The 144179-nt window shown below is 38.8% G+C and overlaps 5 protein-coding genes across 10 annotated transcripts in view; 2 read left to right on the top strand and 3 right to left on the bottom strand.

Annotated features, from left to right (window-relative positions):
- SLC41A2 (solute carrier family 41 member 2) overlaps positions 1-18151 on the bottom strand; it is a 48177-nt gene extending 30026 nt beyond the window's left edge. The window contains exons 1-5 of the mRNA XM_027680439.1: positions 18051-18151; positions 10200-10931; positions 7885-7992; positions 1680-1751; positions 684-828 (exon numbers count right to left, since the gene is read on the bottom strand). Coding sequence (XP_027536240.1) covers positions 684-828; positions 1680-1751; positions 7885-7992; positions 10200-10754 — 880 coding nt within the window. The 5' untranslated portion in view covers positions 10755-10931; positions 18051-18151. The remainder of the gene's footprint in view (positions 1-683; positions 829-1679; positions 1752-7884; positions 7993-10199; positions 10932-18050) is intronic.
- A 3056-nt stretch (positions 18152-21207) lies between these two features.
- Positions 21208-25678, top strand: CUNH12orf45 (chromosome unknown C12orf45 homolog). The gene is made up of 4 exons (XM_027680438.1): positions 21208-21299; positions 22011-22097; positions 23379-23515; positions 24443-25678. Exons 1-4 carry the CDS (start codon positions 21230-21232, stop codon positions 24623-24625), a joined length of 477 nt encoding a protein of 158 aa, XP_027536239.1. The 5' UTR covers positions 21208-21229; the 3' UTR covers positions 24626-25678.
- Positions 25679-26110: 432 nt separating this feature from the next.
- On the bottom strand, positions 26111-59137 carry ALDH1L2 (aldehyde dehydrogenase 1 family member L2). Its single transcript, XM_027680437.1, has 23 exons — positions 59008-59137; positions 52720-52861; positions 50236-50470; positions 47636-47801; positions 46702-46803; positions 45380-45469; positions 44174-44308; positions 43650-43775; positions 42159-42250; positions 41145-41292; positions 40322-40441; positions 39045-39172; positions 35520-35670; positions 34757-34827; positions 34545-34650; positions 34084-34171; positions 33245-33338; positions 32898-32994; positions 31479-31577; positions 30584-30749; positions 29331-29436; positions 27939-28138; positions 26111-26929 (listed from the first exon to the last, which is right to left on the bottom strand). Exons 1-23 carry the CDS (start codon positions 59077-59079, stop codon positions 26874-26876), a joined length of 2790 nt encoding a protein of 929 aa, XP_027536238.1. The 5' UTR covers positions 59080-59137; the 3' UTR covers positions 26111-26873.
- A 7472-nt stretch (positions 59138-66609) lies between these two features.
- WASHC4 (WASH complex subunit 4) lies at positions 66610-109663 on the top strand. Of its 6 annotated transcripts, none has more exons than XM_027680433.1 (34): positions 66610-66737; positions 70590-70729; positions 71827-71880; positions 71988-72053; positions 72228-72273; positions 74701-74768; positions 77490-77572; positions 78612-78654; positions 79097-79200; positions 79817-79937; positions 81373-81496; positions 81596-81723; positions 82418-82578; positions 84868-84994; positions 86281-86406; positions 86893-87000; positions 88659-88805; positions 88929-89008; positions 89877-89982; positions 90775-90891; positions 91891-92059; positions 92199-92353; positions 93875-93949; positions 94768-94872; positions 95752-95886; positions 96627-96735; positions 97190-97256; positions 97959-98045; positions 98573-98720; positions 99996-100092; positions 100582-100778; positions 101808-101907; positions 103318-103393; positions 107982-109663. In XM_027680433.1, the coding sequence occupies exons 1-33, from the start codon at positions 66677-66679 to the stop codon at positions 103383-103385; spliced, it is 3522 nt and encodes a 1173-aa protein (XP_027536234.1). In that variant the 5' UTR covers positions 66610-66676; the 3' UTR covers positions 103386-103393; positions 107982-109663. The 6 variants fall into 6 exon arrangements, with proteins under 6 accessions (XP_027536234.1, XP_027536235.1, XP_027536233.1 ...); XM_027680434.1 differs by lacking the exon at positions 107982-109663 and adding an exon at positions 107726-107822; XM_027680432.1 differs by lacking the exon at positions 107982-109663 and adding an exon at positions 105831-106560.
- On the bottom strand, positions 106603-140316 carry APPL2 (adaptor protein, phosphotyrosine interacting with PH domain and leucine zipper 2). Its single transcript, XM_027680436.1, has 21 exons — positions 140189-140316; positions 135229-135327; positions 126042-126101; positions 125465-125536; positions 124050-124137; positions 121872-121913; positions 121694-121752; positions 120593-120739; positions 118299-118381; positions 114781-114939; positions 113426-113614; positions 113076-113118; positions 112942-112998; positions 112739-112827; positions 112138-112290; positions 111962-112014; positions 110502-110676; positions 109923-109959; positions 109671-109811; positions 108954-109001; positions 106603-108134 (listed from the first exon to the last, which is right to left on the bottom strand). Exons 1-21 carry the CDS (start codon positions 140240-140242, stop codon positions 108006-108008), a joined length of 1977 nt encoding a protein of 658 aa, XP_027536237.1. The 5' UTR covers positions 140243-140316; the 3' UTR covers positions 106603-108005.
- Positions 140317-144179: the final 3863 nt, after the last annotated feature.

Below are 144179 nucleotides of genomic sequence, written 5' to 3'. Positions count from 1 at the left end.
ATTCTTAAGACTATTGACTACGTATTTTCAGTAAGAACATGTCACAAGTAGAGGGACTTTCCTCTTCCCCTTTATGTCCAAAAGAACAGTCCTTTACAGTCAAATGTTTCCTGACAACAAGGAAGAGAAGATTAAATTTATCATGCCATATTGCTCCAAACAGACACTGGCACCGTTTGTATAGTGGGACTTGAACCTGGCCCAAACTCTTCAAATAATGAGCCAATTTGTTTACTTCAGATACAAAGCAGAGCACAAAGTAACACATAAGCAGCACAGGCAACCTGGAACTTTGAATTCAGCTAAGCTAACATCCAGGCTCGCTTAAGTTTAATTATAAATAAGTTTTACCTGCTTAGAACTAAGACTACATTTTGTACATTAATAAATATAGAAAGCACTGGGAAAAGTTCTTCATCGGGTAAAATCTAAAACCTATACTTTTTGGTTTAGATATGCGCAGGAGGTCATGAAAATCAAAAGTTTTTGAAAGAATATGACAGAAGAGAAATGTAATATGCCCACCTATATGGAAACTGCAAAAGGGCATCCTAATCTCTGCTGGTTTTCAGATGTATTATCCCTGACTGGATTTAAATTTTTAAGGAATAGCAACATAATACACATGCAGCATCCACAGAAAACTAAATAACTGCAAAAAGTAACACATATACTTCACTTACCTTGTAAAAGAGAAGCTATGAAGGCAGTTGCTACGCTGCTAGAACACAAAAGTACTGAGTGATCAAAGCGGTATTTGCCCTCTGGAATCCAGCCCAATATAACTGCTGCCACTGCTGCCAGAAAACCAACTACTGTTGCCTGAACCTGGAAAAGAAAAAGAAGGTGAACAATTCCTAAAATAATTGATAGACTCGGGAGGACTACAGAATAATTCTTTCCTTCTATCTACATTTACATGCAAGGTATAAAAGGAGCATGCTCATCCATTTTGTAGAGATGATGACAACCTTAGATGATGAAGAATAAAAATCTTAGGCCACAGCATTTACAGCATTTTAGAGACTCCAGAATAGCAAAAGTAAAATCAGGAAGAGGAGCTCAGGATTTAGGAGAGGCCAATGCCTAAAGAGGCTTCTAAATCCCTTAAAACAGTGAAGTCACAGAATAAATATTTCACTGATTTTTTGAGCATGTTATATTGTAATATATGAACAAGAAATAGTTCTCAATCTTAAAAAATAGTTGTTTTGGAGAACAACCACTCCTTTCCTCAAATGACCCAGCTATTTAAAATACTGTTGGTTATCCAAAAGCTCTATCACATAGTTTCTTTAAAAACTGAATACAATGCAAATAGAGTACTAGAAACATTTGAAAGGTCAAATTTAAAAGGTTTTGCCAAATCTGAAATTTTTCTCTAATCATCCTCAGATCCTCTCTCAAAAAAAATTAAAAAGGAAATACCCTTGGTACAGTCACAAATAATACTTTACCTCTTTTTCTAATAAATAGAAACTCATATTGTTTTAGAGAAGAGGAATACTGTACAAAAAAAAAAAATCAAGCAAATATTGTACAGTAAGTATAAGCCAGCATGGCAGAGCTAGTTTCCCATTAACACTATCCTTCTCCATACTTACTGATGTTTGTGATTTGACTTTTTCAATAACTTGGCTCACTTACAAGATTTAATCAAATAAACCTATTATATTTACCTGTTTTAAGGCCAAATTGCCAATTATTAGGTTCCATTTCTCAATGGGAGAATCCATTTTTCCAATATTTACCTATCAAAATTACAAAAGAAATTCAGAATTTGGAGTTTAAAATTCTATTACTCGAAAATGCACTAACAAGGCAGAAACCCATAAATAATTCAGCTAATACAATAAAACAGACATTTCTATTGAAAACAAGCCACATTTTTTCCAAGTCAAACATTGCTTTTGATTTTAAATTGTATTTGGAGTATCTTTTCAAAAGCGGCTAAACTTGATGCAATTATACATAGTAACTTGTTTAACATTAGCTTACTGTGCAAGATATACTGGCCACCTCACATTCCAGGAATGTCCAAGTACCACCAGTGATTAGATCAGTGGTTGGAAGATCCCTTTAGACTGAACTTGTTTCTATGGTCCTTAAATTCTGAAAATAAAAAATGCTAAAATCTAATACTGTTTAGCATTCTAACTTTTCATTTATACAATACAGCCAGAGACTTATGATACTGCAAATTATATAAGTCCAGTACTAAGGTAGTAGCTGGAAAGACATCAAATAAATTATTCTAAGAAAATAAAAAGTACATACATACTCTTTCATAATGTATTTCCTATTTTTACTCTTTTTTTTTGAGTTAGAGGACAAGATCTGACGAATAGTACAAACCACTGCAGTACGACTATGTTTAAAATAACTTCCCTTTTGAGATAACAGAATGATTTTTTACATTTTGAGCATAAATTTTAGTGGGTTTTTTCCCATGTAATATTAATTTATAAGATAACATACTTCTCAAAACACAGAAAGTCTTCATACATATCTTTTTCATCTTTTGATAATTTCTTTTCAATAGATTTCAATTCAATTTCTTTTCCACTTTGTTTCATTTTGTGATAGTAGGGACTTGCATGGAACAAAGTATTAAATGAAAGTCTAATTTAAAAACTTAGAAATATACTAAGATACTTTATCTCAATCTACATTATAAATATCTTATAGTGTTCAAAGTAGAGTCAAAACTCCACAAATACATCCATTAAATTTAAACAGGACAACAATGTTTCAGGAAGTGCAGATAAGAATCTCCTCTGCATCCTTCTTAAATATATATGCTAAATGAATAAAAGGACAGGCTGTGGAGAGCTTCACTCTTTCTCTCCTTTGAAAAAGTTTTGGAAAAGCATCCAAAAAATCCCCGTTCAAACAGTAATCTCGTAAAATGCTGAATCCAGCCTAAAAGTGAGCTGCTGCCAAATGCCACGGTTCTTCTTTCCCCTACTGTCAGCACACGTTCACATTTTCTTTCTTGAAACAGACTGACCAACTCCGTGAGTGAGTTCATGGCAACATGAATTTCCTTCCTGGTTTGATGGAAAACACTTTTTTTCAGGGAGCAAAAAGGGGTTATCTTCTATAAAATTACCTAGTCCATCACGTGCAACCATGTAACCACGCACAACAGCTTTAAGGGTTTGGAAGGGAGAAAGAGCAGGAGCACTCCTTGTAGCTGCAGATTTCCATAAAGTAAGATGAAGTTTATTGTGATACTGTGAAACAGATGGACCTAAACAAAATGTTTGTAAAGTCATACTGCTAATGCCTAACCCTGATAACACACGGTCAAAAAAAGAGCCTGCACAAGTTTATAGGACTGAAATGACTGAATAAGTGGTGTTTTGGTGTTGGTTGGTGGGTGGAGGTTTTTTTTCATTGGTTTGTTTCTTGGTTTGAGGTTTTTTTCTCTTAAAAAATGAAAAAGGAATAGGGACAAAAGGCAACAGTGTAAATTGAGACAATGAGAATGACCCAAAGAACAGAACAAAGCTTAAGAGCTGAGGAACACAAAACTATAAAATATAAAATAAATATTGTGCTCGAATGGGCAGCTGACCTAAGTGTACCTCACACAGTTATGCCAGGACAACAGTGGACAGAGGGAGAAGGGTTTACAGAGGTACCACTCCAGAAACACTTTGTTTGCTCTTTGTTGTCTGTATTCTACACATGAAGTAACTTCTTGTGGATTAAAAATTAATGTTTTAAAAACAGCAGGCTGTAAGATTGCCAGTGTATGAAGAGCTAACACTAACAACAAAGAGAAGTCCAAACTATGCCCTGAGGTAGATGAAAAATAGGGTCTGGAGACAGATTTAGTGAAATAACTGATTCTAAAATAGATGGGAAAATGAGTGATCAGTAAGAAGCAGCTAAAGTAGGAATTTGGGCAACAAGATGAATTAAAGTGACCAGACAAGACTTGAAACCAGATATACTACAGATAACAGAAACCTGCTAATAAGACACTAATTTTTGGCTGACCACATAATTACAATGAAGTAAAGATAATTAGTTAACAGCCCCAAAAGCACTGACATGTCTACAAATTCAGATGCAATTCTAAGCTAAGTGAGCAAGCAGGGTATGAATTAACTCCAATGCTGAACTCAAGTTAGAAATTTCCTCCTGTACCCCCCCGCTATCAAAACCCAGCCACAGAAACCCACTACAAAAGGTTAAGCTAGTCACAGGTGCACGGTCCTGTTTTTATTTAAAGAAAAGTGTCCGGTGGGGAGCCAGCTAGTGCAAATTTAGGTGCAAATTAGAGTAGGAAATATTAATCATACAACTGGCCTCCAAATAACTGTTTAGATATACTCAGAATTAATATTCTCCTTCCATTCTCACCTAGGTTGAGGATGACGGGATCAAAGGCTGGGTGGATAAAAAGAGTAGGGGGGTCAATGAAATCAATGTGAAGAATGCAAAGGTCAGAATAACCTCTTTCTGAGAGAAATGGAATGTAAATTGCAGGTCTAGTAGTCTAGAGTTTTCAAAACTCTCCAGTAAGTAATGATACAATATAACACAGCACCTGTTTTTAAAACCTGGGGAAGCAGAGCAATGAAGGTAACTGCCCTGGAGTTCAAATTAATATCTGGGAACTAAGCCCAAGCCACCAACCTAGAAGTAGTTACCTGTAACAGTTCTCCACAGCTTGGGGGCTTTTTTTGTTTGTAGTTTGGGGATTTTGTTTGGGTTTTTTTCTTTGGTTTTGGGTTGTTGTTTATTTTTTTAACTAACTATTAGAAATATTAGAGTTCTTGTGTATTTGTTTGCCTTTGCAGTAGCACTTAGGTGGAATGGGGCTGGCAATCCACCAGGTCACAGACCTGTGCACATTGCAGCTGGTGCTGAATCTGAAAAAAGACACAGGAGACAAAGCTGGAAGGTTCTTTACAAGATAAAAATCTTCTCCCTTTCATTTTTGTTTTTTGTTTTCTTTTTGACATAAAAAATCTAAATATAATCTTCTTAGCATTACCTGGATAATGAATGATCTATTCTGTTCTTATTTTGTACAGTATTGTTCTCTTAAACCTCCACTGCGTTGTGCACATACACATACACTCACACACTCTATAATATTTACTGATGAGCTCTTCACTAGCAAGAACAAATTAGAGCCACCACTGGCAAAAGAGAGAACATTCACCAAACTCTAACAAGCTTCTACCTCCTCCCTGTGAAGGATGTCCAATGAACTTATGACTAAGGAAGTCCTGGAAAGTATTTCAATCACGTTTGTAACTTAGTCCGTGGTCTGTCATGATTCCTGAAGAAAACCGGTCATACAAGGAAATTCAAGGCATTAGAAAACAAACAATCCAATAACCAAAAAAACCCCCACAAGTCTGTTGATGCAATGCTGGGAAGTAGCTTGGTGCCAGTGGTGCTGTGATTGAGCAACACCAAAGAAATTTGAACTCCCACACACCACAGAGCAGTGTTGGAACACACATACACTTCACTGATCTCTTCTTAGCCAGTTAATTAACCCTCATGGTAGAAGGATGTGAACAGAACTGGCTAACCTGATTTGGCCAAAACAGATGTATGACAATTTCTGGTACTGAGATGACAGGAAACCTTCACGGCATGCTTGAATAAAAACTTTTGAAGCATCAACTGATTTATGTCTTGATGAGACTTAATGACAGTGGTAAGTGGCACTTGTAACACTCCTCAAACTAAGTCTTCTCGGTATTGAATTGATTCTTGGTAGGAGCTTGGCGTTCAAATGGCCAAATTGGCTCTGAAAAACCACATTCAAGATGTACAAGGAAAACATTTAGTGCACCCTTAAGGTACAGATCATGTTATCAAGTTACTGGGATACTCTTAGGAATGCCATTTTGGGCTGAGGGGAGTGGCCTGAAACTCATTATGCCAACTTTAGTTTACCACCAGACATGCAGCCTGTGTCATGGAAACTCCAGTATCTTTTATTTGTGTTTATCTGCAAGAGGGGAATCAGCTCCTGCTTTGGTAACAGTTGGTGGATAATAAGAACTGAGGTCAGGAGTCCCAGTGCAGAAAAAGGGTCTGCATGGTCCTTTTTCCAAATGTCCCCTGAGAACAGTGATGTTCACAAATGAGATGAGGATGGTAAGGATGGAGAATTCAGCCACTGATTGACCCAGAGAAGTTCTAGATTGTGACTTGGCCAAGGTCATAAGCTGAACTGAGACAAAGAATTAAAGATCACATTAACTGAAACAGAAGCGGTGAAGCTGATTCTGACCCTCTTTTTTTATAGCCTTCACTAAGGCACTGGTAGACCTTGAACTTGGTGTATTTTTCACTATGTAATACAAGCACTTTCAATCCTCAGGTCATGAACTGTACCAGTCAGAAACAAATTAAGCAACAGGTCAACAAAATAAAAAAGGTCAGGTAAAAGGTAAAAGCATTCATGCCTGACAGTAAAGGCAGTAAGGCTTAAACATAAAATATTGTTAAGAACAGTAAGAATATTCAGAAAAGTAAGAGTAATAAAATCAAACAGAAAACAAGACTAAATAGCTAAGGCTGACATTGATAAAGATACAACAAAACACATCAATTCTCACAAAGGAAAGTAATCAAGTGCTATAATGGGCATGACACAAGCAAACCTTCACAGGACTGCCAAGGCTACGTCCATCACAGTGTGCATTTGGGCAACAACTCAATATAATGTGGCAATGACGTTTATTAATGATAGGACACTCAAAGACCTTGTCAGTACAAAGCATTGTAATATCATACAAAAACTGAATGTCCTTGAGGGTTACAGCAACAAAAACAGATGAAATTCAACAGTAGAAATGCAAGGTCATGCACTTATGGACTAATCATATTTCTGCCAGAAGATGGGAGTGACAGCTGGAAATAAACAAAAGCATAAATACTAGGACACAGTCATGGATCACAAAGTGACTGTGAGGTCCAAACCTGGCACTTCTAGGCACGTAAATACATATAAACCTAGAAAGTATCAAGAGCAATATTGTACAAGACATAGTAAAATCTCATCTGGAGTTACATGTACCTATGACCAGACATGTTCTAGAAAAAATTATTCAGGAACAGGCAGAGAGTGGGGGTCCTGCTGGAGAACAGAAACACTGCATTATGCAGTGTCTTAGAGAGAGATGCAGTTCACCTATCAGAAATAGTTTAGCCACATTATTAGACTAATCTATTCACTACAGTTATTCACACACACACAAAAGATAAGGTAATATGGCTTGCTTAGGCTAAAAAAATGGAGAGGTGGAACAGCTCCTGAAATGTAAAAAAGAACTACAACAAATACATAAGAAAGCACATAGAAAAAAAACTGGTTCTGCTATGTTATAGTGTTGACACACACAAAAAATGTGACACAAAAAACCCAACCTGACCACAACAAAAAATAAATAAATTTATTTAGCCAGAATGCTAAAAAAAAACATTTCTTGTAGTTTGATCAACAAAGGTTTGGAATAGCAATGTTACCAATACTTTATTTTGGTGTCACTCAAGGGGTCATTAGAAAAATGTGTTTAAAACATAAACATTTTATTAGCCTATTCAAACTCTCTCAAAGCCAAAGATATCTCTCAGCCTTATAGAATACACAGGCAAATCTTAAAAATCTACTTCATCTGTTCTAAATGGTGAACCAGAAGAGACTTTACAGAAGTAAAGTTTTGATATGTGGAGAAGAGGGTTGCCTTTTTAACTTTGCCAACTTAATAACAGATTTAAACAGCCCTGTAACAGCCAGATGAAATCATAAACATAAAACACTTGTGACCCAAAGATTTGTTTCCATTTTGAAATATTTTAAACATGTATCTGAAAAGTGAAGGGGAAGAGAAAGTTACTTACAGCAGTTGACAGCCTGGATGCCAAGGTCATTTCCAAATTTCCTTTGAGACCAAGAAGTGCAGGAACCAAGATAAAGACTTCAGTAACATTCTTGAACACATCCCAATGCTATATAAAGGATACAGTGGGAAATATCTAATTGAAAAATTCCCTTTAGACCATCCACAAAGTATTCAAAAAAATCTGTAAATCATAACTTAATCCTCTTTAAAAAAATATTTAATCTTTTTATCTTAGATCTAAAAGTCTGAAGTCAGAACTGTTACCTATTTAGATAAAATAGATTTATGATTGCATATTACTATTTCAAAGATGAGAAGACTATAAGTAAGAGATACAAAATCTGGCCTTAAAACTAATCTAGTTAAAAAAAGATGTCATTAATTTGAAGGGGTTTTTTTCATGACTTTAAAACAGTACCAGATACTATGACTGCTCTTGAATTCTGGTCTTAATTTTCAATAATAATTTTATCTTTTCCCTTCCAGCTGTGTAGAAACCTCACATAAAACTATGTGAGCTTTTTTTACTTACAGACTCTGTTCATACGACAACTAATTCCCTGTTGGAAAGCTTGTCTTTATTCTTTTACCTCTAAGTGTGAAATTTACAGGAGTACAGTTTTCCAAAACCCAGATTTTTAAAGCAAATTCTCTTAGTTTTTTGTGCAGTAAGTTTTCAGCACTGAAATGCTGTGCTACTTTGTATGTCGTCAACCCATGTATTTAATTTGTAATCATTTACCAACTTCAACTAAACTAACAAAACTGTAAATTGTGTTTGTATTCATGGATTTGCAACCATTTAAATTATTATTTTAATTAAAATAAAAAGATTCAATTCTCAAATGTAAACAAGATCTGAGAATTACCTGTATGTGAAATTACATGGGTATTTATTAGTGGGAAAGAATAATATGAAAGGGCTTGTAAAAAACAAGCTTAATATGCTTCGTTGTATTCCAATTTTCATTTTTAAAATATGTTCTGTCACAATTCAAAATTCTGCTTTACTGACATCAAAGTTTACTGCTTAGTTTAAGGTGAAAAAAGATAGTACCGACACTAGCTATTAATTTTTACCTTTGTGTCACATCTCTCTCATTCATAGGGAGCTGGACTGGGAAACCAAGAAAGATTAAAAATCATATAGATGGAAAAATCAAGATATATCTCAGTCCAGCTCAAAAACTAGGTATAAAAACACATTTCCTTAAGGGAAGGACAACAAGGTGAAACATTTGGTTAGAAGCCAGTAGTGACAGTAGGCACAACTGTCTCTTCTGTCTGATCATCATACTGTATCACGGAGAAAATCATATATTAATGAAGTACAAACAAAGTATCTGTACAAAGAATAAATTTGTAAAATGTACATGAACAAAGCACAAGATTGGTGTAAACCAGCCCAAGGAATAAGCCATGAGGCTTATTTATAAGAGATTTCTGCTTCTTAAAAAACAAATTAGGTAGGAAATAAAAGTCAATATAGTCTTCAAAATGCAAAGAGAAGGCAAGAAAATTAGTTAGTCCAATAAACTTTTCTAAACTGTTACTCTCTTCAGAATTTTCTTCAAATATCACTGCACAAAGTATTCTTTCATAGGCAACTGTTACTTTTAACTCCACTAAAATGCTGCTGACATCTACAACTGTTATGCCAGAAACCAGTCCTAGAAACATTCTGTATCAGTAGGGTCATATTGATACAATACTCCAACACAAGCTTTAAAAACACTATTAAACTTTATCTTAATATTGAGAGAAATTTCTATTTTATCTTAGCCCTGAATAGCTACTGTCAGTTAAATCTGCTACCACAAACCAAGATAATCTGGCCTCTCTGGGCCTATTACAATGATATTTTGAGGTGGATGTGACATTGCAGCCCTGTTCACACCACTGATGTTCATAATTCCAAGTGTTCAGCAGACCTTCTGTTACATGAAAAAGCCACTTACACACACCTGAATACTCAAAAAACCCTCTAAATCACTTCATATGAATTTCATATAACATATTCATGTAATGTACATTTTCACATGCCATATGCATTTTCATGGACCAAATCTACACAGTATTTCAGAAATTGTACAGACTTGAATCACACAAGGAGATGAGGCAATGCAATACATTCTTCTAGTCTTTTTAAACACCTATGTATTTCAGTATTATGGTTAATTACAACTCCCACTTGAACTATGTACACATTTATTAGAGTCAACAGAATTTTGAACCATTATTATATTTCTATCAGAACTATAGACCTCACAGACTACCTGGTAAAAAAAAAAATCTTCCAAAGCAAATACCAACCTGTACAATATCCAAAACCATGCCAGCAGAAACAGTTCCAAATCCTGCTAGCAAAAAAGGTACAAGTATCTGTAATGCCATAATACTACTAGATTCTTTGGGTTGTTTTCTACTTCCTTCCACAATGATATCTTCATTACTGTCACTAGACAGATTGTCTTCCTGCAACATGGCATCTGTTTCTGAAGCATCCAATCCATCACAATAATTATAACTGGTAAAATCATCATATTTAGGGCTACAGCTAGGTGGGCTGTGTCCATTGCTACCATGAAAACTTGGTTCTGAGAAGTGATGGTACTCTGTGTGTTGTTCAGACTTAGCATTAAAATTGTGTCCTGCTGGTTGTAATCCATCTTGCCAGACACCATTCACTTTTTTGTGTCTTTCATCTTGGTTTATTTGGTAAACAACAGGAACCATACTTAAAAGTAGTCTCAAAAATTTATCAGACTGAATTGTATTAAGATTTATGGTCCAGTTTACAAAGCCTTCTCTGTCATGGACTTTGCTATTTGTTTTGAAGATGGTAGATCTGCCTTTACAGTTAGTCATAGTGCTACAGAAGTACAGGATGAAAAGCACTTCGTTCTTCAGATGTCAGCAAAGAAACCTTTTAGGTGAGTCATCAAGTGCCACACTTACACATGGACCCAAATGTTCTTTTTTTGCATGCAAAAGTGTTTTTTCACTGCTCTCAGATCTTCAATAATTCCATAAGCAAGGCTGGATCTGCAAAAGAAGTAAAAAGTACATATTCAACCTTTAAAATATTGTAACTCTGCAGAAAACACAAGATACTGGTTTAAATTATCAGATCACCTGGTATCCTTCCAAAGCAAGTATTTATAGAAATGTCAACCTCCTCCAACATTTAACTGCCTAAGTTGAAGGAAATTAGAAGGTAGAAAGGCAAAGCTGGTGGGTGATGAAGTTTCACAACCCTGTGTACTTTCCAGTGAAAGAAAGAGACAGCAGTGTGGACTGTAAGTGAACCAGTGAAGGCCCAGTTTTTGCCTTCTTGAAGCCCAGGAAGCCAAAATCTTCAGGCAGACACTGTGTGTAGCCCCAGACTTCAGTGGCCTTGGAGGTAGTATTTCTGCAAGGTGCAAGGGTAAGGACAAATGGAACCCACATGATGCACAGCAGGGCCACTGTTGCTCCTCACACTCTATGCTAATGGCAAAGAGCCTGGGAAAAATAAGGAAAAAAGAAACAAAAAAACTTTCAAAACACATCAGAGGTGGCAAGCCCAAAGCAATATTCTGGGTAACAAAGTCCTTATGTGTTGACAGTCCCAGCCCTCCATCCCTATAAAAAGATGACAAACCAATATTAGCAGGTAAAATTCAAAAGCATCCTAATTTAAAATTATGACAACCGATTTTTCTCTGAAGCAAACATAATAATCAGGTTAAATATCAAATACTACAATATCAAGGAAAGAAGACAGTAATGATATTCAGAGCAATAGACTCCGTGAATACAAGTAAATGATCAGCATAAACAAAGAAACAGAGGTCAGGCAGACCTACACCAGCATGGTGTGGGATAACACAACTCCATAAGCTCATGACACTGTATCTATGCAAAGCCATGAAAACATATTTTTACAGACTGCAGGAAATAAAAATATTTTAGAGTTGGAGGACTTCTAGTCTGCATTTCCTGAGAAAATCAAGCTCCTAAGATCGTATTGTTTATATTATGATCCCTACACTTTCATTCCCTCTGTTTTAACACTTTTAAGTAACCCAGTATTTCTGGAGCAATTTCAGATAGACTTTACAGTGAGTGGAGATGTCGAAGCTTTTAGCAACCAAGAGCCTTGCAAGAGATCCAAACGTGTGCCTTTGCCCTAAGACATCTTCAAACATTAGTTAAGATAATTCACTCCTGTATGGTCAGAGCAAACCAACTTCAAATTCCTGCTGCTCATAGAATTACTTGGTTTGGGTTTTTTGAGTGAAGAGATGATTTTCCCTCTCTCACTTGCTTTATCCAAGGGAGTTCTGACCAAGAAATGAGTATTTTAAAAATGACAATGAAGTTTATGGCCTGATTTAGAAAGAAGTTTTGCAAGAAAGAGTAATCTTTCTTTTCCACAAGACCAACAGAGGAATTTAAGTAACAAAGATCTTTTGCTGCTCTGTAGTAGACTGTGCTATGTTGAACCTCTAAGTGTATAAAAACTCCAAGGCCTCAATTCTGTTTTCCACACACTTTAATTATGAATAACAAAGCAACTTTTGCTGCTATCCCAGAGGAGCTCTAACCACAGGCCAAAATAGTGCTCTGTTAAGTGCTACAGAGAGACAGAAGAAGAAGAGGCAATTCTGTTTCTTCCTGTCCCAAGGGTGGCATTATCTACATAAAACAAACAAAAAAAAAGAACAAAAAAAAAAGCATAAAAAAAAGACTATCAGAGCACATGTAACAGTAAATCATCAACCTAACCATTATCAACTTCTATGACAACAGCAAATCACTTTACAGAAGGATTAAGAAGAATACAAGAGAAGAGAAGTTCATGGAAACTGAGGAATATCAAAATTTCAGGAAGGGTATGGCCAAAGGTGCTGAAGGTTGCCAACTGATTTGTGATGATGGGAAGTGGCACAGTACTTAAGAAGCTTGCTGGGGGAAAAGCTTTGGATCACTTTAGCCAGCTGAGTTTCAGTTGGTCACAAGAAACATCCAGATTAGAGAGACTTTATGATAGAATTGAAGAATAGGATGTAGAATTAAGATGTAAAAGTGTTCATGATGAAAAACACATACTGAAACCCACAGCAACCTCACTGGGGTTTTTTGGAGGGGGGTATCTTTTTTTAAGGAAGGGAAGGAGTAACAAATGAATTTTATTTCACCCACAGTAAAATACATGGAGAAAATTTTCTGATAGCTTTAACAAGGCAGAGTAGTCTGGCTCTCATTGTGGTTTCTCCCATATGTCCTCCAGTCACATCACCAGAGTGCTAGACCATGACTCATGGAACTGCAACTCTAGCCAAAAATATTTGTGTTAATTATCAATATATTTCTAACATATGGATTTTTCTTCTTTTAAGTTTGTATTTTTCATTTTTTTAAGAAACAAATCTTTTGAGAAGATTGTAGTTTCATTTAATATGAGAAACTATTAACAAATAGAAATAGCACTTAAAAGGAGAAAAAGAAAGGAGAACAGAAAAATTATTTGGTCAAGTTCCAAAGGCAGGAAGAGGCTAGCAGCTGAACTATTATAAAGTAGTTTAGATGACAGTCATTCATGGTTTTTCTACCAAAAAGATTTTGCATGACAAAAAGTGAACTAATGATAAATGCTGGAAAATGAGAATTTAAGAAGATAAACTGAAAAATATAGAATCACAAAATTGCTTAGGTTGCAAAAGTATAGTATAGTATACAGTGAAGAGTAATTACTTCTTCAGAGCGTGCAGACAGAAGATAACTACGAAGACTTCTGAATGTAACTATTCATTTCTAAAAACCTGTTCCAACAAACATAATTTTCCAAATGTCAATATTTTCATCCTAAGTTACAGGATGTTAATACTGCTGTACATTTAGGGTTTTTTTGTACCTACAAGATGCAGAAAACCATCTAAGGAACTGTAAGAACTTCTTGAGAAGCTTTATCATTGACAAGAAAAATGCCTATGTTGTGCATTGTCTAGAAAAGATATGGGAGCTAAAGAAGCAAACTCTACTCGAGTAACTCATATGAAGAAAAGGCAGTTAAAATTTCAAAAATCTCATCCCCAGTCTCTGTAAGAACAGGAGATAAGTGAATCTGGTATCTTGATATATAATCAGGAGGTTACAGTAAAAGGTGAAATACTAAAATAAAAAAAACAGAGAGAGACAAAGATCCTTTGAGAAGCCAGGAAGCAGCGTCAAATTTATCATATCTGGCACGTTGTATGTGAAATGAAAGGACACCTTGTCTTTGTCACTACAAGCAAAATAATGAGCTGTGCCCAAACTATGAAAATAATCATTCCCTCTTCTTTATTGTTTCCTAAGTACCTATTTTAATAGTTTCTTATTTCCCTTCACACATTTTATACCACAATTACTGTGTATTTACCTCTCTCTGTGTCCTGCAAACATACACAAACATAAACAAACAGTCCTGCAAACATAAACAAAAAAGAAATAGAGCCATACCCTGCCATTCACTGAAGATGTGTTCCTGAAAAATGAGGCACTAACAGAGAACAAACCAATTTTACCCATAAGAATTTATACAACCGATGCATACAGCAATTTAAAAATTACACATGGAGACAGTATATACGAGATGGAAAACAGACAGGCAGAAGTAAATGCTGCCTGGAAGAGATGCTGACTTTTGGAAAAGCACAGCTGTTTTAGAAAAATCTCAGATACTTCAGCTATGAAACTTAACACCTGATCATTATCACATTTTCCCATCCTTTGCCTTTGACTGGCTTGATAAATCTGAGAAAGATGAAGATAACAAAGAAAATGTAACTGTTCAGGAAGAGGCTCAAAGAACTCTCTTTATTATTGCCCAAAGAATTGTTAACATTGCTTTAGACACACCTATAACGCAGTTCTCAAAAGCATGGGAAAGAAAATGTTTCTTTTATACTTTCCCTTTCTTTAAAGAACATCTAGCATCAACAGGATTAAGGGAATAGATTCTACAGCTAAATTTGTTCATATAGGGATTAGACTGCCAATAATTTATTTAAAGCATGAACACAATAAATCACAGTGATCTTTTAAGACCCTTCAAAAAAGGGGAAGGGAGAAGAATCAAGCATGAAACTTCTGTAGAGTCAACATTATGAAAGGTTAAAACAAATATTTATCAAAGTTTAGGTCTAGGGAAATTTCTGATTTCTTTCAGAGTGTGGCTAACAAAACCAAAAGATAACCCCTGACAAAGTAATACTGAGGGCTTTCACAGAATCCAAAGCTAATAACACCAGAGTCAAAACCCATTTTTCCTAAAAGCTCCAACGTTTTTTTACAGGTGCTCTTTTAAAGCAATAATCATCTCTACATTGCCCTTCTTGGTAGTACAGAATAAAATACAAATGAATAAATGTGCCTATCTGAGAAACACCTCTCGGTAGAAGAACAAGTTTGGAAAGGGATTTAGGAAAGTAATACAAAATGTTAACAAAACACTGAACTTTAATATTTTGCCATAATAAGCAAAGGTGAAGCTGGATTGTTTTCTGGCTTGAAGGACTCTTTTCGTGTCTTCAGAGATGAAGTCAGATTCTTCTCATTGAAAGGATGAGAGGTAGCAGGCACAAACTGAAACACTGGAAATGTAATTTGAACTCAGAAAAAGCTGGATTTTTCTACCATGAGAGCAGTTGAGTACTAGTTCAAACAGATTATGGGGATTCCATCCCTGGTGATATTTGAAACCAAACCAGACACAGCCCCAAGTAACCTGTTCTACGTGACCTTACACTGAGCAGAGGTGGCTGAATAGAAAATTTCCTGAGATCCCTTCTGACCTCAACAATTGTGAGATTCTGTAAAGTTTGAAATATGAGGGTTTGGGGGCCTTCTTTAAGTTCAGAATACAATTTGCAGAAGTGATACAGGGATCTGCATGGCCTCTTCTCCACTACTGTGACCTGTATACGTACAAGTGTCAGTACCACTGATAACCTTCTCACAGCGTGGCCAATCATTTACACTGCTGTAGGGGACATATCAGTCGAAAGGGAAAGCTACACTATATCACCTCAGCTTTATAGAGAGTAAACAAACAGACTGTATTATCGTTAATCATTTTGTAGAATCCGGAAACCAATGTGGTATGCTGGGCTAAGACTATTTACAGCAGATACTTAATGTTGAGTATTAAAGATAGGGGGAAAGGCTGAAAATTAACAAGTGTTGCATGCAAGGCAGATATAAGGGCATTACGTACCATTTCTTAAATATTATGCAGTAAACTGGTTAACACTGTCTTTATTTTATGGCAGTTGCTGGTTAAATTAACAGCAAGAGAAACAAAAATTAAAAATAATAAGGGGAAAGAAATAGATTAAAGAACCTCCAGATGCCTTCTTGAGAGTAAGACACTGAAAGACCTGCCAGCCTCAGGCTCAGTTTTCAGACAAGTTTGAGACTGCTGCATTCCACTTCCTGAACACGGCAGCTTTCGATTTTGGCCCCAAGGAAGAGAAAAGCAGTTCTGAGAAAAGGATTTGGTTTGCCTCTGCACTTTTAAGGAAACTCGTTTAGAAGAGATCAAAACAGAGCCAGAAATGAGGTAGCAAGGCTGTGAAATGTGGTCGGGTTGTCAAGTCACCCAAATGGAATACCAACATGAAAAATACCAGGCAAATCACATCCTGCAGCCCATCAAAAGCAGGTAGGAAAAGTATGAAATATAAGACATAATGCAGCCCTCTACATTAAGTAACCAGTAAGTACTTACCAGGATGAGTCAAAATTGTACTGTTTGGGATCCTGATTACAGTTTTCTACTGTCAGCACCAAGGAAAGATTAATTACTTATTAACTCAGGCACTAGGATACAGACTTCACATTGGTTTTTGTGGATAATATCCCAGAATTATTTGAAAAGAAAATTATACACTCCTATTTTTCCTTCTGAAGTGTCTACCAGTCATACTGCAGTATTTATGGATCCAGTTTCACAATCTCTTAGGGTAGTAGATTTAGGGAATGCTGCCAAAAGAGGTCATTCTACCTGCTTTCATCTTTTCACTCACATTACTGAACTGGTAAAGTGAGGATAACTAGGGACGTCTACTAAACACTGCTAGGACTCTTCCTAAGGACTAAGCAATTCTTTAATTTTATATGATTCACTTATTACAACGTGGTCTATAACCTAGGATCAAATGTAAGTGAAGAAGACACACAACTGTATCCTGGACAGTGGGATCAGGGAAGAGGAAACTGTAACATTCCCTGAAAATAAAGAAATAGACAGCTACAACTTGAACTTAATTGAGAAATAATGAGAGAGTAGAAAGTAGACTAAATCACAAAAAGATTCTATGTTTTGGCAGAAAAGTATGGAAAGAGAATAAATGCACCATCACATGTTAAACGCTTGTAAACAAAAAAAGAGATGATCGTTGAAGTCTGTCCGTGTGCTGTTCGGGTAGAGGTTCCATGCTTCTCTAGCAACTGCAACCGCGGTGACAAGAGTCTGGCACATTTTTATGGGTGCAAAGGTGGGAGCAGAACTGCCTGCACATACGGATGTACAGAGTGCCAGGGAATAAGGGCCACTAGGAATGTTGGGCAGGTCTTGTGCACGCACAGAGAAACCAAAGAAAAGGCTCATTGTCCGGGCTACCTGGAGCAGTGCATAATTACGCGCACATGATGAAACGCGCCCCGGGCTCTGAGGAGCGCAGGGTACCGGGGCCAAACGTCCGCAGCATCCGCGGTCCGGGCCAGTACCCCGGGCAGGCCGGCGAGCGGCTGCGGGCGCGGGGTGCGGGGGAGAGGAGTGCGCGGAGGGAGGCTGCGGGGGCGGGCGGGCGGCTCGGGGCCCGCTGCACGGGGAGGGGGACGAGCCCCACCGCACCCGGGGAACGCCGGCCGGGGCCGGCATCGCGTGGGGGAGGAGGGCGGGAGGGAGGCGGACGGCCCCGAGTGCCCCACAGCCCCTGGGCACCCTGGCACCGCGGCGGGCCGGCGCGCAGCTCCGGGAGCGCGGGGCTGCTCCGCCACTCGCGAGGAAACTTTCCCGCCCGCGGCCCCCGCCGCCGCCCTCGCCCCCGGGGCGGCAGGTCACCGGCCCGCCCGGTCCCTCTGCCCTCGCTGGCGCTCGCCCCGCAGCCCCCTCGAGCCGCGCCCTCCTCTCACCTGGGCGGGAGCGGTGCCGGCGGCGCGCCGGGGCCGCGCTCCATCGCTGCGGCGGGAGGGACCAGCCCGGCGGCGGTGACAGCTCCGGCTGAGGTGAGCGCCGCCGCCACTGAGCAGGCGCGGAAGCGGCCGGAGGGCGGGCGGCCCCCGCGATGATGTGGCCCGTGATGCGCAGCAGCCGCCGCCGCCACCGGACCTGGCGGGACTGGGGAGGAGTCGGGCGCGGCCGAGGGGACGGGACGGGGCGCGGTGCCCGCGGTCGCTCACAGCCCGGCCCCGCAGGGCGAGTCCCGGCCCGTGTCACCCCGCTCTGGGGGACCCGCCGACGCCCCCTCCCCGCTGCTCCCGGTCCCCTCAGTGGTAGCTGAGTCCTTCTGCTCCCTCCTCCGTCCCCTCCCTCGGCGAGGCCCCGGCCGGTGCCCCGCAGCCGCGGGGACCAAAGGGCTGGGGAGCGAGGCTCAGGGGCGCTCCCCGGGCGGGGCCGGCGGTGGCGGTGCCTTTGCTTCCACTCGCAGTAGCTTTCTTGGCGATGTAGCACAAGAGCCGCTGTTTCGTACTGACTCCAGATTGTCAGCTACCTGGACATGGTCGTTCTTTCCTGCCAGTTGGCAAAAAGCAGCTTCCTCAGGAATCCAATTTTTTAAGTGAGTGGGTCGGTTGGAATCCTTGTTCTTGCCCAGCTAGACTGCGTACCCTGCACACAACATGTAAGTCTGCAAAAAACTCCCTTCCTAAGTACCAAGCCAAGGCCTTGCTGGGCTCCTGTTCTGAGACACACTTTATATTAATACATTGAAACAGTCAAGCCGGATAAATTTGTGCATTTATTATCATTACTTATACTATTCCTCCATTGTTCCTCAACAACTTGAAGTAGTGAACATGCCTTAAGTGGGAGGTGAAAGGGAAGAAAGAGGAAGAAAAGAGAACTGAGATTTAATGATGGTGACAGCAGCCAAGCCTACAGCATCCCTTTTCCTTTCTACAGACAGAACAAAAGACAGCATGGGCAAGTCACCAAATGTCTGACATAAACTGGCGCTAGCTGTGGTGGGGATGTGTGGCAAAGCAGAAACTTAAGCACAGGAAAATGTATTTCCAGGACTGGTGCCAAAACAATCTGTGCTACAAGAGTGAAATATATGGCATCAGCTTGAACTCTTGAGTCGATACTGCATTAAATGAATGAAGCAGCCCAAACCTCAGATCTATTAATTCAGCTGTCTCAACACTGAATGTATTGGGAATTTGGGCTACCGATCCAGTTGTTTCCCTGCCCTAGTAGTAACCATATATATCCATGCCCTGTGTGTGCTCACGTGTTACACAGTGTGGATACGTAGTTGGGCCACCTTGCAAATCAGATAATAATCACATCTGCCTCTGTTGCCAACAGGTTAGAGTATAAACCTCAGGTTTGGGAATAACACCTGAGGCTGCTATTTCTGGCTTTTCTAATTGCATGTCTGGTGCTCTTGGGCAATTATTTCATCATTCCCTACTACAGGTTCCTTGACAGCATTATGCCCCTCCCTCCACTGAAATCACATAACACCCATGGATGAAATATAGTATTTGAGGTTCCCACACTATTATTTTGCGTTGTGTGCAAATTCAGACAGACTCACTTGAGGCCCAAGGTCTCTTGAAGAGGACTTGCAGAAGGTTTGCCTCCTGCTGCTTTGGATTTGTTAATGCCAAGATACTGGGATCTGGGTGGTTTGTTGGGTTTTCGTTGTTTTGTTTTTTGGGGTTTTTCTCCCCCTGTGTGTTCTTTGCAATGAAGGCCTATAAACACCACTTACCTGATTGCTACTTTTTCTCACTTTTGGCTTGTACTTCCAATCTTGTTTCTTATGAACCATTCAGTTCTCTTTTTACAGTTTTCACATCGTCTAGAGTATAAACAGATAAAGGCCAGAAACTGCAGAACAAATGCTGAATAACAGGTTGGCCAGTGTCAACTGAACTTGGTGGTTGTGTAAGTTTCTTTTCCAAAAGATGATTAAAACTCCCTCAGGCTCTGAAATTTAATTTTAAGTGCATTTGTCAAATTCTGACAACGAAAATGGGAGAGTTTTCAGAGACAAGCAGCTACTGGCAGGCATTCAGGTGATGTTACCTGCTGGCAGCTTGGTTCCACACACTCATGGTTCTTCTAGGTGATGGGATGGACTTTTTCGTGCCAAATCACAGAATCAGTCATCTGGTCCAACCTCCCTGCTTAAGCAGGATTGTCCTAGAGCACATGGCACAGGATTGTGTCCAGATGGTTCTTGAATATCTCCAGTGAGGGAGACCCCACAACCTCCCTGGGGAACCTGTTCCAGTGCACAGTAAAGAAGTTCTTACTTACTTTCAGGTGAAACTTCCTGTGTTTCTGCCCATTGCCTCTTGTCCTGTTGCTTGGCACCACCGAGAAGAGCCTGGTTCCATCCTCCTGGCACCCCACCTTTACATATTTATATACAATGATGGGGTTCCCTCTCAGCCATCTCTTCTCAAGGCTTAACAGGCCCAGTTCTCGCAGTCTCTTCTCATAAGAAAGTTGCTCCAGTCCCTTAATCATCTTTGTAGCCCTCCACTGGACCTGCTCCAGGAGCTCCATGTCTCTCCTGACCTGAGAAGCCCAAAACTGGACACAGCACTCCAGATGTGCCTCAGCAGGGCTGAGTAGAAGGGCAGGATCACCTCCCTCGGCCTGCTGGCCATGCTCTTCCTAATGCACCCCAGGACACCATTGACCTTCATCGCCACAAGGACACACTACTGGCTCATGGACAGCCTGTTGTCCACCAGGACTCCCACATCCTTCTCCTCAGAGAAGCTTTCCAACAAGTCGGCTCCCAGCCTGTGCTGGTGCTTGAGGTCATTCCTCCCCAGGTGCAGGGCCCTTGTTGCATTTCAGAAGGTTTGAATCGTAGAATCAGCCGTGTTGGAAAAGACCTCTGAGATCATCAAGTCCAGCCCTTGATCATTTCAAAATAGTTGGGGTATTTTTTGTTTGGTTGGTTGCTTGTGGTTTTGTTGTTGGTTTTTTGTTTTATTATTGTTTGTTTGTTTTTCTTTGCAACGTGATTTATTTTCCTTCCCGCGCAGTTCCCCGCCGCCGTGCCCCTCCCGGCCTGTGGGGGCGCTCCCGGCGGAGCGGCCGGAGCCACTTCCGTGTCGACGGGCGCATGGCGGGGCCCGGCGGCGCGGGGGCGCCGGGGGCGTCCCGGGAGCTGCTGGACGTGGGACGGCGGGCAGGTGAGGGGGGGGAGCGGGGGCTCGGATCGTGGGCAGCCCGAGGCAGGGGGCTCGGATCGTGGGCAGCCCGAGGCAGGGGGCTCACCAGGCCGCCTGGCCGCTGGTGCGCCACTGGTCCCTCGTGTACTGAGGAGCTGCTTTCCCGGGCACGGCTACGGTAACGTGGAATAAATAATGGGGAGGTGGGGGGGAAATCCACGTTTAAATAATATCGACATTCGTAACGACGTTTTTATGAGAACCAAAAAAACAATGTTAAAAAGGCAGAAAGCTTCGCTTTAGTTAATGATACCGGGCGGATGGCTCTGTTGGCGGTCATGGGGGTTAACGTGTGTGATTAATGCTGAATTTCCCTGCATCGCTTGGATTTCACGGCGCTGCTCCTGCCCACGGTTAGTGTAGGTCCTTGGCACCGCTGTTGGTGGCTTGTTCTCGTCACACAGGGTTTTAAATCAGTGCGACTAGCACGCGTTAGCTCTTATCTCGCTGTGCTTTGCTGTGGGGTATTACAGGTAGTTTTTCAATGCATTATAACTCTCAATATATCTTGGGTAAATACTTCAAATACAGCGTGAGTCTGTAAGAAGTGGCCTGCAGGGCCAGGCCAGCGGCCCATATAGCCCGGTATTCTTTCTTTCAAGAGCTGCATTAGCAGATGACAATTACAGAGAACTTGTCAGCTTAAGCACTGTAATACTTCTTTGTTTGCAGGGCTGGAAGACATTTTGCTGATTAATTCAAAATGTAGCAGTAAGAAGGCCACGACTTTACAGACAGTCAGGATGCCAAGGAGCAGTGGTAAGTAGGAGCTTGTTACTGGAACAGTGTCAAGGAGTAGGTAACATCTGTGACATAACCTTTGCTTCAGTGCTTTCCTTGCATAGGTAAAGGGAGAAACTCTTGTGTTTGGCTTCTACTGGTGCTAGGTCCTCCACTGCAGTTCCACGTCCCGCAGGTTATTCATGTAACTTAGATGTAAATTATATTTTGCAATGCTAGGCATTACAGCTGTAAGTTTTAGGGACATATTATTCTTTTTCAGTATACGGTTATTGCTTTTTTTTCTGATCTGAGCTTCTTGCTTCTTTTTAGAAGTAATTTCTCAGTATGATATATCTGTTGTATAAAAGCGTTTAGTTTAAAATGGACTCCTGGCAAATTATTGTGTTTCTGTGTTGTGATTGAGCTGAAATTTAAAAAGTAATAGCAAAAAAAATTGTTAGATCAAATTCTTTCTTGGATAAAAGTCTCTACAAAGATGACAGTGTTTCAGAGGTACATTATACCTGTTAGACTTTTGTGTGGCTTACCTGGAATAGTACCTCTTCTCAGAGAAAGAGAACTAGTGATTGGCTCACCTGCGTGTGTGCAGCAAAGTTTATTTGAAAAGACTCTGAGGCAGGTTGAACATATTCTTTTCCTCCATGGAAGGGAAATGAGTGTGATTCTCCTAATTACACTGATTAGTGTAAAATTCTTGGGAAGTCCCACTGAGCTTAGAGGGATAATTCTGTAGAGAGTAAGTGCTTCATACTTTGACCTAGAGCATCTATCTCTCTCTCACCATCTTAATTTCAGAGTTCTTTTTGTTAATTACGTTGATTTTTCATTAGTCTAGCATGGCATCTGTGCTACAGCTGATTTTTCCATCTTCTTTGAGACCTTCAGACTATACTTTAAAAGGGAAGAAAAGAGGATGTAATTACATTTCCATTGGAGACAATGCTGATATGGAAGTTCTTCAGGATGGCATTTAATATGTATTTTAAACCACGGAATTTGCAAGCAAGTTTTCTGTAAAGTAGTCACATTTTGATTTAAGAATCCGAGTGGAATTGTTGAAGTGACTTCTTCCTGCACCAAATGCTGACCAATAGATCTGATATATTTTTGGTGTTTATGTCTTGGAAAATTGAATACTTTAATAAATGCTTCTATTAAAACATCTTAAATACTGTAGACTGCTGGAAATTACAGTTGAAAAGGAATCTGTTTAAAGGCTTAGATTTCTGAGGTATAAATGTGAAAACTGATGTGCATCTCTTTGAATATATATATGTCATAATTGTTTCTTTTCAGTTTTGGACCGAGTACAGAGCTTTTTACCACAGATGGCCCAGGCAAATGATGAGCTCAGAAGAAAAATGATAACAGCACCAGCTCATCAATTTGATATTGAAAATCTAGACAGTGCAACAGAAAAAGTTATAGAAATGGTAAGTACTTACTATGTTTTTAATTTTATAAAGTAAATTTAGATGTAATTAAAATAACTCTCTGATCTTAGAATGAGCTAATATGATAGATAAGGTGAAGTCTTTACCATTTTAGTCTGTGATCTGCTAATTCAAAACATAGATATAATAAAAATGCTTGTTTGGTTGATACTTACAACTTTGTTTTCAAACTTGCAGAATTGAATGACTGAGGATGGAGTAGTTTAGGACCAGAGTAAGACATACTTTTGAATCAGCAACTCTGAATCAAAAGTCACAAATTCTATTTTAAATATCTCATAGGAAAATTTGGTTTAGAAACTGGACAATTACATTGTATGCCTAGAAAGGCATAACAAGGCTTTAGTGTAAGAGTAGTAACTGGCTTTAAGCTGTGCTCTGTCAGTATTTTTAGGACTGACTATAGATCTTGAGTTTAGAAAAGTTGTTATGTTGTTGTGATCCTTTGTTGCTGGTATTTGTCTATTTATTCACAGTCACATCAATATTTTCTTTCTGGCTTTAACTAAAGTGCTGCAGCCACATCCTTAGATAAGAAAATTTTAATATGAAGGTGGTATGTGCATGACCCAGCCAAGTGCCTTCTGGCCTGCAGACTCACAAGGTAAAAGGCAGAGATAAGGCAGCCTGGGCTTTGGTATGTGAGCTGTCACAAAAATTTACTGGCCACTGGTTGGATTCAGGCCTTATATTTCCTATAGGGCAAGATAAATTACAATTTAAATGTTTAGGCATCTCTTCATGATATTTGTGATAATCCTAGGAAAACCCAAAAGTCTTTCATATTGTGGTTTTGGTTTTCTTATGGTAGTAGGATGTTTCATGTGTTTGCTTTATGTTTTACTCCAATGATAGAAGTGATACAGAAATGTATAACGTGTTAACCAAGGTCTTTTTTTTTCCCAGAATGTGGCTGTAGTTGAACTGAGTGATTCTGATACAGATGAGGAGATGCTAACTTCAGAAGATGACTCGGAATCTGAAGATGACTCTGTCACCAGTGAAGTGACAATAGACAACATTAAGTTTCCTAAGCAAAAGGGAGAAAAGGGCAAAATAGAAATTTTGGACAGCAAAGTGAATGAGTAAATCCATTTTATTTTACTTTAAAAAAATCCAACCAAACCAACTCATGTCTTCTCACTTTGAAGACTTGGCCCTTAAAACTATTTTGTTTCCCAGTGTAGCATCTCTCAGGATCGTGTGAAATGCTATAGTTTACGTGGTGGAGAATTCAGGATCAACTCGTGACTGAAGGAGGCTGGGTTTCTGAAGATTTAAGTACGATTTGTTTCATCCAAAAACATGGACATGGACTTTGTAGTAGATTAGACTGAGAAAGCAGCTTGAATAAGGATCACTTGAACGAATTAAGTTAAAGTTCTTCTGTTGCTTTGTTGAAAAGGGCTTTTTTTATAGTATGATAGACATTTTTACTTCAAGGGCAAGAAAGAGTTAACTAGGAAAAAAGCTTTGTTTTTATATTCCCTGTTCTGTGAAGTGTTATGTACAATGTCTTCCATATTAAACATTATCTTAAAGTACCTCAGAGGTATGTCTACATTGCATTCATGACAATGACTGCTGAACACCAGAGCAGTGGCTGAAGTCCTTTCCAGCTGAGCTAGCATGGGTAAGGACAGCCATGGCAGAGGATTACTTACCCTCTTCCTGCATTGAGCTCTGCACCTTTACGGGAATGTTACAAGCTCACATGTGAAACATTCGTGGCTGTGCAAATAACCTCCATATTCAAATGGTCCACTGTGCCTCTGGGGTGTTACAATTGCTTTAAGTTACACTTTTCATCCCGCACTTTCCCTGCTACATTTCCATTCTCTCCATTTGATTAACAACTGTCACTGTCAGAAGGATAAAAAGGTGAATTTTCAGGTGGCCTATACTTAGGTTAGCTTGAAACAATTGTGAAACTAGGATCAGTGAGTCTCATTCATACTTACCTCAGATGGATCAAATACAATGATTTGGGCTGTTTTATTTACTTCATAGATTGGTTTGCATTTCAGAAGTGTCTGTCATGCTGGATGTCATTGTTTCTTAAAGAAACTTTGTATTTTCTACACCATTAAAGTAAAATTTTCTATATTGTATTTGCTCAAATATTAAACTTAATGTCATGAATCGAAGCCTGCAGTTATTTTCAAAATTTATTTTGAATCCCATACTTAAAGCTCCAGTTTTAGTATCTGTTTCTGTAATATTTGTGATAAGAAACGACAAGGATTCTGATCTTCTCTTCACAATGTGGCTTAAACATGGAATGAAGACATGATTTACTGGGATTAAATGATTAAACCACAGAATATTTTAGCAAAGGGGAAGGATGGGAATCAAAGAATCAGACTGCTACCTTTAATGGCAGCACACAGATCAGATGAAGCTTTGGGTGGTGTTGCATTCTAAGAGCAAGTAGTCTTAGTAGGCATAGTTTGTTAGATAAGGTTTCAATCTATAGAACATTTTCTTCCAACTGAAAAAAAGTTTTAAAGCCAACATCTTACCTTGGTCATTTTACAGGGGATTTTCCCATAGATTAAAACCCCCCCGAAAAGATGAAATACAAAATAATAATCATGCTGTCTGAAAGAGTGATAACAGTCCATGTCACAGACAGAAAAAGTGATTTTAATCTGTTAATGTAACCACCTTTCAAATTGCAGGCAGATCACACATTCTGTATCAACAAAAAGGTAGAAAATATTTTCAGTAACTTTAGCTTGATATGCATAGTTTAACACGAATGTTGAACTCTGTATGTACTATACAAAGATCATAGTAAGTGCACTTTCTTGCATTGATTTACGTATGGCACAAAGGTTTTGTACTGCTGAAGAGTCACCAGAGCAGAGTGTTTAATTGCTACTGTAAAACTTGAACTGATTTATAGCAAAAATGGCATAATCAGTATATTTTAGTTCAAGCCTAATGACTAACGATTTAAAATGATCATGTAAGTATTATGTCACAGAAATACAAAGTAGCCATGTGAGAACTCATTCTTCAGTTCTATTAAAGAAAATAAACTGAACCATGTTCTTGGGGTTTTTTTTTTGGGGGGGGAGGCAGGAATTGTGCTACCAACTGTTGCTGCTGCATAATTTAAATAATGTCAAGGTAATTTCAAAAAGCCTTTATCTGTCAGTGAGACTAAAGTTTGGATTTGATTTATAGAAATTTATCCATGGAATGAGTGTTTTGTTTTGTTTGCTCAGTTGTAGCACTGCAGACAGCATATCCTAGGCATGGTGTTGAGTGCTTCATGTAGTCATCAAGATTCAAACTCTGCAAAGTTTACTTCCCAAGTGAAGCTGTTACTTTAATATTCCACAGTGACAGCCTTGGTTCTGAGATATTCATGAAGAGCTTCTTCACCTGTACAAGCAAAATATTCCCCTGTTAGAATAGCAGCTAAATGAGAGAATGTTGTCAGGCTGTAAATATTATTAAGAAAAAAATTTAAAATGCTGTAGCCAATATTTGAGTCCATAAGAACAATGGGAACTAATTACCTTCCCACTGAGATTTACAGAACTGTTTTGACAAGAAGAGGTCAAACTCAACAGATGTGGAAAGAAAAAGGAGCTGGAATATAACAAGCAGCCCCCCGGGTGGGACTGGAGCAGCAGCAGTCTTTAGATGGCCACTGAGGGCTCATAGATGAATTTATGAACTTTGCTTTGCCTGTATTAAAGTTTATAGGTGTAGAGAAGCTGTGTAAAAGTCAGTAATCTTTTTTTTTTCCCTGTTACCATCACTCAGTTTCAGGAAATGTCTTGGGAGATTCCAAAGGCAAAAATTTGTTGTGCTAGTGAAACTTGGTTTTCCTTTTTTCTTTGTCCTGAGGATTGATCTGTCCAGACTTGTAAAGTTTCTTTGACGGGGTAGACTTCACTTTTTTAAAAACTCGTTTTGTAAAGAAAATATTTTTAATGCATCTTTCTCTGTGGGTGTTGGCAAATTTTGGTGACATTTTAAGGCATAAAAAAGTTTCCCGTGCTCTTAAGAGTTTACAGGAGAAACGTAAATTAGTGTTCTTTCTGAGGGGAAAAAAGATTTTGGCCAGTATCTTTGTTACTTGACAGCATTTTGTAGCCTGTAGGCAGCTCTGGACAAGTTGCAATTTGACTGCTCTGAGAGCAGTTGGAGGGGAATATTTGTGTGTTATAGCATTATTTAGCAAATGTACAGGAAGAGCTGAATGGGAGGTATTGAGGTGGGAATATTGAAGGAAGGGAGAGGAACTAGATTACTGTAATTGGAGGAATTGCAGGACGTGCATCCATAGCTCACATTTTACTAGATACCCTGTACAAAGGCAAAGTGTTTTGTTCATTGATTAGGACTCTCAAATGAGAAATAAGAGAGGGAGAGAAAAACTTACCTAAATCTTTCCCAAAGCCAGACAGCTTAAATCCACCAAATGGTGCTGCCACATCAGTTTTGTTATATGTGTTGATAAAAACTGTTCCAGCTTCTAGCTTTTCACTGATGTAGAGAGCTTTGCTTATGTCTTTTGTGAAAACTCCTGAAGCTAAGCCATATTCTGTGGCATTTGCCCGTTGCAATACTCCATCGACATCCCTGTGGGGGAAAGAAATTATCTAATTGCATCTAGGTAAAACAAACAAGTGTTAGCCACCTTCCACCTTCAGTGTCACTGAAGCACCTTTTCCCATGGCCTGCCTTCTCCAAGGAGCCTTTTTAAAGACAACTTGTTAAGGACGAATCGGTGTGTCAATCTGACAGATCCATGGAAATTCACACCCTTGCTTCAAACTTGTGAAGCTTGTGGCCTTACATTTCAATGGTTAATATCTACACTGAGAAACGCCACAGGAAATGCTGCTGTATGCATACCAGCTTTGCTCAGCTACTGTACAACTTGGGGATTAAAGCAATACAAAAATACTTGTAAAACAGAGCTTGGCAGCAGATGATGAATCAGTTTGCTAAAATTTTGGCCAGCTTTACAAGTTAATGGAGAATAAATGCTGAAAGTCAGCATTTATTATTATGTCTTCTATCAAGACACAAACTTTCAGGCCATTTCCAGAGTGCTTCTTTTCTATTTGTGTGTCATCTCCATATAGCTTCAAAAATACATAATAGTTTAAAACTTTAAAAATTCAATACAGTTCCTAAGTACTGTACATAATTTATGGATGTGAAGGGCTATCTATGTGGCTTGTTCTTAACTGCATTATCAAAGTGCAGAAAATGAAACCTGGTGGAAATACTTATATGAAGTTTCTATGTAGGGTTTTAATCTCATCTGTGTGTAAAATAATTCTTATGATCAGGAATGAAAGATATTAAAACTGGCAGTTTACAAAACATACAGAGGAATTTTCATTTGTAACAGTAACATGCCAGTGCTACACAATGCAGAACAACACTACGTGGTCTTTCGTGACAGAAAAAATCAGCAATTCCACTGGGAAAAATACACATTTTGTAATTTAATCAAGCTGTTGCAATTACCACATCAACTTCAATAAAACATTTCCCTGAATACTAAGTCTTGTTTAAGAACTGGCACTTAGAGTTGTATTCTATCCTGTCACACACCGCCAACAGCATTAGTTCTATATTGACATGGAGCAGGATACTCCCTACTAAAAAAAGGTATCTTCTCAGAATTTAGGTGGAAGAGGATCTAGGTATTTAGATTGGTCTAACAAGATTTAACAAAATACTGAATATGCTATCACTTCTTCACTTAGGGGGGAAATAGGAAAATGAAGTTTCTAACAGTGACAAAAGGAGAACATACCCGTTCTTAAATTTAGAAATCACCATCACAGGACCAAAGGACTCTTCCTTGGCAATATACATATGGTCTTCAACATCTGTGAATACAGTGGGTTCCATGAAGAAACCTAAATAGAGGATAGAACATTGTTTGAGCATGGTGAAAGTGCTTAATGGTATCCTATTGTCCAGGCCATCTCTTTGCCATACTTGGAGGTCATAGATAAGTTACAACTTGAAACAGAAAATAGATATGAATGAAGTATGAATGGAAATGCATGTGTATAAGCACCAGGGAAATGTTAGTAAAAAGGGTAAAAGACTGGCCTGTATTGATCAGTGACAACACATGCTGTTCCCTGCCAGGCCAGAGGGTCTGCATGCCACAGGCCAGGTGACTCCTCAGGAGAAGACCCTGTACTCTGACAGCAGGAAAACAAGGTTACAGCATGTTGCAGAGGCCACTGTAGCCATAAAGATCTGCATATTCCAAAAAGAAAAATACATGCCTGAGGCAAAGGATTGCCTCATAATTACTATTCATTTCTGAAGGGTGTAAAGACTTGTCCAAAAGCTAGTTCATAATTTTCAATCAAGAACTGTCCTGGTGTTATACACAAGCAATCCTATGTCTTGGTGAGTGATTGTATTCCGCTTTGAGTGTGTAAAATCAGTTTCAGAGATTTTATATAAATGCCCTTCCCTTCCCTAAGATTTCCCATATAGTTTTGTTACACAGATTTCCTATAGTTATGAGTCTCTACTTTCATTTTATTTAGGGATGCAATCATTATGTTTTGAAACTCTGATGTAAATGTTTTTTCTTCATTATTAATGAAGGACAGACGTCCATGAGAAAACGTTGGGTTTGTGTCTGCCCACTGAACTTGGCGTGCATGTTGTCTATATAGCAAAAAAAGCTTTTGATAATAATACCTCTGCTAGTAGTTTCCTCAGTCAGCTTTAGTGTTAGTGTGATCTAAAGGAATATGATTATACTTATGGCTCTTGACAGTTCAAGGGTGTTGCAAGAAAAGCCTTAACAGGAATAAATAAGCAAAACATTCCCATACAGACTAGACTGTGATTCAATGTCATAACTTACACTTCAGTTGCACAGCTTCTCATAATGTCAGACTTGAAAGCCCTGTGGTATCATAAGCTCACCTGGTACTATTCCCATGATATTACAACTTCACATAATGCAGCTGAGGCAATTGTGATGGCTTTTGCATAAAGTGTAAAAGTTCCAAATACCTCTGAAAAGTATTTTACCTGGTCTACATACTTGTCTTCCTCCGTACACAAGAGTGGCTCCTTCTTTAACTCCAGTTTCACAATATTGCAGCAGCTTTTCCAAATGTGCCTTGTGATTTTGTGGACCATGATCTGTAGATCTGTCAAGTGGGTCACCAATTTTCATCTTTTTTATTTCTTCAACCTATGGGTTACCCAATTAAAATGAAGTTACATAACAGCAAATACTTGTTAAAGTGACCAGAGATTTGTGATGCTGCATTTTTTTGTGCTATGAAGATAAGCTCTAAGAAAGGACTGGATTCTTTGAAGATGTAATGTTCCTCCCTTTTTAAAATGAGGCTTTGTCTTTTGTTTCTAATCTCTAGTTCCTTCTGAAAGTTTTTGATGCAGTGCTCATGTATATATTCTCTTCTGCTATTAAGACAGGCAAGTAAAATGTTAGCTTTTACCAGTGCTAAATGAGTTATGACAGTGGTTTCCTATTCTTGAGCAAAATAAATGAATTCTGCAATGGTACAGTGTGGTGACTATTGGATTTTTAGTAGTGACCTTTGCATTATTCTATCCATACCTCCAATACGCTTTTTTTTAAACTTCACATCAGCCTTCTTCAATCCCATTGACCTAAGTTCAGTAATTATTTTTAATCTTACTTTCCTAGTTAAAAATGACCTATCACTGAAGGTACAGTATCTATTTAAATGTCACTTATCCGTGCATTACTGATAAAAATATCTCCCTTCAATGCTTCCTCTTAACCCCGTAAGAAGTTCCTGAGAAGCAGCATTGCCTATCATAAGCAATAACAAGAAATTAAGCAACTGAAAAGAAGAAATATATGTCTATAAAACTAGTGGATCTTTCTGTCACAGTAAAACATTACTTAAACTTTAGTCCTTGAATATCTTACCACTTTACTAACAAACTCATCATGGATTGATTCTTCCACGAACAACCTGCCAGCTGCAATGCAGTTTTCTCCTTTGTTGAAATATACTGCTCCCATACCCTGTTGGGGAAAAAAACATTAATATTTATATGCATCCTTTTGTTCAGTTTCCCTTTCATTCTGTTCCCTTGGTTTCCATTCAGTGTTTGTGATCCTCAGACTGACCTCATAACTGGGAAGCACACTTCTGTGGAGACACATAGCTCAGGATGAACCCCTGAGCAGTGCTCTGTCCATTTCCATCAGCCTTCCACAGAAACACTGGCTGCAGCATCACATCGAAGAGGGCTGGCAGCATGACCACTGAATATAAAACTGTGCTGATCCACTGAGCAATACTGCTTGTGTCAAAAGTCACATGGAACTAGGTGAACATGACCTAACTCTAATCTGCAGAGAATCTCCTATTTCAAGAGTGTGGATTCAGATCCCATGTAGTTTGTTCCTTCTTATTTACCAAGAACTGATATCTGCCTTATTTTCCAGGGGCTTAGGGAGGTGGGGGAAGTAAGAGCAGGACAAATAAAATTCCTAAAAAGTTGTTTTCTGGCAGTTGGAAAGGCCTAGGGTCCTGGCATTGAATCGCATGTTAGTGTTGAGTGTGTGGTAAAAAAGCATTGACTCACAATCATTTAAAGCCAGCAATGCCAGGAATAGGCCAGGCTCTGCATTACCCATTCATCTGTACAGGTGAGAACAGTGGTGGGGCCAAGCAGTGCACTGGCTGCAAAGTTCCACCTTTTATTATTTTCCATGTATACTTCACTGTGTAGTCACTCAGACTCTTGTCCTGCCAAAAGACACTCCAAAAATGGTGCAAGTGTATAATGGTTTCTTCCTGGTAGCAGTACCTACTCATGCTGGTTTAGAGAATTCACAGAAGTAGCACTTTGGATAAGAACAGTGTGGAAGAACTTTGTTTACTTCTCAGTGGTCAAACTGCATCCAATGTCATTTTGATGAATCAGATTACCTGAGCAGGAAATAAGCTCCCTAAATCCACTCAATTTCTCATTTGCCCATCTTATTTATGAACTTTAAACATTATGGCTGGTTGGAAAGGTGAATTATCATGGCTGATGATGAATGAAGAAACTATATGCCAACAGGGAGCTCAATTCTTTGTTTCATTGTCTTTTCTAAAGTATATTTCTTGTAGTACTGATCCCTGCCTTTTTGGTGCAGCATGGACAGTTTAATTGTGCTGGCATAAAGAAACATCCTGTAGAAAAAGAATCTGGGTCTGTTTTCTAAGAGATTGCATGTTTTTTCATGCAAGGGCTCCCTGGTAGGTTTTCTGGCAAGTCAAGAAGAATATTGCAGTACTGTGAGGATGCATCACAAAAGCTTTGAATATATTATACTTCAAAGTAACATTACCATTTTTACAGCTCTGTCAAGTTCACAGTCACTGAATATGATCAATGGTGATTTACCACCAAGTTCAAGAGAAACTTTCTTCAGATTAGCAGCTGCACTGTAAAAAAATAAAAATAATCATAGAAACCAAATTTTTAATATCTTATTTCATTATTTCCTTTGAATCATAACTAGTGAAAATGTATTTTCCAATATTTTCCAATAGTGACTTAGTAGAATTCTACATAGCAGTAAACAACCATATGCAGTTATGCTTTTTCATTACTGCTGCATGCACAATATAGCTAATAAGATACTTCATAACTAGATTAGGCAGTGTTTATTTATTAATCTTTTGCTGAAAGTACCTCTTCATGATCTGTTTACCAGTTGGTGTTGAACCAGTGAATCCAACTTTGCGAACATCTGGATGTTCAGATAGGTGCTGTCCCACTAAGCCACCTATCAGGGTGAGGAAAACAGTGTAACAGGACAGTATACCGGCAATTTTTACTACTCCAGCAGCAGCGTTGTAACACAAAAGGAACTAACAATATGTCAATCAAGTACAAAAAGACATCCTTATTTATATTTACAGCTTTTTTCATATCACTGTGAAATATTTTGTATTAGTTAACTTGGATCATGTTAGTGCCTTCAAATTTCCCCATCTGTTTAGACTAAAGAATTTCCCAATATTCCACTGTATGTGGAATTATCTGATTTGTAACGAAGCCTGACCCATACAGTTGCTCTGTCGCTTTTCTTCCTTGGGGGAAAGAGGAAAATGGTGACATCAGGTAACACAGTATGGACTGTGACTTACCTATAGTGATCAATATTCATCTTATCAACTTGCTCTAAGTCTCACAGTCACATTTAAATCCAAGTGATGATAAGATTAGGAGAAAAATTAAGTTTTACAATCAAGTGAAACGTGTCTCTGTAACATATTCTTTTCCAGACTGTTCATGCTATTTGTGTGAATTTGCAAAGAGCATAGGCTGACAGCTCTTACCAACAACTAGAGCCAGTTGACATATAAATTTTTCCAATTCTCTTCTGAAAATATGTGAAATCACTGTATGACATAGGTGCAAGTCTATTATCTGTGGAGATACATGCACTTATGTAATAGGTAAAGTCCTCGTTCACTAGTTTTAGCATGACCTTCTCTTCCCAGAAAAATGATTAGTTGAAGTTTTACCTGAACCAGGCAGAATATTTATAACACCCTTAGGAAATCCAGCTTTAGCTGCGAGTTCTGCAAACTTCAAGGAAGTCAGAGGTGTGACCTAAGTAGAAACATTTGGATTAGGTCTCCTATTTTAATTAAATGCATGATGATAGCTTTTACATTCAATACATCTTAGTTTTGATACAATATTCCCCTTCTTACAGCATTGACAAATATAAAGTGATGGCTTCTTCTGGAAAATAATTCATTCTTGAAAATGAGAGTAGCACCAGAGCAGAATTGGAGACAATCAGTATCTTGTATCATCGTGGCAATTTGTATTATTATACATGCACTTTAAAACATATGACACAGTCAACCCATGGGTACATATGATGGATCAATCTATGGGTGAAATCTGCTACATTGCCTGAATTATTTTTCCTGAACAGAGGCACCTCGGCCATCTGTATATTCCTTTTTGCTTTTACCTGAGCTGGCTTGAGTACGAGTGTGTTGCCTGCAGCCAAGCATGCTGCGCTCTTCCATGCAAGCATCATCAGTGGGTAATTCCAGGGGATAATAATTGCACAGACACTTAAAACAGGGAAAAAACAGGGAAAGATTACATACTTGATGGCAGCTTTCCAATGGCTTTTCTGCATATCAAGGCTGTCACTATGAAGGAAAAGGTGATACTTACCCTATTGGCTCTTTCTTGGTGAATGTTAGATTATGGTTGGGCCTGGCCTGATTAATTGGAATTGTAGCACCCTAAAAGACAGAGGAGGAACAAATCTTCATACTGTTTAATAATTTTTATTCAAGTAGATTTGCCATGTAAGTATGTTTTGGAAAGCTACAGAGTAGGCTTCAAAACCACAAGCATTTTTGCACCAGTAAAAGGGGTGGGGATTCTTCTACTGTATGATTTCCTACTGTGGATATTGTAACCAGCTCCTGAATTAAATAAAAGCATAGATAACAATAGTATGGAAGAACATAAAGTGAGGGTCTGATGGACAAAAACCAGCTGAATTATGTTCTTGATTGTGGATCTTAAAGATACTTGGGGAAACGCTCTTGAACTTGAGCCACATATTGTGCCATCAAGCCTTGGTCAGACTATAGCATAGCACATGAGTCTCTGCACTTACCTGCATGATGAGCACAATGATATTCTGTCTCATGAATAATCAAGTGCTGACTAAGCATGCATATCTACTGTGACACCTTAGCTGATTTCTTAGATATTTAGAGTCACATTCTAAATCCATATTCTCCAACTGGAGGTGGACTACCTTTTTGTATTGACAGGGAGACACGTTCTAGGTAAAATTCGAATTATGGTTTAGTTTTGATTCCTCAATTACTTTTTCCTTTTACAGTTTTTTGGCACTGTTTCAGAAGAACAACAACAAAAAAGAAGTGTAGAGAAGTACTATTTCCTTTACATATTCACTTGCCTGAATTTTGTCACACCATCCAGCGAAGTATCTGAATGTTTGCACAGACATTCCAATATGAGTCTTCAAAGCTAAAGTGTAGACAGCTCCTGAGTCAAGAGACTCTATTGTTGCTAACTCTTCTTGATGTTCTTCCATCAGGTCTGCAAGTCTAACAAAAATGTTAAAAATCCACATCAAAGAGAAATGGCATCAAACCACTGACAACCCCAAATTATATTGGGGATGGCAAAGAAGCATAATTAAAATACCATTCCCACTGAATTTGGAGGTGGAGTACTGGAGCAACTGCTTCTTAACATCAGTAAGGGACTGAATAATTGCCCATTAGTGTGCAAATGTCTTCACATTGGCTGTAGTGGACACTGAATGAAAACATGAACAGTGTAAACTTACCCAATTGTTCAATTATGGTTTTGTAAATAAAATCATAATTAGATTTTCTTTCTGTTGTACTATAAGGAGCCAGGTATAGAAAGTAAGACTAGTAAGTCAGAAAGCAAATACACAATAAAAAGGAATGTTGAGTAATCAAAAATACCAAGGAGGAGTAGTCAGGATTCTTGCTTAAGATTTGAGAAACCTAGCTTCATTATGCTGTTTCGTATTGTCTGAATTTGGACTAAAATACTTAAATGTTATTTTAGTGGTTCCTTGTTCAGGTCTGTGTGCATCTATGAATTTTCACATTCATTCCTTCACATTCACATTTTTTCACATGCATCAATGTTTTTCCTAAGCTTCCTTCCGTGATTTGGTATGCAGACATATAATCAATGCTCCCCTGTGATTTTAAGAGCTTAAAAAAGTGCATTTGAGATCCCATAAAGAGAATTCAAAATTGGGAGTGAAACCTATTTTTCTATTATGTTAATTCTGCCCATTTAAAGCATTTGCAGAGATGTGTAAAAATGCTCTTTAATACCTGTTTTAACTGTGTCTTGCAGACCCAGCTACAGGTCAGGGCATTGGCTGCATTGTGTAAAAGAACGGATATGGCATGTCAGGGACAAAGGAGAAGGTTCCATTAAAGTGTGCTTAATATCTTCTATTAATGATTTCTTAAGATGAAGTAGCAGAGCTAGGAGCTTTAATGGTACAAACCTTCTCTTTGGTTCAGCACTCAAAATCTCTAGTTTGAACAGAGGCCAGAGAAAAAGGCCCTTATTTGAATTAAGGCAGTCCAGAGAGAGCCTTTATTCGTCCGGGGAATGGTTTGCAACATAAATACTCTGCTATAGCTCTCCTAGAGAGCCAGTCACGTAAGTGAAGAGTTTAATTGAGGGATAACCTATGCGGTGTAGGGGAGCTGCATTTTCCATATACCCAACATAATTACGTTTGCAAACCTTGCAAGTGTAAAACACTGAGTGGTAGCTCTGAGACCTTAAAAGTTTCTCTTCAGGGCAGAGTTAACTTGGGCTCTCAAGCACTCTAAATTCCTAATAGAAATTAAACACAAGTTTGTGCATGCTTTGAATATGTGCACACTTGTGAAAAATGTAAGTGACCAGGTGTATTTAATGTTCAGTTCTAACTTGCCCATTTTCTGTTGTGATTACTACTCAACTCTTTTTAAAAGAGTCCTGCAGGCCTTTTTCCACAGCCTGGTCACACACTTTATAAGCCAAGCAGAATTTCTGGCTTTGCTTTCATTCTCTTTTGCTAAGATGCCTGCAATGTCTTGTAAAATGTGGCATTTGCTGATACTTTTTTATTTTTGATGATATCTACTTGGTTCATAAGGATATGGTAAAAGAGGGGAGGGGAATTTGCATCCAAAGCATTCAACTAAGTAAAAAGTCCTACAGCTCTATTAATGTGATAACAAATGATCTGCTGCATACGCTAAGCAAAACATATTCACTTGCCTGAATATGTTTTCTCAAGTGCAGCATCACGTTTCCCTGTGCTCCTCTTCCTTAGCTGCTGGAGGTCAGACATGGAATGCATTCCCTACTCCTTCCTGTCTTGCTAAGCTGAACCCTTATGGGGAGAGGATCATCTTCTAGTTGCATATTCCAAACCTCTGAATCAGATGGACCTTTAATTTCCAAATCCTCACAGACGTTATGCAGAGAGCAGTGACCCAGCCCTGCACCCAGTCAAACTGCCAGACTGTTGTTTTGCCTTGGTATCCAAATGCACAGCCTGCCACCATCTTGCATCTGCCAACTGTGTCACTGATCCTTCCTCTTCTGTGTATTCTGATGCCCAGGGCAAACCTCCTGGCACAGCACAATAAAGGCTTGGCATAGCAGTGTGTATGGGCATGCTACTGGAGATTGTACTTTTTTGAAGGTGAAAAAATTTCCTTCTTTTCCCTATAGATAAACATGCAGTCTCCTCAGCACAGTTTACTTGGCCAGGAGGTCTAACAGTAATGTTGATGAATCTGCAAACTACACCCTGCAAAAGGAATTTTTTTGATACACAGGATCCACTCCTTCATGAGTTCCTTGGGGCAGAAAGTAGCAATCTGCTTCTTTACTCATGTCTACTCATTCATTTGCATGTTCTAGAACTGAAAAAGCAAGGAAAGCTCTTCATATAGCTCCATAAAAGAGGGTTTTTTATAGGGTTGCTATAAAGCTTCTAGTCATCTGAAGTCTGCAAGACAATGTTCTCCCTGTGCTTGCTGTCAGGCACCAGAAGCATCATGCTGCATATGGAGAATCTATAATAACTGGGCTTTTATTAGCTGCCTGCAGTATCACTCTCACAATATATAGCCAGCATGACCATCTTTTCACCAAAACCCACCATTAAAATACCATTCATTCAGCTTATTTTCTGAACCAATAATAACACAGCCAAAATGAGAACCAGGCATCCTCTAGGCACAGTGAAACAAATACAAAAGAGAGAGGTGTCTCAGATAAATGTTGGATTCAGCTTAGAGAATTTCTGCACAGGACAATTCTTTCACTACAGACCTTAACACTTTTCCTGGAGTGAGTCTTTAGCCAGGTGAGAAGTATACTAGAATATGATCCTGGAAAAATCTAGCATCAGTTAGAGTCTATTTCAAAATTAGTGGCGATGTAGTTGTTTGTTTACGATGATGGAGTACAGATGCAGGCAAGCTTAGCAAGGTAAAATCTCTGCCTACCTAACCCAGGTAGGCTCTGTCTTTAAAACTTAGCCTCATTTCTACAGAAGGGTGTGGACTTTACAAGGGAATTTTCAATCCTTGCAACAAAACCCATACAGACAAAATTATGGGTATTAGGGGTATCAAGTATTTAAAATATATTTTCCTCAAATTCATTTCCACTCATAAATAACTACAAAAGAATGGTGGCAGTGAGACAACACAAAATTCTTCTCTGTCACAAGGAATACTGGCCAGCTAAGACCTGAGGGTGGAGTAAATCAGGGGATGAAAAGATGGATAGTCTGAATCCTCTGACAGTGGGATTATGAATATCCATCATATTCAAAAAATGTACACAACAATTCTTCAGAGAAACCAACCAATAAGATTTGAGAAAATGAAACAAACACAAGCTGTCCTTTACATACCTGTACAGGACTTGCCCTCTTTCCCTTGCATTCATTCTTCCCCATTCACCATTTTCAAATGCCTCCTTTGCTGCTGCCACTGCCTTGTCAACATCAGCCAGTGAAGCAGAAGATACACTGGCTATTATCTGTCCAAAGGTAGCATTGTGTTAGCTCAAAATGAAACGTTGGGATGAAGATTGTTACTCCTTCCTCCTAAACTTCTTGACTGGGTATAAGCAAATACTTAATACCCTCAGCCATGCAGTTGTCATGGGTAAGTCAGGTTGCAAAAAGTTCAGACACAAGTAAGGTGGCAGAATTTGGAGGACACTGCAGGGACTCAGATTCCTAGATTTTTCTTCTTTGTCAAGGGAAGATGCATTGTCCCATTGGATTTCACCCTCTCTTTCTGTATGTAAAACTAACGTGATACTACAAAAGCTGAAAATCTATATGTGGTGTTACAATCTAATATCCAAACATCCTAAAACAACTCCCACATTTTCCGTTTCTAAGGAATGGAGCTTCTGTTACCATAAACCACCATAAACACACAGTATTTAATGATGACTGTGTTCCATAAATACACACATTGTAAATTTTAATACAGAATTGTTGAGACTTTTATTCCATTCTATAATGAGTTTCAGGAAAAGTATCAGAGTCTGACTTCTGATGATAGAGAAATTTGTGTCATTGATTTTAGCAGAATTTATTTACTCTAGAGTTAAATGACAATTACATAGGCATCAGAATCTCTTCTCTTATTTATATTTCATAGTTATGAGTTGCTCATCCAAGATTCAGTAGTTCAGGACTGAAGTGCAACTGTATGTATTTTCCTATTGAAAAGTTATTTTTCTTACTGGGAATTTAATGGGACATTTTAATGTCACACTGACATTAGATTTGTAAAAAAAGTAAAAAAAAAAATGAAGTTGATTACTGACAGGATATATATATTCAATATCCTAAAAGAAACACTTCCTTAGCAACTAAACTTCAGCGAAGTTTAAACAAGAATGAAAGCAAGGTAAAACATACAGCTAGGTATGGAAACTGATGTAATAATTGAAGTGAAAGTAGGTTATTTTTGCTTTGCAGCTTGTCTGAAATGGAAAAAGTGTATAATACACAAGCTGTGAAATAAATTGAAACTTAAAATTATTTCTAGAGGTTGTTTAATATGTACTGTATAGTTTTAAAATGAGCAATATTCAGGTAATGGTTTAGATTTTTTAATAGCCAAAAAAGCTGAAATAAACTGGTAATATTCATATTTAGAAATTACTTACTGATCCATCTGCTGGATTTACAGTGTCAAATGTTTTTCCATCATCAGCATTTATAAATTGCCCATTTATGAAACACTGGTATGGCATATTCACAGTCATGTTGTTAATATTTTTTGAAACCTGAGTGAAATAAACAACAAATTAATTTTATTTTTTCATAACTAATATTCTAATGTAGCTTCACAAGCTTTTGATATCTGCAGCCAATATCCAGATGCATTTGAGCATTTGTATGTGGCTGTTAGAAGTAAAATGTAATGGAAACCATATTCTCCCTCAATGCTAATGACCATACTCTAAGCCAGTTAAGCAGATTTCTGTATTTTTTTACCACTGGATCTCTATGTTCAAACCAATACTAAACCCTGGTTAAGACTGGTCTTAGTGTAGTTGAATCAAATGCAAAATTCTCAGATTCAAGAAAACCTGACTTGCTTAATGACTTAAGAAAACATGGAATCCTCCTTTCATGTAAATTTTTCAAATAGATTCTCAGGAGAAAAATCTGGCACTGTACCCCTGAAAAGCAGAGGGTCAAGAACCATTCTGACTGAAACATAATGGCAGGACAGTGCAGGGGAGGTAGGAATATGTGCCCAGGTATGAGCTGCTCTACTGCGTGTTCTTGATCTCCTGGATTCTGGAATGCAGTAAGTGACATTACATATGCACTCCCATTCCAAAATGCAAATATTTAAAAGTTTATATAACCAAATATTTGTTTGCTTCCCTACAGCATCAAGCAGTCTAATAAAATTCATTGTCTACCCTTCCCTAAGGCCCAAGAAAGACTAAGCAATAAATGGAAAATAAAAGGTCTTACATAATCAATTACTAACTCTTCCTCTTTATCTTCTCCTCTGAATTTTCTGACAGTCATTTGAATAAAATCTGCAAACTTAGTAGCCATATACACATCTTCATTCTGTAGTTGAAGTCCACTATATTTCTGTTTGATCTCTTCTAGCATTCTAAAGATTTTGAAGAAAGAATAAATTTACAAATTACAAATCAAACAATTTTTCAGATAATCGAATCATTAGAAGGTTGAAAGGGATCAAAACTGGGCACCAGTTTTTATGCATGTGAATATGTGTGTATGTTTCTCTGACAATAAGGGCAAAGAAGTTGTTGCATTTTATTGAAACATGTTAGTTTAACTGGGGGTGCTATGGAAAAGAAAATGTCAGTTCTGGAATGCTCTTAGGTAAACTTTTGTAAATAAATGACAGATAGAAGATATTGATATACTATTGGAAAACAGTATTTGGGACTACTCTACCATTAATATATGGAGGACATTGAGATTGATAAGTAATAAGCATGGTAACCAGTTTGTTTAAAAAAAACTGAAATGCTGGTTTTATATTATGGCCTGGAATATGGCTGAGTTGCAAACAGAAGGTAAATGAGGTGACCCAAACCATGGAGAACTCAATGCACTTGTAAGCAGGGGCTCAATTCCCTCTATGAAAGGCTCCTCTTTCCCTCTGGGGAGCTCTTTGTTTGGATCTCCTATCAGTCCCCTGGTCTTGAGATACCTGTCTCTGCATGCAGACAAGTCTGAGCATCACCATGCCCCACCATGTGGTGATGTGAAGTCAACAGGAATTTTCCTTCAGTAGAAAGAGTAGGATTACATCAATATCTCCTAGTTTTGGGAGAGGAACTGTACCATGTTTTCAAAGGTAGGAAAGGGAACAGTTGAGAGTATTGGAAAACACAGTGGGATTATTTTTTTAAACACTACTTGATCAACCCTGATTTAAAAGCACAGTGACAACTTCATTTTCATCAACTTTGGCTTCAACATTTTGTTATTTTGAATATTTTTTACCTGACAACATGCATAGAGGATGCTCCAGATTTGAAGAAGTCTGTTGAATCCTCAATTGCAGGAACATTGCTTAAAATTCCCTTCCAAATAGCCTAATAATACATAAAAATAGCAGAGGCAATAATCAATAATCCTCTAATTGCAAGAAGTATTTATCAAACTGTATTTTCTATGGTATCTGTGCCTACAACATGTATTATTTCAAAGGTTTCCAAAACACAAAATTATTTTACAAGGGTCTAGAACAGTCTAGAGACCTGGTGTCAGACAATAAATTTTCAGCATAATTAGCTGATCAAAATATATTATTTTGTCCATGATAATTTTACCTTATCAGGCAAGAAACCTGAAGGGTACAATGCTACAATTTTCAGGCCCATTTTTAAAAGACTTTTATCCTCCAAATAACAACTTCCCATTGCATTATGGAATATGTTGTCCATAGAGGCAAGGACAGCCTGGAGCACTTTGTGACTGGATTGATGGCATTTCAGGCCCCTGGGCAGAGTTTATAAGTGGTTTAAGCTGCATGTGTCAGACAGCGAAATGAATAGTTAAATAACTGTCAATGTAGTTTTTCAATTAATTATAATTGGGTTTCAGAGTTAGCAGGTAGTGTCATGAACTGATGAGTTTATATTTCTTTTTGCTATTTTTTAGTCAGTCAGTAGCTCCAGGTAGCATTTAGGTTGCTGGCAAGCAGGTTCAGGGTAATCTTGAAGCAGCAGTTTAAAATACTAATGCATCAAGCTGCCAGTCCTGTGCCAAAAGTTAATAAACCTGCAGCAGAGTTAGCAAAAGGGAGGACATCTATGACTCATCTGCTCTGGCACAAAACTTTAGTGATAAATGTGGCTTTCAGCTAAGCCCCTGACATTTACTACAGAGGGATGGATTTCAAGAGAGGGCAGAAAACTGCCTCTCTGGTTATGAGAGCTTTTGGCTCCAGCTGTCCCAATTCTCTGCCAGATAGCCCCTTGAGTGTGGTTGTGGTAAAAGAGACAGTGCACACAGGTACAGTGAGAAAACTTGTGCTTTTTGCTTTCAGATTGCTGTTCTAAGACCCCCTGGAGCTTGTCAAACAGGACTGCTCTGAGCACATCCTAGTGACTAACACCAGAGTGAAGAAAGGATTCCAGAACTATCCAAGTCTATCAGTGTTGAAAAACTCACTGCTGTGAGGCAAAGGTCCATTTGTTTTTCCTCACTCCCACCTTCATCATTCATAGATATCTACCATAACTGATGCCCCAATCACTGTCTTTGTATCACTTGTATCTGAAAGGAAACCTTGTAAAGTGACATACAAGTACTCTAGTGAAATCCCAATTTCACCTGAATTAATGTCAATAGCTAAACATTAACCCCCATATGAGTACATTTTATCCAAAACCAATTTGCACGACTAAATAAAAGATATGTCTTGCCAATAATAAGTATGCAATGCTTTTGTCTGAAGTAATACCCTACAAAAGCAGTTTATTGAATTACCCTAATATCTTCTGCCATCTTTTTCTCCTCCTCTGTAAGTTCCAGGGTAGTTGTTTCATCAGCAGAGAAGTATTTAGATGCAGGGATCATTTTTCCATCTTCAAACTGCAGATTTTTCACTAGTACCTGAGAAATGAGGATATGATTTTAAATTGCCTGGGTACATCCTTATGTGAAGAGGTTTTAGGCATTAATATGGTTATTGGAGCGGTAAAATAAATGGCTTGAAGGAAAGTTGATATGATGCAGGCAATTTAGCACAAACCACTCATTTGATTTACAGATTCTCTCCTGGTATTAGTACATTTTATTCCATATTGGAAATGAATGTGGATTGAGTGTGAAGCAAAACATGAATGTTTTCTCCATAGGATGGTAAGGGAATGATAAAGTCCAAGCGATAAACTCCAAACTCCAGCCTGTCATTAGCAGCTGGATTTGTGTAGCCTGACAAGTCCACACTACTTGCACTTCCTGCTAAAGTTATTCCATCCATGCTTATGTTTGCCAGACTGAGCACTTACCATCTTCCCATCATTTCCAAAAACGACTAGACCATTCTTGGTAACAAGTCCAGGTCTCAAAGCACCTTTTATTGCCAGCTCTTGTCCAGCAGGCACTGAAGCATCAAATAATGATGACCCATAAAATGTAACCACCTAAAAATAAATGTAATGTATGTAATTAAAAAGGCACAGATTCTAAACATGCTCTAAAATTTTAACAATTATATGACACTGTTTTGAAGCTTTAATATAATACAAATAAAAGTACCTACACATGGAAAACATGTTACAACAATATTTCTAGATCTTTGCAACCCAGAACATGTAACATTTCTCAAGCTGTCTAAACCTGCAAAGCTGCTTAGCTGTAACAAAGTGCATGCTGGAAGCAGAGCAGGAAGGGAAGCAGCTTTTATCAGTGCATGCCCAGACTGAGAGACTAGCAGAAGTCTGACTGTGACTGGTGGAGTCCAGCTCTGCTCCAAGGCTGGTAGTGCTGAACACTGCCTCTCTCTTGGGCTCTTCTGTTCTTTCTGGCCTCTTAAATCAGCAACAGTTCCTGGACATTAGAGCAGAACTAGGATTTTGGAGCAGCCTACCAGCAGATGACTAATAGTTAAGTAACAAAATCTGGACATCACAGCCAGGAAAGATAATATGATTTTTTTAAAATACTTTATGTAAGTAAAATGTGGATCAAATATACATTATCCTTAATACACTGAAAGTAGTTGGTTTTGGATAAAATGAGATAGATTTATTTCTGCAAATGACCTAGGCCCAAACATCCTTAAAATAAAATCCCCTGTTATTTCAGTAGTTCACAGTGTTTCACTATATTGTCAATACTGTGATGTTGCCCCCTGTACAGCATAGGTTGCATTATATTGTAATGCATGTCTGCTTCCCAGAATGACTAGTACAGTCTGGTTCTACTCTTCCTGCCTTCGTATCATGCCCCATTTTTTTTTCAGATATTGTTCTTATCTTTCTTCAAATTAAATGGATCTATGATTAAAAAACTCTTAACTACTGTGTTCTGTACATTTTGTTTAGAACATTCTGTTCTAGGTGTATACAAACATATGGTCATCAAATTCAAGCTACTTCAATGTAACTCTCATTCGTATTCAGTTGTATGCAGACACTTTTAATTTTGTAACATAAAAGGGTCAAAAAGAGGTTGTAGAAAAGAATAATATTCTTCTGGTTTTCAGAGCATACCTGTCCATCTATTGTTGTCCATGCTCCAGGCACTTTATCATGTCCTCGAATCCAATTGTGCAAAGCCGCTGCAGGTTGGTCCCAGGAGATCTAGGAAATCAAGACATGCCAGTTAGTTCTTCTCTGTTTAGGTATCAATCAAGTTAGTAATGCTTTCCTATATAAGAATTACAAATTTTCCCTCCTTCTCTTTCAACCATTCATGTATTTAAGAATGCAGAAAGGGTCTGGTCTAATGAAGGAAGATCAGTGATCTCCAGATGGCTAATCATCAAAGACCTACCAAATGGATGCTCTTAGCACTTCTGTGCTCTCTGTGGTCTATATCTTTTCATAGATTCTCCTTCTCACACTGATATAATGAAAATAGAACTCTTACTACTAAGTATTCATTATTAAATAATTAATACTATGATTAACAAATTTAATAAGCATATTATGAATATAAATAAGAGTATGTCTGGGGTATCACCTTCTACTCAAAATGATCTATTTATTTCTTGGATCCTAAGTTCTTTCATAAATCTACAAACTTCTATTAAAATACTTTCTATTTATGTATTGCCCCTTTATAAATTGTTCCATAAATGGAATCGCTACTACAACCTGCAATTCCTGCAAAACTTTGAGGAAAAAGGAAATAATGTTTTAAGAATGCCATGTACATTTAATATGAAACACCGGTGCAAATGCATTGATTTATCTCTGCAGAATTGTGACCAAATCTGCCAAAATGAATTAAAGTATCAGAATACCTATTAAATAACAAAACTCAGGTATTCAGCATCCTTCTTAGACTAAACACAAAGAATATGTAGCATCAAGTTTTAAGCCAATGCAAATAGTTTTACACCAAGGAGATTAGGCCAGTTCTCTCCAAGAAAGTTCCTTAAATATTATATTATATTATTTTATGTTATGTTATACTATTTTATGTTATGTTATATTTTATGGATTAATAAAAATATCTGTATGCAAAGCTATTTGTTCATAAGGTAAGTCAGAAATTGAAATGTGATTAAAAGCATCATCTACAATAATTCAGGTCAAAATTGCTGGAATAATTTTTACTTTTTTCTTTTTTTTTTAAACTTTTGCACTGGTCTAGAAAAGGAAAAGAAGGTATTACAGGCAGCATTCACTATCATTTTGGGGTTGCCTTCCCAACCACAAAGAAGATCAGCTAATGCAGGGGGGTGCTTAGATAAAATAAGTCTCATATGGGTATTTAAATTCATGTTAACTTCATATTGCTACTGTTGTAATCTGAGTTTATAACTTTTCTAATGCTGTGCAAAAAACCCAATGTTCTTTAACACTACCTCTGCATTTTCTTTTTTCTGGATCCCTTCATATGTGGCCCCTTCTTCAGGCTGAGGTATACGAGGGGCTTTACCATCAGCAATTAGATGTACAGCTTCCACCTAAGTGAGAAAGTAACAGATTTAATGTTAGCTTGGTTCGCCTTTTTTTCCTGAGTCATACTTGTGAATGACAGCAAAAGACTTTCTGCCACAAGGTGAATTGGTTTAAAAAAACCCTAGGATTTCCAAAATCTAAGGGGCCAATGCTGCCCTGATTAACATACATACATGGTTAAAATTCTTTGACAAAAGAAATAGCCTCCAAAATTTGATGGCAGTACCTAGTCACAAAACTTACAGCAGCTGCCTAAAATTCTGCAGGACAAAAATGTGGCTCAGTATGATTGCCTTCAAATTTTTCCTTTTTCTTTATGCAAAAAGTTATTTATCTGCATTTAAATGGAAAGAGAAAAAAAATCTCTAATGAACAATGCTGACCATTTTTTATTCATTTTCTTTTATTCACCTAAAAAAATACAAAAAAGGACACGCTTACAAAATCCAAAGCCAATCCACCAGGGCTCTGAGCTTAAAACACAAACTCCTTTCCTTCTCTTTTTTTAAAAAACATCACTCCTAACTTTTTGTTCTCTCTGAGCCTTTAAAAGATTTCATCTTGTAAAAACATTTAAGAAATCTATGGAAAGAGTCACATTCCAAACAAATTCAACTTGTCACCATCTGTGGAAACAGAATATGTTCTGCCTCCTGTCAGCAAAAAATATTCCGAGGTCACATCCTCAGCTGTTGTGCAGCTGCACAGCTCCACTGAAGTCTAGGATTTGGCTGAGCACCACAACCTCTTTCCAAATGAATCCATCTTGTCTATATTTCCTTTACTTTCAACCTCTTTTCCTCTTAAAAAGCTGGTATTTAGTACAGTTAAACATACCATAGCCTTTATGCCTTCTGGGAAGAGAAACCGGTTGTATAGGTCATCCACAGTATCATTTTGGCCAACATCACATTCTCGCTGCAGAAGTATTGGTCCAGTGTCCAAGCCATCATCAGCCCAAAAAATAGTAAATCCTGCTTTCTTATCTCCTTGAATTAAAGTCCTGGACATCAAAAAAAAAAAAAAAAAAAAAGACAGAGTAAATACAGACAGTACGAAAGTAGTCAGGGCTATCCTCGTGTTACACATCCATTTTCTCAGGAAGACAGAAAAGAAAATCCTTAACTATCTTTAATATATTTCCATTGCTCACTTCACAGTCAGAGACCCACCGTTTTGGTAATGTTGATGTGTGGTTTCCACAAAATGACATAAGAAATGCTGCAACTGAACCCAGTCTGTCTTTCACACAGACCATTGTGATAATTATTTCAAAAGTATTATTAGTGGTAAGACACACAGAGCAAAAGGTGTACAATAGTTATGACAGAATTTGAAAGATGGAAGCATCTAACAGCATATTATCTTAATAATTCATGGCTTTAGCCAAGCCTCACAGCTCATCTGTAGGTCAACAAGGCAAGTACAGTTGTCACACAGCTGAAAAAGAGCTAAGCTCAGAGTATAAAATTATGAATATACAACTGTTTAAAAAAAGTTATTAAGGGAATTAAGAGTATCCAGCCAAATTCTCAGCTGCTGTGCATGAACATAGCAACACTTACAACAGACCTATGCTGATTTACCTCAGCTCGGGATCTTCCTCTGCACCTGAAGGGAACTTCAGCCACTTAAAATATTCCAGTTCTCCTTCGGCATGTGCCTCAGAATAATGAAAATTCAGACCAAAGTGTGTTTAAGGGAGCAGCTAGAATACTTCCTGCATGATTTTAACCATTTGTCTGAATGTAAATACCAATGCTATTTTAAGTAATGCATATCTCATGTAAGTATTCCCTTGGCAGTCCATATTGTAACAGGATCATCCAACATCTGGTTTATATACAGGAAAATTTATTATTAATTGTAAGCACTGAAAACTACATTACTGAAAGGCATAAAACACACATACGTGCAGAACAAGGGACAAACTCCAAAGGCAACTGGGGAAGTTGGCAGGTATAACAGAAGTGGGAGCTTAAATAAGTTTGGCTAGCCCATATCAGATCTTTCACACATTTAGGCAGCATTTCTTGTGTTTTCTATTATGTAAAAATTCCAAAAGATCACTGGTGAGAAGTGGATATCGTCAGCATGGCACTGGAGAAGAAAAAGGTTTCATGGGCAAATGTCCCTGATGCTGAATAGGTGACAGGATGAGAACTACTGTCTGTCCCCTCCCCTGTCCACCAGCTCCCTCCGCACAGGGCTGCTGATAACAGAGCGGCAGCAGCTGGAAAAAGACGTAAAGGAAGTGAGTGAGGAACCCTCAGAGCCTCAGGGACCTTGTTTGTGCCTGGTGCCCCTTTAGCCATGCCTAATTTCCAAAGGTTTTCTTGGTTATACTGTGGAGATAAAGGGCCTGATCAACACCAGGGCTGTAGACACAACACATGAAAGAAGTGGTGAGAGCAAGGTTTGAGAGGGTGAAACACAAGAAAACTCACAGTTTAGCTCAAGAGAATTGTTTTCACTTATTCTACACAAAGAAGGGCTGTAGGATAGAAACATTAACCTCCTTCATCTGGAATATCAATACAGATCTCCTACTATGGTATTCTCTTTCATAAGCACCTTTGTTAAATAAAACACCTCTATAATCCTACATACCTTCCACCTTGAATGTATTTGGGAGAATTATTATTATTCAATTTTATGCCTTAAAAAGTTGATTCTTTATTTTTTTTTCTGGACTGTCTGACTCTCATTTTTCCATCTGATTTGCCAGAATTTATGTCTTTTTGTTATTCTACTCACTTGGACACAACTGACACTTTTTGAAGGATTTCCTTACATCTGTAATAGTCTCCTTTACACTTCTGTTTAAGTACTGTAGCTTACTGTTTTTTCCAGTAAAGATAAAAATTAACAAAACAAAATAAAATACGCTTTTGTTTTGAAACTACAACACCCTGCCTTCAGATAATTATCATGCTGCCTTTAAGATTCTTTTAAAATTGTTTGTTTATATTTAGACAATTTCTTATTGAATTTAAACACTGTGGTAATGGCATTTCTGTTGTCATAAGAATGCTAGATATGAGTCTACTGTGGTCATTATTGCAATGTACTTCTTTCAGGGTAATAATTTGAACCTAGCCTTGTGCGTTGCTCAGAAGAACAGCGAGATAAGGTTTTATTCTTGTGGATTCTCTTCTATTCTCCCATTCTGTGAAATCTTAGGCTCTGAATCAAACCCTATTGTAATAGTACAGATCACATCACTGATCTTTTCAGAATAACAGCTGCATTCACATGGGAAATAATAACGAATGTTAGGTACGAAGTGCAGTTCATGAACCAAATAGTCAGCTGCTTCAGAGAAGTTCCTTCAGAGCAGTTGCAAGTCAACAGAAATGTGCCAGCATTTACATGAGTAATGGGTGCAGACCAAGATCCTAAAATGACAAACACGTAGTTTTGAGCACAAAACTCACCAGTTGATTGCAGAAGCTCCTCGGTGGCGTGGTAGGATGGATGGATGGTAAATAATAGAGCCATGTTTTGGGTAGTCAATAACATCCATGGGGATAAACTGTGTACAGAACGGAAGGACATTTAGCTCTGCTCCAACTGCTTTGTAGGCTGCAAGTGCTTCCTGGATAGGCTTGCCTTTAGCTCTCCATCTGGGGAACTTAAAAACAGGAGTGCCATCCTTCTCCGCTGCCAGTGCTGAGGGGCAAGAACAATTTTTTTTTAGTTCATATTTTGTGTTAAAAATTCACACTGAAATCAGAGATACACAGCATGACAACTCAAGCAGATCATCAAGTGTGTGATTACAAAGTGGCCTTTGTACTGTTCTGTATGCTGTTTAAAAACCTTTGTGCTTGGATATATTTTATTCATCCTGTCTTTGATACTCATCCCTATAGCTTATGTCATTCTCAGATTCAAGTTCACCTTATGACTCGGCTAATGAGTACCAATGAAAGCAGAAAAGAATAATGAATGTTATTGTTGACTACTTAAGTGTGGTACTTCATTTCTTGTCCAGTCATTACATTTGCCTGCAACTGGTTTGGTTTAGCAGAACTTAATTTTCCACCTTCAGCAATTTTTATGTGAATATGACTATGTAAAACTCAGATTCACACATGTCAGCAGCATTTTGCCATGTGGTGCAAATAATTACAGATGTTAGTGGACTTCAATAATTTCTTCAAAATTCTATTTACTGATGGTTTCTGGATATGCTTTCATTTATCTGTGAGACACATAAGCTACACCCAAAACTAGACTCAAAGGTGAGAAAAAACAACTGCACGAATTGCAGAGAGAATCTTCAGATGTTTGATAAATTCCATTGCACAGTCACTTAATAGCTTACCACTGAATAGGATAGTAAAGTCAAATTTTACACCTGTTGAGGATGAAAATAGGAAGAAAAGGGAAAAATAGAAGAGTTATGGAAAATTCACCTAATCTAATTAAATTTCTAAAAACATATTAATGCTTTACTTAATCTTTTTCACTTCTGAAATTGGATCTTGAGATTGACCTGAAACATCTTTAGCATGTTTACTTAGGTCTTCAGTAAACACTTACTTAAATACCATTCATGGAAGTTAGTGTGTACTGCAGTGGTTTTTAGAAACAAGAACTGTAGTTGTCTGAGGATACAGAAACTTCAGAAAATTCTACTTAAGCTCTCTGCATCATCTGGACATAAAAAGTGACGACATATCTAGTAATTCCTTTTTTTTTCAATCCAGAGAGCAATAAACTAATCCAATGGTTTAGTTAAAATAAATATACAATTGAAATATTGGAAGATTTACTTAGTTGCATTTGTTAGTGTAATAACTGCACAAGAATAACTTATATATTGTAACCAAGTTATGGTACATTATAACTAATATAATATATATAGTATTTATATATAGTGTAATCCAACCAGAGCTGGATAGTCAAATTTTCTTTTTCTAAACTAACAGTTGCCTCTTCTAATTCTTACAGAGTGTGATTAAATCTTTTAATGAAGTAGAGTTGAGAATTATATGCTAGTCTGTGAGTGCCATAGCCCAGGTAAGCAAAATTTGTGTTTGATTCTTCCCTCGTAAAGGGTTCTCTAAAAATGTGTCATGACCAGACCAAAACCGGGAAAAAAAACCCAAAACAACAACAAAAGAGACTTGTGACAGCTCATGGAATGTAATTTTCATTTTGGATTATCCATAAATGCACATTCCATTCTGGCACTTCTATTTGCTGATCATTTTAACTATCTTTGTGCCGTTGAAAAAAACAAAAGCAAAGAAAAGTTCAAATTCAGATGTTCCAAGTAAGCTTCTTTGTCATGCTGGGTTCTCTTCTATGACTACAATGAGTACAATTCTGAAACAACTCTTTCTTTAGGAAGTCTAGAAAATCCTTATGCACCTTGACATAGGAAAAAGGGAGAGCAAAGCCTCCTGTAACCTTTTTAATGTGTTTTCCATGGTCCAGCTTGAAGAAAAATAGGCTCTGCAGGTACACTGCCACATGCAAATGTGGCAGAAAGGGCAGAAAGCCAGGGACAAACAGTCTTGGCTCCATATCCTAGGGAGCACAATGAAGCAAAGGACAGACATTTGTGCTTGAGTACAGGCTCAGCAGCTTTTGCTTTAAGATACAGATCTCATTCAGAACAATTACCTCTAGGATGTACATTCAAATAAGGTATCCAGATTAATTTTATTTTTCCAATATCTTAATGTACGGCCCTGCATGGTTAGAAACAACTTTTAAACACTGACAACCTGACAAGTTTAAACCGTTTCTGGGAATTGTGCTTGTTAAAGCACAGGTCTTGTGCTGAATTCAGTACAATAAAGGCAATATATGCATATATATTCCCATATAGATGTTGCCTTCTCATGAAAAGGCAAGTTTGTTAAGGATGCCTGCAATTTTAACATTTGGATTAAAGTTACACTTACCCAAAGGATCAGCTTGTCCATTCTTGTCAGGTACTGTGAATACGCCCACAATTTTATGCCCCTCTTTTCTCAGCTTGTTATAAACTTCTTGTCCAAAAATACTTTGACCTATAAGGGCTAGCTTTAGCTTATGTTGATAAGCCTGGTGAAAAGAATTAAAATGAAACATGTTTTAGGGTACAAAGAAAATATGTTGTGTCGTGGGGTACCTGTCATGAGGTCTTGGTCCATGGGGAAAAGAAAGACACACAAGACACACTAGGACGGTGAGACAAAGAGATGTCTGCCTGCTCAGCGCAGCAGGCAGCCTTTATTGAGCTTGCTAACTTCTACTTTCCCACACACAACATCCAGGAGCTCAAAGCACCTGCACATTATCAAACAGTCCTAACCTTGTACTCTTTGCAACTCAAGGCTGTGTCCATGGAAGCTATCTACTTAGCTTCGCTGCTCCCATGGAACACAGCCTAACTTTTGCAATAGCTCAAACTTCAATTGTGGGGCTACGACCTCACCCCACAATGCTGTTGCTTACATTTCTGTCTTGCTCTTTCTTTATCAATGTTCATTTTTATTTAAAATGGAATAGTCTTTCTACCCTAATCACCTTTGAAGGAATAGTAATAATTTTTTTGAGATTAATGACAGGCAACATACAATTCAGAGAGACCACACTTCACAAGAAAGTGTCATCTGATACTGCCACTTTTGTTTATATGGCTTTTCTAGAATTTTCATTAGACAGATCCACTGCTTCTTATAAGAAGCTCATTATCTTATTCATAGTAAGAATAAGATAAGAAATGAAAACACATTTTTTTGAAATGGGTACATAAAACACTTTTCCTAGGCATTATCTATGTGCGTGTAACATGCCCTCTAAATCCCTATAATTAAACAGTGGTGTATTATTTGTGGTTAACATGTATAGGCTAAAGAAGACAAGCTTGCATTGTTCCTGCCAAGCTAAAGGTAATGATCATCCATTTGTTCCTTCTACAAGGAAATACTGCTAAATGTGAGCTCCGTTGCTGGACTTCCACTGCCTGCTGCGTTTGGATCCCAGTACACTGGACATGTGATTTTAAGCTTCTTCAAGCTGAGTAGGTCCAAGTAAGCACCTCCATTTCTTCTTTTTTTTTTTTTAATTTATGATAGTTAGAATCACAACATTATGAAGGTGTCAGGATATCAGGTACTGCTACGTTTTTCAAGTGATTGCATCCTGAGAAAACTACTAACTAACCTTCAGAGTCCCTTTAGATTTAGGTGGCAGTTCTGCTCCTATCCCACCCTACCTCCAGTCTCTCACCTCTAATATCTCCTTTATCCCAGAACTGGTATTTCTGTATTTCTTTATCCCAAGAACTGGATTAGGGTACTGAAGTAGGGAGGCACTGATCTGACAAAGCATGGCTTATTCTTAACTGGATCTATTCAAAGATCTAGTTCATTGCACTGCCACAAGTCCTAACATAGGTCCAGTGGGGGAGCAGAAATGAGCATGCAAGCATGGCAGAAGGGTGGAACTGTCTCTTTGCATTTATAGTCAGCTTTTGGAAAATGAAATATGGAAACCACCTTTGAAAAACAAATGGACTAGTGGAGCTGGTTAAAAAAGAAAGGTCCACAGAGAATAAACAGAAAACTTACCCTCCTCAAGGCTAAATATGGTGCAAACTATTCCTTGACTCAAACCATATAGATCCTCCTTTTAGGAGTCCTGAATGAAAGGAAGAAAATAAATCTGCACTCTCCCCACCTTTATTATTAACTTCATCTTTCCCAACTGAACTTCCATTTTTTCCTTATGAACCATCAGAGGAATCAAAGCACTATATGAATGTCTTAACCACTGACATTTGTTTTGTTTGTATGTTGGCACTTGTACTTTTTCTCCTCCTTCCTCTTTTCGCTTTCTTATGGTGCTGGGATATGAGTACGCTTTGACTAAGCGAGTTATTGATTGGATAACAAATGACAAAGAGAAATGTCCTGAAAAACAGGTTACTCAAAACCACAATCCATTCATTGCAATTCATTTCACAGCTGAATGAATCCATATTATGGATGTATCTTACTATTTTCAAGTTACCTTTTAGTTGTGCAGCTGGCCTTAGAAAAGGGAATCATGAATTCGTAGGTTCCATTACAGGAATATTGGACCGTGCTCTTTATTTTTTATATCAAGCAATAGGAAATATCTATTTGTTCCAGAGACAATATTTTCCCTCAGGATGAAACTACATAGTAAAACTGTCCCTGTATTGCAGCATTACTCAGCACTAGTGCCACTGCAGTGGAAACAGGCAGTAAGATGCAAAGATGGACATAACTCAGGCTCTTGCAAAATCAGATTGTTATAACTGGCTGGTAAAAAACACCTGTGAGACTGGTACCAACACTGCACTGCTGGAAGTTATACCTAAAATAGTCCATTATTTTGTTCTTAATAAAGACAAGACCTTGTTCTGAATTACCATGAGCACAACTTCTCCCTGCAGTCCTTATCCAGCAAGGCCCAACAGAAGCAGGGAATGCTTATTATCAATGCTTTATGATGGATATCTTCACTTTTACAGCAGAAATGTTGCTGCATTATTAAAACAAACTATCAGACTTTCCCAAGTATTTTATTTAGCAGGCAAGTTGGAGAAAGATTAGCCTGCTGTATCACTGAACATGTCTGGCATGGTGTGAAATCCTCTGATTTCTGTACTGTGCTAATTTACAGTGGTAGACCAACCAGTATATTGAAGAAACATTAAAGATAGTCCAGATGAGAGTTGCTTATTCTACTTTTGTCCTTTTCTCAACATCTTTCAGTAAGAACACAATTCTGAAAGGGATCTTCTTAGCTAACAAATCCAGTCCTCTGCCACCACAATCAATCATGTCACAGGATTGTTTTTATAAATTTACCTGACTTCCTTTTCAAAGTATTTTCAAAGTCCTCACTGCTGTACTCTACTGCTTTTCTGATATTTGGCCAATCTTCTTCTAATTTTAAATCCAAATTTATCATTACTTTAGGAGTTACTTTTCCTCCATTTACTCACACAGTCTTAATAACGTATGCATCCTCTACTCCTAAACTTTCAGTTCACATTTCCCTGTGAATAAATCTGATTCTCATATTACATGGAATGTCATACCAATTCCAGTTCCAAATCATGAGTTGCTGTAAATCAACATAATTTCAGTAAAGCTACACATGCTTAATTTGACTTAGTTGTGGAACTGAGTCAACAAATTGTGAGAAGAAAACAGAACGCAATCCCCAAATGAATTAAAAAACAAACACACAAACATAAAAAAACTCAAAACAAAAGCAAAACCAACAAAAAACCCAAGCCAAAACTGGCAAGATTGAGAAGACTACAGAGTGGTTAAGTCCCATTTCTTCACTGTAGTGCACAAAAACATTAGCCTGGCAGTGAATCTGCTCTGCTGTCTCACACTTGCAGAAAGTAACTCAAATGGGGGCTGGTTTCAATTGCAAGATGGATCTGGTAACTGTGCTATGACCGGTGATTCTTGAGTTACCTCTTCAATGAATGAGTATTACGTGACATCTGGCTTAGACTGGTAGTGCATTAACACATGGTCTGCCATCAGTAGAAAGCAGGAGACAACCCACAAGCCAGTCATGCACAAGATTTCTACCGAGTAAAAAACAAAGAAAAGAAATCTGTGTGGAAGGGCTTGCATGATCAGACAATAAGTTCAGATCTGCATTTTTTGTTTTATTTGAAAAATTAATTAAGCAACTGCATGAGATCTTATAGCCGCTCTGTATCCTCTTTTGGAAACTCTCCTCAAGTATTTTTACCTAAAATGAGTTAGATCTGCAAAAGTGGGAAATTATTTTAGAAGAATTTATTGTGGACATAACACTCAATTAAAACAGAAAGTTTTATAAGATTACACAGAAAAGGAAAGAGTTTGGTGTTTTCTTTCTTTCAAAAATGGCTCATTTTGGCCAGCATTCATCAAGAAGCTGTAGAAAAGAAGTTTGTTAAAGAACACCAAACAATCTTGATTTTGAATAATGTACTAGATGGATGGTCCGTCATTATCACTAACATACACAAAGAATAAACTTCTTATTGCTTCTGACAGTGATGTTAAGAGATGATATTAGATTTCTTTTGCAGTAGCCTGGCCGACTACAAATGTGTAGCATGCATGAACAGATGCATGTGAAGGTTAATGGTCATTGTAGTATCAGAGTGGATATTTTGCTGCACTTTTGTAAGATTACCCGATTCCTAGTTATATGAAACAATGCAATTCAGGTGGCTTAGGAAGATCTGGCCTTTCTTTTATGACTAATAATAGAATAATGTAGTTATTATGACAGTGCTGCCAAAATAAAAGAATTTACAAAGTTGGTGTTCACTCTAATGTAATTCTGTTGTTTTCATTGTCTGAACTTTTAATTCCTTCTTTAACCGTCTATTTTGTTTATACCATAACGCAGACTAACAGTAATTATGTTTCCCTGACTCAAGTACTCATGGCTTGAATGAAGATAAGAGGTAGAACCATAAAACCTGAGAACTGTTTGTTCAAGCGGTCTTATCTTGATTGCTCAACGTGTTCGAAAGTTGTCCACACCTATTTCACCCACTCAATATCAAAGCACAGATTTAACTCCCATATTTAAAAATTCTGTCTATATGATCTGTTCCATACTGGAATTTATTTTATAATGGCTCATTAAAAGATATGCAATATTTTAATGCTTGATTCCATTCTGTTTCCTTTTTTCCTCCAAAACACTTAACCAATAATAATACTAACAAATAGAACTAAGCACTGCATAGATAAGCAGCCTGACAAATGTTGGTAACTATCTTGTCAAGTTCTAGTTCCTAAAAAGGGAAGACAAGTCCAACAGCTACATTTTCTTCTCTAAGAAGAGTCTAAAGTTATAAAACTTCTCCATAGGAGAATATTTATTTCACAGATAAAAATAATTTTTTGTTACTGCCTCTTTTTTATGTGTGTCTAACATTCAATTGGTTACCAGTTTCTAATCAAATTCCTTGAAAACTAAGATTTAATAACTGCTACTCTAGTTACAAAGATTACGTTTTACTTAGTTTGTGTAAGAATTTAATGAAGGTAATAAATATTTTAATGTTACATCTTTTTTAAAAGTAATGTAGAATTATACTTCCTTTGAAAACCAGTACTGTAGCTTTATTTCTACTGAGATCCCCCTACATGTGCTAAAATTCCAGTGCCTCCAAATAGAAACCTATAGTAGAGCCCTGCCTCCATCTACATAAACATCCACGGGCAATGTGTTCCCACCATTCACTCATTCATTCTCATTTTTTTGGCACTGCTGATTGCATTTCCAAAAAGCCTGCGTTAAAATTTCCTTATTCTAACACCTTCCATGTAGATACCTTAGGAGGATTGCTGTCCTCACGCTAAACTGAGCAGTGAAACATGATACAACAGCCTCTAGGAAGGAAAAAAAAATCTTCTCCCAGCCTCATGCAACTCGCAAAACCTACACATCTGGCCCAATTCGGAGTGGGCAAGGCTTTCAGGGAGTGGTTACTTGCAGTTCTGCAGTCTATATATTTAACAGGACATAAAGAATGACTTGAAACAAACGTGCAGAGCTGTAAAAAACTAAACCGTGGGATGTAGAGGAATTTAGGCCACCAACTTCAACCCTGAGCAACCCACCACCCCAGAGCAAGGAACCGGCGGTGAGAAGGTCACAAACGAGACACTCTTCCTAGGCCACAGCGGGGGGCTTCCCTCTGGCACCAAGAACGTGCACAGTCCTTCCTAACTGCGAAGGCAGCCTTCAGCTTCTCATAGGGCAAATCTCAGCATGAGGAGGCAGCGAACAGCTACACTCACGGTGCTCTTGACACACGATTACCGGGCACTATCATAGCACCGCCGGTGCCTGTTCCCTGCAGCTTCCAGGCACATCCATCCCTGCAAGATGCAGCGCCCAGATGATGGCTGCGATCCCGCCCGCAGAACAGCCGGGCAAGATGCAGCTTCTGCACCCACACCAAGCCTTTTCCCGATCCCTCCCGACCTTCTCGTGCCTGTACGCGATTTACTAAAACCTCGGCACAGACAATACGCATCACATCCTGGAAAATGCCCCCTCCCGCCACTTCCCCCTACTCTCTCGGCCCCTGGTTGCCCCTGGACCGGCGCGGCACACCGAGCCCGTTCGCTCCCGGGCTCGGCACGGCACAGCCCGGCGGGACCCCCGTGCCCCGCCGCCCGCCCCGCGCTGCTCACCGCGGCCGTGGTGCAGATGGTCCGCAGCAGACGGGGGGCTGTCCGCAGCAGACGGGGGGCTGTCCACAGCATCCCGGCTCCCTCGGCCGCCTGGCGAGCACAGAGCCGGCTCCGCTCGTCTGATGCAACCCGCGCCGGTGCAGCCCTTGCATCCGCGGCCGCGGCGGCGTAACCCCGCCCGGGCCCGGGGCCGCCCCGCGGCGGGGGGAGCGGGGCAGCCCCGCACCTGCCGGGGGCTGTGCGGCCTCGGCGGGGAAGGGGCGGGATCCAGGCGAGCGCCGCTAGCCCCCGCTCCCCGCCGTGGGGCGCGGCCCCCGGGGACGGGCTGAGCCCTCCCCGCCGCTGCCGCGGGGCCCGGGGGCAGGGACGAGCCGCGGGGGGGCGAGGGGTTCCCGGCTCGCGAGAACGGGAGTCACAGAATCACAGAATCGCTAGGGCTGGAAGGGACCTCTGGAGATCATCCAGTCCAACCCCCCTGCCAAGGCAGGGTCATCTGGAGCAGGTGACACAGGAACGCTTCCAGGTGGGGTTTGAATGTCCCCAGACTCTGTAACCTCCCTGGGCAGCTTGTTCCAGTGCTCTGCCACCCTCAATGTAAAGAAGTTCTTCCTCATGTTGAGGTGAAACTTCTTGTGTTATAGTTTATGGCCATTGTTGCTTGTCCTGTCACTGGGCACCACTGAAAAGCGTCCGACATCATCCTCTTGGCACCTGCCTTTGAGATATTTATATGCATTAATGAGATCCCCTCTTGGTCTTCTCTACACTAAACAGGTCCAGGTCCCACAGTCTCTCCTTATACGAGAGATGCTCTAGACCCCTCACCATCTTTGTAGCCTCCATTGGACCCTCTTCAATAGTCCCTTGTCTTTCAGCTTTGTTCCCTCTACCGAGGAGGCTGGTGAAACGTTCTCTTGAATCTGTTGTGGCAGTCAAAGATTATGTAGATTATCAACATTAATTTTCAGCTTATTTCATGCCAAAATTGCCAGTAATGTGGTTAAAAACCATTAATGACTTTCTGGAAATTCATATCGCCAACATTGCCAAGTATTTTTAAAGCAGCTCACTCTACTTAATAATTTTTTTAAAAATCTTCTAGGATTTGAGTTCCATTAATACAAATGTTTCAACTTCAATATAATTTGCAAACTACAACGAAGTCTTCTTGTCAGAGGTATGGAGATAGCATGGCAGTAGCAAACTGGGTTAGGTTTAAACCCTGTCTAATAAACTACAATACATGCTGTTCCTGTCAAGAAAACAAGGACAGCAAAAATGGAAAAGTTTTTATTATGGCCAAGTTGTGAACCATGTCAGAGAGGTCAGTGGCGTGCTTAAGCCAAAGTTACAACCTGCAGAAATCTTGCTACAGTAGAAAATAAAGTAGACAAAGTCTTGCCTAACACATGCAAACATTCCTTTCTCACTGAGACTTTTTTGATGCTTTCCTGCAAAAGAACCGTAATAGTAACCCCCAGGGATTAATTCCAAGGCCCCTACCCCCTTCCTCAGGGTACTTCGAACGCTGTACCTTAAAGACATAGTACAGCTGCAGTTCAGCTGTTCTCTCCTTGTTCAGGGGACACAGGAAGGAGAGCTGCTGTAAGAGACAAATTGTGCCAGTCCCAAATTAAGTCAGGTTGGCACAACACAATTTCCCCCCAGAGTAAAGTTATACAAGGGTTTGCATTGTGACTCTCATAATTCATATTCATTCCCTTCTTTACTCCTGTTATAGCAAAACTATATCCTGACTTTTATTCAAGGTTCTTGACAGTCCCATAAGTGTAGACGGTCCTGCGTGGAATCAACAGTCAGCAATACAGGGACTAAATACGCTCATGCACAAGACAGTTGTGCAACTGATCAAACCCACTATCTGCTCAAATAGGATGCAGAGACAGTTCTTAGTAAAGAAACAATATCACTCCCTCTGACAGTAGAAGGAATGAAAGTGTGCATAGCCTTCCTATGACTTGATGGAAGTTGCACAAATTCCCTACAAAAGAGTGCAATCAATTTCTACTATAACAGCTGGCATCAGAATGGTCCTATTAGGGAAGGTTTGGAACTGGATTCAAGCATTGCTGAAGTTCATGAAACTTCAAATCCTGGTTCATGATGCAAAATCCTCTCCAACTAGAACATGATACACTTGGCATTTAACCACTGACAGACAGGCTTACAGCAAAATACCTGGTTTTCCTAGGTAAGAAATTTGTAATAACTTATGGCTCTATTCCCTACACACAAAAAATACACAATACAACAATGCGTGTGTAAAGGTTAGTTCATCACCAAACACAATTCCAAACTGATTGAGTCAACCATATATCTCCATTTACTTTACAAATTGCTAACATGTCAGGTGACAAAAGGGGAAAATCATGTGTCTGTTGTCAGCAGAATCAAGGCATAAAGAAGAGCTGGAAGGTAAGATGTGGGCTTTACTTTAGATTTCATAGAAATGAAAGGGGCAGGTAGACAAATGGGGATAAGGGTGTGCAAAATCACAGGCAAGGATGGTATCTGCATACCATCAGCTTCTTATCAGAGTGATGAATTCATAGACATGGGTTTTAACAACCACTTAACAAATTGGCTATTTAGCATTTCAAGGATCAAGTGTAAAAAGTTACAGTCAATTCAAATTCCAAGTTTTTTGACATTAAGAAAATTATTAGGTTGACCTGTCTGAGAATGAGCAATAGGTCTTGTGTGACACAGTAAACAGTGACAATGTGTATTTAACACATCGGTGTTAAATACACAGTTACAATGTGTTCCTCTGGATTTGTTTGGAAAAAGTTACGCAAAGCATTCCCTGTTGATTTTTCCATCCCAGTCAGATATGTACCTTACAAATTATCAGTTTCTTGTTAACGTGGGGAAAAAAAATCCTAGCTCTAGTGTTATGTGTGTAAATTAATGCAACTTCCTTTGGAGCCCATTTAATATATTAAGTTTTCTATTTTGATTTTTTTTTTCCCCTTCCAGTTCTGGTCCTTGTTCTTAAAGCCAAGGTTTAGCTTTGGGCAAAACCCTGCAATTATTCATAGTAAGCTTTTCAGCATGGGCTTTTTCCCTTTCTCTTACCAAATTTTCCAGATATGTATGTCAGCAAGTGGCAAAAACTATTCGGGAGTTAAACCTGCCTGTTCATTAGTGTGCTCACAAAGCAAAACGTGTTTGTATGTGCAGAAACACAGAGAACAAATGTAAGACCTAATGCAGCTGAACATTATAAATCCTTGTTGACTTCTGTGAAGCAGAAGCTACTCTATGTCTTTGAATATATCATCAGGACTTGGCAGGAGCATTAGGAAAAACTGTGTTCCACAAGACACTGAGTAGATGCACATACATATAATGGCCAGTCTTCGCGAACGAAGATTTTGGGAAAGGTCTTTTACCTTTCCAGCCTGCACAATGGATTTTTTAGGTGAGACACAGCATGCGCTGAATTGAGCCCACCCTTTAATCCTAAGGTTCATCTGCCGGGGCCAAGCAAGCTTGGACAATGGCAGTGAGGTCCTCAGGACATAGGTTTGTTTAGAGTGACCTTCTCATAGATGGATGGCCTCACAGGGCTAACGAGCTCCATCTGTCCGGGGGACCGGGGAATCGAACCCAGGTCGCAGCAGTGAGAGTCCTGCATGCTGACCACTAGGCCATCAGGAGATGCACATACAGAAGTGCTTAGGAAACTGCTTGGAATTTTCCAGTATTCACTGTCTTTCGAAAGTCATGCCCTGGGATTAAGTAATCAAACAAATTAGCCCTGCATAGGCTTTTTATTGTTGGAAATCAGCCTTGACGGAGCTTATCATGATGATTAAAGATTTGGTAATAGTTCAAATTCCTCGGGAGTACTTTAGAGTTCACCCAGTTTTAAAGATTGAGTAATTAAAAAAAATAAAGTAAGGCTTTGTATGGTTGTTCCCTAAGTATGTTAATTGCATGACAAGTTTCAACTACAATTTTAAACAATAGAAACATTTCATGTTTTTCCACTTGCTTAAGCAAGATTTCATGGGAAAGTTACTTGGTGTTTTATCTTTGCAACATTTGTATTTAAAACTTGTTTGGTGTTTTGTTTTGGGTTTTTTTCCAGAGATCTGAACTAGACAACCATTTAAAACCTTATGCTTGACATTTCATTTTTCCAGAGTAACCAAAAGGAGGCATATATTTGATGAGGAAAGGGAATTATTTTACCAATTTAAACCAGTAGAAAGAACTATCATGTGCAGATGCCTTGCTCATATGCATAAATGGAAGTCTCTCAAACTCCACACAATAGAATAGAAACTATGTCTGCAAAAGCTATTGTTATCTTTGTGGAATAGAGTTGTAAAGAGCAGCTCTCAGATGGCAAATCCTTTCTGGAAATTCTGCCACAAAAACTTTGAGCAAGAACTTTATTTTATTTTATTTATATTATATTCAGAGCTGAGCATCAAACATTTCACAGATATGGAACATATAGAATAGTTGGTTTCCTGGAGAACCAGCAAGACAAATTCTTTCTCCTGCAAGTAATTACAATTCTAGTAATTACTAATTCTATGAATCTTGGTGGAGCTTTGACTGTTTACAAGAGAAGCAATTTCTGCTCTGGGTGCTTCCCTTTTTTTTTTTTTTAATAAAATGCTTCCTGTTTGGATGGTCTGTGTAAGTTTTCAATAGCTTTCAAGTACCAGAAGAATACTGTTTAAAAATATACCAGGCAACTCTCTTGTCCAATGTAGAGTGATATTTCCAATTGGGATAACTTCAAAGAAAAAAAAGGATTTTTAATACCTCATGGAATCAGGCCCCTGTTGATTTATGAATCCATAGACACCTAGCCACTTCACTCCATAAATAAAACAGTCATAGTACCATATTAATTCTGTCACATTTTGGAGTTTTTTCTCTCATCTATCCTTTCTAGTACTGATGTGTAACAAGTAATTTCAGCTGGAACATATTTATGTTCACATTTCACTCAGTTCCTGTGAAAGTCCATTATGAAATTTCATTTCATGGTCATTTTGACCTGACCGAAAGAAATGATTGTTTTATCAACTATACCTGTGTTCAGTAATAGTCAGCTTACTAAAAATCCCTGTATTAAACAAAGTCTAAAGACTCATTCTAACACATATTTGAGCAATCTTAGCAATTCCTATGAGCTTGTACCACATAAAAGTTTCCTGGTACAAATGGAAGCTGTGAGTGTCACCCAACTTTCAGAAATTATGCTTATAAAATGTCAATGATTTCATATTACTGAACAGCATAAAGCCATTCACTAATAAGACAGCACAGCAAACTTATAAATCAAACCTGAGTCAGTCTTACTGTCAGTAAAAGTCTTCAAGATAAAACCTAAATCAGATTTTCAGAGAAAATAGAAATTCTAGCAGCATCTAGAATTGACCTAAATAATTTCAGAGTAAGCAACAAAACACTGCCACCTAGGGAGCCAAAGGAAAACCCAATTATCAGACATTTAAATAAATGGATCATGAATGACAGTATAAAATTTAACTGGCGTACTTACTTCAGTACAATTGTGATTTTTTTTCAATTATGGAGCCTCCTGCTCCTTTTTTAAAAATTGTAGTATTTAAATACATTTTCTTCTAAAATAATTTTCTTTTTCGGTATTTAAAATAAGGGTCACATCATTTACATTGTGGGGGTCACAGTGCTCTCTTTGGTGTGGCCATTGCATAGACTAACCAGTTGGATTACCCTGGATGCAGTTTTGTGATCTCACAGCCTTGCAATAACCAACCCCACAGTATTTTACTCTTAACAAATTCGTTTCAGATGTGAGGAAGGCAGGGCCCTACCAATTGCCAGTTCTACAAGTTTCACTCTTGTACCATCCTGCAGAATTCAAGGACACCCTTTTCTGAGAGAACAAAAGGCCTGATGATACTTTTTAAGCAGTCTGAAAGCCTGTTTATGTGCAGTCTTCCACAGCTGAAAGAAACAGTATTTGTTTCAAAGAAAGCATATATTGTTTGTAGAGAAAACTCTTCTTTTTGTTTTTTTGTTTTTTTTTTTTAAATTGGCTTTGAATAAATGTATAGCAGCTACAGAGAGTTCAATTAAAGCTGCATCTCCATGGTTGTAGGTAGAACCCAATCCTTAAAGTCCAGCATAAATTGTGTTTTCATTTTGTGTGATACTTATCATGTCCTTAGAGACACTTGTGTTCACTGCCAACTGTCAACATTCTGCACAATTGAACTTCTAGTTCTGTTAAACCCCTATGTGAACATCCCAAGTTTGCACAGAAGGCAATGGGTGGAGGAGACATATTGACTGTATTTACATTATGATTATTTGGCAACATTTCCCAAGACGCAGTTCTCTTCCTGAAAAAAATAAAGGTTAAAAAAAACCCCTATTCCAAACGTTGTTTATATCAACATTCTTTATGTCATTTCACACAAAGTTAAATTTGATCTCTTCTTTCCCAGACCCGGGTTGGTCTCATAGAATGCACTTTGAATAGGAAAAAACTCATCAACAATAAACGTGCCAACCAGATCTTTCATCCCTAGAAACTTTTAAAATCAATAGACTCCAAAGGACGGATTCCTTTTAATCAGAGGTGCTATTTTCAGACCTGCTATATTACCGAGGTAGCTTTTATGGATGATCGTGCACTTACTGATACATCTCTCATCACTTACTGATACATCTCTCATCGGAGTTGCTATTTTTGTTGCTCTTTCCCCACTGACATTGCTGATGCTCCTGGTGATACTGCTTTTGAAGCCATTTCCTTTTCTGCTAATGCTACAGATTCTGCTGAGCTAATGAATTCGCTGTGGTCACTGTTAAGGGCCCTCAACGGCTACTTCTCTTCCTATCCAAAGTACTTCTATTTTTATTCTCTGATATTACACCCATCAGTGCCCTGGGGAAAAAAAAAAAAGAAAATCAAAAGGAAAAAGAGAGTTCCTGACCGCATGCAGGTAAGTACCTCATGGCCCCGAATGACCACAAATGCAAGTGGGATGCTTAGAGGGTACCATGGCACCCTCACTCCGCACAGCTGTTTCTGAGGTCCAGACCCTCCCCCAGAGCTGGGACAGTTCCTCCCATCGCTTCCTTCCTCCAGCATCAGAAAGGGGAAGCGGGGGTCGTGTGTGTGTGTGTGTGTCACGCAATCGCCGCTATCCGGCAGAGCTTTCCCTCCTGCCAGCGGCGTGGCGGAGCGGGGAGTCCCTGTGAGAGAGGCTGGGCTGGGGTCTCGAACCTCAGGGGAAAAAGCGGGAAATCTCCCAAAGTCCCGGTACCTCAGAGGCTGGCCCTGCCTCCCCAGGACGACCAGCTCACAGCTGCAGCGGGCTCGGAGGAAGGAGGGGAGGGAGCGGACTCTCTTGCCCCGCCGCAGGGGCCGGGGCACAGCGCTGCCTATCCCACGCCCTTCCTCAGCCCTGAGACCTCCGATCAGCACCGCGGGGCAGCTCCCGGCGGCACCGACCCTCGGGCGGAGGGAGGGGCGGCGGAGCGGCGCCACCGCTGTCCCGCCCCCTCCTTCCCCAGAGCCCAGGCTCCCCCTCCGCCTCCATTTCCCGGCGTGCGGCGCGGGCGCGGGGCAGGAAGTCTCGTGCGCCTGAGTCAGGGGCGGCCGGGCGGCCGCTGCCGGGGGTGGGCGATGGCACTGGAGACCCTCTCCCCGGACTGGGAGTTCGACCGCCTCGACGACGGCTCGCAGAGTGAGCGCCCGCAGGGCGGGCCGGGCGGGGCCGGGCCGGCGGGGCTGCGGCGGGAACCGCCTCGGGGCGGGGGGGAGGCGCGGGCTGAGCAGACGCTGCTCCCCTCCCGGACCCCCCCCGCTGCACCCCGCGAAGAACGGGAGGGAGGAGGAAGGGAGGGAATAAGAAGGAGTCACGGGAGCTGAGCGAGGTCGCCCTGCACGGCTTCCCCCGCGGACCCTGCCCTGTGCCCCTGCCCCCGGCTCATCCCAGCGCTGATCCGCCCCCGGCCAGGCCTGCGGGGGTGGGCGGGCGCCGTGACCTTTTCCTCCCACCAGCCTCTCCTTAGTTTTCGGGTTTTTTTGGGGGTGGGGGTCGTGGCCTTTCCAGACCTTCATCCTTTACTCCCTCTGAAGAGTCGCCTCCGGTGCCCCGCGTATGGCGGGGAGGGCCAGGCTGCTTGTGTGACACTTGCCTTGCGCGAACCGGGCAGGACAAACCGATGCTTGTCGTGAGGATGGTGTTTCTTTCCTTCCCGATCATTTCTCGTAGCTCACAAATTTGTGCAGTTGCTTTCTTGGTTATCTAGGGAACTCACATCAGGATATGTTGCACGCAGTTAGTTGTGTAGCTTTCATTGGTAAAGGCTTTCTGGCAGGGCATCAGGTGGTCACTTGCAGTTTAACCTTTAGAATGTAGTTAAATAAAAAGACCTTGTGATCATGAAGTCTTTGACAGTGAGTTCGTGTGCCCGTCAAAATCCACGTTTTACTCAGCCTGTGGAGGTGACCTACTTTCTAAACAGGGAACGTATATAGTTGTCACACTGTAATACACACTGTAAAGTGAACTGTGCCAAATTAATTATACCAGGTGTTGCTGTGAAAATATGCCACTCATGGCCCAACTGTTTAACATATAATGTCATCCCAAGGGATGATACTGTTTATGCCATATTCATTTAGTCTGGATTTCAGTGGAAATTGAAGCTGCCTTGAGCAGAGCTTTTTACCAGTTCTCTAGTTGTGAAAAGGAAAATGCAGCTTTTACTCAAAATGCCAGATCTCCACTAGTTTGACCATGACATTATGTGCAGCTACAAGAAATTTCATGACATAATATGCTCCATTACCACCATCTTGAGGGTGAACAGACTGATCTTCCATCGAGAGCAGCACACAGTGTTCTCCTAGAGAAAAGCCAAAGAAAAATCCTGTGACTTGAAAAGTATTTTGTACTTATTGTCTACTTTCACGTTGTATCGCTAACCTTTAGCAATTACAACATTTTCAACTAAGGACACAAGACACTGAGTAAGTCTGGTTTGTTGCATCTTTATCCTAGATATGTATGGATGTGGCACTTGTAAATCCTGCTGTGAAAATAAGTTCATTGAACATTGACATTACTGATTGTATGGAAGAAGTTACGATTAAGTTGGAGGATCTGTGCTGCTGAGTTGATATCTTGCGTTGTCCCAACTATAATGCTTTTGTTTTGTCACATGAGGAGAAACTAAATCAAACTTTATTGTAAGCAGATTATACCTTATGAAGTGTGTACGCTGCTCTGAAGAAAAATATGAGATCTGCTTTCTATGATTTCTTTTTATTCATCCATGTGAGCCAGTTTGTTTAGGAAAATCCTTCTGCATCTTAAAAAGCTTCCCCCATCTCCAAGTAATTTTTTATCAGTTCAACTCTGCCTATCTCTAATTAGCTAAGAGCTTTCACTCTCTTGTCTCTCTAAGGTAGTGAGAAATTATTCACACCTGTCTCTATTTTTATAGATGATCAGTACAAAGTGGCAAATTGATGGCTATCAATAATTAAGTATTTTTAAATATTTAATATTATTTGAGCTGTAGTGTTGTTCAAGTCCATCATTTGGCTGCTGGAAAGGTGACAGTCTGTGGGTCTCTAGCAAAGCGCTGTTGAGAGGTTTTGTTTGAGAAATGCATGTTTTGTAGGGAATTGGTTTGAACAGCGCTGCCAGTTTCCAGTTTATGACTTGGAAGCTTGTTCTGTTCTTCCTATAAAGCCCCAATGACTGTCAGTTTGTCTGCTCTTCGTTTGTCTTTTGTGTGAAGGGAGTAGTTGTGATTGTGGGAATATCACAGCATATCTCTATAATAATGTCTCCGTGCTCCAGATTTTCTAGAAGTAAAGGGCTGAAGCTGACATGGTGCTGGTTAAATGCCATTCAGCAGGGCTGTGCATCTGTTGATGTTTTACTGGTTTTCTGCAGTAGAGCTTCCAGAAGATGCACTGGAAGGAACCTGAAAGATGAGATGAATTTGATGGAATAGAATAATTGCTGATACAACTCAAGGGCTCTGCAGCAGTGCCTGGAGTGCATACTGCTGATGGAGAGCGTTTTGCTCACTTGTTTCTTATCTGTTTACATGAGATTTTGTCTCCTGTTTTGACAATGCCTGTGCACTGTCTAGGCTGGATAGGCTTTGCAATCTTTGTGTCCTTACAATTGGCATTGCTGCTGCTTTCAAAGTAGTATCTTAGAATTAGTGCAGGACTTCACTGTAATAATTTTTCTGTCTCAGTCTCAACCCTTCTGTGCATAGTCATTCTCATCTTTTCCTTATGAATTTGTCTTTATTCAGTCCTCCCCTTCTGCCTGGTGCAGTTCTCAGTCAGATGTTTTTGTGTTTAAGTGAAAATTGATTCAGCAGTGCTTTCCCAGCAAAAGAAACTGCTATTTGGCTCAGTTATTTGCAATGAAGATGAGCAAGAGGTTGAACCTGCAGAATAAAAGAATATATTGTTTGTAACTTTCTAGACCAGTGTACTTGCTGAAATGTGAAAAGGGCACATATTGAAGCTTCATGAAAATTGAATGCTTGTTTAAGAAAAGTTCGGTTGTTCAGCTGACCTGCATTCTCTAACTGTTTTAGATAATCGTATTTCCAATGAATAGCAGAAGATCACAAGCTGTTAGATTTGGTATCTAATTATGGGGAAGACACTTTAGTCTTCACAAAAGAATTGTACTTCCTTACTTAGTTTAGAAGCCCTGAACTGTAATCATTCACTCTGCACTTCAGATTATGCAGCTAAATCAGTACTTGTATATAATTTGGGGAGAAGTGGGGAATGTCTTAATGTGGGAAGAAAAAAGATCAGGATAGAGAGAATTAAACTTTTTTTGGACCAATTGCCTTTAGATTTACTTTGGTAATTAACACCACCATTCCTGGTGTTTGACCAGCTGAATGTTAGCCTTTGAACCTCCTGGCCCCTGACACTAATAGGACAACTGTGCGTTTCAATGTCCAGCAGAACAAAAATTCTGCTTGGGGAAAGTGAATTTGCAAGTGGAGGGAACGATTAAAAGCCATAAGCTTCCCATGTAATGACCAAATAACTTACTGAGAGGTAGCAGGGAGAGAGTGGAAAGAGGATTGCTAGTAATTCAACTGCTACTCAGGCCAAAATGATTAGACCCATTGCCTTGAAGTTCTGATATAATGGCCTGCGTACTGGTTCAGCTGATGGTTAAACTCACCCGCTGTGTTACAATTTCTGCAGTCATTTCTTTGCTCAGAATCTTGTGTGATTGTTAAGGTCTTAGTCTGGCAATATATGTACCTTTATAATTTTCTGCAAACTGCTTAGATGTTTGATATTCTCTAAGTAGTATTTGAATTTCTTTTAAACTGACACTAAGTTATAGGATTGTTTTTAAACATGAACTTTGTATTAAAGATGCAGTTCTAATAAGGAAAACTGCTGCAGCAAAATGAGGAATACAGGACTAAAGCTAAATAGCAACAGATTAAATAGTTTTTAATATTTTTTTTGATATTGCGGTTTATTGAGTTGTTCATAAAACTGTATAATTATTATCAATTTTCAGAAATTCATGCTGAAGTGCAGTTGAAGAATTATGGAAAATTTCTTGAGGAATACACATCTCAGCTGAAGAGAATTGAAGATGCTTTGGATGACTCTGTTGGAGATGTTTGGGACTTCAGTCTTGATCCCATTGCTTTAAAGGTCTTCATATATTTACTATACATTGCAACTATTACTTTCCTAGTTTATCCTTCCCTTCAAAACCTGAGAAGTAAAAGCTTGATGCATTTATGCTTTTAAAACTTGACATTTGTGTTTGAGAAACCTATCCAGTACTATTTTAATTGTCAAATAATTGATAAATTGTTGCATATCACAAGAGAAGATGCTTTCATATTATTATTTTTTAGTCTTTTGGATACTAGTTGAAGTTAAATGAATTTCTAATTCTTCATGTATTGGGAAGGCTAGTTCCAGCAAACTTCTTCCTTGGGGGTATTGGTGTTTTTATCTGGGATTTGGGGTTCCAGGCGAGCTCACTAATAGTTGTAAAACCGCAGGACGAACTGTGTGTGTATTTATAGCTTGTGTTTTGACTTAAAGACCTTGGTACAGTGTTTGCCTCCTTCCAGAGGAGGCTGTTTTCTTGGTCATAAGTTCTCTGTCCTCTGTGGAGCATTATTTTTTTCTCTTCACTGAATTTGGAGACAAAATTTAAAAGCACTACTGTTGCCATACGGGACTTGTCTGTGCTGAAGATGCACTCTCAAGCAATTGTCTGTCTGAATAGTTTGAGTAAATTATATGTAGAGCCACCACAGTACTGGAGGACCGGTCAACACATGGCTGACTTCAGTAGAAGATGTCAGTGCCTGCATAGAGATATATTTTCTGCTTCCTGTTTCCGGCATTTAGGATTCTTAATTCAAGTTTTAGCTTTCCTGAGCTGGGTTTTTTCCTACTTCATAATCACCAGGCTTTTGCTTTTCAAGTTTTGTACGTGAATTGTTGTAAATGCTATATAGTGTACCCAGTTATTTGCCTTTCTGCCTGGAGTGAATGAAAGATACTTCCATGTAAATGTGAAGAGCGAAGGTTTCCTGCAGTGCAGGTTGCCAGTAATGTGCAATTATTGCTCTCTTATTGCAGACCCTATTTGAGATTAAACTGGGGAGAATACATGGCTAGTAGGATAAGTGTATTTTAACCAATGTTTTTTGAAGTTGTTAATTTGCTATTTTTGTTTGCTTGTTTTGTTTGTGATTTTTTAATTTATTTTTTTTACATTTTAATTGTAGCTTTTGCCATATGAACAGTCCTCCCTACTGGAGCTCATAAAGACAGAAAACAAGGTAAATGCTTTATGCTTAGAAGATAAAAAAGTTATTCTACCTAAAATCAAGCCCTCTAAATGTGAATATGTTTGTAATCTGTGTGGTTTTTCCCCCTTTGAGTCTAGGTTCTAAACAAAGTAATAACTGTGTATGCTGCTCTTTGTTGTGAAATCAAGAAGTTAAAATATGAGGTAAATTCAACTAACTTTTATTACTATGTGTGAAAATGTTTGCAGATTGGCAAGCTGATATATAGATTTATTCTTTAGCAGTAAAAGAAACAAGATATGATGACTAAATAATTTTTGTAGCATGATTACATATATCCTATTTATTAAAAAACAAATTTCTGCTTTTGTTGTTAGGCAGAAACTAAATTTTATAATGGCCTCTTGTTTTATGGAGAAGGAGGTAAGTAGCTCCCTTTACTGTAAAAGTTTGTAGTTTTGAATTATTACTTCTGGTTATATTAAATGCTACAATAACTGTAATTTTATAATATGGATACGTGATTTCTGTGTCTTTAACTGATGCACACCAAATAACAAACTTTGAGGTTATAGGGATATATGTCAGTGTCTTGTGACTGTCTTGAGTGAGCTTAAGATAATAATAAGGTTTATCCTAAAGCCCTCTTACCTGCAGTAAGTATTGTTACATTAACAGGAAGTTTTGTTGCAGCCTTGTTTAAATGAGAAGTAGGGAGTGTGGGCTGCTGCTGGTGTATTAAATGTCTAACCTACAGCTTTACTACAGCAGCAGCTATTTTTCCAAGTATGACATTGAAAACACATATTTCACATGTAAACACATTGTAAACCAACTTATTTCCTACTGTGACTAGATTTTACATTGGTTATAACAAAACAATAAATCTGTGATTTGACCATAATAAAACAGTAAAACCGTTAATAAATAGCTTGGCCAAAGTCCTACCTCCTTTAGTATGCAATCAGTTATTCCAAGAGTAGTTGGAGAGTGTTAATGTCACCTGGCCTTGAAGTGCAGGTAATAGTACTCCCACTACTGTTTAGACCATGATGTAACACAGGCACAAGTGATTGTAAGTCACTTCAATTGCCAAATCACGAGACCTTGCTTTAGGTGAAAGCTGCTTTTTGTCTTGGACTTAAACTGGTAACTCCTGTGAGTGACTGGTCTTAAACTTCTACCTTAAAAGATGCTAGTGCAGGAATAAGCACAGATCTTGATCCTGAGGACTGAATGTATCAATGAGTTGATTTAGAGACCTATTGCCCAAGTTTATTTTCTATTTCAGTAATTTGAGAGAAAAGTAATACAGTAGTGTTGTAGAAGGGCATTTCCAAAGCTTTTCAAGAGCCTTGACTGTAACAGAAATACCAGGCAATGTGAAATCTTTGAGCTAGGAACTGTTTAAGTGCTATATAAGATGACTGTTGCAGTTAAGAAACGTGAAAAAGTGTGGGGGTATGGTAGTTTTTTTGGTGTTTTTGTTGTTTTTTTTTTCTTCACAGATTCTCATGTCTTATTAGACATGGCTTTAAATATTTTAAAGTCATTGCTGCCAAAATGATACTAGGAGATCCCTTAAAACTTCTCCATGTTTGTAGCATGAAAAAGTCAGCCTGTAGCAGATTAGTATGTTACAGTAGCAGTTTGTTCCTGGTGGATATTGTGCAGAGAGTACTTGGGAATGGCAGGAATGGAGAGGTGAGCCTTCTGTGGGTTAGGCAGGAATGCAGAAATTTATATTCTGTGCTTCCTTATCCCTACTTGTAGCATTTGCTTTGATAACAGCAAGCTTGCTTACTTTAAACAAGTGACAAAGTTACTGGCTTAAGGGTAGTTGAAATTTAAACAAATACTGTACTGGCTTTTTCCAGCTGTGTAAAGAAACATTTTTTTCCCCCCATCTCATCTTTGCAGTTGCTAGGGATAGTCTAGGAACTTTATTAAATAGTTGGATAGGTTTTTGGGACATACACTAAACAGAGTAAAGGTGACATTAAATGTGTGAAGGGGAAACAATATTTAATATCTTGTCCCAGAACTCCATCTTAGAGAAGTATGGAGACTGCTTTAATCTCTGAGTACTCTGAAAGAACATATTTTACGATGCAATAAGACCTGCATTTCTTAGGCAGTAAACTTGCAATTATAAGCCTTTTTTGCTCAGTGGCCCAATAGAAAAATTGAGTCTAGAGCATCAATCTGTAATCACAGTAAAAAAACCAGTATTTTGTCAGTTGGTGTTAAAACTGCTCCAGATGACTGAAACAATTTGGCATTGGTGAGGTAATTATTGTATTTCATAGTATTCTGTTAGTGTTCTGTGTCATACAGATAATGCTGTGAAGCTGTGGTGATGAGCCAGTTCTTTTGTGCAAGATGATATGTAGGAAAAAGAAAATCAATTTCTTGAGGAAAGATTTTCCTTCTGGTCAGTCATGTAGTATATTCTTTCAGTAAATAATATCTGGATATTCCTTGCAGTATAAATACCTAATGCTGTCGTACAAACTTCTTAAAAATGGAAACTTTTATATGAAGTTACATAATACATATACCTTTAAAGAATTATGTTTCGTATTCTTTATTTTCTTTCTGGTGGTGGAGACACTTTTTCCTGCTTTGTATCTAATTTATAAATAATGCAATTTTTATTAAGAAAGAAACTTCAAAAATAAGTCCAGCTTAGGAAAGCAAAATTAAGAGTTTTTGAGGCTCCATCAATATGCTTACAATAGTGCACTCCACTTGTATGACAAACAAATGGCTTGGAGGGCAAGCTTCAATGTTAATTTAGCAGGTGTAACACAGGCTTTTGGAAGTGTTGACAAACGTTTCTCTTTTTAGCCACAGATTCCAGCATGGTGGAGGGAGATTGCCAAATACAGATGGGAAGATTTGTTTCTTTCTTGCAGGTAGCGTATATTTTGATTTTTTGACAGCAATTATAATGTTAATTTTACTTGCAAAGTGGATTTAACAGCATGCCTTATCCTATCTGCATCTTGCTGAAAGGCATTGCAGTCATTTGATGTATTACTATGTTTTGCCTGCAGACCTGTCACAAACGGCTGATGTATCACACATTGTTTTGAGGTTTTTTTATACTTGTCTTTGGAAGTCTAATGAGAGAAGAAATTACACTTCGTGTAATTGCTCAAAGAAATTAGAATTTACTTAAGAAAATTTCAGTATGAGAAGATAAATTGAAGTTGTTTTCATTTAACAGTAAAGTTAAAGCTAGCTATTTTTATGGTTTTGATTATAAGTTTTGGTTTTCATTGAACATTGGAAATGGATTAATTTTTCTATGCATGTTTTTTTAGCTGATAGAAGAAAGCAAAATTAAAACATGTACGTGGGAAAAAATTGCTTGTGAGTCATTCAAACTTTTGTGGAATAACACTCATTTCTTATACAGTTTGGTAGTTCAGAGTCCTTTGCATGAAAACAGGATCTGTTTTTCTTCTGAGGATTTCCTGTGCTCTTGGGTTTCAGTCTACTGTGGAGTTTTTTGTCCTTGATATAACTTAAATGACTGTCCTGTTCCCAAAAATGTTTCTATTTTTATGCAATATTGCTTGTAGTGAGATATCTGTGTTCAAGTAGAGAATATGCAAGAAGCTTCTAGAATGTTTAAACAAATTCTAGTTTAACAAAGGTTAAAATTCCTCTTCTTGCTGTATAGTTGCATAGCAGTAGTTGTTAACTGAGTCATAATAGGTTGAATGTTATAGGAAGTTATTTCTCAACCTCTTTTACCATGCCCAAGCGCATTAGGATCTCTTAGATTTTTTTTTTCCCTGTTTTCCAAACTTTTTGTCCTATCAAATGTGTAGGTTTCATCCTTCATCCTCTATTTCCTCCTATCAGATGTTTGAGACCTTTTAGTGATTCTGAGATGGTGCTACTGTACATTTGTGTTTTTCCCGAGTCCAGGTGGAAGTTGAGAGCAGGATCTGGATATCTCTGCATATTGCAAGCCCACTCCGTAGAACAAGTTTTTTAATTTATGGGATATATGCTGATATGTATATTTAAAGGGTAAACACTTTACAGAAATACAGGAGTATTGCTTGTGAGCCCCCTTTGTATATATGCTACGATGGGTTACCCCTAAGGGAGGGTTTACTGTGCTAACAGATGTGTATTGCTTAGGGTAAAGCTATGAGGGAAATGTTTTCCTCGTGGACTTTGTTCTTTTTCACCTATTGTGTTCTCCTAAATCCACTCGGAGTAGTCTATATCCATAGACTAGGAAATGCTGTTCTGGTCAATGTTGTAAGCATATCCCCAAGGATGGTGTGAAAATATGAAGTTGACAAAAGAGGTGAAAAGTTGCTTTCATAGAGCTAATGTCCACCTATTGGTTTATTGGCTCTTCTGAGTTTGGGATTCCTTGATTAGCTATATGCAATAGCCTCAAATTCGCTATGTCAAAACATTTTTTTTTAAATATTGCCAAAATAATGCTCTGAAAACACTGGTTAGGTACTCTTGATTGTGCAGAAGACAGTATATTTGAAGAACTCTAAAATTATAATCTTGCCTGTGTTATGTAGTTGCTAATATGCATGTGCTGTTAAATTGGACCATTTCCTGGAAATTTTAAAATGGCAAGTGGTGCTTCCCCCCCTCAGGAAACATGATCTCTGTTGTCTATTAATCCATTCCTCTGGAATCTGTTGGCTTATTTCAGCTGCATTTGTTAGAGCAATACAAGTATAAGAAGTAATGTTTTGTGAAAACTGGTGACTAATAGAAGGCAGAAACCCAAATAAGATCTATTTTTGATGGAGAGGAGACAGAATTCAGCTGTTAGCCAGTTTTCTGGCAGGAGTGGACGACTGGCTGCTTAGCCAGTGTGGGCTGTCTGCTATGGAGCCATCCGTGGGCTGACTGGCCAGAGTCATCACACACGGACTTTTCCCCAGTGGGATTATAAAGTGCATTAATGAGCAATTAATTGCAGTTAAGGGAAACTCAGATTAGTTTCTCCTGTTGCTCAAGAAATGCCTTGTTAAAGTCCATTATAGAAACTAAGATAGTCCATTATAGAAACTAAGATAGTCCTTTACTATCAGGGTTGACACGTTATTACTCACTGTGTGTTACGTAACTGAGCTCAAGTTCTGCTTTAGCCAAGCAAATCTCTCAAAGACATTGACTTTGTTTGTTTGCTTGTTTTAAAGCAATATTATGTGTCTTACCACTCTTATGGTAGGTACAGGCTTCTGTGGTAATTTCTAATTCGAATTTGACTATCACCAGCATCCAGAGTGTGACTCTTAAATCTAGTGGGGAAAAAGCGTAGCCTCTGCTCCCAGGGATATTGTTGCTGCAAGTCCTTGGGCACCGTCGCCAAGTCACTTCATACTGTCTTTGATATACACAGTCAAAGTTGTACTGGAAGCTTGTGTTTGGTAGCTTCTTAGCTTAGTCCCAGATTCCTTTTCAGAGCTGTTAGTAGGATGTTTGCCATCGTGGTGTAGATCTGTCCGCCGACTTGGATTAGGGATGTAGTTGGAGCTCAGGCTGCAAGTTCAGTAGTTTATGTTTGTTGTTTTTGATGTAGTGGCAACTTGTGTATGAGGAAGCTCTATCCATGTATATGCATTTTATTTTCTGTATTTCAGGAGCTGTCTTGCTTTGTTACCCGATGTTACGAAGTGGTGGTGAATGTAGTTCATCAGTTGGCTGTTCTGTATACCAGCAACAAGTAATTATTCCCTAAAATGCTGTATTGTTGTAATGTAGTTAAATGTCTAAAATATGAATGTTCTATTTAAGGCATGGTCATTTTTGGAATATTGTTGTCTAGAGATATGGCTAGTGCTTTTCTGTGAAAATTTGGGCTTCGTCAACTGTTACGAAAGTGGTTTTGTTTGATTTTTCAGAAAAAACAGTGCTTATATATAATGAGATACAAGAATTTTATTTTTTGTCATTTTTTGATGGGGCAATTAGTCTTTATGTTTAAGAGATATTGTTTTACATTTTCATCCTTGCTCTGTTTGAGAGATTCCTCCTGTTGGTTGATGCAGTAGTTACCAGTAATTTCAGAAGCTTAAAAATCAGATCACTTCCACAGTCTGTTTTAAATATGTAAATATTGGTATATATTCCTCACAGAACAACCATGGTTTTAACACCTGAAATTGAGCTTAGTAAGGGCTGTTTGGTTTACCTCCTTTGAAAACTGAAGATAGTTTAGTTCTGAATAGAATTGTTGGATTAAGCTTTCAATATCACTGCAGGATTCTCGATTCCTTCCCCATCCCCCAGTAGGATAGCAGCATTCTTCTCAGTTTTATTTGTTGCTTTTATTTTTGCCTTACACCACAGCACAAGGTAGACTTTCTGTGTGGTGCTGGATGTGTAACTTGGACATGGCTTGATTAAATATGTGAAGTGATTTTGATTTTTGGGCCCTGAGGCTCTGTGTATCAAGGCGACTTGTCATTAGCAAAACTGAATTGGGAATTGCTGAGAGACATGTGCACTGAGTACAATGTGTGCTTTGAAGCAGTCACATGCTGTACATTTAAAAATACAATATTAAATCTGATCATAGCACACAGATTTCACATAGCATATACTTTCAATTGGGTTTTTAGATTCTTTTTTTTCCTGAAGTTACTATGTTAATGAATAAAAAATGTACCCCAAGAAAAAAAGAACACATCATGATACAGAATTGATAAATATGATCTGTTCTGAGGATTAAAAAGGCATTAAAATATTTATTTTATTTATAGGAATGCACCTAAAATTATAGAGACGTCTGGAGTTCATTTTCAGGTGGGAATAATTTGGAACTCTTTTGCTTATGTTTATATATATATATTTTGTTAATCAGCTTTTTCTGGCCTTTATGTGGGAAGGCTGGTATCTCCATGTCTGTCATATTGTAGCTTTCTTAGCTGTAAAGTGTTTGCATGCTCCCTTATTGCAATGTGTGCTTCTGCACAGACAGTTTTAAAAATCATGTCTCCAGTGTCAAAATAGATCAGTGAATTTAGTTTGCATGCAGACACCACTTTTATGTTCCTTGTGTCACTACAAGAAATACAAAATCTTTAAGCTACTAAACCACGAGTTCTCCTATTTAACTCTCTAGCTGATGTCTTGTTGGCTGAAAATATATTGAAAGGAACTGAAATTTTATATGCCACATATGACTGCAATAGACTTTTTAATAACTACAGTCCTTTTCCTTCCCTTTTTTTTTCTTCACAAACAGGCGATGTATGAGCATCTAGGAGAGTTGCTCACAGTCTTGATCACCCTGGATGAAATAATTGACAATCATGCCACGCTGAAAGATCACTGGACCATGTATAAGAGGTGTGTCTCTCGTGAAAAACACTCCCACAACATACAAGATGAAAGCATGTGCATCTGTGTGGGAATGTCAGTGTGGGAACATGGATTTTGGTAGTCTCAAGAGTTTTCCAGAAGTTTCAGTGCAGAGCAGGGCTAAGCTCCCACAGTGTCCTTCTAACAGCCTGAGTAAGTTTTTAAAGTGCTGAGTGTTACATTTTCAATACAAGGTAAACATTTTGGCAAACAGAGTAATGGTTGTTGGGGTTTAAAATATATTCAGTAAGAAATTTAGTTGTGTGCAGAACTGATCTAAGACTACCCCTGTCTATACTGATCATGGGGATGGGCATGGAGATTTAAGAAAGAATACTATCTTAAATAAAAGCTGAAGAGTGAACAATTATAAAAGTAGCTAAATTAGTGGAATAATGACTGTTTCCTTGAAAATCTAAATTCAATGTGAGTTACTTGTTTTTTGTGGGGTTTTTGATTTTTGGATTTTTTTAAATTTTGGAGTTGCTGCCAAGAGCAGGTGTGGGCAATCAAAATCTATTGTCAAAATAGTGCAGGATATGATAAAACTGTGAGCGTGGTTTAATTGTCTTGTATGTGTGTGTTCCACACCTACTCCTTACAGGCTGCTAAAATCTGTCCATCACAACCCTTCCAAGTTTGGGATTCAAGAAGATAAACTGAAGCCATTTGAAAAACTACTGTTAAAACTGGAATGCCAGTTACTTGAAGGAATGATATTTCAGGTAATGAAATGAATGTTCCCCAGTATGATAAGGAAAACATACGAGAAAGCAACATTCTTTTTGGAATGGTTTGCTTGTTTGTATTTTGGTTTTGTTCCGGTTACAGTGATGTGTGAATTTGGCTCTTGCATCTGTGCATGGGGGGAAAAAAGGCTCTATTGTAACATCCTTCCTTGCTCTTTTCATGTGCTTGAACTGTGCCAAGCTTTGAATGGTAGCAGTAAATGCTGACTATTTTGCCGAATTAGGGAAACACAGACAACTTGGCGTTAGGGCTGTGTATTATCAGGAAGTCTGTTTTTGTCCATGTAATAGTGAGCAGGCTTACATAGCCTAGGTCCACTTCATTTTAGCTGCAAATTAATTAGTCTCCTCAGTAATATTTAAAATATATTAAGTGTGACATCTCATTCCTAGCTTATGAGACAGGTCATTGGAAACCACTTCAGTGGTACACCCCTGAAACATGCAAGTGCACAGGTGGGTGAGAAGGATTAGTACATTTTCAGTACAGTTAACTTAAATGTGTTCATACAAGAAGCCATCTTTTTTTAGAAAGGTGTGTATTTGAGTAATTGAAATTGGATGTTGTGGCAGAGTGGGCAGAGGATAATGTTGCTGAATTTGGTCAAAGCAGAGTCAGTTGTTCACTTCTTGCAGGTTACAATGGTATAGGAAAGAAGGGTTCTGTAAACGCCTTTTAAAGGGAAATTGTAGGTAAATAATTAAGCACAATTTGACTTATTCTTTCAAAGGACATTGCTATCAGCTATCCATTTTTCATTTTAGATTTCCCTAATGTTACATTAGTGCAAAGACTTCATTGATGTGTTTGAGACATCAGTAGGATTGGACTGGTATTCACTCAGGAAGTTTCCCCTACTGAGCTGCAAATGCCTCTTCTCAACAAAAATACATTACAATTATGTTTAAATGCAGTTCCATTAAAGACTTCTCTAATATCCTTAGAAAGTATGAAACGTGTTTCTATTTTTTGACTACTGTGTGGGTTTTGGTACTTTTTTAAACCACCAGCAGTAGTATGTGATTTTATGCTACAGGGTCATAAACCATATCCTACAAGTGACTTGCATGATAATCTTGTTTAGGTAAAGGGTAGTTATAGTATAATAATAAAAATATGCATCCAGTTTCTTAGCACTAGCACATCAAATGATTTCTTTAAAAATGCTCCTTAAAGGAGACAGGAAACAAATGAAAAGGGGTTTTGAATGTCAGTTATAAGAGGTTTTTTAATATTTTCTGTTATTATACTAAAAAATGTAAGCATAGTTAAAAATCTGTATGCTGTAGAAGTTTGACTTACTTGAGTTTAGTCTTAAATCAGTGAGCTCTTCTCTTGAAGACCAGTATTCTTTTGAGGTCCAGAATTCATGGCCTTATGATTATGTTTTTTTTTCCCCTTTTTGCTCAGGCCTGTATAGAGCAACAATTTGATTCCTTAAATGGTGGAGTGTCGGTGTCGAAGAACAGCACATTTGCCGAAGAATTTGCTCATACTCTTCGCGCAGCTTTTGCAAATGTTGAAGCCAAACTTGGTAATGCAAGCTCATACTTTTCCTGCCAGCTTAGTTGTTTCTAAAATTGTTTATATTGTTTGTCTGGGAGTAAACTTAACCAAAGCTGTGTTCCTGCAGGTGAACCTTCAGAAATCGACCAGAGAGATAAATATGTGGGCATCTGTGGCCTCTTTGTACTGCATTTTCAGATTTTTCGGACTGTAGACAAGAAATTTTACAAGTCATTGTTGGATGTCTGTAAAAAGGTGAATGCTTTATTCTTTTGTCAATAATTAAGAGGGGAAATAAATCTTCAGTCATGAAGGAGATAGTTTTCTTAGGTGCACAGCATAGCACAGACTTGGGAAAAGAAAGAACACGCAATGTACAAAAAATATGTCAGAAGAATTGAGGATTTCCTACTTTTTATAACTCTCCACCATTTTCTTCTAAAGATGGTCTAAAAGTTGGGTACTCACGTAGCAGCAAGGTAAAATAACTTGAAATTACCATTAAAATATTTCTTCTCAAGATTAATGTGGCACTGAGGACAAAAAACTGTTTGAGTTTTGAGTACTCTGGTGCTGAATAAATGGTGTGGGTTTTGACCTTGGCTATGAACATGTCTTTTGGAAGACCTCTAAGTCCAAAGGTGATTGGGACTTTTTCATATTGGATGGTATTACAAAATTATTAAATTCTCCAATACTGTTTAGAATCTCTAATACTGTTTAGAGTGGTAATAACTTTGCTTGTGATGTCCTTAGTGGACTTCTAGGGAAGAAACTTCTTTTTAACATGAATGTAATACTTTGTAAAAACCAGTTATGCAGACATAAACTGTGTTTTGACTTAAAAGAGGCATAAGAAACATGCACAGTGGCATAGTATTTGTTGTAGTTAATTATGTTTATTGCTACTTGGTAGTATTTCCGCCCCCCCTTTTCTTTTTCTTTACAGGTGCCAGCCATTACATTAACAGCTAACATTATCTGGTTTGCTGACAACTTTCTGATTCAGAAGATACCAGCTGCTGCCAAACTTGTGGACAAGAAAAGTATTCATTCAGTAAAAACACAAAGGGAGAACTTTCTGCAGCAGAGAGCACAGTCACTTACCAAGTATGCTTCCTAAATACTGCTGCATGATGTTGTTTGGCAAAGAGGGTTTCTGGGTTTCTTCATTCAGTGTAATAGCCTATTGTATATTGTTGCTCAGTGGTGTTAATCACCTGTTCCACTTCACTGCGGCAATGTGTGCATGTGTTAATGTTGCTGCAAAAAGTTTTAGTCAAAACTAAGCTGCTTTTTATGTCATGCTTTCAGAAAAATGTATATTATGACACCAAAATAACAATGTTCCTTCAAGTTCTAAATAATTCTTTCAGTTACTTCTATTTCCATACTTTCAAGTTCCTTCTTATTTTAAACTAGTGTCTAGTATCCCGAGCTGCTCTGTTTTCTATTAGGGTTCTCTGCTTTCTATGTGTTTATGGAGGTAGGTTGCTAGTAGGCTTATAATCGAGTTTTTCTCTGCTTGGTGATGATACTTTCTTTGCAAGCATTTCTTTCTTTGTGACTGTTTTTATTGCTTTTTTAATGGTCTTAATGGTCTTTGAAATTATCTGTATTTGAAAAAAGCTTCTCTTGTTTTGTGCTGTGCATGTAGTTTGCAGCTCACTTCCTTCTCTTCTAAAATATGCTTAAAGATGAATTTTTTTTAGTTGTTAAGAACAAGTGTACTGCATAGAAAGATAATAGGGCTAAGGTTTCTGCTTCAGACCAAAACAAGAAGGTGGAAACTGGGTTCTGTGGAATAGGAGTAAAAACTTAGATTTTTCATGTTGTCTTCCAACTGTATAAGCAAGGTGGCAGAACTGAGTTGGAGGGGGGAGGGTCGGGGGAAAAGCAACTCCGTGCCTACATGATCCTCTGACAGATTATTTTCTCTACTTCCCTGTTTCAGACAGATTATTTTCTCTACTTCTCTGGTTTTTTTCAATCCAGCTCTTCCTGGTTTATGTCCTGCAACCCCAGAAAGATTCAAGAGCTGTGACTGAGTCTTTCTTGGGCTTTAATTCCTGGATGGGGCATAATTGCACTGCTGCTTTGCTTCTGGTCTTGGGCAGCAGTGCTTAAGATTAAAAAAAGGTTGAAAAAAAAAATCTGTGTATTCATAGACATTTTGTAGAATCATAGAATCATTTAGCTTGGAAAAGACCTCTAAGATAATCAAGTCCAACTGTTCACCCAATTACTGCTGAGCCATTACCACTAAACCATGTCCCCAGGCACCACATCTACATGGCTTTTAAACACCTACAGAGATGGTGACTCAACCCTTTCCCTAGACAGCCTGTTCCAGTGCTTGTCAACCCTTTAGGTGAAGAAATTTTCCTAATATCCAATCTAAATCTCACCTGGCACAACGTGAGGCCATTTCCTCTTGTCTTGTCACTTGGGAGAAGAGACTGACTGTCACCTTGCTAAAATCTCCTTTCAGGCAGTTGTAGAGAGCAGTAATGTCTTCCCTGAACCTCTTTTTCTGCAGACTGAATAACCCCAGCTTCCTCATAGGACTTGTGCTCTAGACCCTTCACAGGCTTTGTTGCCTTACTTTGTACAGACAATTTTGAGGATATTGTAATAAAATCCAGATTTTCCTTCTACTGATTTGAATACTGCAAGTAATGTTTTCTTTTTTACAAATCCTTGCACTGCTTTTGATAATTGGACTATTGCCTTAAATATGAGTCCTCTTTAAATTGTAACTTTTGGTAACAGAATCAGTGATCTGAATATATTCCTGCTGCAAGTGCTGCAATATGTTGTATTGCAGTGTTGCAGTTCCATAGCATGGAATAAAGAGTTCCATAAAAGTGAACTTTATTTAAATGTTTTATTACTATTAGTGTAATTCAAACAGATAAATTTCTGTAGAATTTTGTAACTTAAGAGCAGTCCAGTCTGACATTGATGTAATGAGAAGTTATACTTTTGTATGTGTGTGTATAGAATACAACAGAAATTCAAACTTGAATGAAAAAACTTATACCCAGTGTTGGACTTTTTTGAGTAGTCTTTAAAAGCATTTTCTAACAGTTTTATTTGCTGTTTTAATTTAAGGAAGTGTAGTATATGTACTGCTAAGAGGGCCATTTGTTCTCTTGAAAGACAGATGATTTTTGACTCATTGTACAGATATAATTGGCAGACTAATCCTTACCTATAGAGAATTAAAAAGTAAATGAGTGTGTGGTTCTGGTACTTTTGGGAATGGTGAGTTGTTATTTTGGGGACCGAAGAGTTAAGATGTTTCCCTTGCAAGAATTTTAAGTTTTGGAAAGAGAAAAGAAAGTCTTCACTCTGTTCTTATTTGAGGCGAGCAACATTCTTTGTTTCCTTCCCCAGAGATATGCAGTCATATTATGTTTTTGTGAGCTCATGGATGACAAAAATGGAATCTATCTTGTCAAAGGAGCAACGCATGACTAAGTTTTCTGAAGATCTTTCTAACCGCTGCAATGTCTTCATCCAGGTGTGCAGTCTTTTAATGTGGTGATGCAGCAAACTGATGTTTTGATGCAAGTTGTTGAACATAAAAGGAAATCACAGGAGTTCTGTGATCATCAGTGTATAATTTACAGTGTGGGAATTCTTATAAAACTTTTAATGCCCAGTAGATATTCTTTAAGTAAGTCTGTAACAGGCCTTTCTGTAAAGGATGTGGGGAAAGGGAATCTGACTAAATATTCGATGGCTAAAATTTTGGATTTTTCTCTTGACTTAGGAAATCAAGAAAGCTTCATTTGCTCTGTAGTAAAGGTTTTGGGTTTCTTTCCTTTTGAGTCATGAGGTACTTAAGTTGGACTGAACTAGTGCCTAATTTAGTTTTATTTAGGACAATACATACTCCCAGTAAAGGTTTTGTGTTTCACTCTGCTTTGCCTACTGATAGTTCTTTGCAAGAGACAGCTGGTTTTCTTTTGACCTACTAGAAGCATGTAGTCTTAATGTAAGATGCATCTTATTTCTGAATTTATTTTTTGCCAGCTTTATATGTATCTATCTGCCTGACAGAAAATCGATGAGGTGTGTGAAAGAAGCATGATCCTGAATCTTCCGTAGCTGAAGACACACATGTGCTAGGATCTGTGGTTTTTACATTGAAATTACTTGCAGCGGACTTAGAATTTTGCTCCATACTGAATTGAGTTTCCTGCAGTGCTTGCAGACTTTTCCTGGTCTTTTTTTATGTTACTAATTTTTCTTTGGAATAAGTTTAATAACGTTTTTGTCATGGTTTATGTAACTGACATTGTATTTAAAAGCTTAGCATATATTGATGTGGAAATAGTTGGTTTCTTTATTGTGGGATAGACATTTCTATTTCAAAAGTGTAAAACTGTGTAAATACTGTCTGTGTATTTATTCCATGGAATCTGGAAGGTTTAGATTGTTTTTGTGATAGGATGTTTTCGGGGGGGATGGGAATTGTTTGGTGGGTTGGTTTACAGTAGATCTGAAATTATTACACCTTTGAGGCTCTGTGATTAATTCACTAACCTATGTTTAATTTGAATGGCTTTAGAATCAGATGATCTACTGAGTCATAGGCAGTTCACATGTCTGCTGTTGAAAGGGTCTTATTCAACTTTGGGATCTCAGGCTTTCTTAATGCAGTGGAGTGGAGTGGTAGATTCTCTAATGTGCAGAGGCAAAAGTTGTCCGTTATGCTGTCTGTCAGAGAGGACTTATTTGATTGACAACGTTGTGGAAATACTATTTTTCTCTTTTCTTCCCTTGTATTCATTTTATTTTTAGGGTTTTCTTTATGCGTACAGTCTTAGCACCATCGTTAAAACTACAATGAATCTTTACATGTCAATGCAAAAACCTATGACGAAAACCTCAGTGAAAGCCCTGTGCAGACTTGTGGAACTTCTGAAGGTAGGTCACTGGATGAAAACTATTTCATGTAGGAGATTACAATGAACATTGATCACACATCCCATATTAAAAAAAAATTGGGAGGGCCCCAGAACTGGACCCAGCATTCCAGATGTGTTACCTCCCTCGACCTGTCAACAAAGTGTTGTCTAGTGCAGCCAAAACTACCATTAGCCTTCTTTGTGGCAAGGGCATGTTGCTGCCTCACATTTAACTTGATGTCCACCAGGACACTCAGGTTTTTTTCTGGCAAGCTGCTCACCAGCTGGGTGACTCCTTAGATCAGTCCTGAAACTTCTTTATGCTCCTGAGTAGTTTGATTTTTCTCAGTTTCTAAGGGTTAATTGCAATGGCTACTAACTGTACATTACAAAGTGGAAAGAGTCTGTATTTGCAGTGTGGATTAGTCACCCAGCATAAAGCCAAATTCTAAAGGCAACAATTTCAGTAACTACATGAACTATTGTGTTTTGGGATTGACTTCAGGCAATAGAACACATGTTTTACCGAAGAAGTATGGTTGTGGCAGACTCTGTGACACATATCACTCAGCATCTGCAGTATCAGGCTCTTCACTCTATTTCTGTAGCCAAGGTATGTAATCCAAGTTCTAATAATTAGTCTTCCTAGCTAAGATTTTAAAAAATATTAATTTTAAGATAAAGTATTTTTCTTGTTTTTTCAAGATCTGTAGTGTAATTCTCTATCATAATCCACAGATATATAAGCTTTCCAGAAGTTCAGAGCTGTATCCTGGAAAACTGTACAGCATAGGTGGTTATCTATTTTTTTGACCAAGAATGGTTCCCCTCTTACTCTAAAATGCTGCATCTCTTGTCATCTTCCGCTTGTGTTCTTTTTGTTTTTTATTGCTAGTGATTTTCACAAACTGACCTTTGCTTACTTCTTTTCTGATGCACACTCATAAAGCAATCTGTTGCAGGTCTAAGCAAACAGGCTGTTATTTAAATCTTTGTCTGCTTGGCAAAGTTGCAGTACGTGATGGCTTACAGGAGTCTAGTGTGGGCATATATTCACTATTTCACTGTGGGATAAAATGGCTTCCTTTGCTTATCATCTTGAATTTCAGAATTCAGGGCAATTAGGAAAATGAGATTTTTAGTATTCCTGTTCTGATATATTACTGATTGTTTTTATTCTTTCATCACCTTCAGTAGCAGAATTACAAAGGATGTATGCTATTGTTATCATTGCAGCTATAAAATTTCCCATTTATTTGGCTGTAATCTCAATTTATATATTTAGCTTCTCTGTATTTTTTAGGGTAACAAAAAAAATAGCTGTACTTCTAAAAAAAATTATATATATACTTAGCAGGAGTAGCATGAACTGAAGAAATTCTAGGCTTCAAAGCTACTGAGAAAAACTATATCTTCAAACAGTTCACATATGTGTGGATAACTTTCATAACCTTTTCAAATGATATATGTAATTACGTGACAGTTATTTCTAAATGCATAGAAATATGCTAAGACTGGTATATTGAAGGATATTAAAGAGAACCCATAGGTGACCAATTCTTGATGTTTTGACTACTTATCAGAAAATATATAAAAGGTAGTTGTTGGTAAGTAAAAGAATCTGTCAGTACTACTCTTTATCTGCTCCACTTTGTTTCTAAGTGGTGTAAGGTCTAAGGTATACAGCAGGTAAGGTTGGGAGCTTCATATTGAATACACTTAGAATTGAAAGATGTTTTCTTTAACTTTCATGAAAGTGTACCTCTTCTGAGTTACACTGCTACTCACAAATACATCTGTGACTTTGACTTCTTAGCCAGAAGACTTGATTCCCTTCATTTGTTCATGCAAATATGGTCACCTAATCTTTCTGGTAAATTAGAATTTGTAGAAAATTGCAAACTGTCATTATTACCATGTTTGTACACCTTGTGGCTTTTCAGCTGCAAACTGGATTTTGTTACCAACAACAGGGAGTTGCTGATTAAAAATTTAAATTACATGTTCCTTAGAACTAAAATTGGCATGCAGCTTGTACACTGTAGGACCTATGTTCATGTTGAACTGCACGTATTCCAACTGTATATGTAGGCAATATTGCTGAACAGACAGAGTGAGTGAATCTGGGTTCAGTGAGCTCTGTTCACAAAACATAATTTGTTTGCAGAAATAATTTATGACAAGTCCACAAGCTTTGGAAATAAGTAGTAAGCTGTTACTTTTGGGCTTAGGTAACTTTTCTCTGAATCTCTTTGTCTTTCTGTCGTCAAGAAAAGAGTAATTTCTGATAAAAAGTACAGTGAGCAGCGCCTGGATGTCCTCTCTGCTTTGGTGTTGGCTGAGAATACCCTCAATGGGCCAAGTACAAAACAGAGGCGACTGATTGTTTCCCTTGCACTAAGTGTGGGAACACAGATGGTAAGTGCCATGATTGTTCCAGCCCTTTACTTGTTTATCGTAGTGTCTTTTATAAAGAAATATAATCTTGTGATCTTGTGTTTATTTTTTATTTTGCCTTTTTTTTCTCCTTCATTTCCACAGAAAACCTTTAAAGATGAAGAACTCATTCCCCTCCAGTTAGTTCTGAAAAAACTAGACTTGATCAGTGAACTTACAGAGCGGTAAGCAGTGGCATGTAGTATATAGAAGGCAGTGTGGTGTCTCTGGGGGAGCTGGATCTTCACTGTGTGAATGGCAAAATCTGGTCACTGCATTCTGGTGGTGATTTTTGCATGTTTTCTAGACCCAGGGATGGACAGAAAAAAATTTCAGAGTTAACACTGAAGCTCTGGTCTTTCTTTTACCTAACTGTTGCCCATTAGGTAATTTGCTGCTGTCATTGTTCAGAAATTTTATCACTTCCTTGGATGACTTGGCTTTGTAATAAGCTAACGTCTTCCTCCTTACTCAAACCCAAAATTTATGAGTTAGTACCAGTCTGTTTGAGAGATGTGACACCATGTTTTACTGCTGCTGTAGTTTCAGTGGACACTCAAGTTACATAATGTTGGCCATTTGAAAGCCAGGTGGATATCTGGGTTCCATGCATATTTTATGGAGAGAGACAAATATCTTCAGTGGATGACTCATCAGTTAAATTCCTAGCATAAGTGTTCACAGGTTGTATCAGGAGAGGCCTGTTTCTCCTTTGACTTACAGGAGAAACCAACAAGATACATTTGACCTCTAGGCTACTAATTGCATGTAATAAGAAAACAGTTATTTAGGATTTTGCTGAGTGAGGCTGAGCGAACCTTTTTTCTAAAGCAGGTACCTTTTATTTATAAATAGGCTAGTGGGAAACAAGAAATAAAAAGTTCTTTAATAAAGAACTTTCTTTTGGAGGACAACTCACCTGGAACATTAACTGTGTAAAACTTCGACATGAAAAGCAGTCGTCTTTAGTTTAAGCACACTAAAATAAGTATCACTGTGTTAGAAGAATGGTTTCTTCCAATTCTGTGTCTAATAAGTAATCTTATATTCTAGAGTTCGAGCACAATGCGACTGTTGTTTCTTATACTGGCATCGAGCAGTTTTTCCAATCTATTTAGATGATGTGTATGAGAATGCAGTTGATTCTGCTAGACTACATGTAAGTAATAATGTTAGTTTAACAAGCCACTGTTGTGGGAGAGATTCTCATGAAGAGATGGTAAAGCTTAGACTGAAGCTCTTAATGGAAAAGCTCAAAAAAAAAAAAAGTAAAAACCAGGCTACTGCCAAGGCAAACATTTCTTCTCAATCTGGAGGTTATAAAAGCAAACTTTGTTCTAAATCTAAATATATCTGTTAGATTGCTCTAAAAATCACGGGTTGCTATTATTAACTCTGGGTCCCTGTGTGTCTGTCTGTCTCTTTGTTCCTCTCTTCATTCATTCTAATTTAAAATGAACTCTCTTTGCCAGACTTGAACACTAAAAGCCTTTTTTCCTCATTGTGGTTACATATTTCTAAAGCACATATCACTATGTTCAGTGATTCTGTGTGGGATAGTTATCCTGTAACTTTTTCCACCCCTCATCTCTCCTCCCCTCATTGAAATATTATCTATTTGCTGCAGAAGTGAATTATGCTTTAGCATGATAATCCTGATAAAAATCAATCATCTGTTCCAGAGTTGTACTCGCCATGGTCAGTTACAGTACTTAAATGAATATAGTGCAAATAATTTCTGGTGAAATAGCTAAAAAATATGATCTTCCAGTCAGCAAATCAATGGCAACTAAATACTTCAGATTTACAATTAAGGACAGGAAACTTTAGTAGGTTTTAGGAAGTCCATTTTTAATAAAAATGGGAAGACTAGTGGTTTTGATTTTTGTTAGCTTTGAATGTTATTTGAGATGCTGGTGACATGTCTGTTAAGTGTAATATTTTTTTTCAGTATATGTTTAGTGCACTACGGGACTGTGTACCTGCTATGATGCATGCAAGACACCTGGAATCTTACGAGGTGCTTCTGGAATGCTATGACAAAGAAATCATGGAAGTGCTAAATGAGGTAATTTGCTGTGATTGGAAACTGAAGACACCACTATGCTCGGAATATCTTTACAGGCTAGCATCTACTGTACCAAACCTGATATGATCAATAAAAATAGCACAGAGAACTTTGAGATTGATGTGAAGTATTTTAATAAATAAGAAAGTGTTCAGTTTGACTGATGATTTCAGTTATTTAAGACCTGTTGTTAATGGTATCTGTTGGCTGGGAACATGAAAATAATGCTCCCTAAATTACATAAGTTAGCAAAACCTCAGTTACAGATTTGACTGTGCAGACAGAGGAGTGCTTTTTGTCAGATTAGCTTCTACTTGAATGAGTGCCTAAGATAAGTGCTACTGGTTTTAGTATGCATGGCTTTTAGTAGTGAAGGGTCTGCAAATGGAGATGGCCTCGAGTGAATTATTATCTAGAATTATGAAGGAGGTTTGACAGAAAGAAAATACAAATTTGGATTTCCTTAATCCTGGTTTTTAACCTTTGAACCACTGTTTTTATTTGACTAGTTCAAAACCAAACATTACGTATTCTTCAGACATTCAGGCCAAATTGTGTATTGCAAGACTCTTCCTCACTGAATTAGGTCTTACTATTTAGATAGACAGCCCTCAGCCTAGTTCCCGTTAAGATGAGAAGTGAGTCTACATAAGTTTAAATTTCGTTAAACTCCTACATGGAAATTTTAGTCATGCAGAGTATGGCAGTAGGTAGTTAAACCTTTGCCTTTTCTGAGCTGTGTTGCTTTTTCTTGCTGTAGTGTACTAGAACAAGAACACAGGAAATAAATGTCCTTCTGGCTCCCAAGTGTTGATTCGCTTGGACTTGTGTGGCTCTGCCAAGGCAACGCTGTTGTCAGTAGTTTAATCAGTCCACATATCTGTGGAGAGAAATTTTGATTCTGCTAACAGAGCATTGTAAGTGGATACTGAACATGCCTTTTTTGTTTTTGTTTTGTGGTTTGTGTTGGTTTTCTTTTTTCCTAACTTTCCTTAATAGCACTTGCTGGACAAATTGTGTAAAGAGATAGAGAAGGACCTACGCTTATCAGTTCATACACACCTAAAGTTGGATGACAGAAACCCCTTCAGAGTTGGTATGAAGGACCTAGCTCACTTCTTCTTTCTGAACCCCATACGTTTTTTCAATCGATTCATTGACATAAAAGGTGAGGAGTTACATGTTGTCTTTGTTCTATGATTTTCATCTCTGTTATACTTTGGCTTAGTATATCTCTTCACTTTTTTCCACACTTCCTTAAGTAAATAGGTGGTGGTATTTTAGTTCATCCTTCTGTGTGTTTACAGCATATGTAACCCACTATTTGGACAAGACCTTCTACAACTTAACGACCGTAGCTCTTCATGACTGGGCCACCTACAGTGAAATGAGAAACCTGGCAACGCAGCGCTATGGTTTAAGTATGACTGAGGCACATCTTCCCAGCCAGACTCTGGAACAGGTACAGTACCCACAGGGTATAATTTTTTCCATTCCACTGTCATACAACCTAGCTGTTCAAAGGACTGATTGAAATTAAAGTACCCAAGAATAGAGAACTGTTTGGAAAAAGTGACCTTTAGTTTCTGGTTGACTTGTGAGACAGGATCTTTACCTACTTTAGGAGATCACACCAATATCAGTTAATTTCATGTTGGACTTGTATGATTCTTTTTTTTTAACATAAGATTTAATGAAATGAGTCAAGTCTGCAAAGTCAGAGAATGTTTTCTTGAAAATTCAGTGTCAGCAATTTGACAAGCAATGCATCTGGAATACAACTGTCACAAGTCTGGAATGACCTTTGCATGGTGTGTCTTTTCCTTGGTTTACTACTTGCTTCTCAGCACATTTGCCTTAGTGATCATCAAGAGAAACTGTTTCACAGGCTGGACACTGAGGACTTTGGGACACTTGTGCTTAGATTAATAGGAGAGTGACTTACAGCCTCCTCAAAACTGCTAAACATGGTTACATACAGAGTAAAGTTACAGTGTCATGAAGTTAATGGTGAATGTATTCACTTTTATAGGGTCTAGAAATTGCATATTTTTGAAGACTTTCCTTTAAGAGTTTTAGTATCTTGGACACATTTGGCAGTTAGCTTCATTCCCTCATTTGGATTAGCACATTGGTGAAAGCTCGTAGAAATATAGCCCCTTTTTTTTCTAATGTTCGTGATGACTGTGTTTTCCTAAGTTGAAGGAGGGCACAGAACTAACAATTCTAGCTGCTTTTTGGTACAAAAGTGCTGTAGATCAGTTTCTGTTTCTGGTTTTGGCTTTCTATTAGCAATATTTGGCCAACCCATTGTTATAAAGAATTAAATAATTTCACAACATTGGTTTCATAACATTCATTCTGATATAAGCTTTACTTCAAAACAAAGACAGCCCACACTCCATAACCCTCCAGCCCCAGCAAAATCCTGTTAAAATCCATGGCACAACTGGAAATAGGGTGTATAAATTAAATAGCATCCTCTCCGTGCACATTGATAATGAAGGGACTCGTTCAAGCAAAACAACTGTAAAATTTATGTGATAAATAGAAAACTTCAGTCTCCCAGACAGGTTGGGCAAAACGATATAAAAAAGTAGATAGTTGCTTATGTCTCTGTAGACATCTATATGTCTGTAGAAATCTCTAAGGCAAGATTCCATTTGGAATCTGAGAACAGCCAAATTTTTTTTATAATTGGGTCTTGTGGAATAGACTGGAGGGATTCCTTACTTTCAGAAGATGGAAAAAAACAGGCAGGAGTGTAAATGTTAAAATGTGGACTGAGTTGCTTTATCTCCTCTAAGCATTATCTTACAGATACTGAACAAAAATTAAGAGATTCTTCATTTTGCAAAGGAAAACATTGCTTTCTAAAACATCTTCAAGTAACTACAGAAAATAGTATTTTTACACTTTAGTGTTTAGACATGTTCTTGAGGAGTTTTATCATAGTAATTCTCAATAAATAATGTTGTTTCAGGGTCTGGATGTTTTGGAAATCATGAGAAATATTCATGTTTTTGTATCCCGCTACCTCTACAATCTGAATAATCAGGTAAGGTATATCCCATCCTTTTCCTGGCATTTGGCTCCAGTTTGAAGGGGTTGAGAAATGTAGAGTAGTATACATGTAAGGAAAACCTAGGCTGAATATACATAGTGACAAGCTATAAAATGGCTACTGCTGCTCTAGAAAAATGTCTTTGGGGATGCTGTAGCTTGGTCTTGGAGAATGTTGTGTAAGCATATTTTGGATATGGTGTGCCAGTAGGATCACTCCATGTCCAGTGAATTTTCCAGTGAATCTACAAGGCAGCAGGGATAATTGACTGCTCTATGAGGACATACTAAGTATGTGATTTTTGAACTTGTAAAACGGGTATCTGAAAACGTGTTATTGGAGAGATGAAGCAGTGAATGACATGGAGAGCATCTAAAGGAAACAAACCTGTGGGGTTTCTCACAGTGTGAGAATGAGGGGCCCACCACAAAAATGAGCAGCTTTCTTAAAGAAAAGGAAGTACTTTTTCTCATAGCACATAATTCAGTAGTGGAACTCGTTGCCATGGTAAATAGTGGGGCCAAAAGTACAAACAGGTGCCAAAAGAGTTTAGACTGCTTAATGTCAGATATAGTCTCAATAAATATGGGAGTCTGAGTGGAACATCTGCCTTGGAATTGTTGAGTCACAGCTCTGTAAAAATTGGAAGAACCTACCAGATAAAGTTTATGCATGCTGCGTTTCTTTGGTTCTTTCCCTAATCAGCAGTTATCAGCTGCTTTCAGAAACGGAATATGTACTATTTAGATTGATAATATATCACAGAACCAGTTTTGAGTAATTAATTTTCTTTTTCCCTCTGTGCCTCCCAGATCTTCATTGAAAGAACAAGTAATAACAAACACTTGAACACCATCAATATCCGGCACATTGCTAATTCAATTCGAACTCATGGAACAGGAATCATGAACACAACAGTGAGTATCTTTTGCAGTGTTGTTGGATTTTTTTTTTAATTGTGCACGAAAGCCTCCAAAATCCTGCATCTCCTAGTAGTTTGTCATTGTTCAGTTTTAATAATGCAGTAATCTCCATACTGTGCCAAAGATAGTTTCAGGTTGATGCTTTCCAGGCTGCTGCTTAACTTTTACCTCTTTGCTGTTTTCTTTTTTTCTATTCTTCTGGCCCTATCAAAAAAAACCAAAAGGAACCTTGCTGAAATAGTGAACCCACTCTCAAGTCATTACTTTCAAAGTGGAAATTATTAGAAAAATAAGGTTTTAATGGTTTTTGCACTATTCTTCTGAGAGTGGGGACTTCAGTTTCTCAAATAAGTGCTTTTACATTTCCCGGTGATGTAGATTTATTCACTTCTGATTGTGAGTAAACTTATTTATGCAGATGGAGAAGTATTGAGATATGTAGGGTAGAAATGTACTTCTGCCTTACGGGAAAGTGTTTTAGAAAACTTTGAGGAAGTGAAAAAGGTGTGTCAGGAGGTTATGCAGATTCTGTGACTTGACGGAAGAAGTTGGGCATGTCTGCCCATTTCAACTTGAAATGTTTGTGTTACTTCAAAAGGACAGTTACAGGATATTCCAGACTAATGGTTGTGTAGGGTATGTCATTGACTGAAATAGTGAACTTGTCCCTTGATCTCTCTGCCTTTCCTGAAAGAGAGTAGACCTTCCAGGAGAATGGTTTTCTTTATTCTTTTAAACCAGTGAAATTAAAAAAATATGCTGAGAACTTATAATACAAGTTACTCAGGCATCTTCTGAAAAAAGGCTGTTAGATGTGTTTGTTACTTTGCTAACTTTCTTGATATGACTGGTTTTTTTCTTTTTGTCATTTAGGTAAACTTCACTTACCAGTTTTTGAGGAAAAAGTTTTATATTTTTAGCCAGTTCATGTATGATGAACATATCAAATCCAGACTTATCAAAGACATCAGATTCTTCAGGGAAGTCAAGGATCAAAATGATCACAAGGTATTGTAGTTTTTGATGGCTTGAGAGTAACTTGGCTATAAGAAGTGCTACTTTTATGTGACTGAAGGTGCACCAAACCATAACACTCCTATTATTTGTGTATCTCCATACAAAGTGACATCTTTTGTCCTAGCAAAATGCAGTGTTACAAAGTCTGTGTTCAGGATGGCTTTGTTTCATTCTATCTGCTCTGTAAACATGAGGCTGGCTAAAATCATTCTCCCAGTGACCCAAAACAACGATTTGATGGGATAGTAGTTTATTGGAGGTTCTAAATTTCTGGTCCAAAACATGCTTAACAGTTGTCAGTTTTGAATAATAAGCTTATTCAAATTGAATCTAAAATGATGTGAACATGTAGTACTCATTCCGGTATGTCAGGATTTGGGGATGAGGGTCTGATTTTCCCTGCTAGAAAATTGATTTCTGTAAAATTTGAAGACTATGTATTTAGTAAAATGGGCTGCTGGCTTCTTTGTATGTCATGTGCTTATTTCTTTTAGGAATACTTTCTTGTTCTCAGTAACACTTCTATTTTACTTCTCAGTTTGCAGAAATGACTTAGTCAAATGACTTTTGTCGTGTAATACAGACAAACAGGAGTATAATTTATAAAAAAAATGAAGCTGTAGATGTGAAGTAAGACTACATTGCAAATAGAATTGTATTGATATGATGACTAATTTTTTTCCTAATGATAAGTAGTTATTCTTACAAATTATTCTAAAATATTTTTCTAGTATCCCTTTGAAAGAGCAGATAAATTCAACCGTGGCATCAGAAAACTTGGAATAACCCCGGATGGCCAGAGCTATCTTGACCAGTTCAGGCAACTCATAAGTCAAATTGGTATGAAATGCTATCTAAGATGTTATAAATGTTATTAAGTGAAAGAGATCTTCATAGCCTAGTAACTGAACTTTTAGCTCAGGCTAAACGTACATTTAATTTCAGTCAGATGGAAAGTAGTTCACTTGTAGCCCGTGCTAAATAAATGCTCTCATCTAATTACACAGTAATGTCATTTGCATGTCTCAATCCAAAATATACTTACAGCTTGCAAACATTCCTGTTCCCTTTTCAGCTCTTTTCTGTATGTTAATGGAGCTGACTTTTAACCATATCGAGTGTATTTGCTAGTAAAAACATAAAACTGTTAAGTGCATGTACTTAAAAAAATGACCATATACCCAGCTAAAGTATTATATTAATTTACATTTCAGAGCTTGTAGGAGCTGTGAAAACTGTGTGTGTGTATTTAAGTAATTTCAAATTGCTTCTTTGTTTTTTCTTGTTTTCAAAGGCAACGCTATGGGTTATGTACGAATGATAAGATCTGGTGGACTTCACTGCTGTAGTAGTGCAATTAGGTACTTCCACAAATATTTAATTTTTCTGTTTACTCCTCCTCCTCATTCCTTTGCTCCCTATTCTTGTTGGTATTCCCTAGATTCTTATCCATCCCCAATAAATTTTGAAAAGGTCTATTTATATGCTTTCATTCAAGGGGAATTATCAGACAGTGCTGGAATTCAGAACTGTATAATCATTGCCATAAACCACTAAAAATAAAAGAAATTCTATGGAAAAACCCTGGAAAAAAGTTAATAGAATGTACAAATAAGACATTAGTCTTTAAGTCAGTAATTTCTGGTGTTAATCACTTCAAGGGCGTACTAAGGAAAAATAATACAAGCCTTGAGGAACTTGGAAAAACTGTCTTTTTTCTGTATAGGTGTTGTCTGTGTTTATAGAAGGTTATCGAAACATAGTGACTTTTACATAGTAAGAAATAGTTTTTTTGCAAGTTAATATTAAACTTAGTTACTAAGGGCATCAAAAGATACAGAGGAGATGGTAGTCCAGTAAAAGCAGAAGTACAAATAATGATGTGTATGTGTTTAGAAGTGAGGCTAATAGTGCCTGGATGAAAATGGTATGGCAGATATGAAATAACTTGAAGTAAGTTGTTCAAACCAAGAAGATTAAATTAATTGAATTATAAATTAGGGGTAGATACTTCAGTGAACATAGACAGTTGAGCATAATCCTAACAAACAGTAAGTTTTCAGGTTTGTTCCTGATCTGGAGGATATTGTTAACTTTGAAGAGCTGGTGAAAGAAGAAGGACTCTCAGAAGAAACACAAAAAGCAGCAAGGTACACTGACATCATGCCTTTGAGGTCTGGGGCAGGGATGGGATGAGAGAATTTTAATTTTATGTTTATAAATGCAGGTATTAGTGTTATTTATGTATGCGTGTTAAAAGTTCAGCTGCCTTTATGCAAAAATATTTGCTTCAAAGCAGAGAAAACAGAAGGAGTTGTTTTGAAAATGCAAAGTGGCACTGGAACTAACAGACTGTTAGAACCTGGTGTCCTGATGAAATCCTTGTTGTTAAAGGCTAACAAGCTTTCTTCATCATGTGTCTGAGTTCTGCTTTTAGAATGTGCCAGGACTCAGGTAGAAAAAATGCAAATATTCTATTCATAGAGCTTTCTTGAGGAAATGAAATCAAGAAACATGATTCAAATTGGCTGTGGAGGAAGGGTACTCTTTTCCAAATTTGTGGAATTTTCCAATTGTGGGTGTAGCAAAGGTTGAGGAGAGGGTTGTTATCCCAAGAAGTGAGTAAGCAGAGAAACTTCTAGCAGAAACCAGGTAACACATTGCTTACCCTCTGCAGGCAGTTGGACTCTGTGCTCAGTGACCTCACACGTAACTTTGCAGAAGGAACAGAGTACTTCAAAATGCTTGTGGATGTATTTGCTCCGGAATTCCGCAGTCCAAAGAACATGCATTTGCGGAACTTCTACATAATTGTTCCCCCACTGGTGAGTATTTCCATTGTACCAGGACTTATTTTAAAGAAATGTATTGGATCAGGTTTGTGTTTAAATATTTTGTATTAGACTGTTGACTATCATATTCTACTTTCTTCCCTGATTAGTTATTGTTTTGAGCATGGTTTTGTTGATAGTTGTCCAAAGCCATGTTTTTCTTTATTTACCTCAATTCACATACTAGCACTAAAAAGGTGCTTGTAGAAAAGCTACTTCTCCTTGAATGAAATTTGGAGAAGCCAAATGAATTTAAAACCATGTTCTTCATGTGTCTGCTCTTTCTGCATCCCGTTGGGTATCTTTAGGCTCTTTTAGTGTCATGTTCTAATGCAGTAAAGTTGGGGCCCTCTCCATTGCAGTTGGACCCGCTCTTGCTGATAAGCTTTGCTTAGAGAGAGATCAACTAAATGGAGGTGATGCACACTTGAGTCCAGCATTCTGAGCATTTGGAAGCAGTTCAGTTTAAAGGCCAAAATGATCTAGACAGATTGATATGTAACATCCCATTTTAGAAACTAATTCAGTAGTGTCGATGAGCCATAAACTTAAGACTGTGAGAGGACAGGTAATGTCATGGTCATAGAAGTGAGGAAAAATAAAGGCTCATGACAAATACTTTTGTTCTTTTTCCTTTTCTTCTGAGGAATTTTTTGTGATAAATGCAGTTTCAGGAATATACCATCCATTTTAGTTTTGAAAAGGCATTTCGGTGTAGTTTATCTTGAAACTGTCATAGGTTTTCAGGAAGTTAATTTACTCACATTTCTGTGTCTCAAGAGTAGTTATTGCATATTCAAACACATACCAATCACTGAATCTATTGTTCAACATCATTGTAAATTTAGGAGTATTGGAATATTTCTACAGTTTTCTAAACAAAGTGAAATAGCAGCAGTAGCTTTAAAAGACTATTTTATTTTAAGCTTTCCAGGAACTTGGGCTATTTTAATTATCCTTTACTTGTTCATATGTTTACCTCTAGTAATCACTAAGAGAATGTGAAGTAATAGAGTCTGAAAAGAACAGTGAACATTAAGATCAACCTTTTTTTTTACTTACACATATGCAAATGTTTTCCAAAGCTTTACTTACTTTCTTCCAAAAAATAAATCTAGAAAAAGGACAAGTTTTAGTACAAAAATGCATAGGGATGGGCCACACAATTAGCACAGCTTTGGGCATGCAATTATATTCATAGGTAGCTGCATGTATGTGAAATTTGTGAGTCTCTCTTTGTGATTCCAAGACAGCTTTTCACTTTTTCAGACCGTCAATTTTGTAGAGCATTCAATCAGTTGCAAGGAGAAATTGAATAAGAAGAACAAAAGTGGAGCAGCTTTCACTGATGATGGGTTTGCCATGGGTAAGTTGCAGCACACTCAGTAGCCTTTAGTAAGCCAACGTAATGGATATTTGCAAGAAAAGATTTGCTTATACTTTGTCTGTTCCCATAATTAAAAATTCAGTCATTTAAATTTTATTTGTCTTGGCTTCAGCACAGTGGATTTGAGGGTTATGGTTGTGTTCAGAATCTCCTGAGCATGGAATAGCTGTATATGGAAGCAGACACTTTTATCATATATTGGTGTTTCCAAATTTCTGTCAAAGCTTGTGGAGCTCAGCCAGATGAAAAGGAATGCAAGTATTTGGAGTTGTGAGGTGTTAGAAAACTGAAGCTTGTTCCTTAGTGTGATTATTTTTTCCCCTGATCTGGTACATCTAATTGTAAATTAACTGCAATTTAAATTATATTTGGGGGGGAATTATCAGCTTGGGCTGATCCATAAAAGACGTTCACAAAATGTTTTGCAAATTGCATGTTGACTTTGGTACATGGTTTGTTAATGACTAGGTGTGGCTTACATTCTGAAGCTTTTGGATCAATACCAGGAGTTTGATTCTCTGCACTGGTTCCAGTCTGTTAGAGAGAAGTATGTGAAGGAAATAAGAGCAGTAGCTAAGCAACAGAACGTGCAGTCCACTAATCAAGATGAAAAACTACTACAAACTATGAACCTTACCCACAAGCGACTGGAAGTTTGTTTACAGGTACAGCATTGGCCTAGTTCTCTATTCTGTTCTTTATTGACTTCAGCACTTACCACAAATCAGGTATCTGTTTCCTGACGGATCTCATAGAGAACAAAAACCAAAGCATTGTCTACAGCAACAGTGCAAAACAAATATAAACACTTGAGGCGTGTGATCCAAAGGAGAAGTCGTCAGTGTTTGTGATATTTGAGTGGATGGGAAGACCTAGTTGAATGGAATTCTTTGTCCCATGGAGTTTGAAATCTAATGCAGCTAAATTCTAAATGCTTAAATAGGAGAGAATAACCTTTTGGTTAAATTTTGTGTAAAAAGATTTTACATAACACTGTGAACCTTCAGAGTTGCCTGTGTGTTAAGTTTGAGCTGCTAAGTTGAATGATACATTAGCTGTCAACTGGAGGAAAGATCCATTTGAATTTTGAAGCATTGCGCCTCAGGTTTCATCTGTGGTGTGGTGCTTTCTCTGTCTTGATTTGAGAAGGCTGTGGGACAAATCTGTAGTTGGCTATTTATACAGCCCATGGTTACATTCTGTCTGTTGTTGAAACAGATAAAGCCCTGTATGTTCTCATGATTCCCAGGAGTGTGCACTGTGTTTGGTCCTCTGTGTTAAGAAAACTCATCACTGAACCTTGTTCAAAAACTGATCAAGGTCGTTGTCGTTTAAATTATTGACTTGCATGATTTTCCACGGGCAAGTTGCTGCAAGTTCTCACTGCTGTTACAGTGCTTACACTGCTTTTCAGCCTCAGTAGATTAGTGACAGATTTATTGCAGTGATGCTACTTTGCCTAAGTTGCCCTTTCAAGGAAAGGCTGACATTTGCTTTGTAAAATGCATGTTAATAAGGTATGAATGGAGAAAGTTTTTTTTTTTTTTTTTTTTCCCCACCCTCAGGAGCATTTAAGAGATTTAAGACACTGAAATCTAGGTGCCTAAAATGCTTCTGAAAAATCCCATTGGTATCTGTCTGCAAATTCATTCTTGTGATACGCTGATGCTCCTCTTCTTTATCTTTTCCCTTAGGAATTTGAACTCCTTTATTTTTCACTAAGTAGTGCAAGAATTTTTTTCAGAGCAGATAAAACTGCAGCAGAAGAAAGCCAGGAAAAGAAAGAAAAAGAAGGTGAGCAAATGCTACACATAGAACATTTTGGCTCATGCGAGTGTGGGACTTAGTAGGGAGGGTGCTTTTTTTCTTTTTTCCATAGCTGCTTTCTTGCTGGTGGGTTGATTCAGTATTTCAGAAGGGGATTTGTGGGGCCAAGGGTGATAGAGAAGTCAAGAACCACTCATGAAGGCCCTCTTTGGAACAGGTGAATTTCAGACTGGGCTTCTGGGGTGTAGAAAAAAAGCAACACCACAAAAAACCCACCAAACCCCAAAAAGTCTGGGACAGGGAGAATATACTTGCAGTAATATGAAGTTCAGGAACTTCAACATCATACTTAGCCCCTCAATTACCAATGTTGACAATGACAGCTTTTACTGTCCAACCTTAGCTGGTGTGACATAAAGGGGTGTTTTTCACCTGTTGTTTACCAGCTGTTTTTCAACTTACAGAGGCAGATGATGCAGTTACTATATGTATTCGAATGTTTATGATATGTTTTGTCTCCCATTGAATTATATATTCCAAGGGTAAGATCCTACTTTGTGTTATGGTCTCTTGACTAGGTATCGTGGGTCTCTTGCATTTATTATTCTTGCTAATATATTCTCCCTCATGAATTTGAAAGATTCTCTTGGGTATGGGAAAATTCTTTCCAAAGAAATCAGTGCTCTTAAGGATGAAGATACAGAAATGCAGTTCAGTCACAAGTTACTTAGAAACTCAGATAGCAGTGTATTAAAAATTGAATTGGTAGATAATTTTCCACTATAGTTTTAACAAAAGCATAAGTGACCTGTGTGATTACAGTCACTGGAGGAAAAGACAAGTTTTGTTCTGCACTAGGAAAACAGTTTGTAAAGAAATCTTTTAGCAAGAATTTATATTCGATCATATTCAGTGAAGTTGCTGAAATAATCATTCAACTCAAAAAAAAAAAAAAGCCAGAGAACTCCAAGCATTGTGATAAGAATAGACATGCTACTCTGGTGTCTGTAGGAAAGCATTCTGTAGAACGTCAGTTACTTAATTATATTTTGGGATGAATATTCACTGTTGTGATACCTGTTCAGTTCCCCAAGAAATGTGTTTTGTGGTGAGAAAAGCTTGAAATGCATACCAGGGTGGAAAGTTTTGAACACTGTAATATCTTTGCCTTCTACTGTGACATTTGGGCTTGGACTCTGCAAAATATGTGAGGAAGTATGTGTAACTTCTAGACAAGTACTGCTGACTGAAGAACCTTTCATATAGATTTCTTCTTAGGGCCAGGACCCTTTGTGCTGTAAGGTCACTTTACATATACTGACCATGAAATACTGCATCAAGGGTTGTTATGACATCAGCATAATATATATATGCTAAAGTTTTTTATTGCTTTGATTAAAATGCTAAACGTGATCCATGTCTTTTTTATTTTTGTAGAAGAATCTGGTAAACCAAGCAATGGAGATCTTTCCAACTCTACACCTGCAGAGCCTGTTGTGAAATGACATGGCTGGTACGAGTGGTGATTACTTACTCAAATAACTCGTGTTCTCGTCATCATCAGTAACACTCTGTAGGGGTAAAAGCTCTAGAGTTGACTTACTTGCTTTGTTAAACCCAAGAGAAAATGTACAGTAGTATGCTAGCATCCAGTGAGGCTAGGTCTGTGTTTGTCTATATTCCTTGTAGAAACTCCTATTTTTCAGGAGTTTACATTATTTACAGCACTTTCTTTAGATTGAAAATAATTATATAAAATGTTGCCCTTGGAGGTAGTTATTTTAAAATGTGCAGATAAAAAAACCCCTTATTAATTTCTAGATGCATTCTTGCATCTCTAACACAGCATTAAAAAAAACCCCACAAACCAACAACAAACCAACTCACAGGCTGTTTTATCTAATATTTGAACTGGTGCATCTCTTCAACAAGAAAACAAATTGAATCAAGATATTATGTGTATCTGTTGTCCAAAAAATAATTCAGACATGTTATTGTGCAGTCCTGCTGCATTTAATACAGTCACAGATTACACTGTAGATTTAACAGTGTATCTTGTGAATGTATGTTAAATCTATTACACAAAATGGAAGTCCTTACTGCTGTTTTATTCCAAACCCCCTTATTATTACTATAGATAGTATTTGTACTGTGGAACTTAAGATCCTGTCAGGCATTTATTTTCCCCTGCTGTTTTTACCTCCTTATCAAAGAATGGGAAAACCAGAAAAGTTAACATGACAAATCACTTCTCATTTCATACCGAAGGTCTGATTTGCATCCACAGAAGTAAGGAAATCCAGAGCCAAGACAGAACCACAATCAGCTCTTCCTTTTATGACCAGACACTGTGATGAGTGTCTGTAACTATTAAGTGATCTTACAGTTCATGAATATGTTGTGCCTAATTGCAAGTTTCAGCCTCAATTCTGTATTTCCAGCCTTTGTAGGTCTGTTGTACTGTCGGTGTTGTTCATACAGTCTTACATGCCTCTTTATTAACAATACTTGCACTGCAGGCTCAGAAGCTGCTGAACACTGTGAGAACTCTATATAACACCTGTTCATGCCTGCAAGTAGAGGTTCTAGATTGTGCAAGAGTTACTCAGATTCCTAACTTAAGTAGCTAGACTTAGCTTAAAAGAAAACACAACTTTCCTTAAAAGATACAGGTGTGTTTTAGTATCCCAGAACATAAAACAATTGTAGGTCTTACTAACTAGAATAATCTACTCTAGGCAGTTCAATTAAGAATTACCCTTGGGGGTTTTTTTGGCACTCTTAACTGTGTTTTTAGACCATACTTGCTTTAATACTTGTTTTAATGGCTCAAATTGTTCCACCCATTCTTGGGTCACTGGTTAAGACAATTCCTGATGAGCTTTTGATTCACCCTTTCCCGCCAGTCACTTCAACATTCAGACAGCAAGGATGAATGTTTTGTCACAACTGGAAAGACCAGACTGATATGAAAGTTTCATTTGTTGGTTCTGAAAACATGACAGAGAAGCTTCCTGGACTGTTAAAATCAGCTGGGCTCATTAAAGTTGTTTTTTTTAATTCATTATAACTGCCCTAAAGAATGCTGCATTACTTGATTTATATTTTTGCTTTTTTTTTTTTACTTTGATACAGTTTTGTTTTTTTTTTAATTTGTGTACATTTTCTTTTTTGACCAAACTGTGCCCGCACTGAACACTCAGTAGCACTGCCGAGATCAGCATTCTCGCTGCTCGTTTCTGTACTGCTGCAGTAGCTGTGCACATACTTCCATATTCCTCTCTCATCTGAAGTCACGTAAGTTCTTGGAGTGGAATGGCCAAACACTTTCCTTCTTCCACAGTGGTGGCAGAATCACATGCAGGTGGTGTTCATTTCCCCCAGGATGGCCTCACTAGGTAACTGTGTGCAGTCGAGACAAGACCCACACTAATCTGCACTTGTATTCTCCCTTCTCCATTTTTTTTTTTTTTGGAAACACACTATCTGGGAAAGGTCAGACTGTTGAACATAAGGTGAACTGAGTATTGTGTTAATGTATGTTGGTCAACAAATTAATTTGGTTCTGGTGATGGAAATTCTAGAGGAAAGACAGCCTATTTTTATAGAAGCTTGTTCAATCTGGGAGACCTGAATGTATACTCCATGTGGCAAAAATATATACATACACAGATATGTACAGTGATAATAGAGCTATTCTTGCTAATACAGGACTGTAGTTTGTATCTCCTTCTTTCTCTTTGTCATGTAGCAGCATATACATCCAGACTGACTTTCCTCGTGTGAAATACAAGGTGGGTCCCGGGTTTCGATGTCACACCCGCCACTGTGTCACATGTGACACTGAATCGCATTACGTCCTTTATTCCCCCCACAAGGATATGGAAGAGGTGCAAAATTCATGCTGTGGTGCTACTACTCTTCTCATTGCTTTTGCCCTCCTGTTCCAGTTACAGGAACAAAATGGACCCTTAACCAGTCATGTGGAGATGAGACGATGGAACTAAAACAAAATATCCCTCCAAATAAACCAGACATGCTCACTTGAAATTGCCAGGGCTGATGTAAGTGAGGATGATGAGGTGTTGCAGGTACATAAAACATCTCTAGGTCTTTTCCCCTTCAGGATGGGTGGAACAGGCTGCAGGCCAGGCTCCAGCAGGCAGCTGCCACCACTGCCCTCGTGTGTTCAGTCTTGTGACCAGGCTGCTGCATGTGGAAGTGGCAGCAGCTGCTCTGCCAGAGGTCTTGCACCCTCCTTCCCACACGGTGCTGTGCCCTTTGTGCCAGGAGCCCCGGGCTGCCTTACCCGTCCCCCTCGCAAGGATGGTGGTTGGGGGAGCAGAGCACGGACACCCAACTCCCTTCCAGCCCCGAGGCCTTTGCAGTGACTGGTGACCAGTAATGGTCCCGGCAGCACCCAGCTGGTCAAACTGCTGGTGCTGAAGGGTAGATTCTGGAGGTCCTAATGCAGTCTGTAACCAGAAGTAAATTTGAGTTTCATCAGATATCCATCAACAGCTGTTTTCAGCTTCTCAGGTACAAAGGACCAAATGTAATACTTATTCAATGTTTCCTAACTCATTGTACAAAAGGGTATTTTGTTACTTAAGTCTCTTTGGTTTGTGAGTAGAGAACATGTACATAAAACTGTGTTAATAAATGCAATTTTGAGAACCTCATTCTTAGTGTCTTGAGTAACGCCAGGTCAATGGGTGTTAATGTTTTTAATAAGACAGCTTCAACTTTTATTTATAAAGAAGTTTTTGTGTCAGTTACTAGCAGGTTTCTTCCACGGTTCTTTTAAACATTCAGTAACCAGTTAAATTAAATTTATTCCACATCAAACACTTTCAAACTGGGATCTTTCAGATACTGTTGCACAGATTCTGCTTATAGAAAATGTACTCTCCTAGTAAGTGACTGAGTGAAATTAAGTTTGAAGAATTTCAACCATTTTTTCTAGATACCTCATCTTGATTAACACAAACTATGCTACAGATTACACCCCTCCCCCCATAACAGCTGTTTGTTTATTTTTGTTTGTTCTTGCAAAGTACACTTGCTCACGTTTTCAGGAAGGAAAAAAATGTAAACTTATTAGCCAAAGGTCTCTAGTATCTAATCTCAGGAAGGTACTATGAGACTTGTCAATGCATTGTAGACTTATCTAACATTTTATTGCTCAGTTTCTTAAAACCAGACTGCTGGTAGACTCAGCTGTTGCACATCACCACAATGTTAAAAATACAAAGAATTCTTACTATAAAAGTACTCATTTGCCCTACTATTACCATCTCTGGCAACTTAATGTTTAAGAAACCTAACCATAGAAGAACTGTACACAACTAACATGCCACATTTGTTGACTACTTCTGAGGTTTGCATGTCAGTGGTATTTAGAATAATAAATCAAGGAGGTACATTATGTCCATTACTTAATTACAGAATGTGAGTGTGGTCCCCATGAAGGTAAGAGTAGGCACTTAGATTTGTTTTGTAAGCTTATTCTAGATGCAATATAAAAATAGATTATATTAATAGGAAAAATTTAGTGTTTAACAAATTGTTTTGTAAATAGGCTAACACAAAATCTTGTTACACTTCAACTAGACTAAAAATAACTTCATCTGAAATAAAGTAGATAGTGCATTTTTAATCTTCATTCAGATGCACATAATCATGCAAACTATGAAAATTGAGTATGGTAGGAAAATTGAGGCCTGATATTTGTTAAAGGAGCTGACAGCTCACACGAATTTCAGTGGAATTGGGGGCTGCTGTGTGTGTGTTAAGAAATGCCATTACCCCTCGGTGGCTGACAGCTGCGCTCTCCTACCAGCAGCAAGGGGCTTGGGCTGAAACGTTTCCTGAAGATTGTCAGCTTCCCAGACACAGCTACACCCTACACATTCACAAATGCAAAATGCCTGGAAGGCCAAGTCCTGCTGTCGTTCCACTGCAAATCCAGAGGGAACTCTGCTGCAGAGACGCCGTGTGCTCTCCCGCAGGAAAAGAGAAGCTGGCCTTGGGTGTGCGCAGGTGACTGAAAACCAGAGATTCTTGCAAAATGACTCCCTGCTTTTGCTGCTCCCACACAGGCTGCAGGAAACGACAGGAGCTTTTTATGCCTCTGATTCTTCCCCTCCTTCATGCACGGTGCCATCCTCTTCTGACAGATCATTCAGAAGCATGAACTTTCCATCATTTGTTAATGGCACAGACTTCATTAGCTGAGCTAATGCTTCTGGGTCCTGAAGAAAAAGAAGAGAGGTCAGCAGGCTGCAGCAGCATTTGAGGAGAATACAGGTTTCCCAGTATTTCCAGTACTTCTTGCTAAGGTTTTGCAACTTTTTCTTCTTTTCTTTTTGGACAACCTTTATTCTAAAGATTTGAAACATAAATAATACCTTTTGCTTAAGTAAAGACACATGAGAAAAAAAATTAATTTTGAGCCTTTATTTTGCTGCTCTTTAGTTACTGAAAAGCAAGGAGAAAGATAACTGTCTCAATAATTTATTTGTTATACCCATGGTTATTGCCTGTGACTACACGCTCATTCCCCCATCCTGTTCTCAAATTTTAGCAGCAAAAATATACAGCAAATATTAATGTATTAATGTCACTTCTATATAGATAAAATGTATCTACAAGGAACAGGATAACTTTGCCATTTGTTGTAAGTGGAAAAACACTTCGATTTTTCATCCCTAAGGGAGGAAACAATATGAGTTTCTAAAAGTGAAACAGCAATGTGTGTGATTTTACGCTTCATCCCAAAGAGTTGGTCTGTTTTCTTGAAAACTTTGCTCACATCTCCCTTTCCAACATGAACAAGTGGATTTGTATAGTTCTGAATTTGATTTGGGGTGGCACATTTTATCTCAAGTCATGCTACTGAGAAATCAAACCGGAGTTTATTTTTGCTGTGTCAAATAATGTCTGCAAATAATGTCTGTGCAAATGTCACATTAGGAGAAGTAGTAGTTCTTTTTTCTTATGCACACCAGAGGTACCCACAAAGCAGACCATGACGTATCAGCACACAGACATGGGGAATGAAACAAACTTACCTTCTGTGCCTCAATAATTTCTTTTCCCAAGCTAATGGCATAGCAAATCTAAAAAGAAGAAATATATGTAACATTCAGTTTAATTTTGGTTTGGTTTTTTTGTTCCTTAATTAGGACTTAGTCTTAAATCCAGGCCTAAAACCAGAGGTGAATATCAATTTGCCATGCTAACTATAGAAAAATAAAACTATCTTGGATTCAGCTTCAGAGCTCACTGAGGCTGGTAAATCTTTGTACTCTACTCAATTAGTTTTATTCACCAAACTTAATTTCCAAACCTGGGCGAGTGCATGTAAGGCTGTTACTGTTAAGACAAAAATTCTCCACCCCCTTCCTTATTTCTGTTGTTATGGCATACAGCAAACACCCCGTGGTGTTAGCACAGCATGGCTGCCTTGTCTTTGAAAGTTTCACAGAGGTACGTGTCTCAACATAGCTGACATTCCTTTTTGTTAGTGCTGCTGCTAGACAATTTCCCCTCTCTCTTAATTCTGGTATTAACAATCCCATCCTTGCTTCCTTGTTGTACATGCTGCTGCATTATCAGTAAATCTGGTCCGTTTTAGACAAAAGCCATCAAAGGCTTGCATGTTAATGTGTTTTCTTGGCAAGAAATTGAGCTGCTCTTGCTTCTGTAGCACTGTTTCCCAGATGTGTAAGCCAAGAAGCCAAAGACCTGTTTTCTAAATAAAGTATTTTATTAAATGTTATGCAAACCTTTTCCCCTTCTGTGTTGCTCTCAAAAACATACGCGCTCATGGATTCTTCTCCCAGAGTCTCAGTGAGGTGGACCACAAAGCCAATCAGTCGCCTGTTCTCCTGGTGGGCAGCAAACTGTGTCACAGTGGTGAGTTCAAACTGGAAAAGTAAAATTATTTATTTGTTTTAACCAGCATACAGTCTGCTTGGTCAAGGGCATGTGACCGAGTAGTCAGTGGAAAACTGGATTCAGAAAGAAAATTTACTTACATTTGTTCGTGTTACTTGGGTTTGAGGATCTATTAACCTACAATTACATGTAGGGGAAAAAAAAAGAAAATTATTTTAGCGTGATTATCATAATTTCAAGGGGCTTTATGATAGAAGGGGAATCACTACTGCACTTTTACAGGTGAGGAAACACATACAGAATATGTGTTTATCTGTGCTTTATCTGTGATTGGCAAAGTTCAACTCTAGACCCTGACTCTCAGCTGCCTGACATGTAGAAGTCAGAGCACCTTTCTGAATCACTCATTCAGAAAGGATCCTGAGTGCATGGGCTAAAACATAATGCAGAGGGACATAAACACACCCCAGCTAAAGGGAGTGTATCTTTGTGGGGCCTTATAGCCCCACGGTATCCCCTAGAATTTGGTAGGATGTTCTTACAACTTAGTCAGGAGGATGATTTCTAGATCCTACAGCATAAGAAAAGATACATTTTTTTCTAAATAAAGTGACTCTGGGGATCTTGCTTCCTCAAACAGCATATGTCTTGGAAAAACAAAACCAAAAATACTCTATTAATCACAAGTTGTATGAAGACAACAGAATGTTGACAAGTACCTCAAGTTCTTGCTGGTGACCATGAGATGGGATTCAGTCATACGGAATATGTTGTGGATGGCACGAGCAGCCAACACTTGTCTCATAGCTTCATAAATCACCTCACACGTGCCATCTGACTGAACAGCCATAGATCCTAAAAACCGAACTACAAACATCTGCTGCAGGAGCGAATCTGGAAGACAAAAGGCATGACTTCCTTCACCGTGCTACTTCAATTTTACAGTAACTCAAGTTATGGAATTATTTTATTCACTCTGGAAATTCAACAGTAAGCCTGTGGTTGGTGACCGTTGCAAGTGGTGGCTTCCTGCCATGAGCCACACAGTGCCCTGACCCAGTTTTAAACAGTGCGTGAACAGGCAGCAGTGCGGAGGTGGGGAAGGAAATGATTGCAGTTGCTTGGGAGCCTTAAAAGCGTAACTGGTCCTTTTTTATTTATTTGATTAGCTAGTAAAATTCCCTTGCCTATTTTGCTATCAGGTGCACATAAACTGTGCAAATAAACTGTGATAAATTTATGACTGTGCACAAGCCTTGGCTTCCGTCAAATTAACTCTTAAACTTTAAGCCTTGTACATTCTTCACTTTCATCTATCCTTCTGACCTTCCATGCAGCTGGGTCCAACGAGGTTTTCATTAAATCCTTCCTTGCTCCTTGACTGTCACTGTAAGACTGACTTACAAGTAAGCAGCCATTATGCAGCAAAGCCAGCGTTTGCTCAGGCTCCCTGTACGGCTGGTGGTGGGCAAGGGAAAGTAGGTCCTGCTGAACATGACTGTTCAAAGGCCACAACAGCTCTGTCTACACCTTGCAACCCACCTAACTCACAGTGGGACAGCTCGTGCAGGGGGAGGGCTCACATCAGTAGGTTCTGCTTTGGTTCTTCTTATGGGTAGTTTTCTGACTGGGCTGTGGGTTCCAGACAGTGCTTGTGACTGGCACAAAGATGAGAACAGCCAGGGCCAAGCCCTACAAGCGCTCAGGGAAGGTCAGAACTGTTGTCTTTCACTGGCATGTCACTGGGAGGAGCTTTATGCTGGGCCTCTGGGAAATTTACACTGTGGATCTCAAAGTGCACATCGGAAAGGAATGGCTACAAAGCAGCCTCAAACTTGAACATAATTATAACAGAGTACCATCAACCACTTTTCTAAAGAAGTCAAAAGCTACCTTAAAAAAAAAAAAAGAATGGAAGACAAAAGAAAAGCAAACAAAATCTTTTTGCCTTTAAATACTTTAAATAAATCTGATCTGGAATACAGCTTGGACTGAAAAAAGGTGTTTGTTTTCACAGGTAGCACTGTTTAAAAGACTGGCTTCTGAAAGGTAACTACCTTAGCGGTACTACGGATCTGTTACCACTGCTCTATCGTGTCAGTTGTTTTCCTTACAAGACACTGGGTAGCTGACAGTCTAAAATCCTGACTAACTTTATCTGGGAAAAAACAGTACTGACCTTCCTCCTCATCTTTGCTGCTGTCTTCAGATTCCCCAAATGGGTTTGCACGCCTATGAAACAAGAATTAAAACTTTAATTAAAGATTCTGGTCACCACAAACACATGCTGCAATACCTCATCTCCTCCCCTAAAATCACAACTGTTAAAGTGATTGATCACTGTCTCGGCCATACCTGGTGCCTCTATTCTGGTCCAGGAATTCCATGGCAGGCAATACGATATCAAATTGAATTGGTGTTCCAGGAGCAATGAGCTGTGTGGAGTCCTGAATGTCACCTGATTCACTGGGAATTATTTTATCATTTTCCATATTCTTTATAGTCTGGCTAAAGTGAAAATTGAAAAGAAAATATGTTTCAATCAGCGACACCCTGCCTTTGCTCTGGAAGGCAGACAAGATTATTTAAAAATCCAAAGCAGGACAGAACCACTATACAATCACAAAAATAAGGTATTTTCCTATTGATTTGTTACTGAGACCTCTAATAAATAATTAATCTCTGGTTGGTTGGTTCAGGTCTTTAGACATAATATTATTTAGGAAAAAATTAAGTGCTGGTATATTAAACCTGAATGCAGATCAGCTCTGAGTGTGGGCTCACTTTCAGCAATAGGTTGCCATTTGTCTCCCTGCCCTACAGTGTCCATATTCACAGCTGTGTTACCCGCAGAGACCTGGACTTGTGTCTACAGGTGCCAGTGACAATCCTGATGTCTTAAGACCACTGAGGCCCAGGCTTGTTAAAATTGCACACGTGCAAGGAAGAACGTTACCTGGAGTGGTGAACTTCATGTTTTTTCCCCAGGCTGGTAATGGGAGTCACTGCTTGCAGGGCTGTCTGATTCAGCTTGATTGCAGCTGCCTATGAAAACAAGACAGAACAGCTCTTTTACACACATACTTTACATTACCACGTAAAGAATAATGGGAAGGCAAGTTGGAAGGAATGGACTGAAAGACGGAAACAAGCTCTTACCTCTGGATTGTCAGTGAGATAGATCTGTCTGGAGATGTTGTTTATAGCACATATCCACTGGAAAGGAAAAATGAAACTGAACTCTTCAAGCTCACTTGTATACAACAGTAACAACATTAAGAAAATATTTTTACCTCCTCATATTCTTTCTTGCTTTCTGCTTGAAGGGTTATACCCCTGGAATATAAGCATAGTGTGTAAGTGTATAAGCTAAGAGTGGACTCCAGGGCTTATAATAACATCACCAAGCTTTATATCTATTTCCATCAAAGGAACACAAATCACGAATAAGCTGCAACTAAAAGATAACACATGTGCTGTTCAGGCAGTTGTGGGCGAGGATTGGAAGGAACATGCTTTTAATTTGGAAACACCCTTCTGGAAACCCAGAAAAGCTTACTACTACACCAAGCATGTTTTACATAAAAGAGCATCTGAAGGGGTAGGTGTGAATGGCTGTCCTCAAATAAAACCTGTCTCATACGCTTTTCCTGTAGGAGTAGTGATCTGAAAGCAGTATCTTCTATCTTCGCAGTCTACAGCCATAACAGAGCAGTTGTCCAAGTCCTGAATCAATCCTCCAGCTACTGCTCCCCTGGGCTGACACATCAAGTTGCCACCTTGAGTGAAGAAATACAATCTTTCCCAAGTTGTAGTCACCAGACCTGTTTTACTGAAGAGAAGATGCAGTGATAAAGACTCATTACTATTTAGATATAACTCCAAACATGTATGAAACTGCAAACATATCTTGATGCTAATCAGAACTTTACGTTCACCCTGGCATTTTTTTAATGATGGATCTCTGTTAAGAAGAAAAAGCAGCACCTCTTCCTAGCAAAGACTAATCCTTAACGAAAGCTGAAGAATTAAATTAATTACAAACATCCAAGTTAAAACCAGTATCTTCTCGTTAAGGAATAAAAGAGTATTGAGTAACTGACATAAAATACTATTAAGCTATTTAGTTGATACAGTGGTGATTGGCCAAAGGTTGGACTCAGTCTCAGAGATCTTTTCCAACCTAAATGATTCTGTGAAGCTGGATTAAAAAAAAGAAAGGTATTTTCAAGATGAAGAGCAGTATGAGCAATTTCAGCACAGAGAATCATAATTTAAAAAAGAATCTTCTCCAAATAGTATCTCAGAGACCATGTCCTCCCTAACTACGGAGTCCTATTATACTGTAATCCAACTCTTAGAATACTATGAGAAATCAATAAATGTCTACTCACAAAGTGAGTGAGTATTAGTCAAACAGAAAAAACCTGATATTTAATCAATCACATAAACAGGGTTACTATATGCCACCAATATACATAACTCCTACAGAAATTGATGGAAGATTTTGTTTAGAAAATCTGCAGAGGTAACTCCACATGTGTAACATTCCAAGTTATGCACTTGCATTGTTCATAAAGCTTTTGTTTATGTAAAAGAGGTCATTTATGAAAACATGTATTAATTACATAAAATAGCTGTTTATTTTTGTACACACTATGTTTTCTTTAGCCCTAAGATCTGGGAACAATCTGAATCCAGCCCCATCAGTTTCCAATTTTTAGCCACTTTAATGCAGAAAATTATTCCTGTAGGCGAATTCAACCAGAAGTAAACTTCTGTTTTAAGGAAAATAGTCTCAAATGTCTTTAATTTGCTTTAAGATTCTAAAACGCATTTCCAAAGATGACAGAGATACTCAGGGGCTAAAGAGTAGAGCTGCCACAGTGATTCAGCAGCCTCAAAAATCATTGCCTGAGAAGTCTTTTGACTTTAAAAAAAAAATGTAGCAATTGCTCAGCAACTAAACAAATCAGCAGATAGCAACAATGTTCTTACTTTCTAAGATTAAGGTAGCCAGCCTTCTGGATGAGATTTCTATTGATAGCAGGTGAAGTTACATCAGAATCTGGGGTGTAAACAGATTCATTAAGTGCAATTAAGTCCTGCTGGGATACCCTCATTTTTTCAGCTTCTGCATCCAGCTCTCCCTGTATGCTGAAAAAAAAAAACCAACACAAGAAGAAACCCAAAGCCATCATTAGTCATTTTATACCAGGATACAGCTAACACCTGGAAGACAAAATGAACAAAAATACCAATTGAGATTATCTTGGAGAGTAGTGCAAAGATAAAGTATAGCCAATGGGTCAGAGGAAATAATTACTCCCATCCGTTCAGCACTTGTGAGACTCTAAACAGGAGTACTGTGTTTAGTTCTGGTGCCCCAGCACGGGAAAGACAGAAACAAAGTCAAGTGAAGAGCCACCACAATGGCTAAGGGACCAAAACACGTAACATGAGAAGCAGCTGTGAGAATTGCTTTTCAGCCTCGTGACATGAAGACTAATGGGGAGGTCTTACAGCCAGCTTAACTACTTGATGGGAGGGTATGCAGCAGATGGAGCTAGACCCTTCCTGAAGGTGTGCAGTGACAGGATGAGAGGCAATGGACACAAGCTATCACCAGATACTGTGTGTGCCACGTGTGAGAGAGTCAGAGATGGCTGCTCAAAACCTGACTGGACACAGTACTGATCACTCTGCTCTAACTGGCTCTGCTCTCAGCAGGAGAATGGACGAGATAACCTCTCAAGGTTCATACTGCAGCAGCTGTTCTTTGACTGTCATAAAAACAATACTAGCAAATATTTTATTTCTTTCTTAACTTTTCCAAACTTGAGGAGTTATTAACTGTATCCAGGCTAGGATACCTATTAGGAAAACTCATGGGTGAGAACATAAGGATACTTGCCATTGCATGCCTTAGAAAGTCATTAACACCTGCAGCTATGCCATAAGTAATTTTCTCCCTATTTCCTGCCCAAGTTTTTAAACCTTTTGAAGAACATGAGCACAAAACATAAGGTGTACACAGCAAGACCAGAGATCCACATAAGTCCACTATCCTGTCTCTGACAGTGACAAGAAGACTGGAAAAGGGCAAGCCAAGGAGCTATGATTCTTCCCCTGCTCTCCTCCTCTGCAGTCTTCCGTAGAAGTTGGTGATATCCTGTAACTGTTGAAGGAATCTAGAGACACACTGCTGCATTTAGGTCAGCACTAAGCAGTGTCTGACTGGCCAGATGAAGAGCCAACTTGTATCATGGTGTTATAGTCTGTTTCATGTTAGCTTATTTGAGGCTTTTCCATATTTTGAGAAAGCTGAGACTTCCTAAGCTCCCACATCACTTCCAAAATGAGACCAACTGAGTGCATCTTGCCAACTAGCCAAGTCACATGAGAGGGTGAGTTATAAAGGCTGAATAATAACATCAGATCTGAAATATTTCAGACCATATTTTGCAAGCCAGTGCCTTTGAACTCTATCACTGAATGTCAGAATAAGAATTACTTAAATTCCATTTTTAAATAAAATGGAACTATGCTGTCAGTTTTTACCTAAGTGCTACTTCAATGAATCTTTTGATCAGTTATTTTTGTTGCACCACAAAATGCTTTTGACAGAACTTCCCCGGCATCTTCATGGTTCCCGAGACCAGATTCCTCTTCCTAAAATGTGTTTATCCAATCTCCAAGGCAGAAAGAAGAGAAAAGCTGACAATTCTGAAGTTATATCCATCTGTGGCAATTAGGCCAACTGCTAACTGAAAATATGTTAGTGATCTCTCTCCTGTGTTTTCACACTGTTAGCAATATTCACTGAATAAATGAAAATGCTTTGAAATATGAAGACTCAGTTTCAAAATGAGCTTAAATAGATGCAAGACCACACTACCACTGAAATTCTGTAGCTGCACAAAGGGTCGCATCTGCTTCTTGTTCCAAGAGAACAAATCTGACAAATGGAAAGCTTTTAACTTGATTAGCAAGCAGATCTGACTCATTGAGGCCTTGTGATCCCCAGCACTAAAGGGGAAGAGAAGTGGGCAGCACAGTTTTCAGTGGCTGTGCAATCTGAAGTCGTGGAACCACGTCCTGTGTCAGTGACTGCTACACTGCACACTGACACTCAGATTTTTACAAGATTCTCTTTCAGTTTTTCCAAAGATGTCACACTCCTGCACTAGTTACATTTGAGTTGTACTTTCAAGCTTTACTGTGTGACAGACTTAAAACACAAAAAACAGGCTCAGCAAAATAACTGAGCAGACTATTTTTGCTGTACTGCATTTACTACTGTACATTATCCAGAACTCAAATCCATCAGACTTTGGAAAACAAGGCCTTATTCTATGGTGAGGATCCAATGGCAGGATCCTCACTGTGCCTGTGAGACACAAGGAAGATGCTCTAGATTTACTAAACAAAGGGCATTATCTCAATGGAGTTTAAAATCTGTCCTCCAGTCTGCAAAAATGCCGCGCAGACTGTAGAGGGATTTATTTCAGAAATGACCATGCAAAGATATATAAACAAGATACATAAAAGCACAGAAAGTAAAGAATCCTTTAGTGAAAGAATCCACTATACAGAGCGATTATTTATAACACAATTCTCAAATTAACAAGTATGCATTATTTAAAATCCCAGCAGAGTCAGAATAACTGATGATTTAGCTGCAGTTTGATATGAAAGGTATGAAGCAATAAAGAAAAGGACTCAGTTGGGACTAGGTGCTCTTTTAAGGTCCACTCCAAACCCTTAACATTCTATGATTCTATGATTAATGTTCTCTCTATTATGATTACATTTTAAATGTAAAGTTTACATTTACAGAGACTTAGTTCTAAAGAAAATGTCAATCCTCACTGCAAGTAGAAGTGGAGGGGAGGTGTAAGAAAAAATCATCACAAAATTAGGAATACAAAAGCAGGGCATTTTATTGGAATTAGGACTTGGCCAAAGCAGGTTGGACCCAGTGGACTAATATAGCCTACACTGGATGCAGTGAATATGTTCCCTAGGGTGAGGAGTTTTGTTTGCCTTGTGTAGCTAGAAAACACACTCTAGGCCCTAAATCCTTCTTTGAGAGGTTAATGGATTATTGTTACAGTACTATTATAGAGGATCCAGTAAGTATAAATACCTCTAATTCAGAAAGCACTTTAGGTCTATTATATTAACTCTGTTAACCCATTCGTAGCTCAAATTCCATACTTTTGTACTTATAAAGAGACACAGGGATGTAAGAAAGCATGTGAACACTTTACATAGTTCCTGGCTATACTCTAACAGTACTCTCTGTAGTGTACTGACAGCATTTTCCTTTCCAGGTACAAATGTATCTCCTTTCTACCCACTGCTGTAACAAAATATGCCCAACAATGCAATGTGAGCATGGAAGGAATCTCATAAGAAGGAAACAGAGGCACCCTCTGTTAGTGTGCTGAAGGTTAGAGAACTACTGCTCAGAATCCAGTGGAAGACAAAAGGAAACAGAAGTACCAGATTACCTTTGAACCATGTCTGAAACAGATGACAAAAAGCTGTCCATTCTTTTGGAAAACATCTCTGCTCCTTTCTTAAAGAAGTTGATCTGAAAAAATACCAAAAAAAAAAAAGACACTGGAAGATCTCTTGGCTTTGGCAGACAAGTAACAGATTGTGGGGAGTGTTCACAGCGATCCCACGATGACGGATACTTTTGGCAGGCAATCAAACACATGGTCAAACAGCTGCGTTGCCTTTCTTTGTGCTTCCCACTTTTGCAGCTTTCCACCCTTTCACACACATATAAGCTGTTGGCTGCTGACAGGTATGTTTGCAATGACCTTTCTGAATGACTGAAATAAGGGAACGGGTAGCTTCTCCCATATTAGCACTGTGCAAAATTGGGTCTCATGGTGTTATGAGCTGCTGTGTGCAATGCCACCATATCAAAGGAAATGGGACACAAAGTTTCATTAGTCCAATCTGGACTATCAACTCCAACATGAAAATCTTTTAAGTGCTACAGCAAAGTCAGTCAGGAAAGTGATGAAGCAGTAGTAGCTGTGCTAGCAAAAGCCTCCAAGGCAATTGGTTATATCGGCTTCAGATTTACCATGGGTTTTGTTATACCGAAGGAGCTAAAAAAAGCTACTATGGTCAAAGTGCACATTTTGTGACAGAAGATTAATTCTCTTAGCTGGTATGGCTCAGCAAGCACGCAACAGCAGCAAAGTACTCAGTGTAGACTCGACCTTGGATTACCTGCTGCAGGGCACACAGTCATCATTAGGGCCTACTGGCAACCGAGTGAAACATGAACACAGCTGCCATGTGTGTGCAATGAATTAGGTTTAAAAAATATTAAAAAAAAAAATCAGTGAACTACCCTGAAAAGAGATGGAAAAGCAAATTCTTGGATGTTAAGCAATTTATTTGCTATTTCATTCACTTTTACTTGTGATTTATTCCCTTTCCCTAACCTTCCTCTTACCTGTAACTCCGACTTCTGCAACTGTGTTATTGACCACAGGCTCCCTTTACAGGCAAAGGAGAGAAGTCATGCCCTCCTGAAGAATGATTCACCTATTTTATTTCTGAAACTTAGTTCAGGAGGGAAGAGCTCTAAATCCCACTGATGATAGACCAACATGCCTAGCTCACATGTTGATGTCAGTTTTCAGTCAAATGAACCCTGTATTAGCCACTTCTTCCACAAATTCCTTACAGACTGCTCATTTGTTGGAAATGTGAAATAGGAAACATGTTTTGAGTAATTAATGAAAAAATATATGCTTGGGATGAAGGGCAGTTCACAATATTTAAGCACCAATATCAACTGGCTTCTGGTTACTGAGTCATTCCCATGACAATCTGAGACTTTCCTGTATAAAGCACTGAGATACAGCAGGTCTGTCAGACAAAGTACAGGGAAAGTAAGTTCTGTTTGACTTCCAGTAAAGGAAACCAATGCAGTTCTTTCACTTAGGATGGTTGCAGCAGAGAAGCAGTGTGAACTCCCATGGTGGGGGAAGTGAATGAATCCTCATTTTCTACCTGTTTCAAATGGGGCATATGATCTGCAAAGGACAGGACAATGGAGATGATGATGATCCACATTACAGTCCCAAACAGAGCACTGTTCTTGTTTCATAGTCTGTTTCTCATTTTCCCAATGCTTTCTTTCATCAATGTCAAACCACAAAAGACCCTTAAAATGGGTGATAATGAGAATCAAATGCTGTGAAAATACTGGTCCTCCTGACATCCTGGAGAGTCAGATTATCAGTATTACTACATTTTACAGACTTGAGAAATGCTCTATCAAATTACTGCTAGGATAAAAATTAGAAAAATGTTTTGCCAGCCTTCTGCTCAATTCCCTCTACTGTTCTGTCCTTCAAGTTCTCCAGAGCATGCTCTGTTCCCTATCGTGTACATTCCTCATCAGTATGCCGAACATTATGTGCCAGGGAGGGAACTGCTACATAGGAGAGTTTGTGCAGAGTAAACAGTAGAAGTAAATGCTACTGCACTGATAGCTTAGCTGTGAAAAAACTAACCCCAGGCTGATTTTGCATATAAGTGTACTGGAGTTTTTTTCATTGGTGTCTTTCCTGAATATCTAAACATTCATCTATCTGCCACAAATAAAATCAGTTGTTAAAATCTAGGCAAGCTGAACACAAGCTGTTTTTCTCCTCTTCCCCCAACATACACCTCGTTATAATTTGTCAGTTCTCACAATAAATCCTGAGTTACAATGTTCTACTTTTCCCAGGAACATGTCTAAGTGATATGGATGCTTTACTGTCCATACCTGTCCTCGTGTATATCCTAGCATAGGTTCCATCATTGCCACTCGCTTTCTGTACTGCAGAGCATTCAGGGCACAGTAATATTGCAGGGATGAAAGGTGCTGCTTTCTTCTTGCATTTGCTACTTCTTTTGCCACTTCTGCCTTAAGCTGAATAAAAATTAAGAGGTTGAAAAAGTGTTACTGTGTATATGGATATATTTACTGATTATTTTCAAGTTATCTTTAAGTAATTCTTATTACAGAACTTTTCCAGGTTAAAAGGAAGGATGAGAAACAAAAAAAGCAAATCCAAACCCCAAAGCAAGTAGTTCAAACCCTTCTCTGTCAAGATACTTAAGCTTTTGGGGAGCCCAAGTGACTACAAACTATGTAACAACCACAAGTAAAAATCTGGATCTGATCTCTCTGCAAGAAATTTATTTGCAGCTGAGATCACAACACAAATCTGCAAGTGCAGAAATCAGAGATGAATAATTCACCATATGCTATGTCACATTTTGTTCTGTAATGCATTTCCTTACAAGGACCATCCTGTAGAACTGATTCACTCTTAGGGCAGGGCCAGTCACATGCTTTTTGGCATGAAGGGATGTATTTTGCAATAGTGGTCCAGTGGGCAAAGAAGTAGAAATGTAGAACAATCCCACCAACACAGTTATGTTAAGCGGAATGACAGTCCATAACAGGGAAATTTAAGGAAGGTAGATGTGAAGAAACGGAACACTTTAGAAACAGCAGACACAAGGCTTCATGACAGTTCACAATGAATTGTATTCAGTGATGCTGCATCATCACCTCAGCTGTACAACAGTAGGTCTACACAAATCTATTTATAGCCATTTGGATGGCCTCTGCCTGAAGAGCTCCCATGGACCTGAAGGGCACTAGTTCAGCACAACATTTGATCACTTCCCTAACTTGGGAGAAAACAGGTGTGACTTTGCTGAGTTGATGTTGAAAAGCTTTGTGTCTGCTTGGAAACAAAATCACAAGTACTCTCGAGCTGCTGTGAATTTAAGCAATGAACTCTCCAAAGTTCCTAAGTGAACAATGATGCAGACAGAATGGCTGATGAAAACATTTTCTTTTAATATTTGTTACCTTTTCATTTTCTTTCCTTTTCGGTAACCTGCTATACTTTGCCATGGACACGTCATGTTCTGTAGACAAGGAATATTATTGTTTTTAGAAATGTGATGTGTGCATGCACAGATTAAAAATGTCTTCTGTGATATAACAAGTGCACACAAACAGAAACAAACAAAACAGAGACACATACCGTTACTAGCAAGGCCAAAAAGGTCCTTTAATGTGCTTACTTCTGGAAAAGAGAAATCGAATATTCAAAGTAAAAACAGCTGTAAACACTTTGTTCAACTGAGACCATTTCTGGCACATTTATTGCCCAAGTCACTTCCAGCCCTTTCACAGCAGAGATGTATACATTGTGCCTGCCTTGAAAAGGCTAAACCAGATCAGCTGCTAGAGAAATGAATAGGCAGATAGCAAATTAAGGGTGAAGTGAGTTTACTTATTGAGCAAGTTGACACTATGAAAAAGATGCCTTATCTGCCAGTGTCATTTACCCAAAGAAGTATCATTTCAGTATGTTTGTTATGACAAAAGGCTGACCACTATCAAAAGATCGGCAGTTCTGAACAACTTCCTGACAATGCTTATGTGATACCCAGAAATCTAAGACCCATACATCTAAGATGTATGAACTAAAGCCCCTTTCCTGTACATAAATCTTCCTCAAGGTGAAACTTTTTTTGCTAAGTTTCTCCATGAAAAGAAATATGCATCTAACACATCTGACAGCTGGCTATGGTACCTATGTAACAAACACTGGCCATGAGTTTCTGATACAGGTAGAAAGAAGACAAACTAAACAACTTTACAAGTGCTGGGCACAAGCTACTCTTAGTGTCCACACCAATGAACGCTTCAACTGACAAAACTCCCTCAAAAAGCTACAAAGAAAGCACATTCACAAGAACAGAGATTATGCAGCTGTGAAAATACTAAAGGGAAATTGTAGGAGGTCATCATGGTGTCTGATTATTTTTAAGTCCCTACTCATTAATCAGCTTCACACCATTTTTTTTCTCCCCAGAACACTTCATCATGACTGATGCAGAAAGACAGAAATTCTTTTCACGTGTGACTAACTTGTACCTAGAGGTTTCTACAGTATTCAATACAGGGATGTAATAAGGTTAAAAGTAAAACCAATAACACAGTTAATCTTCCTTGCTTCCTAGTTTGATGCCTCAAGGAAATTTCAATAGGGCCAGGCCTCTACTAAAACTGCTGTTGCGCAGACTGTGTCAGAAAAAAACGGAGGTTGTGATGGATAGAACAAAAAAAATTTTGACTTCCAGGGAAGCTGAAGAAACTTTCATTTTTTGTCACGAAGCAGTGAGGCTGTGGTTGCAGGCTTTATATGCATTTTCACGTATTTTTTTATCAACAAGAGGGAAGAATCCATAAACATGGAAACAGAATTACTCTATCAGTGAAGACCCATTAAAGAGGTGAAAAAGTGTTTATAGAACCAACATCATACCATCCAAATCCTGCTTTATATTTGACATTATATGATAAACAAGATAGTCACTAACAAAGACACCTGGATGTCTTCACAATTTCAAATGAGATACTATAAAGAACTTGAAAATCATTGTTTTGCTATAGTTGTTTTGTCTCCTATCAAAATGATGTCTATAAAAAGTACATAAATGGGACTGAGATTAGTGGAATGAGCAGTGGACCTTAAAAAAAAGAAAAGAAAGAAAGAAAGAAAATGCTGCAGTAAAAACTCATGTTTCTGTTGCATGAGTAGGTAAGAGTGTCCTTGACCTTCAATATGAGCTTGTTTCTTTTGAAATCACACCAGATGTTTGCATTACTGCCTTGCTGTTTAAGTAATGAATTTCCAAATTTGTGTAATCAGGTTACTTGGAACTACCCTTGCATAGCAAGGATTTAAAGAGGACTGTTTCCTTAAAAGGGAGGGAATATACTAGTCTCTGAAGTTAAAAAAAAATTCTTGCTTTTGCTTGTCTAACGGCCCCAAATTTCTGAAGTGGGATAACTACTGTTTGCAAGCCAGATTCACTGCTAAGCTGCCCTTCTTTAGACAATTATAACATCAATGACTTCAGGAGAATTGACTAGTGTAAAAGCAGAGCGATCCAGCAAAGAACAAAGCTGCGTATTTTCAAACTTCCACCATATGGTGCACAAAATGTTATGTGTTGAACTTGAACTGGTTTTTGCCTGAGTAAAAGCATCCACCTGTCAATGAAATTCTGTAGCAGGAAAAAAAAGTGACACAAAAACTTTTCTGTTAATCATCAAAGAACAAATTATTACAAGGCATCATGTTTCAGTTTATGATGAAATAAGCAAGAAGGAACACGTGAGGAAAATTAAAACTTAGAATAAAATTTACCTGTGAGATCTTTTTCCCGAAATTGTATTATTGGGAGAACCATTGTATCTGCAAGCTGTTTTGCCAGTTCAGAATGAAGGATATTGAGCTGAAACAAAGAACAGAGGAATGTTCTAAGACATAGTGTAAATAAATAAAAAAACTCTAGCACTTCCCAGCCTGCCATTTATGCCCAGCAGACAAAAAAAAAAAGAAAAAAAAGGATATAACGTACTTCAGTGCTTAAAATACATTTCTCAAGATATTCAATACAGATGGGGATTTTTTCCTAAATGCTTAATTCCTGCCTGGTATTTTTCATGGATCCAAAAACTTTTCAGTTCCCACATAATGTATTAGGGCAGTTCACTTGACTGCCCTAATTCTGATGCTTAACATGGCAGGATTTAAACTGTAATTAGCCTTTATTAACCTGTTTTTGTTAGTCTCTACACCATGGAGTTACATTCCCACCATGATGACCAGACTCTTTCCATTCATGAGGGTTACCTCGAACACAATCACAACAGGGGACAACAAATGCTCCTTTGAAGTATCCCCTGAGAGCACACAGTACAATGAGAGAAGCCTAAAGAAAAAGTAAACCTTTGGGATTCCTCTCACTGTATCATTAGAGTTATCCATGTGCTCTAAAATTTTTAACTTATTTTTTGCCCCACAACCCTATTTCCTGTCCCAAACAGCAGACCTCAATACAGACTTTTGCCTTCTTAATGAAAGTTGAAAGTAGACTAACAAGAATAACACATCTCTGATGGCACAGCCCTGCTCACAGCAGAAAGAGTGATGTGACAAATGATACTTAAGCAAGAAGGAGCTTGATACTAAGATTATCTTGAAATGTTATATGGGCAGGTCAACAGAAGCATTTAGAAAGACTCCCAGTACTTAGCAGAAACCTACAGGGAATAGAAGTGTTCAGTGTACACAGCTGCAGTACCCAACCTGTTTTCACCACACAGCACTGCAGCCTTCCCCAGACATCTTTGGATTCTGCATGATCTCACAGCAACTAAACTGCAACTTTACTAATTCACAGCTGCCCTGCATCTATACCTGGCAAGTTTTGGCTCAAACTACAGTGTTTAAAGCTTCGAAATGTAACTGTCATTTTTAAATGGAATTAAATAAAAAATTGCCCCAGCCTACATGACACATCCTGTTTCAGTCTCTTTGTAAGTTCCCTTAAGAAGTTCAGCTTTGCTCGGAGGACAGCATGTAGAATGAAGCCACAGAAACAGCTCTTAACATAACAGAAGGATGATATTATACTTCCTTATCCTGAATTGAATGACTCTCTAAAACCCAGGCACAATCTAGCCTTCAGTGGAAAGGCTCAGAATAAAAGGACAGACTCAAAGAAAAACCCCTAATATTCTATATTGTAAGAATAGAATATTAGCAATTCAAATTACCTCATCCACAACTTTCGAAAAATAATGAAGGGTAGATATCACTTCTTCATCTCCTTTGCCTAAGGCAAAATGCTGGAAACAGAAACACATATTTGGTCTGTAAATCAATAAAGGTGAATATAAAATACAACATGTATTTTACTACAAAGCTAATGAATACTCCTACAAAGTGCAATAAATGATAAAACTAAATTAAAAACCAGAAACTCATTAATACACATCCTTTTACCCTGCTCTTCTTGTTTTAAATTAAATGGATTTTGGACAACACTTAATTCTTATTATACTTATTTTAAAGTCACAGTCATGTAACAGGAGCAAACTGGTTTGTATCTTGATAAGATTATTAACTCACATTTTGCACCTTTTTGGGGGGTTTTCTTTGGTTGGTTGGTTTTTTTTAAGATTCTCAAGAATGACCTAACTCCCTTCAGCATCCTGGGGAATTTCACAACAGCCTTCACATGAAACCAAGTAAAGTGAATGCCCTGAGCACTTCTGGAACACACATTATTTACACAAACTTCTTCACAAGTGCTGAGGCAGAAAAGAAATCAAAGTCATATGCTGGACATACCTGCTTTTCATAGGCAAGGAGTTGCTTCGAAAGCTGTTGTGTGGCAAGACACATTTCATTCTACAAAAAAAAAATTGACATGGTAATAGAAATAATGAAAGGTCCTTAGCTCTGCTGTTACTACTACTTTGTTACCAGCTTCTTCACTGAATCTGAACCTACCCACACAAACATTCAATTGTGTGTAAGCGACTAGTCCCAAAATACCTGCATAGAGAAGCAGCAATAACAGGTATACTTCAGACCTAATCAACACACGGTTTAATTACTCTGAATAGAAGTAAGATTTGGGGGTTAGTTTTGGGTTTGGGTTTCCCCCACTCCAAAAATATAACAAAGCTAGATCCATCTCAAACACGTGAGCCGCCATTCCAGCATAAGAATGTTTCATATTGGTTAATCATCTTTCCCCCAAATCTACATCAATAAAGAGAACCAGCAGATGGGCCTTCATAATGCATTCATGCTCAGGGAATGTGCCAATGTAATTACAGTGCTTTAAGTGGATACAGGAGCACAAAACAGCTCATCTCTATTCTCATGGCTACACCAGCCAATGAAAGCACACACATCCTCAAGATGTGCTTACTCAAGGCAAGACTTGTAGGGAAGGCATATAATTTTGCTTGACAGCTGGAAAAACCAGACAAGCATTTGGATATGTCAATCTTTAATCAATGTATTCCTAACACTGGTATATCAGCTGCTGCATCCCTGATTTGCTAACAATTACTTAAAACTAGAATGAAAGAAAAAGGGGAAGGGGTAACTGGGACCTGTCTTAATCCCTGTCAGATTTTTCTCTTCCTCAGTAATGCAGAAAACTAATCACTTTTAATTTTATTTTAACCTTAACACAAACTATTCCTGTCTCCAAACACATAAGGCCATAGAGAGTTTATAAAACTAGAGGCAATCTCTGAACTGCTTTAATAGAACCCTTTATACTGGGGCTGATAGAGAAAACCATTAAAACTGGGACAGAATTTGTGTGCTCTCTTATTGTCTCTTGTCATCCTGAGCAAGCAGAGCACAGCACAGTAAGCCATCTGGGCCAGAGATCCTGAAACACCCTTTACTTTGTCTTGATGCCACGTCTGTCATACTGTATTACATCCTGATGCTTCCACACCACCTTGACATGTCAGGAAGGAGGGTTAATATGGGCATCAAGGCCCAAACATTTAGTCAGTCTTAAGTGCCCAAGTGCTCAGAAAAAAAACACAGCCAGCCATAGCCCAGGTAACAGCAGCTTGAACACATGGCAGGAAAAACTGATTCTGATCACCTTAAAGCACTGTGGTGGTAACACTCACAGGTGGGTGGAGATGGGGCAGTAGAGGCCTTCCAAGGTTGTGCTTTATAATAAAAAACAAACCCTGTTAAGGGCTCAGGCAAGGATAGGAACGAGCCCTAACTATCTGCCCCCAAGCTACAATAACACCTGAGAGACTTCACTACCTCCGAAGTGGAGGTAGCAAGCAATGAGCTGATGACAGGAAGGATGGGACTCCTTGCATGTATAACATGACATTAAAAGGGGGTTGTTTTTCGTTTGTATGCACGTGGGTGGAATTTAAGATTACAAAAAGAAGCAGAGGTTCTCAGACGTGGGATCTTTTTCATAAACACAACCTCAAAGAGAGAGCTGAGTAATAACTTCAAGAAGACTAAGTCCTCACACAGCAACTGTGATGCTGTCTGTAAGATGTACAGCTGGGTCAGGGTGAGAGAAATCTTTCGAAACAAACTGAGTATTAGAAACATGCCTCTTTCCCCCCCACTTTTTGTTTCAATTTACTTATTCCTGCAAAGTCTGCAATTGTATTATCTGCTCTGAAGTTGGGAAATATATTCTTCTGGGTTAAACTTGCTAACACTAGAAGAAGCTTCAGAATAATGGGCTGACACCAAAGGCATCCTTTTTTGTTAGCCATCCCCAAAGCTTCTACCAGTCTGGTTTTTACAGACTGAACCCTCAAGGAGCATTATTACTCATCATATCAGACATACACGTGGGACAGTTTGAAGATGGCAATGCAAAGAGCTGTGTGGAATAAGCAACTTCCAGTGATCACTACTCCCCATGAGTAGTCTCCAGTATGTGATAGGATAATAGGGGAATACATAAACCCTGAAGGTCTCAAAGAGGTGTAAATTAACAACACCTTCCCAAGTACATGATCAGGTAACAGCAGTTAACTATAGACCCAAGAAGACATTCGTAGCATGCTACTCCAGATACAGAACAAATTGACAGATGCGCCTGACACAAAACTTACTTTTGGATTTTAGGCTGATTTTGGGACAACAGTTCCATGCATCACTCATAACCCACTGCTGCCAGCAGGTTGCATTTCTCATTTATAGTCTCCGTTCTTTGTGTCAGAACACCACAACTTGTTACTCAACCCCTACCCCATGTGGGAGAGTTAATCCTGGGTCCTTCATCCTCCCTCCCAACACCTGTCAGACTTAGTTCCCATTAGAGGCACAAAGTCATTCATTGTATCACTTGGGAAAAAACCAAACAAACAAAAAATCAAAACAAAACCAAACACAAGCACACATCCAAAAGCTGTAAACAAATCAAGTCAAGCTATCAAGTTGAACCTCAGTCCCCTGCATAAGGAACAGGAAGCAGGCAAAGTGCTCTGCTGACCTAGTGGTAATACTGCATTGCTAAGCACACTAATCTGGGAAAGTTTGGTTTAATCCTCCTTCCATTTCTTCCTAATCAGCCTTTTCCCCTCCCCCCACTCCGCTACCAATCAGCCTCAAGACTTAGAAGTCTTAGAAGAATTTGCATTGCTTCAGTTGACAGATCCACTAAATCCAGGCAAATCATTTTAACAGGTTTTAATCCATTTGCAAGACATTTTCCCACGGAATACAGCAGCATTCATTTCCTTTATCCTGAAGTGACTGAAATTCAGTATACCACAGCAAAAGAAAAAACTGTGATATGATCCTGACTCCACATCACCTTAACATTTCAGAATTCATCACACATTTATGGAGTGGAGAGCTATTCATGAAATATCAGGCAGAAACTCAATAAAATCCTGAACAGAAATCAAAGTATTCTAAATGAAGGCAAACTTAACCAGTACTGGGCCTTGCAAATACAGTCATCTGCACTAAAAGGTTTTACCTAACAGGGGAAACACTACTGCAGCATTAATGTAAAAAAAGTGTACCGGAAGGAAGGAAGAAAGAAAAGACTGTTTGTAAATAAGCATAAGCAGTGACTACAGATGTGCTGACTTTTTTTTTTGTTTAACCTTGGCTGGCATGATAGCCCTAGGAATAGATTTTTATAGAGTTCACTAAGTCCAATTCAAATGTGTAAGGTAATGGAAATGGTGTCTTCAATCTATCATTAATCTTCCAAAAATGAAAAACCATTGATTAAAAAAACAGTTTAATTCTCAACTTATTTCTGTACCTCACCCTACCTTCAAATAAGTCAGAAAAAAAAAAAAGTCCAACTTATTTTCTGATCTAGTGCCAGAGAAAAGGCATGTGATTTTTCTGTGTTGACTCCACCTTCTTCACTATCACTACCTTCACTACCTTTATTCATGAAGCTGTCCATATCATCAGAAGAGAGTATGATTTTTCTATATCCTCTTTGCAATAAATATCCATGCCATTAACCATTTACCACTGAGGCAATCCATCCATTTTTAGAGTATCTTTTTGTATTTTTCCAAAATCAACTCTGAGGAATAATCTGCTGAAGTCTGAAAATATTTCCATAGATAACTGTCTAACAGACTACAAATCTGAAGGCATGTAAAGGATTAAGTTGAGCTATAAATTAATATCTACAGACACAGAACTACTCCAGCATGTCCAATTCCAATCCCAATATAACAAAGCTTTCTGCAAAGCAACTTTCCTATGCCTGCTAAAGTTGGCATTTTTAAAACCCTACAAGTAACCAGCACAGAGCAGTGTTTACTTCATATAAACAACAAGATACTGGTAAAGGTCTGCACTGGTCTGCACTATGAACGTGCAGAATGACACATAATAAAATTTAGGTTACATCTGGGAAAGCTTAATGCCCCACAAATGAGGAAAAAAACCAGGTTAAGGAGAAGGTCCATGAGGCAGTTGCAGCCTTCCCATCCCTTGAGAACTAGGCAGCACATTTACCTTCAAATCAGGCACAGCACAAAAAGAATTGGGTCTTGATGCAACCGTTTTATGCAGCGCAATTTATATGTGCTTATCATCTTCCTACAAAGTAGAATTCTCCAGCAATCTAGTAAATGGCACAGCTCTACAGGCTTAGGTTTGCATATTAAATGGCTTGGAAACATGAATCCAGAGTTGCAAGGAGCTAAGCCTCACCAGGGTGATCAGGCTGCACAGCACTTTACAAGATCAGGCTAACATATGGCTTGCCCTGCTGCTGGTTCACAGCATGGCATTCCGTCCTCATAAACAGGAACAGCTCAGCAGAGGATCACTTCATAGATCCAAGAAATAGAAGACACTAGGCAAAGCTCCACGGTATAACAGCAAAAGCAGCTACAATAGGATGGCTAGTTCAGTAGGGAAATAATCTCTTCAGTTTCTTTCAAAACAATCACTATCAGCAAGGTACATTTATGCTTCCTCAAATCTCCAGATCCTGCTTAGTGCAATGTCAACTTGCTTCCAGGCATGGCGACAACTCCAACTTTATAGGCAATGTTAAAACCAACTCCCATGCCTTTGTTAACACATTAGTGCTCACGTGGTAATGTGCTGATAACCTCTGTTAGCAACATACGGTGAACGCGCCTCAGGAAGGTAAGAGATATATGATGCATACTTACAATGAATATGGAACAACAATACAGTACTTCACAGAAGTCAGTGCTGACAACTGTAGTTTATTGCAAATGTTTATCCTTTCTACTATCTATTGAAGCTCCTCTATGTGGAACCGAAAGTTTACAAAATGCTAACTTAAATTTTATTCCTTAGAAGGTTTTGGGAAAAAAGTCTTATCATTTGAAAAGGGAACACAATAGTTCCCTTACACATTAAAAGAAAGCAATTAAAAGAAAAACTGTATCGCTGCTTACTTGCTATTTAAGCAAGAACTAATTTAAGAACGCTGAACACTTGGGGTTAGCTCTACAACATAATAAATATGAAAATTCATGCATACCCTAAAGAGCCTGACACCTATCTACTGAGTCACAGCCTAGTGAAGGCAATGCATAGGAAAATGAAACAAACAGCACTGTAGAAAAATGCAAACATGAGGTGTCCTGAATTTGTGGAGAGAAGTAACACTGTTATGAAGCACAACCTAGAACAGCCCTGGACAGATTGAAGCTGTCCTGATTCCCATGTAATGTGGTACCTATAACCAAGACTATTCCATAATTGTCAAGAGTTTCCTTAAGAGTCTGGACATAAAAAGGCAGTGAGCCCCAGAGGCTGTTGCAGCTTTACCTGTGTGACTCTGGAATTACAAGACAACTGCTCACAGAGACACAGATGCTGAACAGAATTACACTTCACAATTCCCATGCTGTCCCCTCTCCAGATATATCTATAAAGACAGCATGTGTTTCTTTTTACTCCTCTCTGGCCATCACTGCCCCTCGTATCTAGACAGATTTGTCCGGACTCATGACATGAAACCTATTTACAGTGACAAAATACTGCATCTTACTTTCCTTTAACCTGCTTAACTGTTTATCCCTTCTAATAGTCAGTAGAGACACAACAGTCTCCTGACTTTCCTAAATGGCATTTTGTTTCAAGTGAAGATCCCAGCTCAGCCATTTCTACAGCATGATGGAGAACTGGAAATAATAGTAAAGCTCTGAAAATCATTTACTATGACAGTGGTAAGTCAGGAAGGTAAACTGTGCACGCTTTGCTTATACACCATTGCAAGAGCCTCAGCATTGTAACTTGAGTAAACTGAATTTTCTAACAATCTTTGCTTGCTGCATTATATATTGGTCAGGTAATAAAATGTATAGAATGACAAACACAACATTCACAGAACTCAGCAGTAATGCCAGACGCAGCATCAGGGCTTGCTTGCAAGGAGGAAGAACTACAGGAATAAACTCTGTAAGGAAGATTTCCCCTACAAGATCGATATCATGATAACTACGTCAGGGTACCATAACACAGATGGGAGAACTACAGAAGGAAGTATAATATATACTCACAAGGATGTGGTTTATTTGATGAACATAAAAATGCTTCACTGTATTTACACACACGGGTTTGCCAGATCAACCAAACCTCACTCCTCAAGCACTGCTTTTGATTCCTGTGACTTCTCCTCAATCGTGGCATCATACACTGCATCTGCCTCGCAGCATCGCAGCCTCTTTTTCACTAAAGATCTCCATGTGCAGGAGAGAGTCACCACTCCATCACACCTGGTGTGGGTGCCCAAAGAGGTGAGAGCACTGTCCTCATCCTGCAGAGCAATCAGAGGCTTGTGACATTCTGAGGGCCTCGCACCCAAAGGCAACCTGCTGGCAATGTATCATCCAACTCCAGCCTGTCTGTTATTGGCCCTTCCACACCCAACAGCTCCAGGTGCCTGAGCAGCATATCCACTGCTACACCCTGTGATAGGATGCTGCAGATCCCTCCTTACACTCTTTAAGTCCTGCCTGAATACACATAAGTCTGAAAAGATGTTTAAAAAGATTCCCATTTTCCTAAGGGTTTTTAAAAACTCTGGGCAAATATTTCTCTTTCACACTGCTTTCAAATTTGCTGATCGAAGTGTTCAAAGCAGTTTGAGCTGTCAATTTACAAGTTTACTGCTGCTCTGCACACAAAGCAGTGTTTTGAGACAACTATATGCATATATCCACAAGGATAATTAACAGCATGCAGTTGGTACTAATTGCTACTCCCCTGAGACTTTGCACTGAATCCATTCAGAACCATTAACTATTGTTATTTGATCATAAGCTACAGTGGTTTGAATTACATGAAAATCTGAGTTTTCATCACAAGAAACACCAAACTTCTAGTAAACTACTCCAAAAAGATCTTGAAAACATGGTTAAGACATCTAGGAAATATTACAGTTCAGAACAAAGTTAGGAAGAAAACAAAATTAACATTTTTAAAACTGTCATAAGTGTTTTGAGGAGTTATAAACCCTGAATTTCCAAAACTGCAGACTAGTACAACTCACTGCTTTGTCTGACTGCCATGACTGTGATTCCAGTCATTTTTATGGCCATTGGTTTAAAGTAGGTCAGTAACCGTAATTCCTATTTTACAGGTATGGAAATCAGAGCAGGGGATTGCGATGACTTTGCAAAGAGAAAATTTGACTTTGCAGAGAGAAAATTTAAGTCAGGAAAATAAAAAGGCAAATTCAGAAACTGACTTCTCCATACTCTCAGCTTTTACAGGGTTGGTAGCACATGCTGCTCCTGAGGCCCAGACAACGTGTGTCCTAACAACACAACAACAAAAATTCTTTTTCTCTCAAGTTGTGATTAGCCAGCCAAGAAATATTACACATAGATTTTTCTTAACTGTCCATTTAGGTTTAGTAGGCAAATCAGCCTTCTATTTCTACTTCTCAAAATGGCATCAAACTCTGAAGACATATTTCAATACTCACAAGTGACTGAGTATGTCAAACTAAAGCAGTGTTCAGGAAAGAAGTCCCCAAGAAGTGCTGGGAAAATGAAGCAGACTCAGTAGTACTGCAAAGTACAGATGGGTAAATGCACTGTGACAGTGAGAAGAAAGAGGAAATGTCATAACTGTGGAGCAAGAGAAATAGAGAAGGCTAAAAACCAAGATGAAAAGGAAGAGGCAAACAAAAGCAGATAAAGCATTTTTTCTTAAATCACAGATCACTTCCTAAAATGCCACCCTAAAAAGTCAGCAGGGGAAAGAGACATGTACTCCACAAGCTGGACACTTGAAAATCAAATGTATCTTCTGATTTCCTTCTTTAATCTGTTTCAATCCTATCTGATCTTTGGTGTCAGATTCCTACTATCCAACGTGCCCACACTCTTCCTGCTCTTAAAAGACTCTCCCAAAACGCCCACCACTGACTTTCAGTGCTGATTTCATGTCACCTCTCCAGCCCCTGGCTATGTGCTGCATTGTTTTCTATGTACCTAAGCTGTGTTGTAAGCCTCTGATTGCTCTGCATTTGCACAAGATCCAGTACATGAAGACTTTGAAGCTCGCCAAAGCTGGATCTTCCAGGTGTAGGTCACTAGATCCTGGGAAATTAGTTCTTCCAAGTCAAACTATCAGTCACTCAAAGCATAGTCCCACCAAATGGACACATACTTGAAGTAGTCTTATAGCTGAACTGATTCCTAATAATATAAGAATCAGAATCAGGCACTCTTCCAGTAAATTCGAAATATCCCTATTGTCCTCATCTCTCTGTGTACTCTAATTTACTGGTTTAAGAATAGAAAAACTGTTTCTAGGGAACTCAGGTATCTAACCTACATAAATACTTGCAAAAATTCCATGACATACTGTGTATGTCTTTCAAGACCTAGATAGGGTATTTTGAAATATCTAGTTTTATGCACATGGGAATCAGCTTCACTGAAAATCACTCTGATTTACAGTAACATTTTCCAAAGCACTGGATATAATTTACCCTATAAGTTCTGCTTTCGAGGGGATTTAGTCATCTAGATCATGTAAGCACTTTAGAAAATGTTATTTTTTCTGCTCCTGCTCCCATACTTTTTACTCTGGCTACTGGAGGTACTTGACTTCAGTATGACCCAAAGTGCACATTCTCTCTGTAATCAATGGGCACTGACAGCTCCTTCCAAAAGGTGAGTCACAGCATCTAAGTTAGGTGCCTAAAGTCAGTGTGAGTACCTGTGCATTGTGTTTACATTTAGGTAAGCAATTTTGTCAAGACTGGCCTTCCAATGCACCCTAAGGTAAGGACATACCACAATTTTAATCTCATGAATTGCTTGGAGACAGACAAAGCAAACAAGATCTTTTTCATGAATATGACTTTTCTGCGCATTAAGGAGGGAAGGGGCTGAGATACCAGATGAAAAACACCCACAACTCCCCTTAAACCGCAAGAGGTACAGGTACTTTGCAACTTTCATGTAAATAACAGCATCATAATAGCAATTTATCTTCTACTCCACCGTGAACAAAAGAAACGCAAATGAAAAATTACCTGAGCACCATAGACTCGTTGCATTGCCTGAAGCAACTGGTTTGTATATTCAGTAAGGGTTCCTGCATCTTCTTCAAAGACACTGAGCAAAGACCGAGTCTTCAATAAAAGAAAAAAAAAAGCAAATGGTTTTAATCCTGAGTGGAAATATTAAAAAGAATCATAAGCAAATCATAGCAAAAAATAAAAATCAATCAGAAATAATAAGCCTTTACCTTTGCTTGATTCTGTTTATTCAGAATCTCAAAACACATAGAAATTAGTTCTTGTATTATGGATAGGTAAACTGAGATATAAGGAGGAGAAGTGATAAAATGCTATGGCCAAATCCTGACTCCCAGTCTCTTGCTCCAGCTAACAGACAGTCCTTCCAACATAATTCGGAATGTAAAAAATCCTGAATATCTGCCTGCTGACTACAGTAATTCAAACCACATTAAGGACTCTGGGTCAAACACCACTGCTTGCTCACTTTACTTCTCTAACGTCAGATTGCATTAAAAGCACCCCTTTCCAATGAGATAATTTACACAGTATTATTCACTCTCAACTGTCTTGAGCAACTCTTACAGGGCCACCGCCAAAATGAGCTGATGTAATGAGACCAAACAACTGAGTGTTCATCTATAACAACAGGCACAAAAGATACACCCACTCAGAGATACCCTGTACTTTCTCCATTCTCCTAACTCATCCTCGTCAGCAAATGGGGACAGGGGAAGAACATAATGACTTGTGTTATCTTAAACACATGAATTCCCTTGGTTTGTTGTAGTGGAATTATCAAGAACAAAGAACTATACTGCTGACACAGCTCGAGACGAGAAACAAAGATATTTCAAAATAATGCCAAGCTCAAGAATTTGCTAGATCATTACAATAATTAAAGAGGAAAGACTGTCCCTTTAACAAAGTCATGCTCCATCCTTAGTCTTAACTCTGATAAATCCAATCTATTTGATGCTAACTGGAAATGTCTTTCCATCTGTACAGCTAACTTCCATGACAATAATTAGCTTCATCTGCTTAAATGAGGGGCATGCATAAACTCCAGTACTTTCATAATCATGTCAGTCCTGTAACAGAGAAAGTGCTTTAACTATCCCCCTATTACAGGAATCTCTAATGTACCTGAAAAATCCAGGTTCGAATTTGGGAAAATTATTTCTAAGTTTTAAGATACTCCACAGAAGGCATATCCATTTCCCCAAGGCATTTATTCTTCTCTGCAAAACTCTCTGCCCAGACTTCGTTTGTCCTGAAAAACTCAACATCAGCATCCTTCAAGAATCCTGGCCCATGATTAAATATCATTTCATCTCTGCTGAGAAGTATGTAAGTCAGAAATTAGTGTTGGTCAGCAGTTAAAATACAGGACTAGGGAGGCAGTCTTTGGATTCTTTCTAAGCACTGAACAGGCGTACCTTCTTACTTTGAGTAACTAAAAGCCCTCAACGTTTCAGTCTGTTAATGTGCTAAGCTGCTACAACACTTCCTACCTTAGAGACAATCCAATAAATGCATTTGGGAAACTAGTTCGAGATCTTAGCATGTAAGGGAACACATAATACCAAGTGCTGTTTTCAAATAAAGAGAACACAAAAAACAAAGAATGGAGAGAAGGCCACGTCAATGAAATGGATACCAAGAACCCAAAGGTATAAAAGACCTTTGTGCAGAACTTCCCTACAAGGATAGTGGCATGATTTTGAGAGTTTTCCATATCAAGCTATTATTTCAGTAACTGAAAACATACTGATTTTCAAAAATATCTGGTTTGAAATGCTTTATTTTCAATGATGCATTACAACAAGGAAAATAATGTCAACAAATAATCTGTATTTATACAGTGCTCAACTCCCTTGTTTTGTGTTACAATGGCACATGAAATGCAAAGGGTATGAAGACGGTTAAAAATAAATCTAGGGAAAGCAAAAATTTTAAAACTTGCATGTTTATCAAGACAAATATCAAGCCAAAACTAAAAGGTTATAAAGAAATTGCCTGAAGTAGGCTACGAATCACACACTTCTGTATGCTGGAAAAGGCTCTCAAACACAGGAATGCCTGCTACATTTGTAAATCTTATTGAATTTTTGCAGGTTCATTTTTTCAGATGTCTAAATATGGGTTGAAGTAGAACAGCTCTGGGAAATAACTTCTGAAAGTCTTGGCCTCTGTTATTACCACGTTGTTCAGAAATAATAAAAACAGTAAATGATTCAGGCAGTTTGGAAGTTATTCTTGGAAACTTTCACATTTAGGAATACCACTTTAAATCACTGCAACAAAATACCAGCATGTGTATATTTTCATTGTTGCTGTTTTGACAAATTCTGGAATAACAGCTAATGCTGCTGAAATAAACCAGTAATCCAAATATTAAGCTAACATTTAGGAGGCCCCATTAATTGCAACACTATCTTGACTTCTGGAAAGACAGAAAAAAAATTTTCTGCTTTCGTGTAAGTATTTCCCTTGGTTTTAGCATGACTGTTGACGTAAATTTCTCTCCATTTTGTGGCCAAACACTTCAAAATTAAGACACTTCTTACAGCTTCTTTCAGCCCTTGTCTGGAGACAAATCAAGACAAAAGTACTGTATTGTTGAGGAGAGAAACCAAGTTTCAGAAACCTGATGAAGAAATAACTTTGGCCTAATTCTTCTCTGTCTTGCACATAATTTACATACTTCACAGAATTTATACAAAGTGAGGTTATATCCTCACTTCACCATCCTTTTGCATTGCTGTAAGTGATTGCACAGAGAAAGGAGAATCAGGTCCCTTTACACAGAAGTAAACAATCCCGTAAGATGCTATGCTGCATGTTCTATGGGACAGAGACTGACTTTTTGCCTTGATTTTGCAGCACCTGGCACAGTGACCCTGTTGTGCTGTGAATCTAAAGCTCTCCCCAGGAAAAAAAGTAATAAAAATATAAAAGACTGAAAAAACCCACTCCTGTTTCCTTCATCCAAAAAATACATTTTAGCAATATTGGGCCGTTATAAAAATTAAAGAATGTCCCTCCCTCCAAAAGTTGTAGAACTTGAACAAAAATATTGACCAAATCAAGCCAAAGCATCCTGAAAATACTCAAGTTTATGCACGCCACAGTATTCCAGTAATTGCAAAGGAGATGTTAACAGCCTTCATTTCAGGTCAGAAGAAAGATGAAGACCTCCAAATTCAATTCAGTGCATTGTTCAGCTGCTTGAAGTCAGTGTTACATTTTTAATCATGGAGGGAAGTGTTGACTGAAGAGGTAAATGAGTTCACTTATCCTGTGTGTCCAGTTCTTCAGCTTCAGGATACAGTGGAGAGGTTAACACTAAAGTGTCAGTAACTGCCTATAATAAATCTAACATATTTTGGTAAACTGCGGAATATAGAAAAGTTCAGGCTGGCAAGGAACTCTGCACATCACCTTGTCCAAACCTCTGCTCAACGCAGGGCTAACTCTGATGTTACATCAGGTGACTCAAGACTTTTTCCAGTCCAGTTTTTAAAATTCTCAAGGCTGATCACATACATGCTGTACGAAACAAATGATGAAAATCTTTCTTACTAGAATGGGATTTCATATTACAGAAGAACAGGATAAGAAGAGGTAACCAAGATGAGCCCCAAGGCTCATTAACTCCTGACAGGTGCACATCCAATCTTTCTTTTAAAATGTCTCATGACAGACTCTATAACATGTGACAGCAATACGCTCCACACCTTACCTATTCATTCCTCCTCTTTATCCATAAGCAGACGAGTTGGGATTACAACACAGGGCTACCTGGGAGCAGGATTCATGCTGATCCACTCCACCTCCCCTTCTTTTTTCCCTGTTTCACCCATTACTTTTGTATCTCTGTCTGCACTACATTGTCCTCAAGTGCACCTTCCTCTGTGAAATTTCCACTCTTTCCCCTTCCCTTTATTTCTCTCTTCCATGCAAACTTCTTTCCTTCCATCCTCCTTTCCCAGTTCTCGAGGCCTCACACACCTTCAGCCCCTGGAAACATTATGATATGGTGTGTTCTTCGCTGTGGGGTTTGGCTTCCACAGTCCTCAGGGGTCATTTCTGCAGCTGTGTCACATCACGGTTCCAGCAGTGGGGCACAGAGGAGAAGGAGAAACATCGCCCCCCGCCTGTAGCTGGGAAGGAAAGGGCGGCGACCGCCTGCCCTCGTTTCTCAGACTCCTTCAGGAGGTCATCTTCGCTGGGATCTGCCTCATCTCGTCTATCCTCACGGGAAGCTCCTGTATCTGAACCGCGGCCCCTGGGAGCGCTCACACCAGCAGGGAGGAGCAGGCACGCTGGCGGTGACACTCCTCCAGCCCACTTCTGCCACCGGGGCCAGGTGACTCTGCGCACAGGTGTCCCTTTCCCTGCGGGAGAAGCCAGGGCACCGAGCCATGCCCACCTGTCCTTCGCCAACACACCTCACCTCTCCAGGGCAACCCTGACAGCCACCGAGCGCACACCGGGACAGGACAGTGTGAGGAAAGAGCCACGGGAGTTTCTCTGAGGGCGGTGAGGAGAAAGGGCGCTGTGCCTCCGCAGTGGGGAACAGCCCCCTTCCCCAGGGACCTGTAGGAGCTGACTCTGCCTGGTTTTCCCCTGATTGATGCCCGGCGGGACATCAGAGCCTCCGCCGCCGCCACACGGTGCCTGCCTCACCGCATCCCTGCTGCCCTCCGGCTCCGACAGGCGAACTCACCCTGACCTACTTCTCGGCCCCACCGCCCCGTCCCCCTGCACCGCCCCTGTCACCCCTCTCTCCGCCGCGAGACGCCGCTCCGCGGCCCTCCCTGCTGCTAGTGCCCCCCGCCCCGGCCGGACCCGCGGGCTGCCCGCCGGCACTGTCCGCCCCAGTGCGTCACACCGACCGACCGACCGCCGGGCGGGCGGCCGAGCCTCCCCCGGCAGCGGCCTCGGCGTCGCCCCCGGCAGCGGCCGCTACCTGCGGACTGTCCTGCAAAGCCTCTTCCAGGAGGAGCTTGTCGACGGCGGGCATGTTGGCGCTGCGGCGCGGCGGAGCGCTGGCAGGGAGCGGGGTGCGCGGCGCTGACACGCCCCGGCGGCGGGGCTCGGCGGCGTCCCTCCCTCCCTCCCTCCGCCTGTCCGCGGCGTTCCGCACGCAGCGGGCTCGGGCTGGACGGGGCCGGAGCCGCCCACTCCGCCCATTTCCCGTCCACTGGAGGAAGCGAGTCACGGGGAAGGCCGGCGGGGGGTGGGTTTCTGCCGCCATTAACTCCACGGGCCGTGGGGATGGAGGTTCCAGATGGAGGGCGCACCTTCCCCTCCTCCCCGGGCGCGGGTAGCAGGGCTGGAGTGGCCTCGCACAGCCCCGTTCTGGCTCCATCCCCTGGGTGGCAGGAAGGGGGATGCAGTAGGGGCTGTGGATCCCCCCTCAGCGGAGGGAGGTCTCCCTGGTTGTGAGGGGGCGTGGGTGTGATGGAAACCCGGGGGAGATCACACCCTCCCACTTGGGCTCGTGGGGTTCGAGGAGCTCCCAGCTGTGCCCGAGCCCTTTGCTGTGCCCCTCCGGCCATGGCACTCTCCTCGGGTGCATGACAGGCTGGGGGTGTTGGCAGCGCCAGCCGGCCTGCTGGGCCCCGGGAGCCTCATGGGAGCTCCCCTTGGTCTGCCCCGCTTTCTGGGACCAGCACGGCTGCTGGCTAAGATAGACCTGCTTACCAATGACCGACCATCGTTTGTGGCATCTGCATTCATTCTTGTCTACGGAAAACCGCACGTGAAACTGAGACCTCAGGGTGCTCCCGGCAGGCCAATTCTCACTCAGCCATAACCCTACACTTATTGAGGTAGAAGGGATGCATCTTAAATTGCTAGTCCCTCATGTACTGAGCTGTGTTATGGCTGTCTCGATGCTGTCTTAATTGTGTTGGATAACTTCAGCATTTGGACAAAAGTAGTGTAAGCACAGTCTCGATCTGTATTTAACTATATTCATGTGTTCGAAGGGCGGCCACTGCTTTTAGATGCCTTAGCTTCTCCAAAAGTCCAGATCTTGTAGGTAAATTGCTCCATCTTGTCAGCTGTAGCTTTTGTTGCTCTAGTGTGCCTTGAGACAAAAATGGAGATCGTCAAAACTAAAGTCTCAGAAAAAAACCCCAAACATTTCTATGGACTTCAGGAAGAATCCTGCCAATTAAACAGAATATGTAAACAAAAATACTGGCTGGAAGATGTTATCGTCTTTGGAGAAATGTCAGTCTTCAGATAACTCACATTGCTGCCCTCTTTTAAAAGAAGAAAAATAATTTTTAAAAAAGCAGCTTGAGTTGTAAAAGAACTCCAAGCATTAACATTGGCCTGCTTTTTGCATCTAAATCCCAGTGGATTTTTCCACTTCTGTCATTCTTAAACAATAGCAAACATTTTATATGACAAGGTGATTGCTAATAAAGATTATTTTTTGATGATTAAAAGACTACACAAGCAGGTGGCCTTAAGAAAGTTTTGCAGATCAGCTGGATGATTGTTTGCTTTAATTATGTGTCAGAAATGACCATTGAACCCTGTAATTTTGGCTAAGAGATTTCTGTGTGTCTGACATTGATTGATATTGCTTCTGAAGCTTGTGATAGGACCTTTAACCCAATGTGCCAAGCCATAACGGTGTGACTGCTCCACAGGTCCTGAACTGGATTCCCTGTTCCAGGCCTTTGAGTCAGAACACAGTTCTCACGTTCAGTCCCTTTTCCTGCCTGAATAAAGACACTAAACCATAATAAAAATCTCTAGCTAATACCAAAAATACCAAGTATGGCAGTATGGATTTACATAAAGAGAAAACAAAAATAGATAGGGCTTTATCATAATAATGTTTTATAGAATTTTAGAATGGTGAAAAGAGGTCAGAGAATCATTTTTTTTTTGGCTACAGAATATGAAGTAAGGCACTAGTTAGGCATTAGACTTAAGAATCCATGACTACTTCTGAGCCGATTTGGTCAGCCTGTGTTAAGTCTTATTTTTCTTTCTTCAGAGATTTTGAAAACATATTTGAAATTCATGGAGGATGAGAAGACCATGCTTCTCTATCTGTTAAAGTAGCTTCAGGGTATTTTTTAATATTTCCCAAATACTTCTGTTACATCTCTGCCCCTTTCTTTCCCACTTTAGTCTTGAAATAGTTTAGCAACAGCTCTTCCCTATTGGGTTGAAGTATTTCATTCAAGAAAGCATCGGAGTGATTTGTGGTTTTATTTCACATCATCTTCAGTCCCAAGATCTATAACCTTTAAGATTTTATCTTTTTCCTTTTGTTTCCTTTAGTCTGAGGTTCAAGTGTGGAAGCCTATTGTCATTCCAAACTTGAGGATAGCTATTTCCAGAACAGGTTCTACTAGTTTAATTTACATTAAACAAAAAGCATTTCAGTAACTTACTGAAGGGTGATGCTTTTAATAGCTGTCACTCTTTGTTGCGTCATTCCTCACACAGCTATGAAATTGGTGGATTGCCTATTTTTAGTGATCAAAACATTTTTATTGAACTTTCCCAATACAGTCCAGTTAGTTTTGAATTAAAAAAAAAATTGTGCCTATTAGTAATTTACCTTTTCACTTTATTAGGTTTCAAGAACTATTATTCACTTTTGGAAACTCCAAATAATGTTTTTAAAATAATTAAAGTAACCTATAGTACTACCACTAAACATTTCAACAATTTATTTATACAACAGCACCGGTATTTAAAAACCAAAGTTAGGTACCTTGTGCACAGGCAGACCTTTGGGTAGGGGCTGTCTAAGCCTTTGACACAAGAAGATGCTGTTTCTGGGTTTCACAGGTTTCTGTGCGTGTTACCAGTACTGCAGTGCTGGGCTTCCAGGCCTCGGAAGCGTACTGGAAGCAGCCTGGCCAGTCTTACTCCAGGTGATACATGTCCAGGGCACTCTGCACTACGTGTGCTGCAACTGGTACCCAAAGGAGCTTCTTCAGAACCGTCTCAGTAGCTTTACATTGCCCATCTGGAAGATAAGTGGCTTGGCATTTGTCTTGTGTGGTCCAGGAGCTGCTCGCTGCACCGGGCAGTGCAGTGGACTAAGCACTTCAGCTCCTGTGTCCTGTATCCAGGTGTTGAATGCAATACTCAGATACTAGAAAAAATCTTGCTAGTGAAAAGCACTCTTACAGCCATTCTAGGAACACTGTACATATGGAAAGAGAATAGGGAAACAGCAGACACAGTACCCAGAATCAGTCACCTGAATGTTCAAAAAGCCTGTCACAGCAGTATGAACTGAGCTGGAGAACACTTCTAGTAAGCAGTCCAATTAATTTGTGTGTATGTATTCTGTAACCTACAGATGACTTGATTATGTTAAGCAAAATACCTCTTGGAATGTGAAAACTTAAGGTAAAAACCCTGGAATGGCCAAAATGAAATTTACACATACTGCTTATAAGTCTAGTAAGAAATCATAGTAGCAAGTAAAATCAATAAATAATTGAGCATTGAGTATGAAGTAATTAATTACATGAACTAATTGTACTGTTTCTAAGAAAAGATGATGCTTCCTTCCAGCAAAAGCCTGAATGTGGTCAGACCTCATAGTTGAGCGAATGAGCAATTTTAAAGGAAAGAAGAAGAAAGTTTGAATTGATCTGTAAGTTTGAGATTTGTCTGCTAAATAAATCTCTTTGGCAAAGTGATGTAAAATCTTCCACAGAAATTGGTGCATCTTCAAACCTGAATTAGGGGTTTTACATGGGACGGTCTTGTTCCTGTTTGAGGATGGTCAGGAACATCCCTTGGTAACCAGCCAGTCAAGTCTAGTCTTCCCCAGACTGCCTTTGCTCATGTGACAGAAGGGACCACAGTGTGAGATGGCAGCTGGGACTCTGCCTTCTGCAGGACGGGAGGGTCTCAGTGCCATGCTTCCAAGTTTGCCCAAGCGCTTTTCTGCCTACCTGCCCAGC

This window comes from Neopelma chrysocephalum, unplaced genomic scaffold (assembly GCF_003984885.1).
Source record: "Neopelma chrysocephalum unplaced genomic scaffold, ASM398488v2 Primary Assembly neopelma1_59, whole genome shotgun sequence".
Classification (NCBI taxonomy): Eukaryota; Metazoa; Chordata; class Aves; order Passeriformes; family Pipridae; genus Neopelma; species Neopelma chrysocephalum.
The sequence above is the reverse complement of the archived record's forward strand: the minus strand, read 5'-3'. Positions and strand labels throughout refer to the sequence as shown.

What these genes read in the sequence shown, in the direction of transcription:
- CUNH12orf45 (XM_027680438.1), top strand. Translation starts at nt 21,230, where the DNA reads ATGGCGGGGCCCGGCGGCGCGGGGGCGCCGGGGGCGTCCCGGGAGCTG. An exon ending in CAGGATGCCAAGGAGCAGTG is followed by an intron (nt 22,098 to 23,378) that starts GTAAGTAGGAGC and finishes GTTTCTTTTCAG; the next exon opens with TTTTGGACCGAGTACAGAGC. An exon ending in CAGAAAAAGTTATAGAAATG is followed by an intron (nt 23,516 to 24,442) that starts GTAAGTACTTAC and finishes TTTTTTTCCCAG; the next exon opens with AATGTGGCTGTAGTTGAACT.
- ALDH1L2 (XM_027680437.1), bottom strand. Translation starts at nt 59,079, where the DNA reads ATGCTGTGGACAGCCCCCCGTCTGCTGCGGACAGCCCCCCGTCTGCTG. An exon ending in TGGACAAGCTGATCCTTTGG is followed by an intron (nt 50,471 to 52,719) that starts GTAAGTGTAACT and finishes CTTGCCCCTCAG; the next exon opens with CACTGGCAGCGGAGAAGGAT. An exon ending in ACCAAGAAAGAGCCAATAGG is followed by an intron (nt 34,651 to 34,756) that starts GTAAGTATCACC and finishes CCCTGTTTTAAG; the next exon opens with TGTCTGTGCAATTATTATCC.
- APPL2 (XM_027680436.1), bottom strand. Translation starts at nt 140,242, where the DNA reads ATGCCCGCCGTCGACAAGCTCCTCCTGGAAGAGGCTTTGCAGGACAGT. An exon ending in GTTTCAGACATGGTTCAAAG is followed by an intron (nt 114,940 to 118,298) that starts GTAATCTGGTAC and finishes TTTTTTTTTCAG; the next exon opens with CATACAGGGAGAGCTGGATG. An exon ending in ACTACTCCTACAGGAAAAGC is followed by an intron (nt 113,119 to 113,425) that starts GTATGAGACAGG and finishes CTTATATTCCAG; the next exon opens with GGGTATAACCCTTCAAGCAG.
- WASHC4 (XM_027680433.1), top strand. Translation starts at nt 66,677, where the DNA reads ATGGCACTGGAGACCCTCTCCCCGGACTGGGAGTTCGACCGCCTCGAC. An exon ending in CACTGGACCATGTATAAGAG is followed by an intron (nt 79,201 to 79,816) that starts GTGTGTCTCTCG and finishes TACTCCTTACAG; the next exon opens with GCTGCTAAAATCTGTCCATC. An exon ending in TCATGGAAGTGCTAAATGAG is followed by an intron (nt 90,892 to 91,890) that starts GTAATTTGCTGT and finishes TTTCCTTAATAG; the next exon opens with CACTTGCTGGACAAATTGTG.